The sequence below is a fragment of the Trichosurus vulpecula genome, assembly GCF_011100635.1.
Source record: "Trichosurus vulpecula isolate mTriVul1 chromosome X unlocalized genomic scaffold, mTriVul1.pri SUPER_X_unloc_2, whole genome shotgun sequence".
Lineage (NCBI taxonomy): Eukaryota > Metazoa > Chordata > Mammalia > Diprotodontia > Phalangeridae > Trichosurus > Trichosurus vulpecula.
In genome coordinates this window covers 1,006,611-1,149,518 of record NW_023494378.1, presented here as the reverse complement: position 1 = coordinate 1,149,518, position 142,908 = coordinate 1,006,611, and the positions used below count along the sequence as shown (strand labels likewise).

At 44.4% G+C, this 142,908-nt stretch overlaps 4 protein-coding genes and 1 pseudogene across 14 annotated transcripts; 4 read left to right on the top strand and 1 right to left on the bottom strand.

Moving 5' to 3' along the window:
- Positions 1-57,969: 57,969 nt before the first annotated feature.
- Positions 57,970-70,991, top strand: LOC118833131 (selenide, water dikinase 2-like). Its single transcript, XM_036740531.1, is given in 9 exon segments — positions 57,970-58,330; positions 58,332-58,386; positions 60,361-60,464; positions 61,651-61,758; positions 63,639-63,793; positions 65,236-65,326; positions 66,607-66,706; positions 69,420-69,629; positions 70,063-70,991. Coding segments are annotated over 9 exon segments (1,347 nt in total). The 5' UTR covers positions 57,970-58,030; the 3' UTR covers positions 70,287-70,991.
- A 76-nt stretch (positions 70,992-71,067) lies between these two features.
- On the bottom strand, positions 71,068-118,193 carry IKBKG (inhibitor of nuclear factor kappa B kinase regulatory subunit gamma). 10 transcript variants are annotated; one of them, XM_036740519.1, is made up of 15 exons: positions 118,106-118,193; positions 113,943-113,991; positions 97,606-97,808; positions 94,605-94,798; positions 90,469-90,660; positions 88,952-89,013; positions 85,480-85,539; positions 85,102-85,225; positions 82,207-82,325; positions 79,849-80,001; positions 76,247-76,343; positions 74,357-74,506; positions 73,943-74,085; positions 73,484-73,572; positions 71,068-73,014 (listed from the first exon to the last, which is right to left on the bottom strand). In XM_036740519.1, exons 3-15 carry the CDS (start codon positions 97,790-97,792, stop codon positions 72,857-72,859), a joined length of 1,728 nt encoding a protein of 575 aa, XP_036596414.1. In that variant the 5' UTR covers positions 97,793-97,808; positions 113,943-113,991; positions 118,106-118,193; the 3' UTR covers positions 71,068-72,856. The 10 variants fall into 10 exon arrangements, with proteins under 10 accessions (XP_036596414.1, XP_036596420.1, XP_036596419.1 ...); XM_036740525.1 differs by having other exon boundaries at positions 73,484-73,542; XM_036740524.1 differs by having other exon boundaries at positions 90,469-90,654.
- LOC118833148 (SKI family transcriptional corepressor 1-like) lies at positions 108,177-109,574 on the top strand. Its single transcript, XM_036740551.1, has 3 exons — positions 108,177-108,232; positions 108,698-109,377; positions 109,530-109,574. The coding sequence occupies exons 1-3, from the start codon at positions 108,177-108,179 to the stop codon at positions 109,559-109,561; spliced, it is 768 nt and encodes a 255-aa protein (XP_036596446.1). The 3' UTR covers positions 109,562-109,574.
- On the top strand, positions 109,754-132,386 carry G6PD (glucose-6-phosphate dehydrogenase). 2 transcript variants are annotated; one of them, XM_036740530.1, is made up of 14 exons: positions 109,816-109,896; positions 111,097-111,183; positions 111,521-111,648; positions 121,046-121,083; positions 121,203-121,311; positions 121,681-121,898; positions 122,733-122,891; positions 123,108-123,233; positions 124,893-124,986; positions 125,661-125,847; positions 128,200-128,435; positions 130,787-130,863; positions 131,747-131,839; positions 131,925-132,386. In XM_036740530.1, the coding sequence occupies exons 3-14, from the start codon at positions 111,529-111,531 to the stop codon at positions 132,013-132,015; spliced, it is 1,548 nt and encodes a 515-aa protein (XP_036596425.1). In that variant the 5' UTR covers positions 109,816-109,896; positions 111,097-111,183; positions 111,521-111,528; the 3' UTR covers positions 132,016-132,386. The 2 variants fall into 2 exon arrangements, with proteins under 2 accessions (XP_036596424.1, XP_036596425.1); XM_036740529.1 differs by lacking the exon at positions 111,097-111,183 and having other exon boundaries at positions 109,754-109,896.
- Positions 132,387-141,061: 8,675 nt separating this feature from the next.
- On the top strand, positions 141,062-142,126 carry LOC118833167 (annotated as a pseudogene).
- Positions 142,127-142,908: the final 782 nt, after the last annotated feature.

Below are 142,908 nucleotides of genomic sequence, written 5' to 3'. Positions count from 1 at the left end.
TCAGGTCAGTCCTCTGGAGAGGCATAAGCAGCACCCTTCTTTCCCCAGCGCCCCAGAGACAAGGAAGTCTCCAAACAGTCAGTGTTGCATCATCATCATATACAACCCCACAGGTACAAATGAAAATCACAATTACCTCCAGGAGTGCTGCAAATACAAAGAGTCCAATTTTATCCCAGATAAGACCCTACATATAATGGTGATTACCCTGCCCTGCCCTGCCCTCAGCTGCCTGAGAGACAAGTGTGTTATGTTTCATCCCTCCCAGGGTTCTCTGGTACCTTTAAAGGGGGTTTAGGGGTGTCCCATCTCTCTGCCATCAGCTCCATCCCCCATCAGTGGTGTGCCCTCAATACTAGGGGTCCCCTACACCCTAGTTCCATTTAACCACTTAAGAGTGGAATGGCTTTTACAAAGAAACATTCACTTTAAAGGCGTAGCAAGTACAAACATACAAACATCCCCCCCACTCCAATGCCTGGGGCATAATCGTCCCCCTTCCAGCACCACCTCAGCTTCTGAGGAAGGGGAAGAGATTAGGTTCATAGCTTAACTCAATTACTGTAGAGCACAGCCCAACCAAGTTCCAAGGAAGCTAGGTAGAGCTGGCTAGAGCTCCAGGCCTGGAATAAGGAAAACCTGAGTTCAAATCTAGCCCAAGACGTGTCCTAACTGTGTGACCTTGAGCAAATCACTGAATTGCTGTCTGACTCAGTTTTCTCAACTGTAAAAATGAAGATAATAATAGCACCTTGTAACCTGCATGGCCTTTGTTTTCTTTGAGTGACTCAGCTTACCTCATTGAGCCTCTGGACGCTGTGGCTTGCTCTTCCGGGGCAGGAAGTCCAGAGATCATACCAGGAATCAGAACTTCCTGGTGATGAGTCATGGGGCTGGCTGAGGGGAGGTGTTAGCTCCAGAACCTGGTCTACGCTAGGGGGAGGGGCCAAGTCAAGAACCAATCCGCCCTGGTCATTCAGGCGGCGCTTGATGATGTCAAAAACTCTATAAGAGGGGAGAGGATAGCTTGAAGCTCTCTCTTTCCTCTTCCGGTTGGTGTGGGAAGCAGCGGCAAGCAAGTGTGACTCTGGGCCAGCCCTTGCTCTCGGGCCAAGCCCAGATGTTGGTAACTATGAATTGTATTGGGTCTGTCTGTTGATATTTGTAACTTGTTTGTATTTTGGTTTTGAGGTTCAGGGTGCTGGTTTGTTTTCCCCCGAACTAAATGAATGTTTTGAACCTCAGGGTGCTGGCTTTTTTCCCCTGAAGTAAGTCAATGAATGTGTATTTGGTATATCTCTTGATGCTTGTCTGTATGCTCCCCTGAACTAACTGAATGCTAACTGAATGCTGGCGTTTTCCCCTGAACTAAATGAATGTTGTCTGTATGCTAACTGAATGCTGGATTAAAGTAAGCTGGTCAACCCCTTCACCGTGCTTTCCTTGTTTAAGCAGATAAAAAAGAACCTGTGCTTTCCCGGCGTCCCGGCAGCCTCCTGGGTCCCGGCAGCCCCCTGGGTCCATGCAGCCTCCTGGGTGCTGGCAGTGGGGGAGGGATCTTAAGCCCCCACCAAAGCTGCTAGCTGGGTTGTTAAAACACACCTACTTCACAGGCTGGGGAAGGATTAAATGATCCTCTTTCTCTTTTCTCCCTCCCTCCCAAGCCCAAGCCCCAAAGCCTTGAGCTCGAGTTCCAGGCACTTTTGCTTCTCAAGGCTTCCTCGTAGCAACATCCAGCCTGGATATTGCTTGGATTCCTTGGATAATATCCACACTCCAAGATCACCATGGCTTGAGTCCAGATCCAGTGGAATTCTACCAACTGCACCTAAAGCTGCAAAGGACAAATGAAACAGACCAGGACACAACCCTAGGCTCATTTTTTGGAGCCACAGGGCCTAAATGTGAGTGAGGTTTCCCCTCAACCACTTCAGTTCATGGTGCTTAATCTTCAAATGAAAAGACCTTTACCCTCTCCAAACACAACTAGAAAGAGAACAAGATTGTCTCAGTCTGGTAGTTTTAAAGATGCAGCCTGTTCTGGCCAAACAGCTAAGCAAAGGAGGCTGTTCCCATCCATGCCGTAGGGGAATCCAAAATCTCTTCTCCTAGAAACTGGTCCCTGGCATTTCCCACCTGGATGCCTCCATGTTAGGTGATCTGGCCATGCACAAAGCAAAGCTACATTACATATAAACGTATTTCATCCACAATCAATTTTATCTGGCTATAATGAAATATATCATCTGTCATCCCTCCTACTTCCCAATGCATGATCAGTAAGCCTGGTCACTGGCCAGATAGACATGGTCCTTCTAAGAGACCTCCTGAGCTTGGGGACACTTGGCTGTCAACCTCTACTCCTCTCACTACTGAGCTTGTAGTCTTCTTGTTCCCCAGGAGCCTCTACAACTGGACTATCATGATGACTCAGGGTTTGGTCCTTATCATTGGAAGAAGACTTCTGTGGCTTGGTTGAGTTTCCTGACCTGCTGATAGGGATCCACACCCAATTTCCAACTCATCAGAATCATCATCTGCTGAGTTCTAGCAGTCTGTCTGCAACAGGGAGGTGTACCCTTCTCCTTGGCCAGCTATCCATCATCACTCTCCGCTGGCTCATAAGGGAATCAGAGTAACTCCCCAATATATAGTAAAAGGTTCCAGTAGCTTATCTTTGTAGTTCCCTGACCATTCACTCATGCCACTTCATAAACTATTATGGAACCCAGTCTTTCCACACATTGGCAGGACATGGCCTTCCACTGGTCTGCTTTCTCGTTTGTTCCCTACACACCAGGATTTCTATCAGAACTCTTTCACCAGTATAGAGACCTTGACACCAGATGCTGGTATTGTACAGCCAGTCACTAATTCCTTCCTATCAAAGCTTCTTCTGAGCTGAGGCCATGGCTGGCCAAAAAGTTTCTATCTTTTAAACAAGACGCATACTGGTTCTGAGTCTCTCCATCTTATTTGCTGATTTTTTTTCCAACTCCAAAGCACAGGTCAAGTGGCTCTTCTTCAGACGTTAACAAATATATGGTAAAAACATGTGGCATCCTTCCTAGTAGCACTACATGCATGCACTAAAAATTCCATATGCTGACTCCACTAAGATTTCTGCTCCAACCTCAAGGTCTTTAGCATATTAAGCAAGATGTGGCTGAAATGCTTAGACTGTAGGTATCCCCAAAAGGGGGAAGGGATGCTTCTAGACTTCTCAGTTCCTGCCAAGGCCAACATCTCCTTAATGCACTTTTCTCTAAGTCTGACAGGGAAGACAACATGCATACAACAATGTACAAACAAGATATAGACAGGATAAATTGGAGATAATGAACAGAGGGAAGGCACTAGCATTGAAGTAGGTTAGCATAGGACTAGCGCACAGCTCCAATTTTTGCCACTGCCTTAGCATTAAAATCCTCTTTCAGGGAATAAAACTTGAATTCTTGAAGCTCAGCTCCTCACTTTACTGCTTGAATTACCTCTCATCATAGATCTGTTCTCATCTCCAGTTTTCCACAGACAACTCAGGCAAAAAGTAATGGTTTGGTACAACAAAATCCACATATACTAGTGCTATGCTTTCAGGTAAAGGTCTCAAGCTCTCAGGTTCACTTCCATTTGATTGTAAACATGTACCTTCAGTATTAATGATACTCTTCATAGGCCAAGGTCCTCCACCGCATCTTGGGCCATCTCTAGTCATCCTGATCTGTATCTCACCACTGGACCCAGATGGCTCTGGAGGAGAAAATGAGGCTGGTGACTTTGCACAGCCTTCCTTCACTTAAATCCAATTCACTTGCATGTCATGGCATCACCTCCCTGATGTCATGGTCGTCTTCGAGAATGAAGGACCGAAAACAACATTACTCTTCGTACCTTCTCTGGAGATCCCCATAATTTCAGTGTCATAAGGGGCATCTGCCTCCATGTTGGTCTTTCCTGGTTGATAGTAAATGCTGAACTCAGATTTAGCCAATGCTGCTACCCATCTCTGGCTGGCAACATCCTATTTGGCCCTGGTTAAAATGTCAGTGGATTATTGTCTGTCCACACTTGAAAATTAACTCTGTAGACATAGTCTTTGAACTTCTCATTAATAGCCCATTTCAAATCCCATAACTCCAGTTGGTATATGAGATACCAAATCTCAATCTCAGTTCTCTACTCAAGAACACAAGTGGTTTCTGATGACCATTATTTTCTTGGAACAGAACTGCCCCCAAGCCTCCCAAGCTAGCATCAGTCCGCAACATAAAAGGTTTGCTCAGGTCTACATAGGACAACAGTGGTGCCTGCATGAGGCAGTTGACCAAATCATTAAATGCTTGTCCACATTTCCCATCCCAACTATTTCTAAGTGGCTTCTACGGATTTAAGCCAAACTGACCTTTCATGTCCTGCTTTTTGTTCTTTCCAATCATATAGCTCTGAGTGAGATCATTGAGATTTAGCAATAACAGCATGCTTCTGCCCAAATTTGTGTTAGTCGCCACTGACTTCTAGAAAAGTCCTTGATGTTCACAGGTTCATTGACTGTGGCCAGCTGGGAGGTGCTTCTGGCTTCTCTGCATTAGGGCTCACTCCCTATTGCCATGCTATCAGGCCCAAATACTTAACAGAGGCTTGACAACCTGGTATTTTTCAATTGACAAATTCAACTGGCTTCCTCTAGCTGGTCTAACACTTTCAATTCCTTTTTCTCGAGTCCTTCTTCTATCTTTCTACACAATGATACCATCTAGGTACACCAACACTTCCAAGGAGTTCATGTTACCAACTACCTTCTCTATTAGCTTTTGAAAAATGAGATGCCCTTGAAATGAACACTCAAACTAGTAAAAATCCAGCTGAGCAGATAGAAGCTGTCTTCTTTTTGTTGTCCTTTGCCATCAGAATCTGGTCATATTCACCATGTAAATCCCAAACCAAAAACCACTGACTGACTGCCTAGTAAGCCACTCGGAAAATCTTGAGTGCACTGGTTCATCCTGGTCTGCTTGTTCAAAGACAAGTAGACCACCCCTAGCCAGATATTCCCAGTGTTCTTTTGTGTTACTACTGAAGTTGATGGGTATGGACTGCTAGACTAAGTGACTATATTTTCTACTTCCCTGGCACTGCCCATGACTCCTTTAGTGAGTTTCAGCTTCACTCTAAGGCCCAAGTCCTTGTCACTGATTCCATAGGGCCCAAACCCTATGGCTTCAATGACACTTTTTTCAAGTGTCTTTGTAGAATTATTAGAACACAGTGGACACCTGGGATCCACTGAATATATAGTATAATACTGAATTTCACATTTCCAATCTTTACTGTTATTTCTATATGGGGCCCTAAGAGCCTGGATGGAAGTCACTTACATACAACTGGTGTTGAAGTCAAGCTTGGTGTCTTTGAGACCCAAGGCAACTTCCATGTATGGCCCCATAAACATTTCCTGACACTAGTTCTCTGGAAATCATCCTCTCTCAAACCACTGTGGAATTCTCCTTTGGGCAGTCTCCATCCAAGCTGGTTAAAGGAGAGTAGCTTTTCTGTTCTGCCTGTTCTTTGTTCTCTATGGGTGGTGTTCTTGCATCAGATGGCTCCTTGACCTGTGGCTTCTCCTAATTTAATGGTCCTGTCTGCTGCTTCATCTCTCAGCAGGTTCTCTATAGGTACTTGCTCTTGAGTCTGGGTGATCAAATGTAGCCTCTTGCCTGGTTTTTGTAGCCTCAACACAGGAAGACATCCTGGAGCTAGGCCGATTCTGAATTTTCCCAAATCAGTTTATTCTTTGCACTTTGGAAATCTTTCATAAATTGGTCAACTTTGTTCAACAGCCAATCAAATTCTGACAGCTTTCATTTCTCCCTAAGACACTTAGACATACAACACCTCTAAGCGGCATACTATACCCCAACACACTGCTCTAGTCTAACCGCATTAGCTTCCTCAGGTATTATTGCTCCTCTCTCTGTCAATCTATACATTTGACTATCTACCAAAGTTACAACCTTTAGGGCAGGGGTGGGGAAGCTGTGACCTGGAAGCCATATGTGGCCCTCTAGGTCCTTGGGTGCTGCCTTTTGACTGAGTCCAAATTTTACAAAACAAATCCTTTTATTAAGGGGACTGTTCTATGAAGTTTGGATTCAGTCAAAGGGCCTCACTTGAGGACCTAGAGGGCCAAGTGTGGCCTCAAGGCCACAGGTTCCCCACCCCTACTTTAGGGCCTTTCTCCTTTTCATTGCATGGTAAACCGAATGAGCATGGGATATGCTTCTTCTGGTGTCCTACCATAGCCATTTTGCTTTTCTAGTCTCTACAGTCATCCTTTCTGTTAAGGGAGGACCTAATACCAGTTGACGATTGATTTGGGACAAAATAAGGCACTTGCAAGTCACTGAACAGTTAGCAAAAGAAGTTTTGCTTTGCCCTAACAAATCAAGGATATGCCACAATGATACTCTGATACTTACTTCTCTAAATGCAGCCTCCCTTGTTTCCATACAGAAATGTGTCTGGTCAGCAGGACAGACTCACATGGTCTTCAGATATCCACTGAGTCAGAGGGGCCCCAACTCTATATGGGTAGGAATTTTACTCCCTTGGTACCCAGGAAGCAAGAGACCAATCAGGTCCCAGGGATAGCTTTGCTGCCTTTTAGGGAAAAATAATCTCTGTTTCAGGGAAATAGGGGAACCTGTCATACTTGCCAATTTCAAGTGACTTCAAGACTTCACACTTGCAACATACACATGACTTCTAGTTTTGAAGTCTTTAGATTCTAATCAATTCCAAGAGCTGTGCCTCTAAGACCTACTAGCAGCCTACCTCTTTTTCCGCCTCAGATGCCTGCCTATGCTGTAATGTTTCAGTTACTTTTATGATGAAGACTTCCTAGGCTTACTCTCCACAAGCACACGGCTCCTTTGCTGAGAAAAGTTCACTTTTAGGCCTGGGGGTTCCACTTCAGTGCCACTACATAGACTGGAGTGTGGAAGCATGGTCAACCTACCTAATGTGTCTCCATTGATTATCAGAGTCCCAACTCAATGCCAAATCCTCTCATCCTCTGTGAGAGACCCATTTTCCAAGAACTTTTTAACTACCTACCAGGGACTTTAGAAGAGTCCATATCCATCCTTGGGTTACTTACCAAAAATGGCCAGTGTGCTTTCATCTTCCTCATCTTGCTTGGTGAGTACTTTGCATGTACCCCAAATTTCCATAAAGTCTTGCTAAATGCTCTCGGGATCCTTATTTCTTAAGCCCCGTGGCACTCCTCTGTGTTGGTAAGCAAAATGGGCTCTTAGCACTTAGTTCAAGCAAGTGCCCTTGAATAGTTTGGCTTTTGTTTCCTTTGAGTAATTCAGTGTATTTCATTGAGTCTTACTAGGTGCTAAACCCCAGGCCCAAACCCCTATTAGGTGTTAAACCTATGTGGGTGTGGATAGGTAACTAAGGTGGGGCCCAAGGCAGGGCTAACTAAAGGGAGGTGCTAACTCCAGAGCCAATCATAGGAGCCTAAGTTCTGGTCATTCAGATGACGTTTGATGATGTCTGAAATGCTTTAAGAAGAGAAGACAGAGCCATTTGCACAGGGCTCTCACTCTTGGTGGTGCTTGCTGATGCGCAGACTCCAGGCAGCTGTAGCTAACAGTCCTCCAGCTCGTAAACCTGGATGTCGGGACTTTGTTAAACTCTGGTAACTATGTATTGGGATTTGAATCAGACAAGGTCTGTCTGTCGATGTTTGTACTTTGTATTTTGTTCCAAAATTCAGGGTGCTGGTTTTTTCCCCTGAGCTAAGTGACTGATATTTGTATGCTGAATTAAAGTAGGCTTGTCAACCCCTTAACGTTGCTTTCCTTACTGAAGCAGATCAAAAGAACCTGTGCTTTTGCAGCATGCTGGTAGCGTTCTTGTTGCTGGGCTTGTGTTGGTCTTTCACCCCCCACAACAGCTGCTAGCCGGATTGTTGAAACATCCTCCAACTAAGAGTCCTCTGTGTGGCTCTAGCTGCACTGCCATGCACCAGTGCCCTAGGAATGCAATATCCATATCACTCATAGAAGCTACCATTACCATGCTTGTAATGTGTGCAATAATACAACAGATACTAATGCCTAAATATTCAGCTATGTATGCTAAAGTTATCTCAGAAGGGACTTGTCTGATTGGGAAAAGAAACACCCCAGGTAAAAAGACTATCCAATTACAGTCTGGAACAGATGAGAGAAAAAATATATTAAATTTCTCTAGTGGATCCCTGCACAACTAGGCATCCAAGAAGGAGAGTCTTGAGTAGAAAATATCTCCAGTAGGTCCCAGAAAATGTAGATAGTACACAAAGAGATTCCAGAAGAGCCCCTGCATCTACCAAGTAGTCTCTGGCTTTGTTCTAACAGAGCCATGCCAATTCTATTTCCACCTCAATGTTCATGAGGTACCCCTAAGGAGCTGGAGGGGCTCTTCACTATTATTGGCTTGAGCCTCCATTCTAGTTCATTCCCAGTCACTGTTAGCTGCCAGTGCCATTTAACTGATTAACATCAATTAGCTTTTACAAAGGGATATTTACTTCAAAGATGTAACAAAAACAGAAGTACACAACTGCTCCAATTCTTAGGAAGTACATTCTCCCCTTTAACACCTTGGTCCCTAGGGGAAAATGGGTTTAGCCTTTAGTGTACTTTCTACAAGGCCAAATATAGCATCACTGCTAAATGAGCCTTTGTCTCAGCTGGCTCCTGGAGGTTGCTAAGGAGCTCCTTAGGACTTCAAAGCCAGACTGCTTAGCTGAAAACACCAGCACAGACTCCATTCCTGGTCCCATCAGTGGCTTGTTCTCTTGATTTTTTGAAGCTCACAGTCATAGTCCTCTCCCATCTCCTTCACTTAAAGTGAAAGAATAAACACTAAGACAAAGTACCAAGGCTCATATTCAAGGGCCACTTTGGGACTGAGACAGCTGGAGTTGAGGCCTCTCCCCTCACAAGATTGTCTCTCCTTTCACCAGAACACCGACAAGAAGCCAGACCAAGAGAGGAAGAGAGGGCAACTAATGCTTTCTAAATACAGCCCAAGCCAATTCAACGGGCATCCTATACCCCGTGTGGTTAGCAGACTGTAAGCAATGGCAGAATGTCTACCCATGTTCCAAAGTCCACATGGGACTTTGTCAGAAACTCTGCACATCACTTTTTTTTTTTACATTTTTCCACATTAGTCATGTTGTGAAAGAAGAATCAGAAGAAAAGGGAAAAACCATGAGAAAGAAAAAAACAAAAAAAAGTGAAAATAGTATGCTTTGATCTGCATTCAGACTCCATAGTTTTTCCTTGGGATGTGTATGGCATTTGCCATCATGAGTCTTTTGGAATTGTCTTAGATCATCATATTGCTGCAAAGAGCCAAGTCTATCAAAGTTGATCATCATACAATGTTGCTGTTACCATGCATAATGTTCTCCTGGTTCTGCTCACTTCACTCAGCATCAGTTCATGAAAGTCTTTCCAGGTTTTTCTGAAATGTACCTGCTCATCATTTCTTATGGGACAAAAGTATTCCATCACAATCATATACTACAACTTGCTCAGCCATTCCCCAATTGATGGGCATCCCTTCAATTTCCAATTCTTGGCAACCACAAAAAGAGCTGCTATAAATATTTCCTTGTCCCTTTTTAAAGATCTCTTTAGGATATAGACTTAGTAGTGAGTGGTATTACTGGATCAAAGGGTATGCAAATTTTTATAGCCCTTTGGGCATAGTTCCAAATTGTTCTCTAGAATGGCTGGATCAGCTCACAACTCAACCAACAATGCATTAGTGTTCCAATTTTCCCACATCTTCTCCAGTATTTATCATTTCCCTTTTCTGTCATATTAGCCAATCTGATAGGTATGAAGTGGTACCTCAGAGTTGTTTTGATTTGCATTTCTCTAATCAATAGGGATTTAGAGCATTTTTTCATATGACTATAGACAGATTTAATTTCTTCATCTGAAAATTGCCTGTTCATATCCTTTGATCATTTATCAATTGGAGAATGACTTGTATTCTGATAAATTTGACTCAGTTCTCTATATATTTTAGAAATGAGGCCTTTATCAGAAACACTGGCAGTAAAAATTGTTTTCCAGCTTTCTGCTTTCCTTCTAATTTTGGTTACATTGGCTTTGTTTGTGGAAAAACTTTTTAATTTAATGTAATCAAAATTATCCATTTTGCATTTTATAATGTTCTCTATCTCTTGTTTAGTCATGAACTCATCCCTTCTCCATAGATCTGACAGGTAAACTATTCCTTGCTCTCCTAATTTGCTGATTAGTATCACCCTTTATATCTAAATCATATATCCATTCTGACCTTGTCTTGGTATATGGTGTAAGATGTTGGGCTACGCCTAGATTCTGCCATACTATTTTCCAGTTTTCCCAGCAGTTTTTGTCAAATAGTGAATTCTTATCCCTCTGCACATACTTGTTATGGATACTTGCCAGTTATTCTTATGCCATGACACATACTCCAGTACTAATGGTGTTTGCAAGAAAACCTGTAACTCAAAAGCTAACTAACCAGGAGGAGGCTCTAATGGGAGATTTTCCACACTGGAGTAAAGAAGCAAGAACATTGGAGCTGAGAGAAATGATTATTAATAACCAATGATTTAGGGAGATCTAGAGTTTCCCCCCCTTTTTTAAAGTCCTCATTTCCAGGCTCAGCCTCTGAAGGACAGGACTGATGATAGCAAATAGGATTAACATTCTCTCCAATCTAGGTGTTGCTACTCCACCCAACCTTAATTTAATCTAAGGAATTTAATCTAAGGTGAAACTCCTCCCACTGTATTCTACTCAGGCTTGGGTGGGGGGATATAGATCCTTTGTCTAGATTTCCTGGAGGTCTGGGGGTGATTTGGAAGTAAATGACATGATCAACATCATGTTCCCTGGTCCCTCCTTGGAATAGGTCTACCTCTCATTGTAATATTCATTCTCTTATTAATTGTTAACCAATCAAAATTGATTGCCAACCTCAGGAACACCCACTCTTCCAAGCAAATAAACTGAGCCCACCGCCATGATTCATCTTGGTCCAAAAGAGACAGCCAAGTGACCATCCCTTTTATTAATAATATGCTAGCATTATTAATAAAAATTTTAATTACTCAGAAACTATGTCTCTTGAACTTTTTAAACATCACAGAGCCTGTGAGCTAAAAGGAAAATTACTTGTCTTAGGACAGTCTGGGGAAAGAGCTTGATATCTAAAGTGAGAGCCTTGGTTCCCTTGGCCCCTCTTGTAAACCTTGAGACTTGAGACAAAGATAAAGGGGCTGTAATCGGGTCCTTTCTTTCCAGAAAGCTGTTGCCTGTGGATGTTAACTTGATTCACCAAAGAATATGTTTTTCAGTTGCAGTATGGTAAAGAGAGCCAGCATAGTTGGAATCAGAGGACTTGGCTTGGAGATTGTATTCCCAGAACCTAGCACAATTCCTGGCACATGAGAGGCACCTAATAAATACTTATTAATTAATTGACATCTCTCCTACTTCCTAGCTCTGGGACCTGGAGATCCAGCCTGATGCAAGTGACTTATTCACAGAATCATTGATTTCAAGCTGAAACGGACCTTGGAGCATATTCAGTTCAAACCCCACATTTGACAGAAAAGAAGACTGAGGCCTAGAGAGAAAAGGGGACTTACCCAAGGTCATAGCAGTGGTAGGTAGAAGAGCCAGGACTTGAACCCAAATCTTATGAGTCCAAACCCAGTATTCTTACTATTGTAGCACATAGTTTCCTCATTTATTGAAGAAGGAGGAGGAGGAGGTGGTGGTGGTGGTGGTGGAGGTTAATAACTCCAGGGTGTTGGGGAGATCAAATGGGAAAACAGATGGGAAGACATGAGGGACAATCTCTATGACCTTAGGGTACACAGAGCTCCCTGATCCTTCAAGAGGTACAGATCAAAGGGAGTCACTTTAAAAGTTCTGCCAAAATGGCTTAATGAGGTCACAAATGGGCTCTTTTCTGAAAATCTCTGTGTAGTTAATGAGTAACATGGAGCTAACTCAAGGCTTCCCCTGGCCTGAAACCTGAAGTCCATGAAGACTCAAAGAGCCACTCCAGTGGTGGCCTATGCCCAGTCAGATGCCCAGCCAAGCATCCACCCCTACTGCCAGCCTTCTCCTTCTGGGAGAGGTTCATCTTCTGGGAGGCAGAGAACCAGTCAGCCACTTTCACCAGGAAGTCAAAGTTGCCTAAATATCTGTAACAACAATGGTACTTGCAGCTGCTGTGAATGTATAAGACCAATAACACCAGTATACAAGATGGTTACTAGCACAGGTTCTTTAATCTGCTTTTCTAAAGGAAAGCAACTTTAAAGGGGTCAACAATCTTACTTTAATTGAACATATGTTCCATTCACTTAGTTCAGGGGAAAAGTCAGCACCCTGAACTTCAGAGAAAATACAAACAAAAATTACAAGCAGAATACAGAAAAATAAAGACAAAAAGACAGGACTTCCAACTATCTGAGAAATTAGCACAGATCAACAGACATATCCAACTGTCTGACCAACATTATACATACATAGTTACCAGAGAAAGAAGCACCAACATCTAGGTTTTCAAAAGCAGGGGGGCCTCCTTAACAGTGTTGTAGCAATTCAGCTAGCAGCTGCTGTGGGGGGTGTAAAACCAACAACAACCAGCTCACAGAATGCTGCAAGCCCAGGTTCTTTTAATCTGCTTTACCAAGGAAAGCAACATTAAGAGGTTAACAATCTTACTTTAATCCAGCATACAAATATCATTTACTTAGTTCAGGGGAAAAAGCCAGCATCCTGAACTTCAGAGCAAATATAAACAAATTACAAATATCAACTGACAGACCTTGTCTGATTCAAATCCCAATAAGAGTTACCAGAGTTTAACAAAGTCCCAACATCAGGATTTATAAGCTGGAGGGCTCTTAACTACAACTGCCCGGAGTCTCTGCTTTTTCTTGCCACTTTTATATGAGATAATTTACCCCATTCTATCTCTCCCTTTCTCCCTCTCTCATCCCTTAATTTTATTTTATTTTTTTAGATATCATCCCTTCGTATTCAACTCACTCTGTGCCCTCTGTCTATATATATGTATATTCCCTTCAACTACCCTAATACTGAGATACTGAGAAAGGTCTCATGAATTACACACATCATCTTTCCATGTAGGAATGTAAACAAAACAGTTCAACTTCAGTAAGTCCCTTATTATTTCTCTTTCTTGCTTACCTTTTCATGCTTCTCTTGATTCTTGTGTTTGAAAGTCAAATTTTCTCTTCAGCTCTGGTCTTTTCACTGAGAAAGCTTGAAAGTCCTCTATTTTATTGAAAATCCATACTTTGCCTTGGAGCATTATACTCAGTTTTGCTGGGTAGGTGATTCTTGGTTTTCATTCTAGCTCCATTGACTTCCGGAATATCATATTCCAATATCATATCATATTCCAAGCCCTTCAATCCCTTAATGTAGAAGCTGCTAGATCTTGTATTATCCTGATTGTTTTTCCACAATACTCAAATTGTTTCTTTCTGGCTCCTTGCAGTATTTTCTCCTTGACCTGGGAACTCTGGAATTTGGCTACAATATTCCTAGGAGTTTTCTTTTCGGGATCTTTTTCAGGAGGTGATCAATGGATTCTTTCAATTTCTATTTTACCCTCTGGCTCTAGAATATCAGGGAAGTTTTCCTTGATAATTTATTGAAAGATGATATCTTGGCTCTTTTTCCAATCATGGCTTTCAGGTAGTCCAATAATTTTTAAACTATCTCTCCTGGATCTATTTTCCAGGTCAGTGGTTTTTCCATATCCCCTTTCTACCACTCCACACCCCCATCTAAGGGCTGCTCCCAAGTTAGTTTATTCTCTTGCCCAACTGGGAAGAACTATAAATACCAAAGGGTTTGGTGGCCAGCCAGCCCTTTCCCAAAGGTTGTTACATGTGAAATTGCAAATTGCATTATCCATAGCTTGGTTTTGAATTGTAGTTTGTAAAAACCCATCTACTCAATTCAGCATGTTTGTTTCAAGTCTGTCCTGCTTGTCTTTGTTTCATTCTGAGACTCCTTCTGTTCTATTCTAGGCATTTTTCTAAAGGCTAGTCTCCCTTTCCTCCCAAGTCCCAAAAAACCAACTTTCTTTTTTTTAATTTATTTTTTATTTTTAGTTTACAACATTCAGTTCCACAAGTTTTTGAATTCCAAATTTTCTCTCCGTCCCTCTCCTCCTCCCTCCCCCCAAAGATGGCACGTAATCTGATATAGGTTCTACATATACCTTCACATTGAACTTATTTACATAATAGTCCAGTTGTAAAGAAGAATTATAACCAATGGAATGAATCATGAGAAAGAAGAAACAAAACCAAAAATGAAGGGAAAAAAAAAGAGCAAATAGTCTACCTCAATCTGCATTCAGACTCTGTAATTCTTTCTCTGGATGTGCATAGCTTTTCCATCATGATTCTTTTGTTTTGTTTTGTTTTGTTTTTTGGAAGAAGGAAGGCAAAGCAATCAAGATTAGGTGACTTGCCCAAGGTCACACAACTGGTAAGTGTCAAGTGTCTGAGGCCGGATTTGAACTCAGGTCCTCCTGATTCCAGGGCCAGTGCTCTCTTCACTGTGCCACCTAGCTACCCCCATCATGATTCTTTTGGAGCTGTCTTTGAACCTTGTATTGATGGGAAGAGCCATGTCTATCAAAGTTAGTCCTTACAGATCCCGTCTTTCTGTAATCATATATAATGTTCTCCTGGTTCTGCTCCCCTCACTCAGCATCAGTTCATATAAGTCTTTTCAGGTTATAATGAAGTCCATCTGCTCCTCATTTCTCACAGCACAATTCCATTACATTCATATGCCACAATTTGTTTAGCCATTCCCCAATTGATGGGCATCCCCTTGATTTCCAATTCTTTGCTACCACAAAAAGAGCTGCTATAAATATTTCTGTACATACTGGTCCATTTCCCACTTGTGTGATCTCTTTGGGATACAGCTCTAGAAGTGGTATTGCTGGGTCAAAGGGTATGCACATTTTTAGCATGTTTAATGCAAAGGTATATGTAGAACACATATCGGATTCCATGCGGGGGGGTGGGGAAGGGAAGGAGGGGAAGAAAATTTGGAACTCAAAAACCTGTGGAACTGAGTGTTGTAAACTAAAAATAAAAAAAATTAAATATAAAAAAGAAAAAAAAAGGGTATGCACATTTTTATAGCCCTTTGGGCATAATTCCAAATTGCTCTCCAGAATGGCTAGATCAGTTCACAACTCCACCAACAAGGCAATAGTGTTCCAATTTTCCCACATCTTCTCCAGCATTTATCATTTTCCTGTTTTGTCATGTTAGCCAATCTGACAGGAGAGATGTAGTACCTAAGAGCTGTTTTGATGTGCATTTCTCTAATCAAGAGTGATTTAGAGCATTTTTTCATATGCCTATAGATATCTTTAATTTTTTCCTCTGCCTGTTCATATCCTTTGACCATTTCTCAATTGGGGAATGACTTGTATTGCCATAAATTTGATTCAGTTCCCTGCACATTTTAGATATGAGGCCTTTTTCAGAGACACTGGTTATAAAGATTCTTTCCCAATTTTCTTCTTCCATCCTAATCTTTGTTGCATTGGCTTTGTTTGTACAAAAACTTTTCAATTTAACATAATCAAAATTATCCATTTTACATTCTGTAATGCTCTCTATCTCTTGTTTGGTCATGAATTCTTCCCTTCTCCATAAATCTGACAAGTAAACTATTCCTTGCTCTTCCAAATTGCTTATAGTATCAGCCTTTATTCCTAAATCATGAACCCATTTTGACTTTATTTTAGTATACAGTGTAAGATATTGGTCTATGCCCAGTTTCTGCCATACTATTTTCCAGTTTTCCCAGCAGTTTTTGTGAAATCGTGAATTCTTAACCCAGAATCTGGATTCTTTGGGTTTCAAAAAACCGACTTTGTAACAAGTTTGCATCTAAGCATAGAGAACAGACCCACATATTGCCTGTGGTGTGTCTCATTGGGCACCAGTCAGAGGCAGAACGGGCCAACATCACCTCCCTTCCCAGAGGGGGGCAATGTGATTCATCACCAGTCTTTTGAAGTTGTACCTAGACATTGCATTCATCAGAATTTCAGAGTTGTTTTACTTTACAATGTTGTAATCACTGTTTAACTGGTACTTCCTCTCTGGCTTGCCTCTGCTCACCACAGGGAGTCTATTCAATATGCTAAGGGACTTCCTCAATTTTTCCTGACATCTCAGTGGCCATGATGGCTGAACATCATTCAGGCTGTCCACCTGTCATCACACCTGAGCAAGCCATGTAACTAGGCCAGCTTTTTCTATCATATTTTTCCTGGATGGCAAACAACATTTATTCCTTTTATTCAAAATTCCTTATTCATTGTATGGCATAACCAGCTTACATCCCCCATGTACCTCTCAGTGATGAGTCCTTTAAACATGAGGCTTCACTAAGAGTAAGCTGAACAACTGATTGAAACAATAAAGTCAACAAAGGTGTACGATGTAAACTAAATCCACACAAATGATCAGCATTCCTGTCAACCAAACTGGCAGACACAGAAATTCCATTCAAAAGAGTTATAGAATGTGGAAGTCCTTCTACCTAGACACATGCAACTATATGAATACAGCTACCAAACACTCTTTACAGAAATACAGACCTAAATAACTGTGGAAACATTATGAGAGAAGTGATTATTGTCAACCTTAACGAGAGATTTGGTCTAAAGAAACAAACAGAATCAAGTTGTCCACAGGCAACACATGCTAATTATTCTCTTTAAGCCAGAGAATCATGCATGCATGAGAGGTCAGACTAATTCCAAAATCAAGGAAAAGCCAGTTGATGGAGACTTTTATCCCCTTAGAGCAATCCCCACTCTCTTCCTGATTCAGGATGCCTGTGTGTTTGGTTAAGCTAAGTTAGGTTCGGATTTGGATTCGTGCTGGCAATAAAGCACACTCCCTAGAGAACATGGTTTTTATTGAAAGACAGGGGAAATACTTTAACAAACACAGTTAACACAACAAAGACAAAGACACAAACAACATAGATTCATCACCTCCTGGGGGAACGCCAGCACTTGATAATCTCGAAGCTGAGGGGGGTCCTGGTTTATACAGCCCAGCTCGATCAAGGCCCAAGAGGGAAACTGATCCCAGAAAACTTCCTCTCCATAAGTGAGATCCCACTAGCTTGTTCCACATGGGGACTTTTATAGCTTCCTGAACAAGGAGGGCCTACTGCTAACTGTCCCAGATGTTCCCCTGCAGAAGGGGTAGACACTCCCCTTGGGAGGGGATGATCTTGTCAATCATTTTGTTTTTGAGAACTGGCTAGGTGCTCAAGAAGGAGTTTCAGAATTTCCTGTCCTTTATCTTAAGAGTTACCTGTTCTTTGTTCAGGCCTGTCTGTCTCCTAGTGTATTCTATTCTTTGTTTGGGCCCATCAGCCAGAGAGCAATGTCTGAGAGGTTAACGTCTGATTCTTTATTCCAAGCTGGAAAGTGTAAAGATCTTGCAGGAGCTGGGGACTGGGGGAAGGAAGAAAAGCCGGGCTTACACTATAATATGGAAGATCTTCTATAATGATTTATCATTCACTGTGTCAGCCAAAATTATAGTCTCCATATGTGTTAACCATAATATGAGAAAGGAATTTCTTATTAGGATGGGTTCATAAAACAATAACATAAGAGAGGTACCAAAATGTCAATTGAAATTATAGTTCTAGGATGTCTGTGTTTCTTCTATCATAAACATAACATAACATAACAGTGCTCATAAACACAGGAAAGAGGGATGCCATTACTCAAGATAGTGGCTAACAAAGGAGAGTCATAAAACTTAAGATAAGAGAAATGTCTGATGGGCCAGGTCCTTGGCAGAAGAATGTTCCCAGTCAGTAAAACCCAGCAGGAAGGGGGGCGAAGCCAAGATGGCAGCTGGTAAGCACGGACTAGAGTGAGCTCCGTACCCGAGTCCCTCCAAAAACCTATAAAAATGGCTCTGAACCAATTCTAGAACGGCAGAACCCACAGAACAGCAGAGGGAAGCAGGGCTCCAGCCCAGGACACCCTAGATGGTCTCTGGGTGAGGTCTATTCCACACGGAGCTGGGAGCTGGGAACGGAGTGGAGCAGAGCCCAGCCTGAGCGGCGTGGACCATCCAGAACAGAAGCTGGGCGGAGGGGGCCCTAGCGCCCTGAATCAGTGAGCTGCGGCAGTTACCAGGCCCCTCGACCCACAAACACCAAAGACTGCGGAGAAGGTTAGTGGGAAAAGCTGCGGGAGTGGAAGGAGTTCGCGGTTCGGCTTCCAGCCCCGGGGGCAGCGGAGGTGGGGCAGCTACAGCTGTTGTTACTTCCGGCTCCAGGCCCACCTGGTGGGAGAAATTAAGTGGCGGATCAGAGCAGGGGTGCACAGCCTGCCGAAGATCTAAGCCCAGTTCGGGTTGGGGGTTCTTGGGGAAGGAGTAGTGCGGGTCTGACAGAGCTGGCACCTCCCCCCCAAACATGGAACATAGAACTCTGTAATCTACAAGCAGTCATACCCCACTGAAAAACTCAAGGGTCAAGTTAGTTGGTTGGGAATATGGCCAGGCAGCAAAAACGCGCCCAGAGTCAGTCTCAGACTTTGGATTCTTTTTTTGGTGACAAAGAAGACCAAAACATACAGCCTAAAGAAGACAACAAAGTCATAGAGCCTACAACAAAAGCCTTCAAGAAAAACATGAACTGGCCCCAGGCCACAGAAGAACTCAAAAAGGATTTGGAAAAGCAAGTTAGAGAAGTAGAGGAAAAATTGGGAAGAGAAATGAGAAGGATGCGAGAAAACCATGAAAAACAAGTCAATGACTTGCTAAAGGAGACCCAAAAAAATACTGAAAAATACACTGAAGAAAACAACACCTTAAAAAACAGACTAACTCAAATGGCAAAAGAGCTCCAAAAAGCCAATGAGGAGAAGAATGCCTTGAAAGGCAGAATCAGCCAAATGGAAAAGGAGGTCCAAAAGACCACTGAAGAAAATACTACTTTAAAAATTAGATTGGAGCAAGTGGAAGCTAGTGACTTTATGAGAAATCAGGATATTATAAAACAGAACCAAAGGAATGAAAAAATGGAAGACAATGTGAAATATCTCCTTGGAAAAACCACTGACCTGGAAAATAGATCTAGGAGAGATAATTTAAAAATTGTTGGACTACCTGAAAGCCATGATCAAAAAAAGAGCCTAGATACCATCTTTCAAGAAATTATCAAGGAGAACTGCCCTGATATTCTAGAGCCACAGGGCAAAGTAGAAATTGAAAGAATCCATCGATCGCCTCCTCAAATAGATCCCAAAAAGAAATCTCCTAGGAATATTGTTGCCAAATTCCAGAGCTCCCAGATCAAGGAGAAAATACTGCAAGCTGCCAGAAAGAAACAATTTGAGTATTGTGGAAACCCGATCAGAATAACCCAAGATCTGGCAGCTTCTACATTAAGAGATCGAAGGGCTTGGAATGCGATATTCCGGAGGTCAATGGAGCTAGGATTAAAACCTAGAATCACCTATCCAGCAAAACTGAGTATCATGTTCCAAGGCAAAATATGGAGTTTCAATAAAATAGAGGACTTTCAAGCTTTCTCAGTGAAAAGACCAGAACTGAATAGAAAATTTGACTTTCAAACACAAGAATCAAGAGAAGCATGAAAAGGTAATCAAGAAACGGAAATTGCAAGGGACTTACTAAAGTTGAACTGTTTTGTTTACATTCCTACATGGAAAGATGATGAGTATGATTCATGAGACCTCAGTATTAGGGTAGTTGAAGGGAATATGCATATATATATATGTGTATATATATATATGTTTATGTATATATATAAGTGAATGTGTATGTATGTATATATCTATGTGTATATGTATGTACGTGTATGTATGTGTGTATATATATATATGTGTGTTTATATATATATGTAAAAGAGAGAGAGCAGACACAGGGTGAGTTGAAGATGAAGGGAAGATATCTAAAAGAAATAAAATGAAATTAAGGGATGAGAGAGCAACATACTGAGAGAGGGAGATAGGGAGAGATAGAATGGGGTGGATTATCTCGCATAAAGGTGGCAAGAGGAAGCAGTTCTGTGGGAGGAGGGGAGAGGGCAGGTGAGAGGTGAATGAGTGAACCTTGCTCTCATCAGATTTGGCCTGAGGAGGGAATACCATACATACTCAGTTGGGTATCTTACCCCACAGGAAAGAAGAGGGAGGAAGATAAAAAAAAAAATAAAAGGTGGGGGGGATGATGGAGGGGAGGGCAGATGGGGGTGGAGGTAATCAAAACAAACACTTTGGAAAGGGGACAGGGTCAAGGGAGAAAATTCAATAAAGCGGGATGGGTTGGGAAGGAGCAAAATGTAGTTAGCCTTTCACAACATGAGTATTGTGGAAGGGTTATACATAATAATACATGTGTGGCCTAGATTGAATTGCTCGGCTTCTTAGGGAGGGTGGGTGGGAAGGGAAGAGGGAAGAGAATTTGAAACTCAAAGTTTTAAAATCAGATGTTCAAAAACAAAAAAAGTTTTTGTATGCAACTAAAAAATAAGATACACAGGCAATGGGGCATAGAAATTTATCTTGCCCTACAAGAAAGGAAGGGAAAAGGGGATGAGAGGGGAGGGGGGTGATAAAGGGGAGGGCTGACTGGGGAACAGGGCAACCAGAATATAAGCCATCTTGGAGTAGGGGGGAGGGTAGAAATGGGGAGAAAATTTGTAATTCAAACTGTTGTGAAAATCAATGCTGAAAACCAAATATGTTAAATAAATAAATTTAAATAAAAAAAAAACCCAGCAGGAAAGCTTAGGTTCACTTGGAGAGCAAAGCAAAGCATATCTGTTATGTCAACCAGGGCACTTCTTCTGATTGGTTAGTCCAGGTTTGGGGCTTTTTCAGGTGATGGGGGCTCAAGCTGGTTTGGGGCAGGGGGGCAAATAGCTTTTTATTCCCCTCCTTTTGGTCAAAGGTATGGCAAAAGCACCTCCTGCAGACCAAGGAAGGCATAGGAAAAACCTCACTCTTCCTCAGGGAGTGGGAAGGGGAGCTTCCGCAGCCTTTTGCAATGCCACTCAAAACAAGTTCTTGCAGGCCTGGTCCAGATTCTTGGGAAAACCATCTACGTCAGGTGCTATCTCCTTCAGGTCCCCACAGAAGCAGAGGGCAAGGTCTCCTATGGGCTCAGATGTCCACTCAGAGCGGGCATCTTCAGATAATCCAGGAGTCCACACCCACAAGTTGGCAGCTGTGGGAGTAGTCAGAAGGACCTGGTAAAGGCTCTTAAAAGACATATGGGTTGACAATTGAGAGGAAACAGCATAACACAGGTCCTTGGTTAAAGGCACATAGAGATGATCCTGTTTCCCAGCCCAAAGAATTGTTTTATAGAGTTAGGAAAAAGAATAACAAAATTCTTCTGAAGGAACAAAAGGTCAAGAATCTCAAAGAAAACAATGGGAAAAAAAAGTGGAAAGGTAGCCTGGCAGTGCCCAATCTCAGTCTAGAGATCTATAAAGCAGTAATAATAAAATGAGTTGGAGCTGGTCAAAAACTAGAGTGACCAAGCAGTGTGACAGATTCAAGGTGCAACAATCAGAAACAAGCACAGCAGCAGAGTGTTTGAGCAGCAAGGCCCAAGAGCCCAGCTACTGGGGAAAGGACTCACAGTTGGGACAAAAACTGTGCTGACAGAAACTATGCATAAGCTATCCACATCCAGAGAAAGAATTACAGAGTCTAAATGCAGACTGAAGCAAACTGTCTAAGATCCAGATCTGGTCTCTACTGTACTATAAATGAGCCTGTTAAGTTCCTGGAGGGTAAGGAATATATCTTATCTAAATAAGATGTATCTCTTCCACTGTCTAACTGGTCTACAAACAGTAGGCACTTAAAATATTTGTTGTATCTAAAATAATAGGACAATTGAGGGCCCTTTTTGCTTTTAGTCTGAAATAATCATGCATGACTATGTATATTCCTTACAAGGCCTTTGGAGCCCCTCACCCTCCACCCCAAGGGGAGAGGGTGGGAGGAGGAGGAAATAGGGATGGGGAGGGGGGCAAGAGGAAAAAAAAGTCCGAAATACACCACAAGTTACTGCTCTTCTTAATATCTACACTCTTTATTCACTTCTAAAATGTGAAGGATCCACTCCCAAAGATGAGTGAGAAGTTGACAGATGCTTGGGACCATGATGCCCTCTGAAAGTCTGTCTTCGGGAGATGGGAAGGCGAGTGAGAAGAGCAGAGAGAACACTTTACGTGAATTTCCTTTGAATTTAACAAGCTGCTTGTTTCAGGTTCACGGCTCCTGAAGGGGTCCCACCCGAACAGTGCAACACAGGAGAGCCTGAGGGATGAGCAACCTGACCTCAGGAGGGGTAACATGCAACAGCACCTTCTGAAAACACAACTAGCCTGGGAAACACACCCTTGAGGAGTGTGGGAAAGTCCTGCCACACTGGGCTGGGGCTGCTGCCCAGGCTCGGGGAGGCCCTGCTCACACCTTCTTTCTGAGTCATAATGAGAACTTTCACATCAGCTCACTCACCTGTGTGAGAAGAAGGGGAGGAGGAGGCAGGGCTGGGGTGGTGTGTGGGAGGCAAGGAGAATCGGTCCCAGTCAGGGAGGCTGACAAACAGGCCAATGCTGCAGGAGAAGGGAATGAGGGAAGGCAGGGATGGAGGGAAGGAAGGAAGAAAGAAAGGGATGGAGGGAAGGAGGAAGGAAGGGGTGAAGGGAGGGAAAGAGGGGGATATTAGCTGAGGGAAAGTTGGTAATATGGGCTTTGGGGGTGGTCCTAGGCTTTTGGTAAGAATGGACCTTTGGGGAACACAGCAAATTTCAAGGGTCAAAGGGAAAATACCAAGGGGTATGAATTCTGCCTAAGTAGCCCCCAGAAAACTATTACATGTGTGAATGTGTGTTGGTGTGTGTGTGTGAAGCTGTGAGGCTGAAGGATGGGCTATGTTCCTTCTGGGATTGGAGAGAATCACCCCTTGAAGGGAGAAGTGAAGTTGAGGATTATGGAAAGTAATTCCCAGGGGAATGGGGAACCGGCTTTTGGCAAAAGGTTTCTTGGGGGATCTGAAATTTAAATTTGTAGCCTTGGTTGGGAAAAAAATATAAGAATGGGGCATAGACTGGTGAAGGATTTGTAGGCTTAAAAGGGAAGGACAGCAGAAGTGTGGGAGATGTCTTCCAAGTGTTGAGGTTACGGTCAGAAGACATAGCCACCTCAGGTGGGTATAGCCACCAAGGGAATATAGAGCGGGCCTCAGTCTCCCTGGTCTGGCCTCTAATCTATCATGCCACCCCTTCCTTGGCATTTCTGCTTTTCCAAAAAAGAAAAAAAAAGAAAATGCTGCAAAAACTTGGAGAGGAAGTGAAAAAGGGCACGAAATATGGCAGAGGACCTTAAGTCAATGTCACCTGTAAATCCATTTGAATGAATCAGTGTACTTAGAAAAAAAGCCAAGGGGAACAGAATAACTGTTATGTATCAAAGCCTATTGATTTGGAAGAGGTTTTTGTTTGTTTGTTTTGTTTTTTCTGCTTAGCTCTCCAGGTCATAACTAAGAGAGATGTTTAGACACATTTGAGGTTGATGGAAGAAAATACTTTCTAATGATTCAAATTATACAAATATGGAATGGGTTCCCTTTGGATATTGTGGGATCCTTCTGAACAGAAATTTTAAATAAAAGGGCAGAAGAGCCCTCATCACATATTTTGTAGAGAGTAACCTTTGTGGAGTATCATTTCCATCTTTACAGAGCTGCCAGAATAGCATTTGAAAATATTGGTGTGAGTGCCAATATCACTACTCTACTCTAGGCTCAAAGAAGACCGTTAGGGACTATTTGTCTGTAAGAGTAAATAAGAGCTCATCTCCTGAGTTCCAACAACCTTCAAGTCTCTGAATCAGGCTTCATTTCCCTTTGTAGGCTCATGGCACAACATTCCCCTCCAATTGAATGCAACCTGATTTACTTGCTGCACCTCACACATGAAATCACACCTCCTGTTATGATAACCTTGAATAGATAATTACCCATTCTTGGAAGATGATTTCACATGTACTTGGACCCTCAAAATCCTTTGCTTCCTTTAAAGTTGATCTTGAGTACCACTTACTACATGAAGTTTTCCCTGAGCTTTCCATTTACCGTAACCCGACCCCAAGAAATTTCATCATACTTATTTTTATGTAGCTATTTTGTATGGGTATGGGTGGTTTCCCATCAACAAAACATGGTAGAAACTTAAAAAAAAAGAAACTATGCATAGACTCAACATCTCACACTGTCTACCAGGATAAATGAACACATAATTTTGACAATAAAGATAGCTCATAGCTAGCATTTAAATAGGGTTTCTCAGATAGATAGATAGAAATACAGAGACAGATATCACATTTTTTCCTCACAACACTCAAGTCAAGTCAACAAGCATTTATTAAACACTTACTATGTGCCAGGCACTCTGCTAGGTGCTGGGAATATGAAGACAAGCAAAAAGAAAGACAGTCCCTACCCTCAAGAGCTTACATTCTATAGGGGAAAACTACAAATAAAAAGGAAGCTACAAAGGGGGAGGAGACGGGGGTGGGGAGTGGGGGGGGGGAGGTATCACCTGGTAGAGAAAAAAGTCCAGAGAAGGTGAGGCAGAGTGTAGAGAGGAATAAAGGAGTGACCATGGCTGGCCTAAGCAGCAATGCAGGTTCTGAGAAGAACTGACCAATTAGAGGAAGGGACCACCCCCCCCCCCGGGGGGCAGAGGTACCTTCAAGGAAAGTGTTTCTGTTATCTCCATTTTACAGATGAGGAAACTGAACCTGAGAAAGATTAAATGACTTGCCTAGAGTTACACAGCTAGTAAGTATCTGAGGCAGGATTTATTTGAACTCAGGTCTTCTGACTGTAAACCCAGAGCTCTATGCACTATATTATGTCACCTAGCTGCCTCAAAAGGTAATATCAAAATCAAATAAGCTTGGTAAAGTGGATAGTAGTTAGGGTTAGAGTTAGGGAGTGACAGTTTTTAGAACTAGGCATTTTAGAATATTTTAGAACTAGACTCTAATCTGAAATTGACTCCTGACTAGCAGCATCAGAAAAGGGAGACTGGTCTGGGAAACTACATACTAAACTCTCCGTTAGCTATGGATTTTAAGTTTAGGTATGTGGTTCCTTCACTAAGTTTGATAAGAGGCATGGAGAACTATTGAAGCATGTGAGAAGATGCCAAAAATAGACAGAAGCTTGCTTTTGGCTGCACAAAGTGCCTGGTAATATTTAGTGCCATTAAAGAAAGATAGCAAGGAAAATCCTCAAGGAACTGTTCCATGCCTCAAGCTAAAAACAACAACAAAGTTGGTGGTCCCAACCATGCTAGCACTTATTGAGGGAGAAGCTTTGCCTACAAAGAGGTTTTGTATGCCCCACCCTAGCCTCATGCTAACACAGCATCCTCCATCTCCCCCCACGTCTCTTCAGGAGGACCCCTACACAGCCAGGGAGGGTCAGCAGTCAAGAGTCATGGCTTTAGCATTGGCCACTGAAAAAGCAGAAAACAATCTCAATTAGTTCATTCTTAGTCATGGCCCTGGCCAAGAGAGAATTGAAATAAACCATAATGGAAAGGATCTCAACACAGGACAGTTCCCTCAGGAAGTAGTAGGACCTAAGAGAATTAACCACAAACCAATTATTTAGGATGTTCCTTGGACATTTGTAACTTAGGTAGCAGAAACACCATCAAACAGGAAAGTCAATAAGAAAATCCGAAATAGCAAAGTGTAGAGATTAAAATTGTCCAACCTATAATAAAAAAGATGAGGCAGAGATCTGAGCAAATGGAATTTTATTAAAGGGTCTATAGGGTCTCTGATGAAGAGGACCTTAGATCTTCCTCATAATATGAGATCCTTCTTCCAGGACATTGTTTTTATAGGGTTTGATAACCCAAAGATGCAAAAGAAGAATGGTAAAATACAGAATCTCATTGGTTGATAGACCTTGTTCTTGAAGGCCAAAAATGACATATTAGTAAGGGGGGGGTGCCTCAGGTTGGGTGAAGCATGGGAAATCTCCACTAAGTGGTCATGAGATGGCCATAAGATGGTCACCTGCTCATGGTGTACAAGAGAGAATAATCCAGAGGTAAAAAATAAGTTGGAGGACTTTCCAAAGCATCAAAGCAGCCCACCCATGCTGGATTTGGACATGGAATTTGAGTAAAACAGGATGGAGATATCTTTGTCAGAATTCTTGTGTCAGCATTCCCTCTTCCACTGATCCACCACTCTATTTCTTAGCCAGTACCAAATAGTTTTGACAATTGCTGCTTTATGATACAATTTAAGATCTGGTGTGGCTAGGCTACCTTCCCTTCCTTGCATTTCTTTTCATTAACTCCCTTGATATTCTGGACCTTTTGTTCTTCCAGATGAATTTTGTTATTATTTTTTTCTAGCTCTATAAAATAATTTTTGGTAGTTTGATTGGTATGGAACTGAACAAGCAAATCAGTTTAGGTAGAATTGTCATTTTTATCATATTAGCTTGGCCTAACCACAAGCAACTGATATTTTTCCAATTATTTAGATCTGACTTTATTTGTGTGAAAAGTGTTTTGTAATTGTGTTCATATAGCTCCTGGGTTTGTCTTGGCAGGTAGACTCCCAAATATTTTATATTGTCTAGTTATTTTAAATGGAATTTCTCTATCTTTTGCTACTGGGCTTTGTTAGTAATACATAGAAATGCCAGTGATTTATGTAGGTTTATTTTATATCTTGCGACTTTGCTCAAGTTGTTAATTATTACAAGTAGTTTTTTAGCTGATTCTCCAGGATTCTCTAAGTATACCATCATATCATCTACAAAGTGATGGCTTTGTTTTTTCATTGCCTATTCTAATTCCTTCAATTCCCTATACTTCTCTTATTGCTAAAGCTAATGTTTCTAGTACTATATTGAATAACAGTGGTGATAATGGACATCCCTATTTCACCCCTGCTGTTTTTGAAAATGCTTCTAGCTTATCTCCATTACATATAATGCTTGCTGATGGTTTTAGGTAGATGCTACTTATCATTTTAAAGAAGACTCCATTTATTCCTATGCTTTCTAGTGTTCTTAACAGGAATGGATGCTGTATTTTGTCAAAAGCTTTTTCTGCATGTATTGAGATAATTATATGATTTCCGTTAGTTTTGTTGCTGATATGATCAATTATACTGATAGTTTTCCTAATGTTGAACCAGACCTACATTCCTGGTATAAATCCAACCTGGCCATAGTGTATTATCCTGGTAATAAATTGCTGTAATCTCTTTGCTTATATTTTATTTAAAATTTTTGTATCTATATTCATTAGGAAAATTGTTCTATAATTTTCTTTGTTTTGGCTATTCCTGGTTTAGGCATTAGCACCATATTTGTGTCTTTTTTTATTTTTTTTATTTAATTTATTAAATATATTTAGTTTTCAACATTGATTTTCACAAGAGTTTGAATTACAAATTCTCTCCCCATTTCTACCCTCCCCCCACTCCACGGTGGCGTATATTCTGGTTGCCATGTTCCCCAGTCAGTCCTCCCTTCTATCACCCCACTCCCTTCCCATCCCCTTTTCCCTTCCTTTCTTGTAGGACAAGATAAATTTCTACGCCCCATTGCCTGTGTATCTTATTTTCTAGTTGTATGCAAAAACTTTTTTTTTTGTTTTTGAACATCTGTTTTTAAAACTTTTGAGCTCCAAATTCCCTCCCCTCTTCCCTTCCCACCCACCCTCCCTAAGAAGTCAAGCAATTCAACATAGGCCATATGTGTATCATATGTAAAACCCTTCCACAATAGTCATGTTGTGAAAGACTAACTATATTTTGCTCCTTCCTAACCTATCCCCCTTTATCCAATTTTCTCCCTTGACCCTGTCCCTTTTTGAAAGTGTTTGTTTTTGATTACCTCCTCCCCCATCTGCCCTCCCTTCTATCATCCCCCCCTTTTTTATCTTCTTCCTCCTCCTTTCCTGTGGGGAAATATACCCAATTGAGTGTGTATGGTATTCCCTCCTCAGGTCAAAATCTGATGAGAGCAAGATACACTCATTCCCCCTCACCTGCCTTCTCTTCTCTTCCTACAGAACTGCTTTTTCTTGCCACTTTTATGAGAGATAATTTACCCCATTCTATCTCTCCCTATCTCCCTCTCTCAATATATTCCTCTCTCATCCCTTAATTTGATTTTATTTCTTTTAGATATCTTCCCTTCATCTTCAACTCACCCTGTACCCTCTCTCTCTCTCTCTCTCTCTCTCTCTCTCTCTATATATATATATATATATATATATATATATATATACACATATATACACATACATACATATATATACATATATACATACATACACACACACACACACACACATATATATATATATATATATATATATATATATATATATATATATATATACATACACAGACACATATATATATGCCTATTCCCTTCAGCTACCCTAATACTGAGGTCTCATGAATCATACACATCATCTTTCCATGTAGGAATGTAAACAAAACAGTTCAACTTTAGTAAGTCGCTTGCGATTTCTTTTTCTTGTTCTTTTTCTTGATTCTCTTGATTCTTGTGTTTGAAAGTCAAATTTTCTGTTCAGCTCTGGTCTTTTCACTGAGAAAGCTTGAAAGTCCTCTATTTCATTGAAAATCCATATTTTGCCTTGGAGCATGATACTCAGTTTTGCTGGGTAGGTGATTCTTGGTTTTAATCCTACTTCCATTGACCTCCGGAATATCGTATTCCAAGCCCTTCAATCTCTTAATGTAGAAGCTGCTAGATCTTAGGTTATTCTGATTGTGTTTCCCCAATACTCAAATTGTTTCTTTCTGGCTGCTTGCAGTATTTTCTCCTTGATCTGGGAGCTCTGGAATTTGGCAACAATATTCCTAGGAGATTTCTTTTTGGGATCTATTTGAGGAGGTGATTGGTGGATTCTTTCAATTTCTACTTTGCCCTGTGGCTCTAGAATATCAGGGCAGTTCTCCTTGATAATTTCTTGAAAGATGATATCTAGGCTCTTTTTTTGATCATGGCTTTCAGGTAGTCCAATAATTTTTAAATTATCTCTCCTGGATCTATTTTCCAGGTCAGTGGTTTTTCTAATGAGATATTTGACATTGTCTTCCATTTTTTCATTCCTTTGGTTCTGTTTTATAATATCTTGATTTTCTCATAAAGTCACTAGGTTCCACTTGCTCCAATCTAATTTTTAAGGTAGTATTTTCTTCAGTGGTCTTTTGGACCTCCTTTTCCATTTGGCTAATTCTGCCTTTCAAGGCATTCTTCTCCTCATTGGCTTTTTGGAGCTCTTTTGCCATTTGAGTTTTTTAAGGTGTTGTTTTCTTCAATGTATTTTTCAGTATTTTTTTGGGTCTCCTTTAGCAAGTCATTGACTTGTTTTTCATGGTTTTCTCACATCCTTCTCATTTCTCTTCCCAATTTTTCTTCTACTTCTCTAACTTGCTTTTCCAAATCCTTTTTGAGCTCTTCCATGGCCTGAGACCAGTTCATGTTTTTCTTGAAGGCTTTTGTTGTAGGCTCTTTGACTTTGTTGACTTCTTCTGGCTGTATGTTTTGGTCTTCTTTGTCACCAAAGAAAAATTCCAAAGTCTGATACTGAATCTGGGTGCGTTTTCACTGCCTGGCCATGTTCCCAGCCAACTTACTTGACCCTTGAGTTTTTCAGCGGGGTATGACTGCTTGTAGAGTAAAGAGTACTTTGTTCCAAGCTTGAGGGGATGCACTGTTGTTTTCAGAGCTATGTATTACAGCCACCTCTGCCACACCAGCACTCCTCCTTCCCCAACAACCCCCAACCTGGACTGGACCCGGATCTTCAGCAGGCTCTGCACTCCTGCTCTGATCAGCCACTTAATTCCTCCCACCAGGTGAGCCTGGGGCCAGAAGCAACTGAAGTTCTGTAGCTGCCCCACCTCCACTGCCCCCGGGGCAGTGGCTGAACTACGAACTCTATCACCCTGTGCCCAGCAGCTTTTCCCACTAACCTTCTCTGTTGTTTTTGGTGTTTGTGGGTTGAGAAGTCTGGTAACTGCCACAGCTCACTGATTCAGGGAGCTAGGGCCCGCTCCACCCGACTCCTTGTCTGGTTGGTCCGTGTGGCCCACGCTGGGCTCTGCTCCGCTCTGCTCCCAGCTCCATGCATGATAGACCTCACCCAGCAACCATCCAGGCTATCCTGGGCTGGAGCCCTGCTTCCCTCTGCTATTTTGTGGGTTCTGCAGTTCTAGAATTGGTTCAGAGCCATTTTTTATAGGTTTTTGGAGGGACTTGGCAGGGAGCTCACGCTAGTCCCTGCTTTCCAGCTGCCATCTTGGCTCCACCCCCCCATATTTGTGTCTTAAAAAGAATTTGGTAGGATTCCTTCACCTATTTTTCCTAATAGTTTATTCTTTAAATGCTTGGTAAACTTCACTTGTAAATCCATCTGGCCCTGAAGATTTTTCCTTAGGGAGTCCATTGATGGCTAGTTCAATTTATTTATCTTAAATGGGGTTAAGTATTTTATTTCTTCTTCTCTTAATCTGGGTAATTTATATTTTTGTAAATATTCATCCATTTCATTTAGATTGACAGATTTATTGGCACACAGTTGGGCAAAATAGCTCCTAATTATTGTCTTAATTTCCTCTTCATTGGTGGTGAATTCACCCTTTTCATTTTGGATACTTGTCATTTGGTTTTCTTCTTCTTTTTAATCAAGTTAACCAAAGGCTTATCTATTTTATTGCTGCTTTTTTCATAAAAACAAGTTCATAGTTTTATTGATTAGTTCAATAGTTTTCTTAATTTCAAATTTATTGATCTCTCCTTTGATTTTCAGAATTTCTAATTTGGTATTTAATTGGGGATTTTTAATTTGTTCATTTTCTAGTTTTTTTAGTTGCATGTCCAATTCTGATCTCCTCTTTCTTTATTTTATTCATGTAAGCATTGAGAGATATAAAATTTCCCCTAAGAACTATTTTGGCTATGTCCCATAAGTTTTGGTATGTTGTCCCTTATTGTCATTCTCTTGGATGAAGTTATTGATTGTTTCTATGATTTGTCGTTTGACCCACTCATTCTTTAGGATTAGATTATTTAGCTTCCAATTAATTTTTAGTATATCTTCCATGGCCCTTTATTATATGTAATTTGTATTGCATCATGATCTGGAGAAGATGCATTTAATATTTCTGCCTTTTTGCATTAGATTCTGAGGTTTTTATGCCCTAGTATATGGTCAATTTTTGTGTAGGTGCCATTTACTACTGAGAAAAAAGCATATTCCTTTGTATCGCCGTTCAATTTTCTCCAGAGGTCTACCATTCTTTCTTGTTTATTTTGTGGCTAGATTTGTGTAGTTCTGAGAGGGGGAGGTTGAAGTCCCCCACTAGTATAGTTTTGTTGTCTATTTCTTCCTGTAACTCACTTAGCTTCTCCTCTAAGAATCTGGAAGCTATACCACTTTGTGCATATATGTTTAGTACTGATATTATTTCATTATGTATGGTACAATCCATATCTTCCTTATCTCTTTTAATTAGATCTATTATTGCTTTTGCTTTGTCTGAGATCAGGATTGCTACCCCTGCTTTCTTTTTTTACTTCAGCTAAAGCATAATATATACTGCTCCAGCCTTTTACCTTTACTCTGCGTCTATCTCATTGCTTTAAATGTGTTTCTTGTAAACAACATATTGTAGGATTATGTTTTTTAATCCACTCTGCTACCTGCTTCTGTTTTATGGGAGAGTTCATCCCATTCACATTCAAAGTTATGATTACTAACTGTCTCTTTCTCTCCATCCTATTCCCCTCCCCCATTTAAACTTTTCTCTCTCCTTTCACCCTTTCCCTCCTCACCAGTGTTTTGCTTCTGACCGTCATCTCCCTTTTTCTGGCCTCCCTTCTATCAGACTCCCTCCCTTTTCTTTCCCCTTTCTCCTACTACTTCTTCCCTCCCTTCTGGCCTTCCTTCTATCCATCCCTTCCCTTTTCTATCTCTTTTATCCTCCCACTTCCCTATACAGTAAGATAGATTTCTATAACCAACTGAATGTTTATGTTATTCCCTCTTTACACCAAATCCAAAGAGAGTAAGTTTCAAACAATGCTCGCCCCACTCCTTTCTTCCCCTCTACTGTAATAGGTTTTTGCACCTCTTCATGGGATATAATTTACCCCCCTCCCCTTTTCCTCTTTTCCCAGTACAATCCTCTTTTTTACCCTTTAATTAATAATGTTTATCATCACATCAAAGTCAACTCATACCCACACACTCTGTCCATGTATACCCACTTCCAAATGCTGTAATAAAGACACAGTTCTCAAGAGTTACAAGTATCATCTTCCCATATAAAGATTTAAACAGCTTAACCTTATTGAATAACATGATTTTTTTTCTTTCCTGTTTATCTTTTTATGCTTCTCTTGAGTCTTGTATTTGAAGATCAAATTTTCTGTTCAGCTCTATTTTTTTTCATCAAGAATGATTGAAAGTCCCCTATTTCATTGAAAGTCATTCTCTCTCTCTCTCTCTCTCTCTCTCTCTTTTCTAAAAGATTATGCTCAGTTTTGCTGGGTAGTTGATTCTTGTTTGTAATCCAAGCTCCATTGCCTTCCAGAATATCATATTCCAAGCCTTCCAATCCTCTAATGTGGATGCTGTTAAGTCCCACATAATCCTAACTGTGGTTCCATGATATTTAGATTGTTTCTTTCTGGCTGCTTGCAGTATTTTCTCCTTGACCTGGTAATTCTAGAATTTGGCTACAACATTCCTTGGAGTTTTCATTTTGGGATGTCTTTCAGGAGGTGATTGGTGGATTCTTTTAATGACTTTTGACCTCTGGTTCTAGGAAATCAGGGCAATTTTCCTTGAGAATTTCTTGAAAGATGCTGTCCAGCCTCTTTTTTTGATTGGCTTTCAGATAATCCAATAATTCTTAAATTATCTCTCCTGGCTCTATTTTCTAGGTCAAATTTTTTCCAATGAGATATTTTACATTTTTTTCCTACTTTTTTCATTCTTTTGACTTTATTTGACTGATACTTGATGTCTCATAGAGTCATTAGCTTCCACATGCCAAATTCTAATCTTTGAGGAATTATTTTCTTCAGTTAGCTTTTGTACTTCCTTTTCCATTTGGCCAATTCTACTTTTTAAGGAGTTGTTTTCTTCAATTTTTGTCTTTCCTTTTCCAAGATGTTGACTCTGTCTTGCATACCTCTAATTTCTTTTCCCAATTTTTCTTCTATCTCTCTTATTTGACTTTTAAAATCCCTCTTGAGCTGTTCCAAGAAGGTTTTGGGGGCTTGAGACCAATTCATATTCCCCTTTGAGGTTTTGGATGTAGGTATATTGACAATGTTGTCTTCTTCTGAGTTTGTGTTTTGATCTTCCCTGTAACCATAGAAGCTCTCGTGGTCAATGTTTGCTTTTGCTTCTTGCTCATCTTGTTTGCCCATTTCCTGGCTGTGAAAGTTGAGCTCTCCTACTGGAGCACAGTGGACACTGACCCAAGCTTCTTGTGCTGGGGGCGAGGGGCCTGGTCACTGCCTTTGTGCACGGGGGCCTCAGGTGCTGGCAGCTGGAGGCTGTAGGATGTGGCAGTTTACCTGGTGCTGATCTGGAGTCCTAATGGTGGTGTCTGGCATGTGCTGAGGCCAGGTGGAGATTTTCTGTGTTTCCCCAGGGCTACACTGAAGCATGGGGAGGTCTGGCCACTGGAGGATACCTACTGGACTGGGGCTGCACTTTAGCACATGGAAATCCTGCCACTGAAGGATGCATACCTGCTTGCAGCTGCACCAAGGCATGGGGAGGTTTGGCAGCTGCAGGATGTCTGTCTGCCCTGGGCTGTACTAAAGCACATAGAGGTCCAGCCTCTGGAAGACACCTGCCTGTCCAAGGCTGCACTGAAGCATGTGGTGGTTCTCTGAGCTGGGGTCTGCCAGTTCCACTAGCTGTGCTAAGGTACGTGGGGGGTCTTAGTGTTGGCATTTGCCTGCTCCACCACCCTGGGGCTTAGGATCTCCCACTGGTTTGCTGAGGAGGCTTGCTGCTGGCTTTCTGGGACACTTCCTGTCCTGGAATGCACTCCCCTTTTACCTTAGTGAGATGGACCTTTTTTGCCAGTCCTCCAAGTTTCCTGGACTAAAAGACTGCTCCACTGCAGAGGGACAGAGCCAAGATGGCTGCTTGAAAACAGGAACTAGCTTAAGTTCTTCCCCAAACCCCTCCAAACACCTGTAAAAAATGACTCTAAACAAATTCTAGATCCATAAACCCACGAAATAACAGAGGGAAACAAGTCTCCAGCCTAAGACAGCCTGGATGGTCACTGGAAAAGGTCTATTGCACCATGCTGGGAGCAGAGCATAGCCCAGCATGGGCTATGCCAGGACAGACCAGGCTGGGAGTAGACTGGGTGGACCAGGCCTCAGGGCCTTGAATCACTGAGGCACTGTGGCCTGTGGCACTTACCAGACTTCTCAACCCACAAACACCAAAGATAATGGAGCAGGTCAGTGAGGAAACTGCTGGATCTGAGTGAGAGAAGTACGTGGTCCAGCCCCAGCCCCAGGGGGCAGTGGAGGTGGCAAGGTGGCAGCAGCAGGAAGCTCCGGCGGCTGCTTCCAGAGCCCCTGGCCCACATGGTAGGAGGAATCAAGCAGCTGATCAGAGCAGGAGTGGAGGAAGCATTTTGCTGGCACTGAGGCAAGGTTCTCTTGCTTTGCCCTGCTTGGATCTGGGTTGCAGTCCTCGTTGGCGGTTTCGGGAGCAGGAGGAGTGCTGGTGTGGCAGAGTTTGTGGTGGCTATAGAGAGAGAGTCCTCCTGGTGGTTACACAGTGGAAAGGAGTGCTTGCACTCACAGACCAGAGCACAGGCCAGGAGAAGAGCATCATACCACCTCAGAATAGAAGTAGCTCTGAAAACAGCAGGGCAAAACCCCTGAAGCTTGGGAGAAAGCACTCTCCACTCTGAAAGCAGTCATACCCTGACCGAAAGGTCAAAAGTCAAGTAATTGGCTGGTAAAATGAGCAAGCAGTGTAAAAGGAATCAGACTCAGACTATAGAATCTTTTTTTTGGTGACAAAGAAGATCAAAACATACAGCCAGAAGAAGTCAACAAAGTCAAAGAGCCTACATCAAAAGCCTCCAAGAAAAATATGAATTGGTCTCAGGCCATGGAAGAGCTCAAAAAGGATTTGGTAAAGCAAGTAAGAGAAGTAGAGGAAAATTTGGGAAGAGAAATGAGAGTGACGCAAGAAAGTCATGAAAAACAAGTCAATACCTTGCTAAAGGAGACCCAAAAAATACTGAAGAAAATAACACCTTAAAAAATAGACTAACCCAAATAGCAAAAGCACTCCAAAAGACAATGAGGAGAAGAATGCCTTAAAAGACAGAATTAGCCAAATGGAAAAGGAGGTCCAAAAAACCACTGAAGAAAATACCACCTTAAAAATTAGAATGGAGCAAGTGGAAGCTAGTGACTTCATGAGAAATCAAGAAATTATAAAACAGAACCAAAAGAATGAAAAAAAAAGGAAGACAAAGACTGCTCCACCCCATCTTTCTTCTGGCTCCACTGTTCCAGGATTTGTTCTGGGGTGCTATTTTATGGTTGTTCCAAGGTGAATATGAGAAAGGAACAGAGATTTATCACTGCCTACTCTACCATCTTGGCTCCTGGAAGTCCCTTATGTGAATATTTTAAATAAGTATTTGGACTCCCCAATTTTAGATCCACTGATACCAAACCATGACATACTAGCTGATGTAGGAAATCCAACCCTAGAACCATTTTATTCCTCCTGAAGTAGGGGCTTACATGAGGCATTGCGATAGCATAGTTCCTGGACTAGGTGAATATGGAAAAGCTTGATCCAGAGGGACATATTTCATATGTCAGTTTCTCTGCCAGGATTGTCCCATGGCAAATGAATGATCACTTCCCTCAGTATCATGGGTGGAAGCAAGGCTCATGCCACTGGAGCATCCTCTAGTAGTTCTTCAAGTACAAAGGGCACCTACTTCCTTGGGATTTACCAACCCCAACTACAGAGCATTCACATTACACTATGGAATTTGGCTATTCTTCAAACAGTCCTCCTACTCATAGATCTTACAGCTCTGAGTACTGACATTTACACAGGGGTAAGTCAAAATTGGCCCTTCAATCTCCTAGTTTTATATTTAATTTATGGAAGTGATAATCTACACTCTAATAAGGACATGGAAAGGCTATGAGCTGTATGACGGGAGAACTAATGACTTGGCATATTTGGAAGATCTAGCCATAGTGACTAATACCTCAGATGGCAGGGTTACATTTTTATGGGACAAAACATGCATCCTTATTAACTGGTAGCCAAAAAAGAAGAGTACTCTTCACTCAACTCCAGGTCCAATACCAAGGATGTCAGAGAAGAACACATATCTGTACTTCAGGATCCCTACAGAGTTCTACACTACAAATGTGGTTAGTGATGCGAAATATGACCTCTGATTTGGACTTCATAGACAGCTTGAAACCATTACCCTGGCAAAAACTAGATGCAGTAAATATTTTTGTTTTACCTTGCATCCTTTTTTATCTTAAGAATGGTATAGTCTCCAAGTGAACCCTCAGACTCTTGGATAGGACAATCAAAAAGAATAGTAAGAGATCGTTATAACTCTCTCAAAGAGCTCCTATATTGAGCTCCTATATCTCCCCCTTTAAATAGGATGGAGCAAATTTGCTGCCACTAATTGTGGCATTCAGTATTAGATAGGGGACTCATGGGGTGAGACTACTGGCCTCAATAGACCTGGGGTGCTTTCTTACTGTTTCCTCAGTGATACAGTGAAGAAGAGAATTACACACAGCACCCAGCCAGAGGACCTTGCCACTTATTTGAATGGCTCTCTGGAGGAGGAGTTTGGCAATGAGGGCACAATCACATCAAACACCTTGTACTAACTGTGAGTAACTTCTCATCAGTTGTCCACAAAGATTTGAACCCAGTGGAGGGCGGCCAAGGGCATTTTATCCCTATGGCCTGATTCTTTGGCCCAGGATTTTAAAGCAGCATTCAGACAATTTTATAAGCAATGGCCAATCAACAAACCAGATCAGGGTGAAGTGTCAGTTATCTATAGGCTCCAACTTAGAGCAGATCCTTTACTGGGTGTGCAGCCTGGCATTTTGTCCATGGAGCCAGGTTAGAATGTATTCAGTTGAATGGGACCAGGAGATCTGGCTCTAGAGACAAATAATCTCATTGGTATGGGACATCAAATGAAATGCTGCTACGTGCTCTTTGCCACTGCAATCCTCACTTAAGCCCAAATGAGTGAAGGTCATCACAGCACCAAAACTACAGAAGTTTGGATGAATTATACTGTTCCAGGGTTGGAGGAGACCCTTCAACCTGACTTAGTTATCCTCAGTCACATGAACTATGCTGCCATTGGCATTGATATTACTGTGTCTTTTGCATAGAGAGATTCAGCCTTTCAACCCATCAGAGCAGGCAACATTGAAAAATCTCAACTAGTGAGGCAGCATCTGGTTCAGGTAGTCTCCAGAGTGTATGGTGATGCAATGAGAATGGGGGCTGGAAGAGGCTGGGATCCAGCGAGTGACTGAGATATAGACAGATTTAGATCTAGATGACAGAGGAGGGAGAGAGAAAAAGAGAAAAAGAAGGAGGAGGAGGAGGAAGTGGGGGAAAGGGAAGGAAGGAGGAAGAGATCATTTCACTGGGGTGAGAAAGTATACAGAGTAAATATAAATTAAAGATCTTTAGTGTCATGGCGGGGGAGGGAAGGAGGCCAGCTAGGTGGCACAGTGAATACAGTGCCAGGCCTGGAGTCAGGAAGACTCATTTTCCTGAATTCAAATCTAACCTCAGACACGTATTAGCTACGTGACCCTGGGCAAGTCACTTAATCCTGTTTGCCTCAGTTTCCTCATCTGTAAAATGAGCTGGAGAAGGAAATGGCAAACCTCTCCAGTATCTCTGCCAAGAAAACCCCAAATGGGGTCACAAAGAGTTGGACACAACTCAACAACAACAACAGTGTCTTTTTTTTTTATCATTTTAATGAGCATAAACAATTTTATCCTCTTTTAATTCAAGAAGCAGGAGATAGTTTTCCTTAGAGTTGTTGTATAAGTTGTTTTGTTTGCTGTTGTTGTTTACATAGAAACAGATATTGACAATATATGTTTATGGATTTAAAATTTGTGTTGTCACATTTTATTACTGCCACCTATATATTTATTCAGAAAGCTCAAAGATGAATCATATGGGTATAATACTTGTATATTTGTATTCTTTTAAAACTTAATTGGTTAAAGGAAAAATATCCATTAGAACTGTTACTAGGAAAACAGAACAATGGTTAGTGATAGCAACTGATACAATTGGCATAAAGGTCAGCTTATCCAGCTGAGCTGCATTGTCCTTCTGTTGTGGAAGCCTGGGTGGGTTTCCTTTCAGCAGATGTAATTAGGCTGGCTGACTTTGATGACTTTAGGAAGTTTGGGACTGTTCAAAGAATAAATTCTGGGTGAGTTTCAGGGGCTTGGGATGGGCTGCACTGTCTGGGTTTCCTGAAGAAAATGCTCCTTGACATAGACATGTCCCTGTGTCTCTTCCCCTAGAGGCAGTAGCTGGCAGAGAAGGAGCCAGGCAAGAATGTGTGGCATACATGCACCAACACCCTTCCCCCGCCCCAAGTGTCTGGTGGCCTTTGGAAACACTTTTTCCCAGTCCTGATGGCCAAGGAGGAAGAGCATCTTCAAGATGGCAGAGTAAAACAACCCAGCTCTCTTACAACTCTCCAGCAAGGAGGAAAAAAAAAAACCAGACTGAGTAATGATGAAGAAATCAAAGACAAAATTACAGCAAATGCATTCTCCAGCCAAGGTCCGTACAAGGGTGCTAAGGAAAGGATCCAGCCTGAAAAGTCTGTCTCAAAGAACTCAGCTCAGGGAAACTTTTCAGCACACAGACTGGGGGAGAGTAGGCAATGACGCAGGAAAACCTCAAACATCAGCCAGATAACTGAAGGTAAGGAAATGGGAGCTTGGACACATGGAGCCTGCAGATGGGTCACTCTGATCTCAGACCAAAGGTCAGGAGCCTATGGGGCTCAAACAGGGGAGACTGAGGCACAATCATGCTATACCCTGCATCAGACCATGCAGGCAGAGCTCATTAGCCTAAGCTACCTCTGGGGTCCTTGAAGAACACAGCACTCAGGATCCAGGATCCAGAAGGAGCAGTGACAAGATTCCCAGGTCAAATAGATCAGGACCACCAAAGAAGCCACCTTTTCTTCCAGAAAAGCAGAACCTGACACAGGTTGTGACACAAAGTCCCAATTTAGGAAGTAAGGCTGAAAAATAATTAACAAAAGAAAACACCATCTACAAAAAAAGATAGTCATGGGTACTCGAGACACAAACCCAGAAAAAGAAATTGACTCCATAGGACCTCCAAGCAAAGCCTCAGAGAAAAAAATGGCTTTTCCACAAGTACTATAAGAATAAAAGATAGGAAGCAATAGTTTTAAATGATATGAATGGAGGGAGAGCTCTAGAGGAAAGAAAGATAATAAACAGTCTAGTACAAGAAATACAAAACTTGACTCAAGTATCAGACTCTCTGAAAATTAGATTGGACAAAAAGAAGTGAATGATTCCACAAGACAGCAAGAAATACTAGAACAAAACTGAATGACTGAAAAAAGAAGAAAAAGAAGAAAATGTAAGGTATCTCATAAAAAAATAATTGACCAGGAAAAGAGAAATTATTTAAAAATTATCAGACTAGCTATAAAACATGGCTTTAAAAAAAGACTAGATAGCACATTTGAAGAAATCATGAATAAAAACTGCCCAGACCTATTAGAACCAGAGGGCAAAGTGAAAATACAAAGTAGTCATCTCCTGAAGCTTCCAAGTCAAAGAAAAATCTGCTGAAAGCAGCCAGAAAAAGTTCAAGTACCAAAAAGCCACAGCCAGGATCACACAAAACCTGGCATCTACCAGTAGAGGAAAGCTTGGAATGTGCTATTTCAGAAGGAAAAATATAGAAGTTTACAACCAAAAATAACTGAGCATAAGCCTATAGAAGAAAAAAATGGACTCATATAAAACCAGAGCTGAAGAGAAATTTTGAAATGCAAACATAAGAGTCAAAAGAAACTTAAAAGTAAATGCATAAAAGTGAAGGTAACAGAACCAGAAGAATGTTGTACACAGTAACAGCAATATTGTTTGATGAATGACTGTGAATGACTTAGCTATTCTCAGCAATACCATAGTATTATTTGTCCCAAAGAACATTTGTTCCAAAGGACAAATAATGAAGCATACTACCCACCTCCAGAGAAAGAACGGATATTGTTTGAATACAAACTGAAGTATGCTATTTTTCACTTTCTTTCTTTTTCTTTTATTTGAGTCTTCTTGTACAAAATGACTATTTTGGAAATGTTTTACATGATTGCACATATATAATTTATATCAGATTGCTTACCATCTCAGGGAGGAGAGAGAGAAGGGAGGAAGAGAGAAGTAGAATTTGGAACTCAAAACTTTCTAAAAATGTTAAAAAGTTGTTTTAATATGAAATTGGGGGGAATAAAATATTTTTAAAAAAAATTTAAAAAGACATCGACACAAAAAAAGTAAATACATATGAACCATTGGGAAAAATTGGGTTGGTCAGTCAACTAGCATTTATTAAGTGCCTATTATGTACTAGGTATCTCAATAAGCACTAGGAATACAAAAAAAGTAAAAACAAAAATGAAAAACAGTCTCTGCTTGTTTGTACATAGGAACAAAAAATAGTTCCTGCTCTCAAAGAGCTCACAGTCTAATAGGAAAAACTATGCAAACAACCATGTACCAGTAAGCTACATAGAGGATAAATTGGAGGTTGTTGCTGTTGTTCATACCTCATTCTCAAAAAGGACAAATGTTATCATGGGGCGATGTCTTGGCTTGCTTGTGATTCGGATAAGAGTGGGGCAGAACTGCACAAAGTCAGCCTCACTCCTCTGGAGTTTGGAGAGGGCTCCTGAAGCACCTGGAGTACGATGGAATGGCTGCTCGGGGTGGCAGGCATAGGCAAGGTAAGCCCTGTGGGGCTGCAGCTGGCAGGGACTATACAATGTGAAGCTTTTACATTCTAAGCGTCCCCTCAGAATCCTAATGTCTTCAAAGGTCATAAAGAGAGACAATAAAACATAGGACCTGTGAGTGGTTTTATTATGTTTTGATGATCTGGAGAGAAGAAAAGGGAAGGTAAAAAAATAACATTGAAGAAAGAGGGAGAAAGGTAGAATTTCCTATCTTACACAGACATACAAACATAGAGGAAGTGGCAGGGGCAAGACACAAACCTCACTTTTATCAGAACCAGACGATAGAGGATTGAACACCAAGAGTTTGGTGTAGAGGTAAATTAAACTCAATAGGGAAAGTGGCAGAAACAGAAAGAAGGAAAGAAGGATAGATTCAAAGTGTGATTAATCATAAGCAAAACAAACTCCAACTTTGAAAGGTAGATCAGGAAGGGAGAAATAAAAAAGAAAAGAAAGAAAGAATAAGAACTTTTGATCAGAGGAAAGAAAAGACCAGTGTAGCAGATGCAGATTTCATCAAGCATAGATCACTAGTGCTGAGGGCACTCGTCTCTCACCACCTGCCTCTCAGGGGAAACAGAGCAAAGAGAGGAAGAAGTATGAGATGATAACTGAAAGAAATTTAAAATTAACAGTTGCAGCCATGAACCTGAATGGAATGTACTGAGAAGATAAAACAGAGGGTAGCAGAATGGATTAGAAAGCAGAATCTGCCAATATTTTGTTTACAAGAAACATACTTTTTTCATTTTATTTTTATATTCAGCTCCAAATTCTCTTCCTCCCTGCACCCCCTCACTCACCCATTGAGAAGGCAAGAAATACAATATGCATCATACATATGACATCGTGCAAAACACATTTCTGCATTAGCCAAGTTGTGGGGATAGAGAGAGCAAGAATAAGGGGAAAAATATGCTTCAATCTGTCCTCTGAGTCCATCCAATCTCTCCCTCTGGAGGTGGATAGCATTTTTCATCAAGAGTTCTTTGAAGTTGTGGGGGGGCCATTGTATTGAATAGAATTACTTAGTCTTTCACAATTGATTATTGTTACAATCTTGCTGTTCTGGTTCTGCTCACTTCCTCCTCTAACACAAATATGGTCTTGATACATAAACTAGAGAGTGTCAAAATAAAAAACTATAAACAATTTCTTTAATGAATGCAAAAATTTGAAATCAAATATTAGCTAGGTGATTACAATATATCACAAAAATCATGCGCTTTGATCAGACTGGATTTATATGAAGAATGCAGTTCTGGTTCAATATTAGGAAAATTATATGCATAATTCACCATATTAAAAACAAAAATAACAAAACATCATGTATTAAGAGGAAAAAATTTACAAATACAGAAAAGTCAGGGGATGGTGGGAGGGGTCAGTGTTCTGGGAAAGCACTCTCTACTTCTTTTCAGGAGATTTTGAAACTATTTCCATAAACTTTTGAGTTATTCTGTAGCTATGGATTTTTAAAATCCCATTTCCTTTTTCTCCCCTCCCATTTAAGGTTCTGAGCTCAGGTCTCCAAAATGGTCCTAATTGTCTTCCTTGTTATATTCTCAGGCCCTCTTCTTAGGGCAATGGAAAGCAGGCTTATTTCTCTGCAAAGCATGGCCTCTTTCTCCCTGGCTATCAACACAAACCAGCAAGCCCTTGACTATACATATGAGCGAGCCTAAAGTAGGACATGCAGCAAACAGCCTCTGATCTAGGATCAGAGCTTATAATCACAGTATCCATGCATGCCTACCTTGGTGTACCTTCTGCATTTTAAACCCTTCTTCCCTATCTAGCAGGGGACACATGCAGTAAACCAAAACTTACTTTCAGAGCTTTCTCTATAAATACAATCAAATACCATTGTGATGTCAGGAATGATGAAAGGGATAGTTTCAGAGAAACCTGGGAAGATTTGCATGAACTGATGAAGAGTGAAATGAGCAAAACCAGGAGAATAATTTATAAAGTAGTATAAAGACAAACAGCTTTGAAAGACTTAGGAACTCTGGTCAATGCATGAGGATTCAGGCTACCCTATTCCTGACAGAGAGGTAATGGACTCAGGGTACAGATTAAGACATATCTTTTGTACATGGCCAATGTAAGAATTTTTTTTTTTGCTTGAATATACATATTTGTTTCAAGGGGCTTTCCTCTATCCTAAAAGTGTGTGAAAAATGACTTTACTAACCACCTTGATTTGCTTGAGCTTCCTTACTTTCCAGAGGAGGTTGGACTGATCTGGGAATCAGAATCAGCTAATCAGGAGGCAGACTGAGCATCCTTTAAGTTTGACATATCAGAGATCCTTTGCAGTGTTCATTTGCTGAACTCGGAAATCCCTCTGCTATGCTGGTGACCATGGAACTAACTTAAGCTAACTTAAGCTCTAATGGACAGAACTAGCACAAGCATCCTTGATCCAGGATCTTGGGGACTTTTCAGCCTGACCCTCTTCCTTGTTCTGTGTAGGCACCTCATGATCTCTGTGAAATGGCCCCTCCCTGGAAAATGGAAACTGAAACCCAACTGGCTAGGAGTGTGCTGCCTAAGAAGCACTCTAGCACCCAGGGACTTAGCCAAAGAAAGCCAGGACTGTGCACTAGGGCAGAAAGCATGGGGCAGGAAGAGATCACAGGGGATCCCTGATCTCAGGGATCCCACGAGGTACAGGAACAAGCAGTATTTGACAGTTCCATAGCCCACTACCCAGTTCCTAGTCAGATGGCGGTGGAGGGGAATCTACATCTAGAAGTGGCAGAAAGGAGCAGTGGCTAGGAAGCCCAAACTTTGTTCTGAGTGAGTAACAAAGTAAACAGTAGCTGTATGTTCCAATCCCAGGAGTAGAGAGGAGACTCAGTTCTAGCTTCTAGCCTATGCTGAAGCCTACAGTAGAATAACCAGGGAAGTAGTTCCAGACCAAAAGGGAGTCTGCAGAGGCTCACAGAGGGCTAATAGTGGCTGAGTCTGCAAGCAATCTATAGAAACTCACAACCAGGGGCAAACCAAGAGACCTGAACTTGGGTCAGGTACTTGCAAAGTTCAGATCAAGAGAGCAGTAAGCAGACTCCCCACTCCCACTGCCAATCATCATATCACTTTGGGAGCTTGCAGGTCCCCAGCCAGAGCTGTGAAAGCAACAGAAGGACATATGAAAACAGAAACTCAGACCAGAAAAATCCCATAGATTACCAGAGCCCAGCCATAAAACATGAAGTCCAAAGTCAGGAAGCTGGCTGGAAGAATGGACCAACAAAAAAAGAATCCAACTCTAATGAAGTATTATGGTGACAGGGAAGTTCGAGAAGCAAAACTAGAAAAAAAGATAATGATGCCAAAATATCTATAGGCAAAGGTTCAGAGGAAAAATAGCTTGGGCACAAACTCAACTAGAATTCCTAGAAGAGAAGGAGCAAGAGTTTAAAAAATAGAGTTAAAAATATTTTTATAAATAGAATGAGAGCACTGGAGGGAAAAAATTAAAAGTAATTAGAGCCATGGAAGCAAGAACTGGAAAGGGAATTAGTAGCTTGGCACAAGAAGTACAATATCTTACCCAAGAAAATAACTCTGAAAATCAGAATTGACCAAATAGAAGCTAGTGACTCCATGAGACATCAAGAAATACTAAAACAGCGGGGCAGAGGCATGATGTCAGAGTAAAGGCAGGGACTTGCCTGAGCTCTCCCCCAAACCCCTCCAAATACCTTTAAAAATGACTCTAAACAAATTCTAGAGCAGCAGAACACAGAAAAAGACAGAGTGAAACAATTTTCCAGCCCAAGACAACTTGGAAGGTGAACAAAAAAGGTCTGTGGGAACAGAGTGAGGGAGGGGCGCAGTCCAGTGCAGGCTCCACCAGCACAGACCAGGCCCCAGAAATTTGGAGCAGGCCTTTGGGCAACTGAAACACCAGCAGCAGTGGCGGTTTCCAGACCTCTCAGCTCAGAGACACCAAAAACAACTTAGAAGGTCAGCAGGAAAGGTCCTGAGTGAGATTGGAGTGCAGTCTGGCTCAGGCCATGCGAGCACAATCCCAGCCCCAGCAAACCAGGAACAGGCCTTGGGAGTGACTGAATCAGCAGCAGCTGCTTCCGGAGTTCTCAGCCCACAGATGGTAAAGGGGTCAAAGAATGGGTCAGAAGGAGATCACAGGGGTCTTTTTTTAGCACTGAGGCAGGACTCTGTTGCTTTACCAATACTCAGATCTGGGTCCCAGTCCTGGGTGGCAATTCCAGGGTGAAGAGGAGCACTGGCATAGCAGAGCTTGTGGCCACAGTAGAAGAGGACCTTCCTCACAGTTCCAAGGCAGAAAAGAGTGCTTGTGGTTGCTCACAGATCAGAGCATGTGTCAGGAGAGTAGTAAACGTCTCTCCTTAGATCATATCACCTTGGAAGAACTAAAAACTTACAGGCCCCTAGAAGTATCTCTGAAAACAGCTGCACAAAACCCCTGAAGTTTGGTACAGTACGCCCTTCACCCTAGAAGCAGAACCCTACTTTAACAAAGACTTAAAAGTCAACTAATAAGCTGGGGAAATGAGCAAACAATAGGAAAATAAAACCTCTGACTATTGAAAATTACTATGGTAAAAAGGAAGATCAAAACACAAAGTCAAAGGTCCTACATCGAAAGCCTCCAAGAAAAGTATGAATTGGTCTCAGGACATGGAAGAGCTCAAAAAGCATTTTGAAAATCAAGTAAGAGAAGCAGAGGAAAAATTGGGAAGAGAAATGACTGCGATCTAAGAAAATAATGAAAAATAAGTCAACAGCTTGGTAAAGGAGACACAAAAAAATACTGAAGAAAATAACAAACTAAAAAATAGTTGAGGCCAAATTATAAAAGAGGTCCAAAAAGCCAATGAGGAAAAGGATGCCTTAAAAAGCAGAATTGTCCAAATGGAAAAGGAGGTCCAAAAGCTCACTGAAGAAAATAATTTCTTAAAAATTAGAATGGAGCAAATGAAAGCTAATGACTTTATGGGAAATCAAGATACAATAAAATAAAACTAAAAGAATAAAAAAATAGAAGACAATGTAAAATATCTCACTGGAAAAACAACTGACCTAGAAAATAGATCCAGGAGGGATAATTTTAAAATTATTGGACTACCAGAAAGCCATGATCAAAAAAAAGAGCCTATACATCATCTTTAAAGAAATTATCAATGAAAACCACCCTGATATTCTAGAGCAAGAGGATAAAATAGAAATTGAAAGAATCTATTGATCACCTCCTGAAAGAGATCCCAAAATGAAAACTGCCAGGAATATTATAGCCAAATTCCAGAGTTCCCAGGTCAAGGAGAAAATATCAGAAGCAGTCAGAAAGAATCAGTTCAAATGTGGTGGAGCCACAGTCAGGACAACACAAGATTCAGCAGCTTCTACATTAAGGGATCAGAGGGCTTGGAATATGATATTCTGGAGGGCAAAATAGCTAGGATTACAACCAAGAATCACCTACCCAGTAAAACTTTCGGGGGCGGGGGGAAATGGGCATTCAATGAGATAGAGGATTTTCAAGCATTCTTGATGAAAAGACTAGAGCTGAATCCACAATTTGACTTTCAAATATAAGACTCAAAAGAAGCATAAAAAGGTAAACAGAAAAGGGAAATCATAAGGGACTTAATGATTTTAAACTGTTTACATTCCTACATGGTAAGATGATATATTTGTAACCCATAAGGCCTTTCTCATCATTAGGGTAGTTAGGAGTATTATATAGACAGATGGCACAGGTGTGAATTGAACATGAAGGGATGATACCTAAAAAATAAAATTAAAGGGTGAGAGAGGAATATATTTGGAGAAAGAGAAAGTGAGAGATAGAATGGGGTAAATTATCTCACATAAAAGAGGCAAGAAAAAGCTTTTACAGTGGAGGGAAAGAGTGGGGAGGTGAGAGGGAGTAAGTGAAACTTACTCTCATCACAATTGGCTTAAAGAGGGAATAACATACACATTCAATTGAGTATAGAAATCTACCTTACCCTATAGGAAAGAAGGAGGGGAAGGGGATGTATTGGGAATCAAGATAGGCTCTTAGCACTTATTCAACCAAGTGCCCTTGAAGACTTTGGCCTTTGTTTCCTTGATTAAATTAGGAGTCTTTGATGGCCTCAAGGGAAAGCCTAGTTTACATGGACTTGAGTGATATGTTTGTCACATCAGAGGCTTTTAGACCACATGGGTTTAGGTCGAATTTTTGTGATGATTTTAGGTCATGTGGGTGAGTCTCATGTGTGACTCACCTTTGACCCTGAACAAGATATCTAAAACCAGGAGTTGGCTTTCTTTTTTCGGAGCTCTGAGCTGGAGGAGTAGCAACGTGTGACTCTGAGTCAGCCATTGTTGAGCTCCCAGCTGAACTCAGATGTTGATAACTATGAATTGTATTTGGTCTGTTTATAAATGTATGTTTGTAATTCGTTTGTACTTGCTCTGAAGTTCAGGGTGCTGGCTTTTTCCCCTGAACTAAGTGAATGATATTTGTATGCTGGATTAAAGTAAGATTGTCAACCCCTTAACATTGCTTTCCTTAGTAAAGCAGATCAAAAGAACCTGGGCTTGCAGCTGGTTGCTGTTGGTTTTATACCCCCACAGCAGCTGCTAGCCGGATTGTTGAAACAGGGGATAAGAGAACAGGTGGGGGTGATAGAAGGGCAGGCAGATTGGAGAAGGGGGTAGTCAGAAGCAAAACACTTTTGAGGAGGGACAGGGTGAAAGGAGAGAGAGAATAGAATAAATGGGGTGGGAGGAAGGATAGAGGGAAGTACAGTTAACTAGTAACTGTGAAAAAATTTTGAAGCAAGTTTCTTTAAAGGCCTCATTTCTCAAACATAGAGAAAAATGAGTCAAATTTATAAAAATAAGAGCCACCCCCCAATTGATACATGATCAAAAGATATGATGAGTTTTCAGATGAAGTAATCAAAGCTATCTATAGCCATATGAAAAAATACTCTAACCCACTATTGATTGGAGAAGAGAAATGCAAATTCAAGCAATTATGAGGTACTACTTCATATCTATTAGATTGGCTAATAGGACAGAAAAGATAAATGACAAATGTTGGAGGAGATATGGGAAAATGAGATATGAATGCATTGTTGGTGGAGTTGTGAGCTGATTCAACCATTCTGGAGAGCAATTTGGAACTATGCCCAAAGGGCTATAAAACCAAGCATACCCTTTGACCTAGACCACTACTAGGTCTGTGTCCCAAAAGAAATAAAAAACAGAAAAGGATCTATATGGACAAAAATGTTTATAGCATCTTTTTTCTGGGGGTAAAAATTTAGAAGTTGAGGGAAAGCCCATCCATTTGGGAGTGGTGGAACGAGTTGTGGTATGTGATTATGATGGAATACTATTGTACTATAAGAAATGATGAGCAGGATGCTCTCAGAAAAACCTGGAAAGAATTGCATAGGCTCATGCAAAATGAAATGTATTGTGTACAAAGTAACAGAAATATTGTGTGATGATCAGCTGTGAACGACCTAGCTATTCTCAGCAATACAATGATCTAAGACAACTCTGAAGAACTTAGGATGAAAAAAGCTATCCACCCCCAAAGAAAGAACTGATGGCATCTGAATACAGATTGAAACATACTTTATTTTACTTTATTTTTCTTGAGTTTTTTGTCTATGTTTTCTTTCACGACATGACTATTATGGATATGTTTTGCATCACTACACATGTGTAACCTATATCAAATTGCTTGCCTTCTCAATTTGGGGGGCGGGGAGGAGAGGAAGGGAGAGAATTTTGAACTCAAAGTTTTAAAAACGATGTTAAAAATTGTTTTTACATCTAACTGGGGAAAAATAAAATACTTTAAAAAAAGCTAAAAAAAAAAGAAAGAAAAAAGTCTTTTGACTTTGTTTTAAAGTCAAAAGACTGAAAAAGTAGAGGAAAATGTGAGATACCTTACAGGAAAAACAACTGACCTAAGAAAAGGGATTAAGGAGATAATTTAAAAATCATTGAACCACTTGAAAGTTGTGAACAAAAAAGAGCTTAAACTCCATATTTCAAGAATTCATAAAAGAAAACTGCCCAGATTTCTTAGAACCAGAGGGAAAATTAGACATTGAAGGAATCCCCCAGTCACCTCATGAAAGAAACTCCAAAACAAAAACTCCTAGGAATATTGGAGCAAAAATCCAGAGGTCAAAGAAAAATAGTGCAAGCAGCTAGAAAGCAATAATTTAAGTAATAAGGAGCCACAGTTAATATCGCGTATGATTTTAGCAACCACCCCTCAAAAGGGGCCAAGAATAAAATATTGGAATAAAGTACTCCATAAGGCAAAATATCTAAGTTTACAACCAAAAATAATTTATTCAACTAAACTGAATATAATTCTACAGGGGGGAAAGATGATCTTTAATGAAATAGAGGACTTCTAAGCATTCCTTATAAAGACTAGAGTTGAAAATAAAATTTTACAAACATAGGAGTCAAGAAAAGCACCCTCCTGATGTCATTGGTCCTCTTCAAGAACAAAGGATGAACACAACAACTAACAAAAAGGTAAATACAAGCCAGCTATCATAAGAGATTAAGGAAGGTTGAACTGTTTATAGTCTTATGTGGGAAGAGGACACATGTATCCTCTCAAGAACTCTATCATCATCAGGGGTCATGTTGTTGTTGTTGAGTCATTCAGTTGTGTCTAACTGTTCATGACCCCATGGGCCATAGCACACCAGGCCTTTCTATCCTCCACTATCTTCACAAGTCTGTCCAAGCTCTTGTGTGTTGTTTCCATGACACTATCTATCCATCTCATCCTCTGCCATCTGCTTTTCCTTTTGCCTTCAATCTTTCCTAACATCAGGGTCTTTTCCAGTGAGTCCCATCTTCTCATTATGTGGCCAAAGTATTTAAGCTTCAGTATTTGACCTTCTAGTGAATACTCTGAATTAATTTCTTTAAGCATTGACTGATTTGACCTCCTAACATAAGTGGAAGAAAACTTTCAAGAACTGGCAGGAAAGTCTGGGGACTTTTTTTCCATCCTTATGCTCCTTATTCTAGTCAAGTTGGGAGTGCAAAGAAAGGGGGTAGGGTGGGGGGAAATGGGCTAAGAGGAAGGTTTCCCCTCCGCAGAAATTAACTGAAAGGAAATATGTCTACCATGTATTAAATATTCATGAAAATGTTGTTTTGATGTGTTTGAGGGGGGTTCAGGGACCCCTCATGGACAAAAGTTCTTAAGGAACCTGTGACCTCAGATGGGTACAGTTAAAGTTTATATAGGATAAACTATGGTAAAATATGTGCCAAATATGGTAACTAGGTGATATGGGGTGGGATTAGGGAGTGGTTAAGGAGTGGTCAGTTCTTAAAGGAACATGCACTTTTTGTATCTACTGTACAAGTGTTTTACCCAGAGTTCATCAGGAAAAGCCCAAGGCAGGGCCACAGGGCAGTGTGTTTTTTAGATCTGCTACATCACTAAGTTAACTAGGGGTCAGGGGTCACTGAGGATTGCCCCATCTGCCACCAATCAATGTCTTGTTTGACAAGATGGAGGTAGGGAGTATACTTAATGTCTTAAGTCTAGGATAAACATAATGAGGAGTCCAGGATGCATATAATGAAGTAGGGAGTTGGTATAGATAATCGAGTGGGTACAGAACATCTTTATGAGTTACTAAAAAGCCAGTTCAAGCTAATGATTCTTCCTGGTAGTTTGTTACTGTACCAGGAAGAGAGGTAAATGTTTTACTGGGGCTCGCTCATGAGTGAATTGCTAGGCATAGTGTCCCTGGGCTGGGGAGAAGCTGCCAGGGGTAGTGTTTTGAAGCTAGGGAGAAATGCGATTTTGGAATTGGGGTCCAAGCACAAGCACCCAAGCATCCCATTAGTTTTAAACTGATGAAATAGCCTAGTGGCTTTAGGGGTCAGGAAATCTCTTAAGATAGTGGAGATTTTTTCCTTCAAGATAGGCAACTTGCAGACTGAGGCATCTCTTTTGGAAAATTCCTTTGATCTCCAGGAAACCTCCATTTTGATCTGGGGAAGAAACTGGACAGTTTCAGTGCCATTGGTATGGTGCTAATATGCAAAAGAGAGATTTTGTTGATGAAGGAAACTAGTTCTCAGAATTGTTTGAGATATGATTAGGAAATATACAAATATGACAGATTGAGAAAATAACGAGTAAAGTGTTGAATAATAGATAGGCCTTTAATCAAAGTCCATAGGAAAAAAGGGAAAGTTTCAGGAACTTTTGGATCTCATTGATACCGAAGTAGAATGGGAAGATGTCTATGCTTGTAAAATTGTGAACACTATTTGGAGATATGCTTGTTACAATTAATTTTGAGATGTCTCACCATCTCTAAGTTTCATTTCAGCTATTCAGATATTCTTGTTAATATTGGAAAATAGCTGGAATCATAGCATGATTTAAATTTGGCAGAACTCTATTTGGTTATGACATTTACAAAGTCAAGAATTTTGAAATGAATTTGCAGCATGGAATTATCTGAGTATAGCATACTCAGATAAAATTCTGAAGGGCCAATTCAAAGAGAATTTTTGTATCTTTATATGAGGAACATGCAATTATGATTTCATTTCACTATGTAACAGAGATTATGTTTATAATTCCTTTGTTTCAGAATGTACCCCCAAATTTGACTATGTAGCACATTCTTCAGAGATAGCTTAAGAGTACAAGGCCTGTCCACTTCTCTTTTCAGATAAAGAAAGCTGCTTCCTTTGGCCTTTGCTAACTAAGACACATTGAGTACACTGAGTAGATAAGTCAAGACAGAAGTAAGAACTGATGAAAAGGTACAGGAGAAAATACACACAATGAAGTCAGAGATTCATCAAAATAAAGTCTGTGTCAGCAGGAATTTAACCTCTTGAGGGCCTCAGTTTGTTCAGCTGTAAAATGGACTAAACATATTGGTGGTGTTCAGTTTCCCTTCCATTAACTGGAATGGACCTTAGAGGTCATCTAGTACAAATCCCCCTACTTTTAAAAAATGGACAAATCTAATACCTAGAGAGAACAGCTAGGTGGCACCATAGTGGATAGAGCACCAGGCCCAGAGTCATCTTCCGGAGTTCCAATCTGGCCTCAGACCCTTGCTAGCTGTGTGACCCTGGGCAAGTTGCTTCACCCTGTTGGCCTCAGTTTCCTCATCTGTAAAATGAACTGGAGAAGGAAATGGCAAACCACTCCAGCACCTTTGCCAAGAAAACCCCAAATGGGGTCACAAAGAGTTGGACATGACTGAACAACAACAAATAACAGTAATAGGGAATTACAGAACTTCTTTCAGGTCCATCTGAACATTCACAGACATCTATCCATACAGATGCCTAAATCCATAGGCTTTGGATACGTTTTAGTACTAGGATTTGCATATGTTTAGTAACAGGCTCTTGATATGTTTTAGTAACTATCTTTGGATATGTTTTAATAATCATTGATAAAGTCTCAGGTTGGATTGAGGCTCTCACATATAGAATTGTTTTTAATTGTCAAGAAACTTTTTACTACCACACCTCAAAGTATATATAAATGCATTTGGCAAAGAGAAAATACTTGTGATGCTCGGGACGACCAGAAATAGTATCCCTGGTCAAATTATTTTACAAAGTCTGATTTTTCCTCTAGCCTATGGATGGCATTATCCATTGATGTTCTTCCTGTAGCTCTGGTGCTTATAAGGTTAATTCTATAAGGTTTGACCTGGCTTTCCTCACATAAACTAATTACTGGAATGTAATTAGATTTTGACAGTATCTACTGAATCATACTGTCTTATCACTAGCAGGTTTAATTGGTTTTATCTAGCAAAAAGTGACTGGGACCTGTGAAGTGGACCTACTGGGAGGTACACCTCTCCAAAACTACCCTAAGAGCAAGGTCCATTTCAGGTGTTGTTAACAACTGATATCCCAATTAAAGACTCCTGGATGTTGATTCAGGGATGCATGTTTCTGAATGAGTCTAAATGACACAGAATTTCCAAAGGAAAATATTTTCCAGAAACATATGATTTCATGAGGTAGACAACCAAACCCAAGACAAGATAAGAAATCTACTGTTTAAATGAACATTAAGTAAAGGTTGCCCCTATGTGTTTGAACAAACCCCTAATATTTCCCCAGCACTTGAATTGCTTTGGGGACCTAGGGAAGAATCTGGAGAAGCTTAAACATGTAGGGATATCTAACTGTAACATTTAAGGTTGGTGGCCAATAATGGGCTGGATCAAGGAAATGATAATGACTGCTATTGTATTATTTTCACTTTACTGTTGCAATGAGTGCTTCCCGGTGCTTGTATCTATGAAAATGCTTGTAAAAAAACTTAATGCACGCAGAGAGAAGTTTGATAGGATGTACATGAATATGGTTGAGACACACGTCATGTAATCAACAATCAAAAGTGGAGACTGTGGTAAGAGAATAGTTCTGTATTGGCTTTATGACCACCAATGAAATGAAATCATTAAGACAGCTAGTCACATCAACTAGCTGAAGTCTGCAAAATCAAGCTGAGACATCATTTATAGCCTTGTTGCTATCTAGTTAGTTCCTACTCTGTCTGCAAATTCCAGTTAAATCCCCTACTATTTGCTGATCCTTTTATTATTTTATCTGATGTAGAACTTCTCTTTCTGTTAGTAATTCTTTGATGTGCAAATCTTTACCTTCTCCTTTGCCCTCTGTAAAATTCCAACTATACTCAGCTTGCTAATGTAATTAAAGACTATCTAAGGTTTCTGAAAATGTTATTCAGGATCCACTGGTTTTCTGTACCATGGGACCATGCTCTGAGCATGTAATAAACTGGTTACTAAAATGCCTTTGCAGGTTGATAAGTATGATTAGCAGAAATTACCCATCAATGAATCCCTGAATATTTTTATGTCACAGTCCAGGACCCAGACCTTGAACCCAAGTGCCTTGGGAATAGCAATACTTCTAGGCCCATGTCCTCAGCCATCATTCTGAGAAGCAGCCCCTGTGAAGATGCAGCCTGGCCACTGCCCCTGCAGGAGCTACAGCCACAGCTACTTAAGACTCAAAAGGAAAGTCCTTGTCACCAAAGTCCTTGGCCCTGCTCAATGGTTCAACACAAAAACTGATATTATTTTATCAGTGGAAATAACATTAAAGAAGAGGTATTACCATCTGCTTGGCCACGACACCCTAAGGCCCATAGGACTTTTCCAGCTGTCTTGCAACTGAAACCTTCATATATGTTGTCTCCCCCATTAGACTGAGCTGCTGGAGAATTAGGGACTGGCTAACTTCTATGTTGTCATCCTTTGCACATTATAAGTACTTAATAAATGCTTTGTTCATTCATTCAAGGACTGGGTCATGTTATACTGCCAGGTTTATGTATGTATTCATTATAAATTAATAATTGATTCTAGTTTTGTCATTTGGTCTCTCATTAGCATGGTTAGCATGAATCTATTCCCTGGGGCTGGATCACTCCTTGATGAACTAATAAAACTGAGTTATCTAGTTGTGATGGTAATCAGGGCAGGATTTCTGACCTTTGTTTGAATGGGGCAGGTAAAGTGGGATCTTTTTTGCCTTGAAGTGTTTCTCAGCACTAAGACAATCAGGAATCACTGATTAGAAACAATATACTAGTGATTAAGTAACTTTCCTACACCCTAAATGGTGAGCCTCAAGCCCTCAGGGTCCTGAACAGGGTATATGTACTGGAAGGTTAGGGTTTGACTTTTGGGGGTACAGTCATTGGAAAGGTGACAAGACTCTGAGAAAGCTGTTGAAACAGCCTCCCGGCTTTGTAATCCAGATGTTGGTGCTTCCCTGGTAACTATGTGCTGAGATGTTGGACAGAAAGCTAAAAGCCTGTCTACTGGTTTGTGTTATTTGATCTGTTGATATTTTCTGTTTGTATTTGCCCTGAAGTTCATGGGGCTGATCTTTTCCCACTGAACTAAGTGAGTGATATATGTATGTTTTATTAAACTGAGAGTGTTAACCCTTAAAGTTGCTTTCCTTAGAAAAGCAGATCAAAGAACCTATGTTGGCAGCCCTTCTGTGTGCTCTTGTTGTTGGTCTTACATAGCCACAGTAGCTGCTAGAAACATTGTTGTTACACTAGTCTTTGGAGATGCAGACTAAATCTTGTGGTGACCCCACCAAAGTCCCCAAATAAATACCCCAACAAGTCCTTGAGCCCAGTTTGAATTCTGGGATCAGCTCTCTTTACCTTCTTATCTCCAGTGTCCTGGCCCTGGACACAGGTCTTATCTCAAATGATAGAAAACATCTTAAGGCCTTTCCCCAGTCATAGGTTGAAGGTTGTTCTCTGCCCAGAACAGAGCAGCTGGGAGGCTCACCTCACCCTGTCGACAGCTGCATCTTTTAGAAACTGAAGGATGCAACAAAGGGCACACCTCTTCTGATTCTACTATCAAAATGGGGCTGTTGGTTGAAGGTGAAATGGTGGGAATGTGGGGATTTGGGAGAGAGTAGGGGAAGGAGGAGGAAGTGGAAGAGGAGAAGGAAAAACTGGAAGAGGAGAAAGAGGGGAAGGAGGAAGGGAAGAAATTTTGAGAGCACATTCAAGTTTGCCAAGTGCTTTATACACATTCCTTCCTTTGAGCCTTACAACAACTCTGGTAGAGGAAGCACCAGAATTATTAGCCCCATTTTACAGATAGGAAACTAAGGCTCCAAGAAGTGAAGTAACTTAGCTAGAATATATCCAAAGGCAAAAAAGAGCTTATCAATAACTCACTTTCTAAAATGTGGCTCATGAACAAATACTTATCTGACAAGCAACAAACATTCATTAAGTACTGACTATGTGCCAGACACTGTGCACATGGGAGTTAGAAAGATAAAGATAAAGAAACAAAGGAACCCCTCGTGGGGTTTGCATTTTATCAGGGAAAACACCATGTACACTTATGGCAGCTAGTTGGCATGGCAGACAGACTTGAGTTTGAATCCACTTATTAGCTGTGACCCTGGGCAAGTCAACTGATGGGGTATAGGCTCTGGAAACCCCCTTGAACTGATGTGGATTCCTAAGGATTAAAAATAATATTAAGTGTTGCTTTTTCAGTACCTTGTTAGGCCCCCTCCTGAGCCTGAGGGCATCCTAGAGTCTCTTCCCCTTATCTTGAGTTACCACATAACTGCCCCCTTATCCTGGACCATGGAATTCCTTGTCTACCCCCCACCCTAGGTCATAAAATTTCCCATCTTCCTTATCTTGTGTCATTGTTGTGCTCTACCTGTGTCCTTATCTTATCCTATCTCTAAATCTCCAATCCCCATAAGAAACCCTAAAATCATCCTACTGGCTGTATAGCTTTTTGTCTATATAAGTCTGGTTCCTTCCCTACATCAAGGCCTCTATTAAGCTCCTTGCTAAATCTCAGGCCTGCTGCTTTTGCATCAATAAAGCTCCCAGTGGCTACGGAGAAGGTCTAAGTGAATTCTTTCACATTTGATGAACCAGCTCTCCCAACTCTGACTTCATCAAAACCTCACCCTGAATCTCCCTATTTGATCTGGGTTTTCATGCCCAAATCTGTTACCCTTAACCTAGCCATTGTAGCCTTCAGCTATTTCCCACCCTTAATCCCATTCCTGGAGTTTGACCTCTAGTCACCCCAGTCCCATCAAGAGCCTCCTTAGACTCCTCAAGATCCTCCCTAAACCCCTCCTCCCATCACCCTAGACTATTTGGCAACCCCTAAATCCCTCCCACAGTCTTTCTGTATGTAAGATCCATTTTTTGCCCATGAAGGGGCTCAGATTCAATCTAGCTCAGACTCAATCTGGGTAACATTGTTCTGGCCCCAAGCATTATAAATGCTCAGATTCCTTGAGTCTCCTTAAGACTCTACCCAATATGGCGAATCTTTAATAAACTTTGTTTTTCTTTGGCTGAAAGAAAGCTTGGATGGAATTCATTAGGACAGGACCCCGCACGTCCGTATTTTGGGGCCCTGAGCACCCCTAAACCTCAATACAACCACTGTTTGCCTCAGTAAAATGAGGATCAAGATGGATTCTAGCTCCCAGGGTGGTTGCTGGGACCAAATGAGATCATATTTGTAAAAGTGCTTATGGCAGTAGGTGCTATATAAAAGTTTATTACCTTCCCCTTATAAGTACAAAATAATACATAAAGTAGATATGGGTAAAATAGGGGTCTGGCCCCTGAACCGTCCCTACGAGCATGCGCAGAGTGCCGCAGCTGAAATTTCCCGGGGTAGAAAAGGCCGGGGAGCGTGCTTCTGGGAGAACTGTGAGGATACGTAAGCGAAGGCGGGGCTAGAAGCGGAGGAGGGGCACTGAGGCGCTTGAGTAGCCCATCCCCCTCATTAACCTGGAGGAGACCAAAATGCAGGTAGGCCGAGAGTCCCAAGTTCACTGACCTCGAACTGGCAAGGCCTCTTGGGAGCCACCTTCAAAGTCCCGTCCTTGATGGGCTGTTTCCGCCAGGGTGGGACGATGACGTAAGGGCGGGCGGGGCCTCCGGGCCCTGTGTCTCCTTGGCGCTCTCTCCAGGCCCCAGTGGCCCGCTATCCTCGCGAGAGGTGAGAGGCCAGAGCCGCAGTCTCCGGACTGAGCAGGCTCCATGGCGGCTGTGCCGCCCCCCTCGCTGGCGCCGTCGCTGCCGTCGGCCGAGGGCGCGGGCGCGCGCTCCCCCGGCGCCTACCGGCCGTTTGAGCCGCAGGCGCTGGGGCTGAGCCCGAGCTGGCGCCTGACGGGCTTTTCGGAGCTCAAGGGCTGAGGCTGCAAGGTCCCGCAGGAGGCGCTGCTCACGCTCCTGGCGGGACTGGCGCGGCCCCCTGGGGCTCCGGCGCTGGAGCTCGGCCCTATGCCCGTCGGTGGCGATGGCGGGAACGGGGCCGCTCTCGACGGCCCCGGCCCAGCTTCCCGGGCCCTTGGTGAGTGCGGGCGCGGGGGACTGCGAGGGGCTGGGGATGGGAGGCGGGAGGCGGGAGGCGGGAGGCAGGAGGCGGGAGGGGGGAAGGGGGAGGGGGGAAGGGGGAGGGGGGAGGCGGGGGAGAGGAAAGAGGCAGGAGGGGAGGGGGCGAGGGAGAAGGGAAGGGAGGCTTCGTCTGCAGCTCTAAAATCTATGATCCTGATAAAATGGTTTTTGTTATCTATCAATCAAACATTCATTAAGTACCTACTGTGTGCCAGGCACTGTGCTAAGCATTGGAGGTACCCATGCCCTTGAGCTCACAATCTAATGGGAGGGGACAACATGCAAACAAATATATACAAAGCAAACTATATACAAGATAAATAGGAAATAACAGAGGGAAGCCACTGGAATTAAGAGGAGTTAATTAGGAACAGCTCAAGTTTAGGCACTGTGATGCCTCACTGTACCCAACTTTTTTACATTTCTTTAACTCATGCTAAAGGCAAAGTCAAGATTTCTCATTTGAGTATTTCAGTGCCTCTTGTGTACAGAAAACTTAGGCCTTGAGGAAGAGACAACAACTAATCTTTAATTCTACCTTTTGTCTTTGCATTTAGGCTAGACTTGCAATCTTATAGGACCTACGATTGTACTTAGTTGTTTTATAGAGTTGTTTTTTGGGGAAAGTAGTTAAAAAGGCTGCCCAAGTTATCCTTGCAAACTGTAAAAATCAAACCCATCTACATCTTCCTCTAGTTGATTTGCCTGAGTTACAGATGGGGTAGTGCCCTTATGAAAGCAAATGGCCTAATGAGAACATCCAACTTTGCAACCTAAACCTTTACGTAAAGGATCACCTGTTGTGTTTAAAGGAATCTTTCCCAAACCCTGAAAGGGGCATCAGACTCCAGGATTCCAGCTATGCTACACTCCCCCATTCTGGCACAGAGAAAGTACATGACTCTTAGCCACACAGCCCTTCTTTATCCAGCCTGGAAATGGAGAGGGAGGCCAACTTCAGCCTGGAGATTGACCTTTTGCCCTGAATTCATGACAGCTATCACAATACAAGAGGCTTCTTTGCCACTGGAAAGAACTTATTTTTGAAAACTGTTACGGAGTAGGGAGAATGGGCTAGAGCCTGGGAAGGATCTAATATCTTAGTCTTGGAAGCAAGCAGGATGTAGTTCAGAAGGTGTGATAAACATGGTTTTGGGGATCACTGGACTTCCTAGGCAAGGCCAAAGTCCTGAGGAAGAACCCTATGATAATCCTTAGGGAAGGCTGTACAGACCACAGGACTCCCCGAGGAAGACCAAGTGGTAGCCATCCCTTCATCTGTGGGGATCACAGGATACCCCAAGACAAGATCCAGGAGTAAGCCCGGCGAGCTTCCGCTGCCTGTTGCTTTCCTTCACTTGACCTTAGGAAAATCCATATGATTTGCCCATTCTCACCCAAAGAACTCAAGACCAGAGTGGGCAGAGGAAGGCATTTTATTACGCTCCTCCAGAGAGCGGGTGTAGTGCTCACGGGAACACTCACACTCATACAGCTGCAGGAGCAGGGGTAACCATTCCCTCCACTCCTGCTAGAGTCATGGTTAGTTTACAGTCTTTGTTTTTTTTACATAGCTTTCCTAGGTTATACAGTTTATATAAATAGGATAGTAAGGATACAGAAGCAAAAGTGAAGTTAATTAGATTTTCCTTGTCTTAGTTTAGGATTAAACTATATTTTTTTGCTTCCCCTACTTTCCCTCTTTAACATATGCAAAGGATGCAAATCAATAGGCCTGGATTCTTGACCAAGACCAGACCCTAGATAAGCTTGAACAGGTTCAAGTGGGTTTGGCCTCTCTAATTCCCTAGACTGCCTTCTCAAAAAGTATGCACATGCCTACAAGCCTCTGACCTCTCACCTGACTGACCTTGAGGCCTGGTCTCTGCTAAAGCTGGGGTGGCCCGGAATGGCCAGCAGCCCAGTGGGGGAGGTTTAGCTCCTGACATTGAAATTGCTTTTCTCTCATGTAGGAATAGGAATGGATTCTTGTGTGATTCCTTTGAGACATGGAGGTCTCTCACTTGTGCAAACCACAGACTTCTTTTACCCTTTGGTTGAAGACCCTTACATGATGGTAAGTGTGAAAAGAAAAACAAATTTCTACCAGGTAGCGGGGCGGGGGGGGGGTGCCACATTGGCTGGGCCATGAATGGTCTTAGGCCAGAAACTCAAAGCCCCCTTCCTGTGCACTGTTCAGTTAGCCCGTTGCCCTCAGCGTAGCATGAGTTCCAAATTCTCTCCTTCCCTCCTCTACCCGTTGAGAAGGCAAGAAATACAATACCCATTATACATGTGAAGTCTTATAAAACATATTTCTGCATTAGCCATGGTTGGGGGGGGAGGCAGCAGGAAAAGCAAGAAAAATAAAAGAAAAAAAAGCTTCAATCTACACCCAGAGTCCATCACCTCTCGAGGTGGATTGCAATTTTCATCATGAGTCCTTGGGAATCATAGTAGATCATTGTATTGATCAGAATAGCTAAGTCTTTGACAGTTGATCATTGTCACAATATTACTGTTACTATGTACAGTGTTCTGGTTTTGTTCTTTTCACTTTGCCTCAGCTTATATAAGTCTTCCCAGGTTTTTCTGAAATCATCCCCTTCATCATTTCTTATAGCACAATAGAATTCCATTACATTCATATAACAGCTTGTTCAGCCATTCCCCAATTGATGGGCATCCTCTCAGTTTCTAATTCTTTGCCACTACAAAAATTACTGCTATAAATATTTTTGTGCATTTGGATCCTTTTTTGGGTCCTTGATCTCTTTGAGATACAGACCTAGCAGTGGCATTGCTGGGCCAAAGGGTATGAAGTGTCATAGCCCTTTGAGCCTAGTTCCAAGTTGTTCTCCACGATGGTTGGGTCAGGTCACAACTCCACCAACAGTACAGATGTTTTTCAGGCCCTTGTCTGCCCACAGCTCTAAGCCCACAAACTGGGTGGTAGAGAGAAAAAAAAAACAATGCAAGCCTGGGAATTGGGAGACTTTGGGCCTAGACTTGAGTAAGCAGCCCACTGTCTGACTTGGGCTAAAGTTTCTTCCTCTGTAAAACAAGGGGGTCAGCCTCAGTGATTCTAAGGTATGTTCTAGTTCTTTGTGCTCATTACTACCCCATAAAGGGCCAGGAGTTTGCAGGTCTAGCCTTGGGATTGAGAACATTTTGTTACCAGGTTGCTTCATATAATGGGACTTATCAGCTGCACGTCATGCATCATGACTCCTAGCTGACTGGCTGTATGCTTGCTTTTCTAGGGACGGATTGCCTGTGCCAACGTGCTCAGTGACCTCTATGCCATGGGCATTACTGACTGTGATAACATGCTGATGCTCCTTGGCATCAGCCAAAAGATGAACGAGGAGGTAAGGGGGTGTAACAGCAATTCGGCTAGCAGCTGCTGCTGGGGTGCAAGACCCAACAAGACCAGCAACAAGAGCTGCCAGCACAGGTTCTTTGATCTGCTTTACTAAGGAAAGTAACTGTAAGGGGTTAACAATCTCACTTTAATCACATAAATATAACTCATTTAGTTCAGGAGGAAAAGCCAGCAACCTGAACTTCAGAGCAAATATAAACAAATTACAAACATCAACAGACAGACCTTGTCTGATTCAAATCACAATTCATAGTTACCAGGAAAGCATCAACATCTGGGTTTACAAGCTCGGGGCTCTTAATGGCTGCCCAGAGTCTCTTCAAGTCACACACCACTCTTCCAGTGAGTGAGAACCCCAAGGGAAAATGCCAACCTCTGGGTTTATATATTCTGTTCACAGTCAAAGGGTGTCACAACATGCAACTCACCCACATGACCTAAAAGCATCACAAAATTTCAATTCAAACCGATGTGGCCTAAAAAGCCTCGGGTGTCAAAAAAAGTGACTCAAACCCAAGGCTTTCCCTTGAGGCAAGGAGGTGAAGATAATTGATCCAATCAAAGAAACAAAGACCAGACTCTTCAAGTGCACTTGATTAAATAAGTGCTAAAAGAGAAAACTAGTAAAAGAAAGTCCTACCTTAATTACTGACATGGGGTGGGGCAGGGAGGAGAGGAAGACTTTGAAGAAGTAGGTGGGGATGAGGTCATGGGTCACTGCAAAGCATCAACCATTCTTAGCTAAGTTTTAAGACCCGAAAGGATACACTAGTAAGGATGCACTAGTTTGGGCCCATATACTCACCGAGTAATTGATTTTTCTTTTTAACTGTTAGGATCATACTGCTTTTAAAAAAAGACTCAAATACTTTTTGAACGGAGAAAGAAGCCCTTTAAGTAAAATTGAATTTATAAGGTTCACATTTTTAAAGATTTGACTACAAGCCAAGAGATAGTAGTGATTTAGGGGAGACTGTGTGATACAGTGACCAGAGCTCTGGATTTGCCGTCAGAAAGACCTGGCTTTGAATCCCACCTGAGAAATTTACTAGCTGGGTGACCCTGGACAAATCATTTGACATTTTTGGGTCTTGGTTTCTTTATATGTAAAATGAGGGGGTTGTACGCTCTGACTTCTAAGGTCTCCTCTAGCTCTGTGCTCCTCTGATTTTTCAATGGGAAGGATGTTTTTTTTCTACAACCTAAACTTGAATTGGTTTTCCCCACCCCTCTCCCCCAGTTGATCTGTTCCACCCAAGTACTCATGCCAAAAACCTCAAGGAAGGTACCTGAGAACTCTCCCATTCCTTTATTTTGTTTTTAATATGACATCTTATACATTCACTGACATGCCAATGGAAAGGAAGCTCCTTGAAGGCATTGCTTTTCCCTTTTCTCTTTATCCCCACTACTTGTTACAGCCCATCACCTGAGGGCTTTACCATTGCTCACTGTCTGTGGAAGGCCATAGCAGAGTCTGCCATCAGCTAATTGGTAAATGCCTTCTTTGTGGGAGGCCCCAGGCTATACCTGGGGAGAGACACAATCATGCAGAAAAGAGAGGGGTTCTTTGCTTGTAGCACCTCTTGATGCTTGTAGGCCTACTGGGGAGATGAGATGGAAACACATATAAAGTTGGCAGAGTGAGAGAAAGAGACAGACAAAGAGAAAAGAGTTCAGTATACCAAGACAACTGTCACGAGGCTGTGAGCGATAGCATCCAGTGAGTGTCCTGGGGTGTACAGGAGGGAAGTATCCCTGAGGCTTTGCGAAAGAGGAATTGGGGCAGAGCCAGATTTGGCTAGGAAGAGGAAAGGGAGAAGATACTCCATGTGGGAGAGTCGGCCTGATGGACTTCTCTTGCAGGAACGAGAAAAGATCATGCCCCTGATGGTCAAAGGTTTTCGGGATGCTGCTGAGGAAGGAGGTACTTCAGTGACAGGAGGACATACTGTGATAAACCCCTGGATTATCATTGGAGGTGTTGCTACTGTTGTCTGTCAGCCTAATGAGTTCATCATGTGAGTAGACGTACAGAGAACTATCAAACCAGAAATGTTTGTTACAGAATTGAAAGCTGAAAGGGACTTTGGCAGTCATGTAGCCCCACTCCTTTGTTTTAGAGAGGAAGGCTCAGCTGGGCCCCTCTCTCTGTCTTCATGTTTTAGGTTCTATGTTACTTTTCTTTCTAGATCGATAACCACCTAAATAGAAAGAAGAAAATGAATTCTTTACCAAAAGTGATCTTCTTAGCTTTCTCACAGCACCTCCAAGAGCTCTGAGGCCTACGGAGCCTTCCTCTTATGGTCCCTTTGCTTTATTTCAGTGAGAAGATAGCATGGAGAGTACTAGACTTGGCATCAGGAATGCCTGGATTCAGATTCTACCTCAGCAAGTTGTTTAGCTTCTGTCTGGTTCAGTTTCCTCATCTGTAAAATGGAGATTATTATAGTAGCAGCTGCCTCACAGGGGTAAAGTGAGGTTCCAGTGAGACCCTATCCATAAAGAGCTTCACAAACCTTCGGGTTCTTGAGAGATGCTGACCTCACAGGATTGTTAACAGGAAACCCCTTTATAGACAAAGCTCTTTGGCCTTTGTAGACATTGTTGCTCTCAACCTTCTGGGGAGCAGCTAGCAGGGCACCATTGTACACAGAACTCGGGCCTAGAGTCAGAAAGATCTGAGTTCAGATCTGGCCTCAGATACTTAGTAGCTGTGTGACCCTTGGCAAACCACCTCACTTCTGTTTCTTCATCTGTAAAATGGGGATAATAAAAGCACCTACCTCTCAGGTGTGTTGTAAAGATAGAAAGCACTTAACATGGTGCCTGGCACATAGTAGGCACTATATAAATGTCAGCTGCTATTTTGCCATTTCCAGCCTGTGCGACGTAGGCAGGGCAGGGTAAGCTGCAGACTTTGGCATGAGGGGTACTTTTCCAAAGTCACGCTCATGGACCGTTCCTAGACTTTTTCATCATTACTGGAATTGAATCTACAGGAGCAAGCTCTAGAGCCTTGTGGGCCACTTTGTTGCCAGAGGCAGAAGGCAAACAGGCAGTATTTAGTAGCCTTGCTTGAAGAATCTAAGCCTTATGAGTTCATGGGCCCTTTTCTCCTCCTTTTGGTACTCAGCTGCTTCCTTCTTTCTCTAGAGACTGCAGTAAGCGCTGAGTTATCGAGGCATAGTCAGGGACTCATGGCCCATGTTCTATCCCCTCTGCTCCCTAAGGAGCTCACCTAGTACAGCTTTTGCTGGTGGAAGGGGAGTCACAGGCCCTCACTACCCAGGTGTCAGCATTTGCATGCAGAGCTTGACCATGACTTAACCTAGGGACTCTAGCTTGAAAATCCATTCATTTGTTCACTTAAGATATGTTGATACAAAGTATTGCACTAGCCTAGCCACTGCAAGGAACAAAGATGTACTCTGTAAGTAAATAGAAGTGCTTTCTTTTTCAGGCCAGACAATGCAGTTCCTGGGGACGTGCTTGTGTTGACCAAACCATTAGGAACCCAGGTTGCTGTCAATGCCCACCAGTGGCTGGATAATGTAAGCATGGGGAACCCAAGCAGGCCTCCCTGACAATGAGCTGTTGTATTAACATCCAGGAGCACAAAAGTACAAAATCAAGCAAGGAATCTGTGAGGTCATGAGCCATAAGCCTTTAGTAATGACATGGCCATGGGGACAAAGCCAAACACAGCACACTTCCTAGAAGTTCAGAGACTTTTGAGTGGGAGTAACAAGAAGTTTCATGATTTCTGTTAGGAAGCATTTGCCATGGGCTGGGCACTGGGCTCAGGGCTAGGGAATACAGAGAAAAAGCAAAAACAGACCAGCCCTCAAGGAGCTCACCATGTTTTAATGTAATACAACCATTCTCACCTTCTCCTTTCCTCAAAGAATCAAGCATATTAAGGATTCACCAGCTCTGGAGCTGCTAACTCAGTAGATGCTTGTGATCAGATATTGTTACTCCCACTAAACAGTCTGAATTTCTAGGGAGTGTGCTGTCTGGCTTTGTCCCCATGGCCATGTCATTACTAAAGGCTTATGGCTCACGACTTCACAGAGAAAGAGTCAAAGGCAATGGAGATGAAGCCAGATCCAGGGATGTAGCACCTTCTAGTTTGTTGGCTTCTCTCAATTTATGGCAGTGCCACTAAGAAACCCCTGCATTGGAAGAGGCCAACAGTAAACAGAAGGATGGGTGAAAAAAACTCACACTTGGACTTTGGCCCAAAATTTCTGGCTTTGTCATTGGACAGTTCCAGCCTCCCTACCCTAAAGAGATGCTGCCCTGGGACCTCAGCCTTCCTACCAATGAATTTGATCTGTTCATCCTGAGAAGAACAGAAATAAGGCATGCACATATAAATGATGAGCCAGAATCATAGCCTAATTGCTACTTGTAGCAGTTGGCACAGGCATTTAGCACCCTACTCTGCCCCCACCCTCACTTAAAATGAGGGCAAACTATTAGTTTTTGATCACTGGCACAAATGAGGAGAGAACAGGCATAAGTAATAGGAAACTTACTCTGATTTTGGAACTTTGGACCAACACACTGAAACTGTTCATGGAATCAGAGTTGGCATCTGAGAAGCTTCCTGTGTAATATACTCAGGCCTTCTTGGTCCTTGGCCTTGCTGTTAGCCCAGCACCTAACTGGATAGCTAACAGCTCCTTAGATCCTCACCACATCTATATGCCTTACATGATTAAGGACATTGAGGTAATTATTGGAAGCATAGAAAGCCATTGTGGTCCATGACATTGGGGAAATCAAATGCTTTTAGTCTGTGGATGATACTATCTATCTTTTCTAGCCAGAGAGATGGAATAAAATAAAGCTGGTGGTGTCCAAAGAAGAAGTCGAATTAGCCTATCAAGAAGCAATGTTTAATATGGCTATGCTGAACAGAACTGGTAAGAGTCTTTAGAATTCTGTAACAGCTCACATGTCCAAAGCACTTTAAGATGTATAAAGCACTTTGCTTCCAGCCCTGTAAGGTAAGTTGTGTTCAGTAGTACCATCCCCGCTTTACAGATGAGGCAACAGGCTCAGAGACATCTAGGAAATTGGCTAACACACAGCTAAGGAATGTTGGAACTGGGACTCATCCGGGTCTTCTAATGCTCTTTCTGCTCTTCCATATCAGAATCCTAATTCAGAGCTGGAAAGCACTTCCAAAGTGTAGTTCAGTCCCCTTTTTAGAGCAGGAAAACTGAGATGAGAGCCAGAGATCCTACTTGGGGAAACTGAGACCCAGGGAAGGGAAGTGACTTGTCTGAGAGCAGTGATACACCTCAAACTAGAGGCCAACTCGCTAAGTCCTGTCATCTTCCTTTCCCCAAGGCCCAGTGAATAGCTTCTTACAAGAGGAAGCCACCCCACACTATTAATAACAGTTGTACCTGTAGGACTCTAACTTATATTTGAGGTGATGTTAGCTTTTTTTTTTAAGCAGACTTTTTTTTTTTCCCGTTCCAAATTCCCTTCCTCCCCCTACCCAATGAGAAGGCAAAAAAACCAAAACCTATTGCAGATATGTGTAGTCATTCAAAACAGGTGTCCACATTATCCATGTTCAGAGGTGGGTTGGTAGGACAAGAAAAATAAAGGAAAAAAATCTGCTTCAGTCTGCCTTCAAAGTCCATCAGCTCTCTCTGGAGAAGGGCACCATGTTTCATCATGACTCCTTTGGAATTGTGGTTTTCATGTTGAGCAGAGATACGAAGTCTTGTTAGCCTTTTTAGCTATTCCTTTTGTTTGTATAAGTAATTTCAAACCCATTCCCCACCCTACCAGTAGCACCAGATTGACTCTTCCCTTATGAAAGAGAAAAAGTTAAGCAAAAACATTCAGTAGTGACCACATATGATTAAATATCAACCATTCTGTCCCAGCATTCCTCTGCTTCTGTTGTGGAAGGAATGGGATGTTTATTTCACTATCTGTTCTCCAAAATCTTCAAGGTTTTATCATTACTTGAGTTTCATTTTAGTGATTTTTTTCATTTACATTGTCAGTTTATATTTTCTTGGTTGTGTTTATTCTACTGGGCAGCACCTCAGATCTTTCTGTGTTTCTCTGAATCGTTCATATTTGTCGTTTCTTACTACATTTACAAACCGTAAGTTTTTCAGCCAAATAGTTTCCCATTTTTTCCTACCACAAAAAAGTGTTGATATGAATATTTTGGTATATATTAGACCTGAATTAACTCTAAAGTCTGGCTCATAACTTCATTCAACTGAATTACCGTCTCTAAAGTTACCAGTGATCTCTTTAATTGGCAAATCTAATGGCCTTTCGGTCCTCATCCATCTTGATCTCTGATGCTGTCAATCACACTTCTCCTGGATGCTCTCTCCATTGCTCTCTATTGGAAACTGATTGCTCCTTCTAAATGCCATTTGCTCACCATCCTGTTCACACCCGCTGACTATGAGTCTCAAGGCTATCGTGGGTTCTCTTTTCTCTTCCTTGATGATCTCATCAGCCTCCATGGATTCAGTCATCTCTATGCAGATGATTCTCAGATCTACTTAAACAGCTGTAACTTCTCTCCTGACCTCCACAGTCTTAGATCTCCAACTGGAATGTCTCATGGACACCTTACTTCAGCATACCCAGAACTCCGCTTAAGCCCTCCCCTCTTCTAAACTTCCCCTATTCAGGGTACCCCCAGGTTCAAAACTTAGGTGGCATCCTCCATTCCTCACTCTTACCCAACTGATTGCCAGTCCTTTCCATCTACCTCTGTAACATCTCGATTATACCCCCCTCTTTCCCCCAACAGCCACCCCCCCAGGTCCAGGCCCTCATCACCTCATGGCAGTAGCTGATGGGGGCTCTGCCTGCCTCAAATCTCTTCCCTACTCCATTCTGCCACCAAAGTACAGGTTTGACTAGGCCACCCCTTAATTTCAGTGGCTCCTTACTACCTCCAAGATCAAATAGAAAATCCTGTTTGGCTTTTAAAGCCCTTTGTAATCCAGCACCTTCCTACTTTTCCGATTTTCTCTACAACCTAGTAACAATGGCCTCCTCCTTGCTAGTCCTTGAACAAAACACTCACATCTGGCGATTTTTTTTTTGCATTTTTATTGTGTCTCCTATGATCCTTTTTTTCTGCAAGAAGGCTCTCCCCCCTTTGCTGAGATCACTTCCAAGTCCTCTATACCAGGGCTGGCAAACTACAGCAATAGGCTAGTTTGGATTTGGTCCTCAGGCCTATTATATGGTTTGTACATACTTGTTGATCTTGTTGCCCCTATTAGATTGGGAACCCTTAGAGCGCCTTTCTTTGTATCTCAAACCCGATACAAAGCAAGCACTTAATAAAATAAGTGCTTCTTGATTTATACCCACTAAATTGGCATAGATGAGAAGAGAGGAAAATGGCTATTATAGAGGGAATCATAGATATATAGTTGTAAGGGAACTCTAAGGCCATCTAATCCACAACCCTTAATTTTTCAGAGCATGAAAGAGCAGCCCAGGGAAGTTCTGACTTGCCCAGGGTCATACAGATCGAAGTATCAGAGAAATTTAAATTTGAAAGTGTTGCAAAGTGAGTTATGTGACAGCTATTTCCAAACAGTTTTCTCCAAATTACAATCTCTTCTATTGCAGCTGCAGGATTAATGCACACATTTAAGGCTCATGCAGCCACTGATATTACTGGCTTTGGAATTCTGGGACACGCCCAGAACCTTGCAAAACAACAGAGGAGTGAAGTGTCCTTTGTCATTCATAATCTGCCTATTATTGCTAAAATGGCTGCTGTCAGTAAGGCCAGTGGGCGTTTTGGGCTTCTCCAGGGAACATCAGCGGAAACTTCAGGTGGGTGATAAAAGAAAAACTCTTGTCTTTCATTTCAAATCAGTGTCAGGTGTCATTACACCTCCCCCCCCCCACCCCAACAGAAAGTCAATTAAAAATTTAGAACCTTCCTATCTTGCCTGTGAGCCTCTATTTAAAAGGAAGGCACTGAAGCCCACACTCTCAGTTCTAGTAGGACAGATGCCTTATCACTTCTGCTACCTGTGGCATTAAATTAGAGATGAATGATGGCCTCCCGTGGGCAGAAGCCAAATGGCATCTGAATAAAAATCTTCAGGTGCAGCCCTAGAGAGGGCTGGATATGGTGGCCATGGTGATGGTGGGAAGAGCTTAGGTTAGGAGTGAGGCTGAAACACTCTGTTTGGCTTTTAAGTAGCAAGGTCCTCTGTGCATCAGAGGCCTTTCTGCCCTTTGTGACATGCCCTTTTTACAGGTGGGCTGTTGATCTGTCTGCCTCGAGAACAAGCAGCTCGCTTCTGTGCTGAAATCAAGTCTCCAAAATATGGAGAGGGTCATCAAGCATGGATTATTGGCATTGTGGAAAAAGGCAACCAGACTGCAAGGATCATCGACAAGCCACGAATTATTGAAGTGATGCCCCGGGGAATGGTTCTGCATCATGACAACTCCAGTACCAGCCCAGAGCCTGCTTTGTGAAATGGCCCACCTGTTCGGACCTCTGAGACCTTGGGAAAAAAATCACAAATGACTTAAGAATTACTTAATTATTTGTTTTGGGGAAGGGGAAATTTCCAAAGAAATTTGGTCAAAGAGTAAAATTACTGCTCACTGAGCTACTCTGAGACGAGGAAAGCAGCTGCTTTCACATGGGTTTCAAATTAATTCATCGTATTTCATATTTTCTACTTTATGGCTAAGCCTAGCCCACATTTCCCCTTTCTAGAAGCAAGATGAGGCTGATCGCTAAAGGATTTTTTCATAATTGGGTTCCTGGAAAGAGTTGGTTGAATGGCTTCATGTATAAGAAATGAGGTTATTTATTGAAGACAAGGGACACTTTGACAACCACTTAGATCATTAGCAAATAATGCTGAAACAAGAACTCTGCTAAACCTGTAATGGGAGACATGGTGTGCTCAGGAATTATTTATGGAATTTTTTTCCCTCTGAAGCTATTGATTCTTCCTCATTCTGGCCAAGAATTGAGCAGCTTGTCCAAAAGTGGGGAAGTAGGCACAGGCCTTGACTCTGTTTATGAAGCTTCTCTCATTAAATCCCTTTCAGGGCTGGAAGAAGCTGAAAAGATTCCCAGAGCCAAGGCCTTGGCATTGCTAAATTTATGTAATCTTTGGCTATCAATTCCTGGTGATGTAATCAATAAAAAAGGCTCATTTCTCAGTATGTTTGAATTCTATTCTTTCAGCATGGCCCTGGCACTGAAAAGTATACACCTGAAACAACAATAAAATTGTGGAAGTTAACCACCATTGTTAAATTCATTTAATGGATCTTCACAAATACAGAAGTTTTTTCAGTTATCCACAGTAGTAGCTGCTTTGGGGGAAGAAAAGAAATTCAATTGCATTGCAGCTCCTCCCTCTCTGTGTTCCAGGTGTTGCATTAAACCAATAAGTCACGGTGGGGGGAGGAGGGGGGAAGAACCTACAAAGCAGCAAAGGCATCTCTAGTGTGAGAAGGCCACTGGGGAGGTAGAAAAGTGGTCTGCAGTCAGGAGTTGAGCCAGGTTAGTAGAACCAGCCAGTTTGTTGGCATAAGAACACCCAGTGTGGAAACTTCACCAACAGAGATGTCAGCCCATCTATGGTCAAGTCTTAAGAGAGCTACCAAAAGGATCATGAATGAGTGCTGGAAGCAGGACAAGAACCCAGCTGACTCCAGATCTGGCACTTTGTCCTATGTTGTCTCTCAGTTATAGTTACTGGAGATTACATTGAGATAAAATAATTAGCCATCTTATATGAAAGCTCTCACTTTGACAACTGGGGCTTTTAAAGCCAGAAGAGGCCTCCTGAATTTCTGGAAGGCTAGTTTAGTTTCCCCAAACAGTCATCTGACAATATCTCAGTATCGTGCTTAGACTTGGTGCCACATTTGTACTAAAGTGCTCAGTGAAGAAGACTGCTTTGACAAACTTGGCCAATGGGTATTTGGCAGGGAAAATGATAAGTCAAGTCTAGCAACAGGTGAAGGTGATCACTATGTAACTGAACCCAATTTCTAAGTTGGAGAAAAAAGTGGCAGGTCTTTCTGTTCAGTAACTATACAGTAGTCACTGGTATGGTACACCCCATACCAAAACGCATCACAATCAGGACAAGAGGCACATTACAAAAGTCTGAACGCAGCAAGAAAGAAGAAAACCAACCCAGTGAGCTCATCTGGGCCAATGTCCACAAAAGTGCTAGAATGCTAGTTCAGTATGATAGTGAACCCCAGATCTAAATCTTTGGTATTGACTGTGTATGTTTCCCAAGCGTGGACTAAAGCATAACCGACTGATCTCCACAGAGGAGGGGGTATGTACTAGAATGCTGGAGTCAGGAGAACCTGGGTCTCCATGTGAGGTCCTCAAGTCTCTTCACTTCTGAGTTTCAGTTTTCCCACGTGTAAAATGTGAAAACAATACCTACTAAGCTACAAGAGTATTGAAGGGCTCAAATGAGAGATAGCATGTAAAGCCTGGCTCAGACCTTAAAAGCACTAGAGCAAAGGCACCTAGTATAGACTGGCCCCAGCTGCACCTTAACACTTGGACTTCTCTCCCCAAGAGCCAGGGACAAGGGTCCCTCCCTGCCTACAACAAGAATAACCAAGGAGGGGCAGGCAGTAGCATCCCCTGCCCTGCTCCAGCTGCCTCTCTGTTCCAACAGAAAGGTGGCAAAACTGGGAGGCTGTGTGGACTGCAGTCCACGGACCTGGATTTAAATGCTATCTCTGATGGTGATGTAACTTGAGGCCATGGGGGGAGGGGTAGACTGGATGGCTTCCAGTTCTAGATCTTCAATCCTATGATGCTCCTGCTCCAGAAATGGCTGAGGTAACATGAGGTACAGCAAGCCAGCCAACCCAGGTCAGGCAAAGAGCAAACTAAAAGAAGGAGGGCCATTTCACCATCTCTTCTAAACTCACAATCAAATGGAGATTGCTAATGTTTTATCATCAAAGGCTGGGCAAGTAAAAGCAAGCATGGGGTATGGTAGGGTGGGTTTGGTTATGCTAGGCCACATCCCTGTGTGGAAAAGGCATCACTCAATACATTCCATGACATGTATCTGCAGAGTGTCGATATCTGGGGCCTGGTACTGACATTTTGGACAACAAAAGTCTGGCTGTTCATCTGGAAGACTTCTCCTCTGGCCGGGTAGGATGGGATGAAAGGAGAGGTGATGATTGACAAGATGAACTAAGAGAAGAAAACATCCATTAGTCATTGCTGCCAAGTCATACACACACTTGGGAACTTAGGGAAATGATAGCAAAGTATTGGTCCCAAAAGGGAACATTTATCCCAGACCACTCTCATGACATGGGTCCCTCAACTTTTTGTGCCTTATAAGTAGCTAGTCCCTTGACCCAAGTGGATGGCAAGGTGGATGAGGGAGAAGGCCTGCCTCCCAGTGCATCATTCAAATTCTCACAGGCACAAAGAAAGTTGGGCCCAGTCACCCACCCAGTCTACAGGCCAGAAAGGATTCCCAGCTCTATCAGAGTGGGCCCTGCAGGTGCAGCCCCATTAGAACCAACAGTAAGGCTGCCCAACTGGCTAATTTCCCTTGCCAAGCCGTGGCTTTCTGAACAGGAAAACCTTCCCACCCCAAATCCTATACAATCACAACATCTTTGGCTAAAGGATGTAGGGACTCGAGACTTACCTGGCTGGGGCAAAGCTGGCTGGGGGTTCTCTACATGCCGTTTTCTCATATCTTCAATACTTTGAAAGCAGAAAGTTGTGTTCATAGCCCTTGGCAAACAAACTAGTAAGTAGTTGTGTCCCTCCCACCCACCCCATCCCAGGGTTGTGAAATCATTTCTCTCCCATTTCTACTTCTTTGCCATCCATTTTCTCTGTAGCAGAAGCCAATGGGGCTATAATTCCCCTGTGAATTTGGTGCAAGGCCAACTTTCTTCTCATCCAGCTGGATGTTAGCCAGTCCTGGCCTAGACCCAAACTGGAACCAACCAGCTATGGTTAATGAGGTATTCTGCTACCTCAAGCTCTTTTCCTTTTAAATTTATCAGAGTAATAAAATGGGCATAAGAAATGGGCAGTAAAGCCTTTGCCACAACTTGGGCCTCTCTTGAATCTGCTCCAACCAAGCCAGGTGACTTACCGGGTGGTTTCTTTTGAGTCAGCCCTCAGTTTGTTGTACTCCCTCTGGAGCTGCTCCAGCTGATCCTGCAGAAGTTCCTTCCGCTCTGCCAATTTCTCCCGGGCTTGCCTCTCTGCCTGGAAGTCAGCCTTGTAGATATCAGCCTGGAGGCAGAAGAATGGGGTCTTCAGAGCAGTCAGTCTGGATGACCTCCCACATCCACTCCAAGCCCATCCCAGTGAGGTGACTCTCAGAAATTAGACTGATCTGAAGCGAAGTCCCACTGTGTGGGAGCTGTCTGGGCTTGGGCCCTGCTGACAGAGCCTTGGAGAAGGCCCCTCAAGGCCACCAGAAAACACTAACAGAGGCCTCCTCACTCAGTCCATTACCCTTCCCTGGTGGCTGGATGTCCAACAACAGACAGGAGCTTCTGACCTGTGCCTTCAGGACCGGGATCGTCTCCATCACCGTCTTGTGTTGTTCAGCCTCCTCCTTAAGTTTGTCGATCAGTTCTTGTTTGGCTACCAGGGCCTCTTCCGCCTGTTGCAATTGCTGGTTAAGGTCTTCCAACTGAAGATCCATTCCCTAAAGAGAAGTCAAGAGGAGCAACATAGTAGGTGCTGAACAGATGCTTAGTGACTGACACAGAGAGAAGGAACAATAGTAACAGCTCACATTTCAGTATACCACAGGACTTCTAAAGCTGTAATGAGAAAAACAGGCTCAGGGAGATGTAACTTAGCCACAGTCATAGTGAGTAGCGTGATTCAAACCCAAGTCCCCTGATCCCTAAGCAAACCCACTTTCCCCACACAATACTGACTTAGTAAGTTTACTATGCAGCAAACTACTATATATAGTTTGGCTCAATGTAAGAAAAAAAATGTCCTGATGTCTAGAGGTGCCCTCTCTCCCTCTAGCCAGGCTTATCTCTGCCATTAGAATATAAAGTCCTTGAGGGCAGCAACTGCCTGCTTTTGTACTTCTATCCCAGCATTTAGCACAGCACTAGGCACATCATAAGCACTCACAGTAATCTGTTCATTCATTCATTCCTTAGATTGAAGGGCGACCCTCAGCAGTGTGATGGGGCTAGCCAAACACTCAGCAAAGTATTGTACAGGACTTTCTCCTCAGGTGGGGAATGCCCTATGAGGGTCCAGGATCCACTGACCCCCTCCTTCCCACATCAGTCTTTCTCTTTTTATCCTGAAGGGACCTCCATTTTTTTTTTAATTTTAAATTTACCCTTAGACCAGGTATCCCAAAAATTTTAGCATGGTCTAACGCTGTGTGTTCGATTTTGGGGACGTTCTGTACATATGTGTGTGTGTGTGTGTATATATTCTTTATATATATATATATATACATATACATGTGCACATACACATGCTAAGTCACCTGGCTTCTGTACATATGTGTGTGTGTGTGTATAGATGTATGTATATATTTTATATATATATATATACACATACACACACATGCACATACACCCACATACATTACAGTACTTGAGAACAGGATTATACATTCTTTTTTTGGAAACAAGCTCATAAAACAAGCACAGAGGCCTCCAGGTTCCCAAGCCATTACTAGATCATCTTAACTTCTGCTTTTAGCACTGTTCCTAGAGTTGAACTCTTCCCACATTCTTCTCCAGATACAGTCCCAGCACTGAGAATCTGAGACTGCTTTCCACAGAGATGCACACAGTAGACGCCTAATAAATGTTCAAGAATGAGAATAATAACTTCTTCCCAAGTTGTTGTGAGACTCAAAATGAGAATGGAGAGAAGGTATGTTGCAGTCCTTCCACCGTCACTCCCTGAAATGTCACTCTTACTTAGTTATGAGGCAGCCTGTGCAAGCATTTTTCTCTGTTTCCCAGATGACAGAATGCAGTTCAGAGCAGTGAAGCAACTTATCTGGGGTCACACATCAAGCAAGAGACTGTCCTCTCCCCACACACACATCCGGTGCTTCCCAGGAAGGAGCCCTTCATCACTGACCAGAATGGAGATCAACAGCAATGGGAAAGAAAGCAAGACAATCTGGGATCAAAGCTTCACAGGGTACTTTACTGGTTCTGTGACTCTGAGAAAGTCTTCCCCTTGCTGGGTCTCCACTGCCTCATCAATAAAATGGGTGGAGACCATGGCATACTTCCCACAAACTGCTGTATGTCAAAGCATTGGGAGACCTTGCATGCCAGTGAAGAGGGGTCCTGGGCCATGGGGAGGCCCCTTTCTGAGGCACGAAAGCTGGAGAAAGCCAGGGTGGCACGGACCTGTCGTAGGCAGAGCAGCTGGCTGTGTGTATACTCACCCTACTGCGCTCACTGCTTGCTTGGCTGTTCTTGATGTGGTTGTCATACTCCTGAAAAAGCTGGTGGTAGGCTACTTGTAACTGAGCCAGCTTCCGCCTGCAAAGATCACAAGCCCCATTTCAGAAGCAGAACTCAGCTGCCTTAAATCCAATGTTCCCTGTTCACCATTTGAAGGAAGGAAAAGATCTTCCTAGAAAATGACTCCATTCGGTTTTCATCTACAAGACCAACCTCTCCTACGTTGCTGCAAGAAAATAGGCTGGAAGCAAAGAATGCAAGGCCAGGAGCTGGTACATACCCCTTCCACTTGGGCCGCCAGCCTCAGTCATTTTAACCCCTTTAAGACATCTCTCTAAAGCTGTCCTAGAGAGGTATTTTCACTTGATTTCCCTGGGATAAAAATGCTCTGGAGAATCAAACCAGCAAAGATGCCAAAAGATGGAAATGGACAATGTCAGAGAGACTATGGGAAAGCAGGCATGTTAATTAACAGGTTGTCAAAGAGAACACTTCCCCAAAGTATCTGAAGCAGCATTTTTTATGTTAGCAAAAAACTGGAAACAAAGTAGGTGCCCATCAATTAGGGGTAAGTGCAAATCAGTATGTAAATGTCCTGGAATTTTACTGCACTGTGGGATAGCAACAGAGACTAAACATGTGATTTCAATAATATAGGTAACTGCTAAATGAGCAAACTTCCTCTCTCGATGCAGGATGTGAAGCTAATGTGAAGTGTGACACGGCCATCTAGAATACCTGGACAGTCAGTATGTGGGGAGGGAGGGAGGGAGGGAGGAAGGAAGGGAGGAAGGGAGGAAGGGAGGGAGGGAGGAAGGGAGGAAGGGAGGAAGGGAGTAAGGAAGTAAGGAAGGAAGGAAGGAAGGAAGGAAGGAAGGATTGATTTCTCAAGTGCTCACTGTGTGCCAGGCACTGTGCTAAGCACTTTAGGCCTTCCTTGCCCTGATGCTTCACATCTTATACTCAATGGGTCTAAAACTGAACTTGTTCCCCTCTAAACCTTCCCCTCTTCCAAACTTCTTTCTTTCTGTCAAAGGCACTGCCAACTTTGACGTGGCTCAGGTTCATAAAGTCAACATTATCATCGCTCTCCCTCAGCCCAAGGTCAGTTGACAGATCTTTCTGTTTCTTCTTTAACAATCTCTCTCATCCAACCCTTGTCCCACTCACACAGCTACACCCTTGGCTCAAGACGTCAGCACCTTTGACCTAGATTATTTCAACAATCTCCTAAATGGCTTCCGTATCCACTCTATACACTGTTGCCAAACTTATTCTCCTTAAGCACAGACCTGACCATGTCACTGTATTAGCAAGGCAATAATCACAATATAGACGATAATTGTAAATATGCCTATGTAGTTCTGTATTGCAAAATATAAGAGACTCTCCACATAGAAAGCAGAAGAAAAATAAACCATTTATTCAGACACCAGCGAACCAGATCTCAAAACCAGTAAGTGCAATCCATCATAGCAGCAAGCAAATTCCAGAACCAGCAAGTCCACTTTATAATAACAGCAAAGAACCTAAAACATAACATCACAGCAGGGAGCCAAACCATCTTATAACCTTCTTGCCTCCTACTAGGGCCTTGCCACCAACAATCACTCACAGCACAGCCAGCACACATCTGCTCTCTCCCTCAGCTCTAACTGCTCTGAGCATTTCCTGCTCCACCCTTCCAGTTCCACTGGCTCAGCAAGCTCTTCCCACCACATGTGACTTAGGCTTCCTGAGACATACGCAGGTCACATGGGCCTATTAATGGGTGGGAAAGATCTTCAAATTTAAATTACTATTATAGTCATTGTCTTACTAACCCAATTCTAGTGGCTTCCTGATGCCTCTAGAATCAAATCCAAATGTGTCTGGTTAGCTCTTAACACCCTTCCTAAGCTGGCCCTCTCCTGCACTCTTGCCTGTTCCTCACGGAGGGCCTTCCATTTCCCCCACACCTGGAACACACTACCTCTTTCTCTCCGCCTCCAAGGCCTTCTCCCGCTTTAAGACACAGCTTAGATACTACCATTCTGCATGGGATCTTTCCTGATCCTCTGCACCCCACAGAGTTGTTAGTGCCATCTGTCCAAAATGACAACAGATTTAACACCATTTGACACAGATGTATTTACTGCCTTTATATTTAATCTCTATGTATTTTGACATGACTTATTGTCTCCCTCTCGCAAATGTAAGGATGGTTTCCTTCTTTGTACTTACATCTCCAGAGCTTAGTTCAACCTGGCACATAGTAGGTACTTAATAGATAATATGGAGAAGACCTTGGAACTAGCTTATCTAACACCACACCCTTAAGCAAGAGAACAGAACACTCAAGAGTGGCTCAACTTAAAGGCCAAGTTGACATCCATGCAGACCTTTGAAGAGACTTAAAGGACAAAAAGGGTCCCAGGGATTTCCCACAAATCATCCACAGTGATATCCGAAAGCTCCTTCCTATATGTGTTGCCAAATGAAAAAAAAGTCTTGCTGCCCAAGCAGGAAGGAAAGTCTTTTCGATACCTAGGGTGGGAAGAAATCTCCCTTCCTTCCACACACTTACTAGAAACATGATGGCTCCGGGAAGTAAGTAGGCTGTCACCAGGGAACTGAGTCACATGAAGTGGAAAGTGGGGAGCCATTTCTTATTAGGTTCATTGTTGCTCTGAGGCCTCCCCAAAAAAGGACTAGGTAAGGAGCTTTGTCTAATGGTAAGATCTAACAGACTTCTTTCCTCTCCCAAAACACTTGATAGGATGGTATCTAAAGAGACCTATGCCACACTCCTGACTTAAAATCCATATTAAGCCTTCGCTCAGGCTGGTGGCCTGCATCTCTGATTGGTTCAATCTGGGGCTATTAGCAACCCTGCCCCCTCCAAGGTAATCAACATTCCACCTCACATCTTTATAGCAAGCACTAGGATCATAAGTCTTAGATCTTATGAAGAGAACTCAGAGGCCATCAAATTCAATCTCATCTTACAAAGGAGGAACCTGAAGCCCAGGGAGAAATAATCTTTTGCTAAAGATCAAAGAAGTGTCAGAAGCAGAATTTGAACCTAGAACCAATGCTCTTTCTTCTGTGATATATTGCCTCTAGATTTAATAATACATTTCTCTCATAAGTACTAACTAGGAGCTAAGTAATGCAAGTATCATTATCCCCATTTTATTGATGAGGAAAGTGAGGCTTGAAGAAGTCCAATGTTTTGTTCAAGCTCCCAAAAGGTAGTAAGTGGTAGGGTCTTTTCTGGATCACACTCTCTACATGACGCAGTCTCATGTGTAGCACTGGACCCACTTCCCTTAAAGACTGGTGGGGGCGGGGCGGGGGGTGGGGTGGTGGCCTGGGAAGAGGCAGGAGGGAGAAAAAGAAGAACAAGGAACACAAGAATGAAGATGACAAGGAAGCACAGGAGAGCATGAAGGCGATCATAGGGCTTGGTTTACTCCTGGGCCTTGGCTGACCCAAGTGCTCACAACTGGCAGTGCACTGCTGCCTGCTCTGCTGGGGTTCTGCCCAAGTCACCTCCCCCTATCTCTGCACCAGGGGCACCCAAAAACAAGGCCCTGCTCACTTCTCCTCAGACGCAGCCTGCCGCTCCATCCGCAAGGCAGCCTCCACGTTCTGGGTCTGCATGCGCAGCTGGTCCACCTGTACGCTGTGTTGCTTGTGTAGCTGTTCATTCTCGCTCTCTAGCTGCTTGACCTTCTCACTGGCTGCCCGGGCTCTTGTACAGGAAGACAAGAGAGAGAAAGTCAGTGAGGAGCCATGGGGGAAAGAGACGTCTGGGTCAAGCCCCCTAAGCCAAGCAAGATGGCACTGAACGGGATGGGCCCCAGCCAGGTCTGTGGGCTAAGGACAGTTGGGGCTGCTGAGAAAGAAGCTGAGCCAGCTGCTGCGAATTAGCATACCCACACCTTCTCTCCTACACCCCAGCACCCAACCCCAGAACTTCTCCTCTTCAGGTCTGCCCTTGAGGGTCAGAGTCAAACGATCTTACCTGGACATGAGCTGGGCTGGGGAAGACGGGAGAGAAGCACAGAGGGCATGGCCCTGGGTCCCACACCACATAGAGATGAACCTACCAAGTGTCCTACCATCTCAAATTTTTCTGTTTTTAAAAACATTGGAAGCAGTATTTCCTAATTTATACAACATGGGAGTAGTGACCACAACCTGCCCCCAACTCTATGTGGTGCCCAACAGCAATTCTGATTACAGCTTCAAACTAAAGAATGCTGTAATATTTGCAAAGAACATCCCTCCATCAATCCAAGTGCCACTGTAGAAGCGAGGAACTAGATAGCCCAGCTGCCTCTGCTCTGGCTCTTTAAATGACAGGTCTATTGCTGACTGCCATTTGCAGCCAGTACAAAAGTACTATCACAGTACAAAGAATGCATCCTGACTCCTAACTCAGTAGACCTGGGCCCCTATTCACCTCTGGGGTCTAAGACCTTTGTAAACTCCCCAGGGCTCCAAAGAGAGATCCTCTACTCTAACTCAATTTTATGGCTAAGAGAGGAATGAATTCCTTGCCCCAGGCCTCAGGGCACTATTTGAGGCATCACTCAGACCTCACTAGCCACAGAAAAAAATGGATCAATTCAGAACTGAATGCCCTAAGGGAACTTGCAATTTAAGTACTTTTGATCAATCTCCTGTAAAGTAAATTTTTCTTTTATGAAGAAAATAATTGTCCCCTAACTTCTCTTTAGTGGAAATCTACTTTTTTGTGAGGAATTTTTTTGAAGTAATAATGCCCCATTCTTATCTGATTAAATTAGCTAAAATGAAGAGGCCCTTGTGGCCCTGGAAGTATGCTAATCAATCAGCCACTAAACATTTATGAAGCACCTACTAGGTGCCAGCAGTTGTACTAAGCCTTGAGGATACAAGGAGACAAAAGACAGGCCCTGCCCTCAAGGAGCTCCCAGTCTACAAATAAATAGATACAAGGCAAGCTATGTAGAGAGAATGTGGAAATAATCACCAGAGGGAAGGTACCAGAATTAGGGGGACAAGGAAAGGCTTCCTGTAGAAGGGGGAATTTTAGCTGGGCCTTGAAGGAAGCCTGGGAAGCCAGGAGGCAGAGATGATCAGGGAACATGTTACAGGCAGGGGGGACAGCCAGCCAGAGAAAAAGTCCAGGGCTGGGAGATGGAGGGTCTTGTCCAAAGAAAAGAAAGAAAGCCAATTGCCACTAGATCAAAGAATATATGGGAGGATGAGCGTAAGGTCTAAGACTGGTACAGCTTGTGGAAGGGCTTTGAATGCCAACCAGAACATTTTGTCTTTGATTCTGGAGGTACTAAGGAGCCACTGAAGGGGGCAGGGACGGGGGCGAGATATGACATTATCAGACCTGAGCTTTAGAAAAATCACCTTAGTGGCTGAATGGAGAATGGACTGCAGTGAGGAGAGACCTGAGGCAGGTGGACCCCCCAGCAGCTACTGCAGTAGTCTAAATGGGAGGTGATGAGGGCCTGCACTGGAGTGGAGGACATATTAGAGGAAAAAAGGGGGGCGGATTTGAGAGATGCTGCAGAGGTGAAAAGGACAGGCCTCAGCAGCAGATTAGCTACTGAGGGGGTGGGGAGTAAAAGAATGAGTCGAGGATGACACCTCAGTTGGGAGCCTGAGGGACTGGGAGGTGCTGCCCTTGACAGTGAGAGGAGTTGGGGAGGGTTTAGGGGAAAAGATGAGTTTGGTTTGGAACATAGTGAGTTTCAGATGTCTACTAGACATCCAGTCCAAGATGTCTGAAAGGAAGTTGGAGGTCAGCAGAGAGGTTGGGGCAGGAAAGGTAGATGGGAGAATCATCAGCACAGAGATGATCATTCAATCCATGGGAGCTGATGAAATCCCCAAGTGAAGTAGGAGAGTGGAAGAGAAGGCAGCCCTGGCCCAAGCCTGGTGTCCCGCTCCATACCTGTCCTCTAGGACTTGTTTGTCCTTGTTTGAAACCTCCAGGCGACTCTGGCTCTCCTGCAGCTCCCCGAGCAGTGAGGTCACCTGGGCTTTCACAGATCCTTTGTCTTCCGTCAGTTGCTGTAGAGAAAGATGGCAGCTGCATGTCAGGCCTCTCTTGTTCTTTACAAGGTCTGTGTGTTAAACCAGAGGCAGAAATCCCAGTGGCCTGGCAATGAAATTCGACCATACCCTTACTTCCCCAAGTTCAGAATGAAAAAATAAAAATGCAATTAGTACCCCCAAAATGAAAAGATGGGGCCAGATTGTAAAGGGCTTTTGATGCCAGAAGAGAGTATATGTCACCCATGAATTGACAGGGAGTCCCTGGAGTTTGAAGCCAGGTACAGGGGTGGGGATCCTGTGGCCTCAAGGCCACATATGGCCCTCTAGGTCCTTAAGTGCAGTCCTTTGACTGAATCCAAACTTCACAGAACAAATCCCCTTAAAAGGCCACACCTAAGGACCTAGAAGGCCACAAGCAGCCTTGAGGCTGCAGATTCCCCATCCCTAGGTCAGGAACAAACTGGTCAGATCTGCACTTTGGGAGAACTGCTTTGGCAGCTGGACAAAGGACAGATGCTCAAGTCAACCCTGTCCTAAGAAAACCTTCCACTGATTCTTTGGGCCCACCTCCGTGCCCCTTCCATTGAAGAGCTGCTCACTCCCACTGCTGGCTCTATTCCCTTCCCACCCAAGCATGAATTAACTCCTTGACATCTGGTTTCTGCCACCCAGCCCCACAGCTCTGAACTGCTGTCTCAAAGATACCCTGATCCACTAGTGGGAGCTTTTCTTAGTTCTCCACCTCCTGGACTTCTGGCAGCCTTTGGGCTCCCCTTCCCCTGCTTAATATTTGCTCCTCTCTTGGTGGCAAAGACACTGTCTTCTCCTTGTTCTAACCCTAACTCTGTTTCTTCTCATTCAACAAAAACCATATTCAAGAAACATTAGGGGCCGATTGTGAATGGATCCCTAAGGGCTAGAAAAGATACAAAGTTTAGATAGAGTCCTGCCCTCTTGGAGCTCAAAGTCTAGCAAAGCTTATGATGCTAACAGGAAACGATTTCCTTTTGTGGATTCATCTCCCTTTAACACAGACATCCCCCAAAGCTCAGTCCTCATGCTTTTCCCTCCTAGGCTTTGCTGACCACCTCTACGTGGGTGACTCCCAGAGTTTCCAGGCCTGAACTTCCCCTAAGCCCTAGGTTCTCAGCACCTTGCCCGCACCCGGAACTCAACATGGCAGGCCCAGGCCCACTTCACTGTTTCCGTGCATAGCAGCACCAGAAGCCTGACAGGGTGGGGGGAACAGGGACTGCCAATGCACCACCCCTCCAGCCACCTCAGACAATCCTTTCCCCGTCAGCCCTCCTCTTGCTTGTGCTGCCATTAAGGACACAAACTCTCTCTCTTCCTCCAATTTGATTTACACACAAATGCCCGACAACTATCATCATGTCATTCTCCTTCCTCAAAAAACTCTCAATGCCACCACCCCTCCCCCCACTGCTTCTCAAATAAAAGTCCAAATACGTTAGGCTGGACATTCAAGGCCCTCCACAATCAGCCTCCAATCTACTTTTCCAGCTAGGCCTATGCTTTCCTCAGTAAACTCATCTGTAAAATGGTGGTCATAATAGCACCCCCTAGAGGGTTTTCATGATGATCAACTAAGATCATAATTGTAAAAGCGTTTTGTAAAACTTAGAGTGCAATAGAAATATTATTCTTATTTCTCCCAGCTTCTTTTCACATACTCAAGGCCCCAGTTAAAGTGTGGCATGTATGAATTCTTGTTGTTTTACGGTTACTTGTAAATATGTCTCATCTTCCTGTTTAAGGTCAAAGGTAAGCGAGGGCACGGATCAGGTTTTCTGGATCTTTTTGTATCCCCTGATGTGTCAGGCAGGTTAAGAAATGTCTGCTGAATGAAATACCTCTTATCTCATCCTTACCTGGCACCATGGAGCTCTCCCCTCTAGGCCCATACTTCAAGGCTCCAGCTTGAGGAGGCCCACCATCCACCTGGACACCTCCTGGAACCCTTGCTGGTTCAGCCCCTAATCTATGATGCTTTATTTGCATATGCCTGGTTCTGCACTCCAAGAGCGTGAGCTCCATGACAGTGCACACAAAGTCTTCAATCTGTGAAGCCCACAAAGCAACGGGAATGTGTGGACATGATAAAATGCTATTTTCTGCAAATAGGTAAATCATGGGATTCAGGGCCAAAAGGCCCTTCGAGATCATCAATTAATATGTCAGGAAACTGAGTCAGAAGAGTCAGTCAGAAGAGCTGGGTTCAGATCTTCACTGTGCTATTTACTATCCAGAATGACAGTGGAAAAGCCCCTTCCCTCTCTGGGTCTCAATGGCCTTATCTATAGTTATATTCAATGAGAGCACTTCTACGCTCCAAATCTATAATCCTGGAAAACCACTAAGTCAAGGTCAGAGACAGAATTCAAGCCCAGGTTCTATGATGTTAAATCCAGTATTGCTGCTGCCACCCCACCATGCTGCCCCTCTGACCAGGCGAGGCATCCATCCCAGAACCACTGCCTCTCCCTCCCCTCTGACCAAGCTCGGCATCCCCAAACCGCTGCCTCTCCCCCACCTCTGACCAGGCCAGGCATCCCCAAACTGCTGCCTCTCCCTCCCCTCTGACCAGGCCAGGCACCCCCAAACTGCTGCCTCTCCTTCCCCTCTGACCAGGCCAGGTGTCCCCAAACCACTGCCTCTCCCTCCTCTCTCTCTTCCCTTCCTCCCCTTCTCCCTGACCCAGGGCACTAAATGTTCCAGTGCCGCTGAGCCAAGGCAGCCCTGAGGCCCTTACAGAGTTCTTCCTCCTCACCTCCACCTGCCTCTTCAGAGCCTGTAACTGCTGCTCGGCCCTCCTCTCCACATCTTTTTCCCTCACTGCCAACTGGGCCACCTTGCCCTGCAGGGACACCAGCTCCTGCTTCAGCACCGTGTTCCTAGAAAAGGCAATCCCTGGCTGTCCCCTGCTCAGCAGTGGGTCAAGGTGTCCTGAGGCTGGCCTAGAAGCCTGCTGGCCTGCACCATGGCAAGGACTGCTGGGCATGATGGGGCAAAAAGCATCAGGGGATCCAAGACCAGAGAGACAGGGTAGGGCAGGAGAGGGCAAGGCAGGGGTGCTTTCAGAGCCAGCACAGGTGACTGTCCCACTGAATGGGTGAAAACCTCTGGAGCTTTTGTACCAACAACTCACTCATTCTCAACATCCTGCATCTTCTTCTTCAGCAAATCGTTCGAATCTCCACTCCTACCACTAAAAGAAAAATACAAGAAAGAAAAGCTGTTATGAGCCTTGTATCCCTGGAAACCCTCTCAGAAATGGGGGGGTTGGGGGGGGGAGGAAACAAGCATTTATTAATATACCTATTTGACAGGCACTGTGCTAAGCCCTTTATAATATTCTCATATTTGATCCTCCCAACGACCGTTATTCCCATTTTACAGATAGGGAAACTGAGGCAGTCAGAGGTGAAGTGACTTTCCCAGGGTCACAAAGCTAGTCAGTGTCTGAGGCCACATCTGAACTCAGGTCTTCTGACTCCAGGCCCAGAGATCTGTACACTGTGGCGCCCCCTAGCTGCCCCTGAGCCAATGAAGTCTTGGCAGAAGAAGTAGGACCCAACCCAGCCTTCTGCTGCCAGGAGCTAAGCTGGCTCACCCACCCCTTTCAAAAGAAGTGCTAGAAGTTCCTCCCTCTAGCCGCAAACTCCATCTAGGACCAAAGGCCTGAATGTGAAAGGGGTTTCAGGGGTGTCACTGGCCTACCCACTAATTTCCCAAACCTGGCACTTCTAGACCTCGTCCATGTTCTGCTCCCAACTTTGCTGGAAGTTCCCATGCCTCCCATGTAATTATCAAATGAGATATTAATTATGAAACATTTAGCATAGTGCCTGGACCATATTCCATTTCATGCTTGTATTCTCTGTTTCTGGGTTTCTCAAAATGGCTAATCCCTCATGTTTCCCTGCCAGCCTTAAGTTGGTTTGTAGCTTTCTACCTTCTCTTACTTCTTTGCAGAGGTAGGAGATTATGGATGTGGAATCCTGCCTAGAACAGCCAATTTTTTCGATATGCAGATTAGTTTTGTGTAATTAACTTTATTCTTATCCCTTGTTATAAGGGATAGCTCTCTCATAAAGGGGAGAAGGGAGAGACATCAGAAAATGCAGGTGATTGATATAAAACATCAATAAAAACTTCTTTTAACAAAATGAAAATTACTTTTCTCTAAAGTCACAGTCTTTAATGGCCTCACAGTATTACCTAGATAGAAAGAAAATGCCTCAGGCATCTGCACTAGACCACTGTCCATTCACCTGAGACAAAGTGAGAGCCTGACAGAACCTGCCATGGCCCCCTCTCTCCCCCCATCTGACAGAACCTGCCATGGCTCCCTCTCTCCCTGCAACTGACAGAACCTGCCATGGCTCCCTCTCTCCCCATACCTGACAGAACCTGCCATGGCTCCCTCTCTCCCACCACCTTAGCTTGCCTCATATTTACGGAACAAAATCAAACCATGAACTCCATCTTCCTCTCTCCTTGTCCTCATCTCCTATCACTCAAGTGCCTTCTGTCCCTCTCTCCTCCACCACCTATCTCACATGATGAGGTAGCCTTACTCCTTACAACTTGCTCAAGTGAACCCATCCCATCCTGTCTCCACCACCAGATTGTCCCCTCTTAGCATCTCCACTCCCTGATCTTCAATCTCTTCCTGTGTATTGGCTCATTCCCAACTGCCCAGGAATATGTCTGTGTCTCCCTATCCTGAAAAAACCCCTCCCTTCATCGATCCATCCACTCCTCTTATCATCTTACTTCTTCTCTTCTGCCCTTTAGGGCTAAATTTTTGAAAAAGGCCACCTACAATAAGCACTTCTAACTTTTCTCTCATCCTCTTAACACCTTACAATGTCACTTCCAACCACATCATTCTACTGAAACTGCCCTCTCCAAAGTTACTTGTGATCTTACTTGCCAAATCCAATGGCCTTTTGCTAATCCTCATTCTTGACCTCTCTGCAGCCTTTGACACTGTGGATCACTCTCTCCTCCCGGATTCTCTCTTCTCTCTAGGTCTTGAGGACATTCCTCTCTCCTGGTTCTCCTCCTACCTCTCTGACTGATCCTCCTGTCTCCTTTACTGGATCCTCCTCAAGATCACACTTTCTAACCACAGGGGTCCCTCAGGGCTCTGTCCTGGGCCCTCTTCTCTGTTCCCTCTATCCTACTTCCTTTGGGGACCTAATCAGCTCCCAAGGATTGAATGACCATCTTCTATACTAAGGATTCTCAGATCTACCTTTCCTGCTCCAACCTCTTTGCTGACCTCTAATCTCCCACTTCCAACTTCCTTTCAGACATCTCAATCTGGATGTCCAGTAGGCATCGGAAACTCAACAAGTCCAAAACAGAACTCATCATCTTCCCCACCCTCCCCCACCCCTCTTCCCTATTACTGTAGAGTACCATGCTCCTAGTCCCTCAGCCTCCTAACCCAGATTCATCCTGGACTCCTCACTCTCTCTCCTCCCTACCACATCCAAGCTTCTGCCAAGGCCTGCTTCACCTCTGCAGTATCTCTCAAATATATCTTCTTCCCTCAGATACTGCTGCCCACCTAGTGCAGGGCCCTCATCACCTCACCCCAAGACTATTGCAATAGCCTGGAGGTGAGTCTGCCTGCCTCAAGTCTTTCCCTCCTACAGTCCATGCTATATTCAGCCACTAAAGTGATTTTCCTGAAGTTTAGGTGCCATACTGCCCCACCCCCTTACTCAATAAACTCCAGTGGCTCCCTATCAACTCCAGGATCAATTACAAAATGCTGTTTGGCATTCAAAGCCCTTAATAACCTAGCCCCTTCCTACCTTTAGTCTTCTCACACCTTAATCTGTCGTATGTATTCTCTGATCCAGTGACATTGGACTCCTAGCCATTCCATGAACAAGATACTTCATCTCTCAGCTCCAGACACTTTCTCTGGCTCTCCCCCATACTTGGAATGTTCTCCTTCCTCCACTCTGCCTACTGACCTCTCTGGCTTCCTTTAAGTCCCAAGTAAAATCCTACCTTCTACAAGAAGGCTTCCCCCAACCCCTTCTGGTGTCTTCCCTCTGCTAATTATTTCCTATTTATCTTGTACATAGCTTGTTTCATGTCTATTTGTTTGCATGTTGTCTTTGCCATTAGATTGTAAGTTCCTTGGGGAAGGGACTGTCTTTAGCCTCTTTTTGTATCCCCAATCAGGCACACTGTAACCACTTAATAAAAATTTCTTAAACGAACTGCATGAATGAAACTAATTTGGGAGTGCCAACTTCGGGTAACCAGTGATGCCGTCCACCAACCCCATTCCTACTACAGCCCAAAGGGGACTGGGTTACAGCAACATCTGCTCAGGCAACTGAGCCCAGGAAGTACATTTTTGCCCTGAATCCCTTTTTCCTCATTGCCTCTCTCCATCCACCTCCCTGCTGTCTTGTTTGAAACCTTAAGCCTTAGGAGAACTATGTTTGCTGTAATAAAGCCCTGCTGTTCTACTGTGAAGCCCCTTCCAAGTCCCAGAAACAGGCTGGGACAGGTCACTTTGGAGCTGATTCCATTCAAAAAGCAATATGGAAAGAAAGCAGATGACCCTAAAATGAAGGAAGGCTAACCTGCCACTTGTCCCTTGCAGAGATTCTGTCTCCAGCAGTCTTTGTGGTTGGATCCCAATGTCCTGAAATGCCAAAGAGAAAACCAGGCTTCACACAAGTAGGCATGCATAGGTGGTAAGCAATGTCTGAGTAATGTGCAGATCTGCTCTCCCTCTCCCAGGACCAGATCTAGTCCTGGCTGAAAGAGACTCTGTGCAAAGCAAGGACCATAGCTGTTCCCAGTGCCCAAAAGGAGGGACTTTTCTCCAGGAGAGGCACCCGAGGCAGGGGACAAGCCTGATACTGCATGGACACAAGCTAACTCCTACTTGTAGGAAGCTCTCAGACAGGATCGCGATTCTACCAGGAATCACTCCCTCCCTCTCTTTCCCAAAGTTAACTCAGATCACTTTTTAAGCAATGGCTTAGACAAAGTCATAGACTGTGTGTGCTCTTTAAACCTGCAGATGACACCCAACACACTGGCTGGATCAGGATCCAAAAGGGTCTTGACAGGCCAGAGGGCTCAGGCAAACCTAATAAGTGAAATGCAACAGAGATAAACTTAAAGTCTTGTCTATGGACTTTTCAGGCATAGAGAGACAGCTATTGTTATGAAAGGGGCCAAAGGATGTTAAGAGTAGACCTTCAACTAAGTGTAAGTCAGTGGGGCAGCCACAAAGAGCTAAGTGTATCATGAGCTTCTACAACAGGGAGGGGAAAATGCCACCATCTTTGGCCCTTGTCAGATCTCATCTGGAGTGCAGTCTTCAGCAGCTGGAGATGGACTAGAAGAAGGCTACCAGGATAGGGGAGGGTCTTGAGTTCCTGACCTGGCCATGTTTAGTCTAGAGAAGAGAAGGCTCAGAGGGATGTTCCGTCTGGCCCTAAATTGAGCCAGGAACAATGGGGTGGGAAATGTCCAATTTAGGCTTGATACAGGAAAAACTGCTGAACAATTGGAGTTGTTACAAAGCCCTATCTGGAGATCTTTGAGCACAGGGTGGACAACCACTTGGTAAGTGTGTTATAGTGGCCATTCCTTTCTGTACTGGTGGGACTAGGTGGTCACTGAGTTCCTTTCCAACTCTCCAATTCTGATTGGATTAGGAGTTGCACCACTCTAGCTAGAGTTTATTTGTCTGACAGTGGAATGAATAGTATCTTTACAATTACAGATTGGTCTAAATCCAAGGGTCAGCAAATTAGGGCCCACGGGCCAAATCCTCCCATCAAAGAATGGCTTTTACATTTGTAAATCGAGTTTTATTGTATTTTTAACTGTAAAATGTAGCAGTAGGCCCAACAAGCCCAGCACTGGCCTAGATGATCAATGAACTAAATCTAGAATCACAGAGCACAAAGGAAACTTGCAGATCACCTAGTTCAAGCCATTCCTTCTCCAAGAGGAGATATGAAAACTCACCCAAGGTCAGCAGCTGGTGAGTGGCAGAGCTAAGGCCAGTACTCTGGACTCCTGCCGCCCAGGCTAGCATTACTCCCAGAGGGAGAAGGAACCCCACGTGTTCACAGGTTACCTTCATCCTCGGCTGGGTCTCCCCAGCTTGCCCCTGAGCTGCTTTCTTCTTCAGCTCCTGGTTCTCCAGAAGAAGGGCTTGTTTTTCCTTCTGTAAGCTTTCACTGGTCTCTTGAAAATGTCGCAAACGTTCTTCTAGCTGCTCCTTCAGGGTCCTCAAAGCCTCTCTTTCCGTCTCACCTGGGATCTGACCCTCATAAAACCAGAGACTCAGAATTAGATGGGATTCAAGGTTCCCTCTGAAAGGCCTGCTGCACCCCACATGCTCAGGCAAGATCCTACTGAAATACTAGCCAGGCCCAATGTCATTGCATGGCCAAGATTTGCCAAGAGCAGACATGCTGATGGTAGCGTAGGACACTGCTGTGTCCATTTACTCTGGCAGGCCTTGCTAGAGAGCTCAGGTCACGCTGACAGATTTCTGTGAGCCCCAGAGAAAGCAATGACCATCATCCAGGGTTTTTTGCATATGCTTCTCATTCCCATTAGTTACAACACAAGCCCAAGCCCCTTAGCCTGGCATTTGAAACCCTCCACAATCTGATCCCACCCTACTTACCATTACTCAGAAATTACCATTAACTAGAATGAGTAGAGTTCGGGGCAGATGCTCAGCTCCAACATGCCTACACTAGGAAAAGCCTGAAATTTGTACCAAACTAAACCAGACTTGACAAAGATCAAGAAAATTTACCAGTCTGAATTCTGACTGGAAAAAGGCCAGAAGAAGTCACAGTGAGTTACTTTTCCAGCCCAGAGCAGCTTAGGAAGCTAGAGTGAGAGGTCTGTGGACACTGGGGCAGGGACTGGGCAAGAGCATAGCCCAGCAGCAGTTGCAGCAAGCATTCCAGCAGCCAGGGACTGACAGGCCTGAAGGCTGAGACAGGGCACCAGGGCAGAAAAAGATCCCAGGGGATCCCTGAACTAGCCCTGGATGCAGGAAGAGGGACCATCTGGCACCTCTATAGCCACCACCCAATTCCAGCTGTCAGATCCAGGGGTGTGGGCACCAGCTGTGTACTGTGCAAGGGAACATGTTGCAGAAACGTACCTGTGTGGCTCTGATCCCAGGGGCAGAGTAGCAACTCATTTCTAGCCTTTCACCCGGTACCATAAGCCTGCAGTGGGATAACCAGGGCAGGAATCCCAGACCAAAGGGGAGCCTCCCAGCATGCCAGTACTGAAAATGAGTCCAGCAGCTGTCTGCTGAAATTCCCAACCAGGGACAAGTCAATAGAATCAAACCTGGGTCAGGAACTTGCAGAGCACAGACTAGGAGGGCAGTGAACAGACCTCATCCCAGATCTCACCAGAGCTGTGAAAGCAGCAGAAGGATGCAAGAGGACAGAAGCCCAGGCAAGACATTCCCCTCAACCCCAACCGAAGTGTACAGAGCCCAGCCCTAACATCAAATCCAAAGTCAGGAAGGAGGCTGGAAGAATGAGCAAATGACAAAAGAAGAACACGACCATAAAGAGCTACTAGAGTAACAAGGAAACTTCAAGAAACTCAATTCATTGAGAATATCAACAAGCAACAAGCAAAGGCTCCAAGAAAATACAGCTGGGACACTAGTCTAACAAGAATTCCTAAGACTTTTTTAAAAGAGCAAAAAAATAATCTTAAAAATCAAATAAGAGGAGTAGAGGGGAAAATGGAAAAAGAAATGAGAGCTACGGAAGAAAGTTATGAAAAGAGAATTAACAGCTTTGTAAAAGGGGTACAGAACATTACTGAAGAAAATAACTCCATAAAATCAGAATTGGCCAAATGGTAAAAGAGGTAGAAAAACATTACCAAAGAAAATGGCACCTTAAAAATTAATAGCAGTAATGATGCAAAAAAAGAGAGACACTGAGATATTTTTTTTAACGCACAGAAGACAACAGAAAGAAGCAGATAGGCCAGAAAGTTTTCAAAGTAACGTGAATTTTTTATACACACACATACATATTTTAAAGCAAACAGCATGAAATGGAGATTCATGGTTTCACACACAATCGATCCTCTTTTTGTGTTCTACTGGGTATATAGAAAATGTTACATTTTTGGTGTTTAAGTTCAGAATAAAAATCTAAAACCAAAAAATAAATGAGTAAATAACTGGACGGGGCTTTACAAGTCATCTAGTGTAATCCCTTTAGAGATAAGATGGGCCTAGAGAGAGGGGACTTGCCCAAGGTGATGCAAACAGTGGCAGGTAGCCAGGCCTAAAAGCCAGAAAGAACCTAGCTCCATAACGAGAGCTAGTATTTCTATGGTACTTTAAGGTTTGCAATGTACTTTACAAATATTATCACATTTGATCCTCACAACAACCTTGGGATGTAGATGCTGCTGTTATCCTCGTTTTACAAATAGAGAAACTGAGACAAAAAAGGGTTAAGTGACTTTCACAGAGTCTCATGGCAGGAAGTATGTGAGGCCAATCTAACCTTAGGTCTTCCTGACTCAAGGCCTACAAGCACTCTGTACACTGTGGTGCTGTAACAGTAATTTAGATTTGAAGATCTTTCCCACCCATTAATAGGCCATATGACTGCTTACATCACAGGAAGCCTAAGTCACATGTGGTAGCAGGAGCTTGCTGAGAGGAAAAGGAAACTGTGTCACAGGAAGTGCTGAGAAAGCAGTTATGACAGAGCTGAGGGCAAGAGCAGGCATGCTGTGGTGGCTATGAATGAGTTTGTTTTTGGGAGGGCCCCAGCAGAGGGCGGAAGGATGTTAGATGGAGTGGTTCTCTGCTGTGATGTTGTGGACTTACTGGTCTGGTGTCTGAATAAATGGTTTACGTCTTCTACCTTCTACGTGGAGAGTCTCATATATTTTGCAATACAGAACATTTTGACAATTATCATCTATATTGTGATTATTGCCTTGCTGATACAGGTGCCCCTAGTGGCCTGTCTGTGCAGCAATACTGAGTCCCCTTGCCCTTACATGGTACCTAGCAGATGCTACCTTGGTACTGCTAGACCTTGCTGTGTCTCCTAGATCAAACCTAGAGCTCTTCTAAGGCCAGGACTAGAGTCTTCTACATCTCTGTGTCCCAGAACTAGGGCCCTATATCCAGAGGCACCAAATGAAAGTTTGCGGATAATGCTGCAGCCCTCGTTCTCACCCACAAGGCCTGCTCAGATGAATAGGGGTGTTTGCCTCCTCACATAAAGCTGGTCCGTCCTTAGAGCAGTGAGCTAGAAAGGATAACGGGAGGAAGAGTCTACAGAGCTCTACCTAAATGTTTAAAAACATTAGAAAGGCCAGTGGGCCATTAATCAACAACAATAACCACCCAACTTTCAATCTTGTGACCTCGGCACCTTAGAGAACTCCACCAATGCAGACTTGCAACTCTTCAGTAAGTGTCACGAAAGAGAGAGAGAGAGACAGAGAGAGAGAGAGAGAGAGAGCGCAAGCGAGCGCTGCCTAGGGCACTAAGAGGCACAAATGGAAGATCCGGGACTAGAACCCAAGCCTTCCTGATGTAATGCTGCCTCAAAGTAGCCTCAGGTCACGTGGATCACCACCCTCTGGGTACAGGTGACTCCATACCAAGCACATCTAGAAGCCATTCCAGGTCAACACTAACTAACTAGAGCACTAGCTGAAGGCTGGGCTTTTATCAACCTGAAAAGGACTAATCAGAGATATCAGTGATCCCTCCTAGGAAAAGGCACTTAAAACATCCCTTTAGCATTAATTCCCTAAGTACAAATAAACCTTTCAGCAAAAACAAAAACCAAGCCCCACTGCTGGGTTAACAAGAACCAATGGGAAGGTTTAAGAAAAGCCATGCACTTCCAGCTCAGGCTCCATGCCCCCAAATCAATGTCTCTGCTCCAAAGCCTTCCAGAGAGTCCTGGACCTTCCTCAACTAGGCCTAGCCCCTCCCAGTGTCCTTACGACCTCGGGGAGCACCCTGAAGATCCTTGTCAGGGTTCTCCCTATGCCCCACATGTTGGGCACCGCACTGAGAAGAATCGGGATGCTTCAAGGACAAAAGCTTCTTCATGACCATAAAAGGGGTGGGGTGATTAGCCTCAAGTCAAGGCCAAGTTTCCTGAGCTGATTCTGGGTTCTTGGATGGGGCCGGGGGGGGGGGGGGGGCCAGGAAGAGGGCTCCCAGCATCTCCGTACCTGCTCACTTTCCTGCAGCGCCTTCTCCTTCTGTCTCTTCAGCTCCAGCTTCTCCATGTTTAGCTTCTCCACTAGTTTCCTTGCCTCCTGAAACTTTCTCATGAGAAACTCCTTCTCCTCCTTCTGGTTGGCTTGGAAGTTCAGGAACTCTTGATAACGCTGCCGGAGCATGTGGTTGCTCTGTCGTAACGCATCTGCCAATGCCACAGACAGATCATAAAATCAAAAACTCCCAAAGATCAGAACTGAAAGGAAGGCTGTGCGGTATCGGGGAAAGAGGGAGGAATTTGGAAATAAGAGGACATGGGTTCGAATTCTGACTCTGCCACTTACTCACTACATTACCCTGGACAAATCACTTGGGCTGTGTGAACTTCAGTTTCCTCATCCATAAAATGAGGGGTGGATTCAGATGGCCTCTAAGGCCCCTTCCGGTTCTAGAGCTAAGATCCTAGGAGTGTTGGCCTCTCCAGCCCTGCCTCATATTACTCTCCTCCTTGACTGATATACCATGCTCCAGACAAACTGGAACTACCTCTGTTCACTTACTGAATTCCAGTTCATCTTTTAAAGCCCAAGAGGACTTCTTCTTGCTCCTCACACGTGATACTCCACATAGTACCTGGAATGCACTCCTTCTCCATCTCTGTCTTGTGGAAGCCCTTGTTGCTTTCAATGCTCAGCTCAAGTTCCCCTTTCTGCATCAGGCCTTTCCCAGACCCCTTAGCCAGTACTGTCTTCCCCTTCACACATTCCCCAGTATCTCCCCCAATACCTCTTATGGTGTTTTTTATGTTGTATACACATATATACATACATATGTATATGTGTCTATGAATATGAATGCCATTTCCATTCTTGGAATACTGGCTCCTACCCCCCCACCCCATTTCATTTGACCTTTGTATCCCCAGTGACTCACACAATGCCTAGGCACACAGCGGTAGTTAGTTAATGCTCAGTGACTAACTGAAGAGACTGTCTACGGCTATGATGGAAAGGAGGTTCTAGAATCGGTCACTAGGGCGAGAGGTTGTATAAGACTCATGAGGCCTGAGCTCCAACTATATGAATAATAGATTCAGTCTCCCATCTCAGACTCATTCTAGAGTATACACCCAACAGGTTCAATGATAGACCTTCCACCTACATGATGTCAACTGTAATTTTCTTTTATTTTTTGCCTGGCATATAGAGTTGAATTCAGGTCAATTTAATGTGAATATGATGGATACCACTGTAATGGACTACTACTAAACCATAAGAAACTACGAATATGAGGAATTTGAAAAACCTGGGAAGATTTGCATGATTATTCGTTCATAAGGAAAGAGCAAAGTAAACAGAGCCATGAGAACAACAGACATCATAATTACAATCAAGTAAATGAAAGTAACACAAAGAGGCAGGTGAACTTGAAGCTGAAATAAAAAGAGAGAAGGTGAAACATGCCTCCTTTCTTTCTGTAGAGAGATGGAGGACTAGAGGGGCAAAATGGTGCCAACAGTCAAAGTATCCATCAGGTTTTCAACAAGGGAACATTCAATGGGGATATTTGGGAGGATAGAAGGGATATGTCAATCAAGAAATGACTGGTATAAAACAAACAGGCATCAATCGCCAATAAAGCTTTTCGAAGAAGGTGATTCCATCCACTAAATCAGAGGTCTCCAACTGGTCATTATATTTCAATGTGAATGGCCACAGGAGCTCTAGCTAGAAAGTGATTCTTACCCTTCTTTTATATCATAGACTCTGTCAGCACTCTGGTGAAGCCTACAGACCCTCGAAAAATAAATGCATAAAAATAAAATGCGAAGGATTATAAAAGAAACCAACTGCATCAAAACCCACTTATCAAAAGTCATATAGTACATATGTATGTGTATATATATATATAAAGAGAGAGAGAGAGAGAGCGGACACAGGGTGAGTTGAAGATGAAGGGAAGATATCTAAAAGAAATAAAATCAAATTAAGGGATGAGAGAGGAATATATTGAGAGAGGGAGATAGGGAGAGATAGAATGGGGTGGATTATCTCTCATAAAAGTAGCAAGAGGAAGCAGTTCTGTGGGAGGAGGGGAGAGGGCAGGTGAGGGGGGAATGAGTGAATCTTGCTCTCATCAAATTTGGCCTGAGGAGGGAATACCATACATACTCAATTGGGTATCTTACCCCACAGGAAAGAAGAGGGAAGAAGATAAAAAAAGGGGGGGGATGATGGAGGGGAGGGCAGATGGGGGTGGAGGTAATCAAAAACAAACACTTTGGAAAGGGGACAGGGTCAAGGGAGAAAATTCAATAAAGGGGGATGGGCTGGGAAGGAGCAAAATATAGTTAGTCTTTCACAACATGAGTACTGTAGAAGGGTTATACATAATGATACACATGTGGCCTATGTTGAATTGTTTGACTTCTTAGGGAGGGTGGGTGGGAAGGGAAGAGGGGAGAGAATTTGGAACTCAAAGTTTTAAAAACAGATGTTCAAAAACAAACAAAAATGTTTTTGCATGCAACAAGAGAGTAAGATACACAGGCAATGGGACGTAAAAATTTATCTTGCCCTACAATAAAGGAAGGGAAAAGGGGATGGGAGGGGAGTGGGGTGACAGAAGAGAGGACTGACTGGGAAACAGGGCAACCAGAATATACGCCATCTTGGAGTGGGGGGGAGAGTAGAAATGGGGAGAAAATTTGTAATTCAAACTCTTGTGAAAATCAATGCTGAAAACTAAATATGTTAAATAAATAAATTTAAAATTAAAAAAAAAGTCAAAAAAAAGTTTACAGACCACAGGTTTCTAACCCCTACTGGAAAGGGAAGGGAGATATGGCCAAGCCCTAGCCTGGACTTTCCCCTAGTATCCCCACCTCAGTGTCATAGCTCCTAAGGCCTCACATTGCTCCTCAATGCAAAAATGCTGAGGACCTCAACCCTAAGCCATTAGGTTCCCTTGATCATTCTCTTTTACTAGCCCAGCTAGTAGAGGAGCACTCACCTCTGAGCTCTTGGTTCTCCTCCAAGAAGCGCTGGAGGGCCTCCGGAGAGACTTGGTTGGAAGGGAGATGCAGCATGGTTGATTTCCCCAGGGAAGACCCTTCACCAAGGGTCTCGTAATCTCCTGATGGACCCCCGTTGGGCTGTACCATCTCACAAGGCTGACTCTTACAATGATGCCCGTTCATTCAATTAGTTCAGTGCCTGGAAAAAAAAACCCCAGGGCATAAGATCTGTATCACGATTCATGGGAAACCTGACAGGCATTATCTTACATATCTGAAAAATAATTTTCTTACTGTACTCAATCCCAGGTTCATTTTAAAAGGAATACGAACAAACCAGGCTAAGTCTCATACATATTCCTGCAAACTCCTTGAGTAGGTACTGTTTTTCACTTTATCTCTATCCCCAGTGCCTCCCCATAATGCCCAGTACACCAAAGGTGCTCGATTAATGCTTTCTGGATTGGGTTGGATTAGAGGAGGAAGATTAATAATAATGATGGTGATAACATTTAGATAGTACTTACTACGTGCCAGGTACTAAGTGCTTTATAAATATGATCTCATTTGATCCTCACAACAACCCTGGGAGAAAGGTACTATTATTATCCCCATTTTAGAGATGAGGAAATTGAGGCAAACCAGGGCCACACAGCCAGTAAGTATCTGAACACAAGTCTTCCTTATTCTAGGTGTACTGCTCTATCCATTGGGCCCTCTAGCTGCCCCAATCATCAGAATGATGAAGGGTTAAAAAAACCAAAAGCCTTGTCATATGAAGAGAAGTGAGGAGAGGCCTAGATAAAAAGGGACCTGGATATACTATGTTACATGGGATGGCTCTCTGGGAGGGAGAGGGACACTGGGGAAAAGTATGGTGATAACAACAAAAGACATTAATTAAAACTTATTTTAAAAGAAAGAAAGAAAAGACTTGGGAGGACAGTCATCTGAAGGATGTGTAGAAGGATACTTGTTTTGTGCTGCTTGAGGTGGCAGAACTTGGTTCATTAGGTAGGACTTAGAGGGGAAGATCAGAGTCTCTTCATAGTTGGGCATCAGATTCTGAATGCCTCCTCCAATATTCCACTCATATGAGACAAAAACTTTATCATTAGAGCTGTCCAATAGTGGACCAGGCGATTACCTAACACAGTGAGCTCTCAAGCCACCTGTCATGGGCATTTTTGAAAGACACTATAACCTACTTGAAAAGGGTAAGCCTGAAGTCAAAAGTCTGGTTTTGAATCCCACAATAAACAATAGCTGTGTGACACCCCTGGGCAAGACACTTTAACTCTAGAGTCTTGGTTTCCTTATCTGTAAAAGAGGATAATAATACCTAGAGTACCTGTGTCACAGGATTCTTGTGAAAAAAGCCCTTTGCAAACCATATATAAAAGTGAGTTATTTCAAGGTGGGAGCTTGGATCAGATCACTTCTAAGGTTCCTTCCAACACAGAGATCCTGTAACTCTGTAATTATACGTATACCTGATGTTCTATAAGACAGGTTCCTGAAGACTTATATGAACTGATGCTGAGTGAAGTGAGCAGAACCAGAAGAACATTGTACCCAGTAACAGCAACACTGTGCGATGATCAACTTTGATAGACTTATCTCTGCTTAGCAATGCAAGGATCTAAGACAACTCTAAATGACTCATGATGGAAAATACTATCCATATCCAGAGAAAGAACTACGGATTCTGAATGCAGATCGAAGCATACTATTTGCGCGCTCGCTCTCTCTCTCTTTTTGTTTCTTCTTTCTTGTGGTTTCTCCCATTGGTTCTAATTCTTCTTTACAACATGACTAATGTGAAAATATGTTTAATATGAATGTATATGTAGAGCCTGTATCAGATTGCATGCTGTCTTGGGGTGGGGGAAGAGCAGAGACGGGGAGAAAATTTGGAACTCAAAATCTTATGGAAGTAAATGGTGAAAACTAAAGATAAATTATTTTTTTTTTAAAAGACATGTTCCTGGGGAGAAAAAACTGGGCACAAATGAAATTACAAATGCACTTAAGGAGCTAGTGATTAAAAAGAACACTGTGGAAAATTCTTTTCTAAAGGAGACAATCCTAGTGATGAATCATCATCCCCATACTTCATTTGTTTCATAAGAATAAGTATTTGTTTATTAAATTCTCTGCAAATGATTAAGCCAGAGCTCAAAAAGACTGTTTAGGGACTGTGAGAGAGTACAAAAACAGAATCCTGTGACCCCAGAGGGTCAAGGGATCCTCCATCTGGAGCTGTAAGTAACCTCAGAAGCCATCAAGGCTAAGTCCCTCTCATTTCAGACAAGAAAACAGGCCCAGGAAAGTCAAACAACTGGCTTCGGGTTGCACAGTTAGCAAGTTGCTCAGAGAGAACATATTTAACCCAGCATTGACCCCAGAGCCAGTAGGCTATCTCCTGGGCATATAGTCCAGGATCCTACTTCTATGACATCCTTTCCTGTCTCTGCTTGAACAATGTCCAAACTACACCTCCACTTCCTCTGTGCTCATTCTCAACCCTTTGCCTCTGCTTGTGACTTCACACTCAACTGAAACTGCTCTTTTCAAAGTTCCAATGATCTCTCAATTGCCAAATCCCATAGTCAGTTGGCATTCCTCACTCTTCATGACCTCTCTGTAGCCTTAGCCACTGTAGATCACCCTCTCCTCCTGGATTCTATCTGCCCCGCTCTGGATTTTTATGCCACTGCTCTCACTGGATTCTCCTACCTGTCTGATCATTCCTTCTCAATCTCCTTCAGAGTCCTCACCTGTATCATGACCCCTACCTGTGGCTGCTCCCAAGACTATACCGAGACCTTCTTCTCTTCTCTCTACATGGTGACCTCAATAGCCCCCAAGAGTTGAATTATCTTTTTGCAGATGATTCCAAGATCTCAATAACCAGTCCTATTCACTCTCCTGAGCTCCAGTCCCACATCACAAGCTGGATTTTAACGATCCCAAAGTTATTCCAAACTTAAAATGTTCGAAGCCCTCATTACAGAACTACCTTATCATTTTCCTTGTTCAGTAGATATGACACAAGGCTTCAGAGTCCTAAGATCTTTGCAGACCCTAATTCTCTCATTCAGCATGTTGGTTCACCTCGGCCTTAATCCAATGCACTGGGGTTTGGGTTGTTCTTCTTGGATCAGCTTCCTGCATTAGGCAGCATTCCGCAAGAAGCCTCAGGAGAAGGTCAAAGGTAAAAGAGACGGTAGAAAGGGGGCAGCACTGTAGATATCCTCCCAAGAAGATATACTTGTGAGGAAATGCAGAGACCAGAGGGAGAAACATAGTGGTCAATGTTTGGGTGAAGACCAAAGGAACAGAAGCAATTTTGTAATCCAAGACCACCTGGACAGAAAGGAGCTAGAGAAAGGGGTCTGGGAAACATGGTGACAAAGGGCCACAGCACAACAGTAATGGGATTCTCCAATCACCCAAATATCTGCTGGAACCCTCTCTAACAAAAGCAGAGCAGCAAATAACTTCTTGACTTCGTTTAATAATTTCAAAAGGTAGAGGACCCAACATGAGGAAAGTCTGTGATGGACCTCATTATTAAACTGAACTCATTATCCTTCCCCCAGCCACTCCTCCCACCTCCTCCAAACCTCTCTATTACTGTGGAGGGTATCACCTTTCTGCCCTTCCTGCTGGCTTCCAACCTCACAGTCATCCTGGCCTTCTCACTCTCTCTCACCCCCACATTCAAGCTATTGCTTCATTTCAGTACATATGTATTAAACACCTACCACGTACCAGGCACTGTGCTAAGCACTGGGGGTACAAAGAAAGGCAAAAACAGTCTCTGTCCTCACAAAGAAGTCCTGGTGATTTCCCCTCTGCAGCATCTCTCCTACATGCCCCTTCTATCCTCTGACACCAGCCCTACCCTAGTGCAGGCCCTCATCACCTCATACCTGGACTACTGCAATAGCCACTGGTGGGGGTGGGGGGTTGTCTGCCTGCCTCATGTTCTCCCCATGCCACTCAGCCACTAAATCAATTTTCCTCAAGCCCAGGTCTGACTGTCACACTTGCCCCAATTCCATCTCCCATTCAATAAACTCCAGTGGCTCCCTATTGCCTCCAGGATTAAAGACAAAATGTTCTGTCTGGCATTCAAAGCTCTTTATAATCTGCCCCCTCCCACCTTTCCAGTCTTCTTCCACCTTTGATTCAGTGACACTGGCCTCCTGGTTTTTCCATGAACAAGACCCTCCATCTCTGGGTTCCCAGCATTCTCCCCTCCAGTCTGACCACTAACCTTCCTGGTTTTCTTTAAATCTCAAGTAAAATCCCACCTTCCCACAGGAAGCCTCCTTCAAACCCCCTTAATTTCAGTGCTTTCCCCCTGTTAATTATTTTCTGGTTATCTTGTATATAATTTGATTATACATATCTGTTTCTATATTGTCTCCCCATTAGATTGTGAGCTCCTTGAGGGCAGGGACGGTCTTTTGCCTCTTTTTGCAACCCTAGCACGTAGTACAGTAATAGTTACCACTGGTTGTTGGGGTGGAAATGATAGAAATCTTGGGCCTAAGCAGACAGTCTCTCCTAGAGTTTGTGCTAGAGAAGGAAAGTCCAACAGGCTAGCATACAATCTAGATTTGGGGGAAAGATTTCAAAGGGTTCAAAAAGAGAAGACGTAGGATCCAGGTGAGATGGGAAATTCTAGACATATAGGGAAACAATTCCAATAAGGAGGAAAAATTGGGAGTTGTCTGAAGAGGCCAACGTGAATGAACTCATCAACTACATTAGATTTTCCAAAGATACATACAGAAGATGGAAACGGAGAAGTAACAAAATGGATATGCGTGGCAGAAGCCTCTAAAAAGTACCTAGAGTGATACAGCTCATAATGAGTTGAGGCTGGCTACGAAAACAAGGAGTGACAAAAAGGCCTTTTTAACTCTACCAGGGAAAAGAGGAAGATCAAGACCACTGCTTGGGGTGGATGGGATAATGCAGACCAGGGGCATCAAACCCAGTAGATCCTACAACACCCCCAGCAGGAAACCAGATTTACATATCATTGGGACATGTTTAACAAAATAAATAAAAAGACAAACATAGATATGTTTGTGGTTATGATATAAAGGTGTGGTTTTCTCCTTTGAGCTGCTGCTGGTGACCTGCCCTGCCTGTGCAAAGGAGAGGAGGCAGAGCTGCCAAATTATTAGTTTGTTCCTGTTTTCTCTGGAAATGACAGCAACAAAACAAGCTACTAGGGAGTCAAAGGGAGCATACCTAGTTACCCCCAATGAAGTCATCACCTGGTACACATCAATCATAACAGGAAGATGTGGTTGCTAAAATGCTGTCCATAAAGAGCACAGAAAATGGGAGAAGCACTGCATAACTAAAGAAAGGCTAATGTCCCAATTTTCCAAAAGGGTAAGAGAACAAAACATGCAAAAAACGTGCCAGTAAACTTGACTTCCATTCCTGCGGAATTCTCCCACAGGTCTCTAAACAGAGGCTTAGTGAACATCTATCTACACATGGCATGGGGGGGGGAGTACAAAAAGCCTGCATCAAGGCCTTTTTTGACAGTTATGAGACTGATCAGGATACTATATAGTTTATGTAGTTTTAACAAAGAGTTTTAAAAAGTATATTCTACTATTCTTGTGGAAAGGATGGAGCTACATGAATTAGATGACAATACAAGAGCAAAGATTTGGAACTGGCTCAATGCCTAGACTCAGTCTAGTGAAGTTGAAGCTAACTTGGCAGGCAATCAACAGTAGAGTGGGCCAGAACCGTGTTTGGCCTGTGCAGTTGTAATATCAATTAAGTTGGGACATTTTTCACTGTTTTAGAATGATAAATTAATTGTCTTTGATTGAGCCTTACTAGGTGCAAAGCCCAGGCCCAAACCCCTATCTACTAGGTGTGTTGGCAATTTCATCTTGCCCACCTGGCACACGATATTGCCTCAAAGTAATTACTTCAGAAGGTTCGGGCAAAGTGATTGGATCCATCTTGATTTTCCCCACTAAGACTGCATTAATGCCCATTTTCCTCACAGCAAATTGGTATTTCCCTTCAGGTAAATTTAAAGTCATACCCTTCAATATGTCTATTCCAATGATGTATTCGGGAATAGGCACAATAACCACACTATATTCTTTCTTGGGCAACTGTCCAATTTTCATCATTAATTTAACTTGCCTGGCTGATATTTCAGTCCCTCCTAGTCCTGTGATGGTAATAGGAGTTCCATGGCTGAACTTGTCTGGATTTCCATAAATAAGGGTGGCCTCGGCCGCAGTATCTATTAATGCCTCAGTTACCGTACTTGACCCATTTTTCCAATATATGGTCAAGTTAATGTGAGGTCTGCAATCCAGCCTGTGTATTTCCTTAATTTGGACTGGGGCTCGGCCTGTTCCCTAGTATTCCCTTTCATGTGATTCACTTGGGTTTGAAGGTTCAACATCTGTAGCATTTGCAGGAGCAGTTCTTATTTCCCTATCTCTCCTGTTATCAAGTCCTTTATCTCTATACATTCTGTATAATTCATTGGTTGGAATGCCATCTATCATTTCAAAACCTACCCCTGCTCTCAATAGAGCAGTAAACATTTCTTTCCTTGTTACTCTCCTTTGGCGCCAAGTTTGCTGGTTATTCACCCTTCTCTCTCGAGGAGATCTATCCCTTCCCCAGTCACCTAAGTCATGTAACTGTAAAATCTTATTTATCACTGTTGTAAGACGGCTCCCTACTTCTCCAAGTAATAAATTCAAAATTAGTTGTTTATAAGCAGGGGGAGCTGTCCTAATTATTAAATTCCTATGAGGCAGTCCCATTGGATCATTGTAATATTTGTCTGCGGTTCCTATCATAATGGCAGTCTTCATCACCTCCTCTTTTAGTCTCATGATACAATCTCTAAGTGAATACCAGGGTCTGTGCTCAGTGGGCCACATAGAATCAGTAGCATATCTCTTATTGCATCCCACAGCGGCTAACGCCAACAGAGTAGTCCTGCTATCACCATCTCCTTGCTGATGATGTTCCCTAAAAGCTTGTTGAACTAGAGGATCATGGCTGATACCTATGAATCTCATACAGTCTGTCCTATCTACTGATATTCCACTGGCCCCTTGATCACTGAGTCTCACCATCCAAGATATTAATGGTTCTCCTATTCTTTGGCTGAATCTACTCAAAATATCTGTGACCTCTTGTGGCAAGAAATCTTCCTGAATTTCCCTTGTAACTGAATCTTCACCTCGGGTTTCTGTCTTCCTCCTTTGTATGGGTCGAGCCCTTGTCTGATCATTTAACCATCTCCTATTCTCTGTGTGAGGGACATCCTGAACCCCAGTAGTGTTTTGTGCCTCAGCCCCTAACGTAGTCTCATTTTCCCCCCACTCACTTCCTCTGCCAACATGGCTAGGACGAAGCAGGCAGTCAGGCTCTTTCTGGGCTGGAATGTACTCTTGGCTTATTTGGTCTCCTGTTGCTCCTAGCCACATTAATAGAAAAGTTCTCATTTGAGTCAGTTTGGTCTCCTGCTATCTGAGATTCCCCTTCTTGCTGTGGGGTAGGAGTGCCCTCATGTCTTTCACTTAATCTCAATCTTTCGTATACTAGCCGGTAGGCTGATAACACTATCCAGCTTTGCCTAGATAGTGATGCCCCTGACTGAATCCCAACTTCTCGTAAACACTTTTCTAAATCCCTAGGATCTCCTCTCCGTAGCCTTGGTTCCCAGTTTTCACAGGGTCCAGCTTTTTTAGCCAATTCTTTTGCTAGAGAGGAATAAAATGGATCCTCCCATCCTGGGATATTCATCTCTTCCTCTGAAATTGTTCTGCTTCTAAATAGAGATCTTATACCTAGCGATCCCATCCTCCTCGCCTTAGGAGGGCAGAGTTTATAATCTCAAAGAGGATCATAAACATGTCTGAAAGGTTCGGAACCGCCGGATATAAGAAACTCTCAAAGTAGAAGGCAGAAGAATCAAAACATATATTTAGGCTCCACAGTAACCAACCCATGAACCAGCAACCCCATTTTGATATATTGATCAAAAGCTTCCAGGCCCAATAAGTACGCCTTGAAAGAGTAACCAGGAGGCTACAGAGAAGCATGATTGCATAAAGCAAAATCATGCTTCCCCCTCTATGGTAAAAAGATTACCCACTGGCCTGAAGTCCTTGTTCAGCTTCCTCCCGTAGGTCAGCTCTGCCACTGGCAGCTCCTGCTTCGGCTGTGGCTGTGGCTATAGCAGCCTCTGGCTCCAACGGGAGCTGCTTTTAACCATCCAGCTTCTGCGGGGGTGTAAGGTACGCCGGGGAAAGCACAGGTTCTTTCAATCTGCTTAAAAGCAAGGTGAAGGGGTTGACTGGGAAAGCACAGGTTCTTTCCATCAGCTTAAGCAAGGGAAGCAAGGTGAAGGGGCCGACAAGCTTACTCCAGCCCAACATACAAACAGCATTCAGTTCAGGGGAAAAAGCCAAATCAGTCAAGGGCACTTGTTGACTAAGTGCTAAGGAGCCCATTTTTGGTTGCCAACACACTAGGTGCTAAGCCTATGTGGGCCTGAAGCCCTCAGGGTCCTAAGGGGAGTTGCTAAGACCAGAGCCAATAGTAGGAGCCTGAGTTCTGGTCACTCAGGTGACGTTTGATGATGGCTAAAGACAGGATAAAAAAAGACAACAGAGCTATTGGCTTGGGGCTCTGAGCCACATCTGGGCCAGCCTTTGTTACAAGCTCCCTGGCTCCTGAACTCAGATGTTGGTTTCTTGGTAACTATGAATTGTATTTGGTCTGTTTATAATGTATGTTTGTAATTTGTTTGTATTTGCTCTGAAGTTCAGGGTGCTGGCTTTTTCCCTTGAACTAAGAGAATGATATTTGTATGTTGGATTGAAATAAGATTGTTAACCCCTTAACAATGCTTTCCTTAGTAAAGCAGATCCAAAGAACCTGTGCTGGCAGCGTTCTGGTTGTTGGACTTGTGTTGGTTTTTCACCCCAACAGCAGTTAAACTGAATTTTAGGCCCCTAGGTGGTGCAGGGCATAAAGCACTGGATTTGGAGTCAAGGAAGACTGGAGCTGAAATTCTAGGAGGATTCCTTAGCTGTGTGATCCCAGGCATGTCACTTAAGCTTTCCAACCTCTTAGTTTCCTCAACTGCAAAATAACAGCACCTGCCTCCAAGGATCATTGTGAAAATGTGTTTGCTTTGCAAACTTTAAAAATGTTAGCAATGATTATTATTATCAATGACTTAGATAAAAGATGGCATGTGCATGAAAGGGACAAATCACTCCCAGCAGTATTGCATTTGGGGCACCTATTTAAGAAGAGCATTATTAAAGTGGAAGACAACCAGGATGGTCAAAGGCCTAGAGTTTCCCCATCATATAAGCATAGTCTGAAAGAACTAGGAATGCTTAGCCTGAAGGAAAAAAAAGCTTGAGGGGCAGGGAAGATAGCTGAGCTCAGGAACAGAGATTCTACAAGGCCTATTTGGCCCTAGAGAGCAGAAGCAGGGTCAGCGTCAGGGAAAATTTCCTAACAATTAGCGCTGCCCCAGGAAGTCAGCAAGTATTTACTAAATGCCTATGTGCCTGGCCCTGTGTTAAGTGTCTGAAGTGGTGGGTTTCCCCTCACTGGAGGTCTTCAAGCTGAGGGTGGATGACCACTTGTCAGCTCTATTAGACTGAGGATTTCTACTGGATAAAGGTGGAACTAGGTGGCTCCAGAGGCCCCTTCCAACTGTGAAATTCTGCAGGCAAACTTATGCAGATTGAGTCTGAAGCATCCCTAAATTATACTGCCAGTCATTTTCAATCAATTAATCAATAAACATTTATTTGTCACCTACTATGTGCCAAGCACATAGTATGCGGAAGCAGCTAGTGCATAAGAGTGCTGGGTCTGGAGTCAAGAAGCTGTTGTTGTTCACTAATTTTTGAGTCATGTCTGACTCTCCATAATCCTATTTGGGACTTTCTTGGCAAAGATACTGGGGTGGTTTGCCATTTCCTTCTCCAGCTCATTTTAGAGAAGAGGAAACAGAGGCAAGTCACTTAACCTCTGTTTGTTTTAATCCACTGGAGAAAGAAATGGCAAACCATTCCAGTATCCTTGCCAAGAAGACCCCATGGAGAATAGGATATAAATGAATAACAATGAGCCAGGCACCATGCTAACCTCAAGACAGTCTCTGCCCTCAAGGACCTGACAATCTAGTGGGCAAGGTCCTTTCCAGCTCTAAACCTGTATTACTGTGAAAAGATGAAGTGGAAAGGGTAATGATAACAGCAGCTAACATTCATATAGTGCTTACTATATGGTGATCACTGTCCTAAGTACTTCACAATTATTATCGCGTCTCATCTTCACAACAATCCCAGGAGGTAGGCGCTATTATTTTTCTCATTTTTACAGATAAGGAAATTAAGACAAATGGGAGGTTAAGTGACTTGCCTCGAGTCACACACTAGCAGGTGTCTAGGGTAAAATTTGAACTCAGATTTTCCAGGCCCTCCAGGTCCGGTGCCACTGCGGTGCCACTTCGATGACTCCTGAGAACGGCGCCCCTAGTGGCACAGCCCCATCCCTTTATTATGCTAGGTAATAATAAGAGCTAATAACTGTAGAAAGTTTTACACATGTTGTGGCATCTGACCCTCAAAACAAACTTGAGGTAAGGCCCATTATTGTCATACTCATTTTACAGACGAGGGAGGTGAAACAGAAGAGGTTCAGGAATTTGCCTGGATTCACACAACGAAGAAGTGTCGGAGAAGGATTTGTCCTTAAGTCTCTAATCTAACTCTAATCCGAGTTCTTTCCACTCTACGGTTAGGTGGGAATCCTTTCATAAGTCTAGAAAGATGGTGACAAAAAGAAACCTACGCTTTTCCTCCACATTCTCCCCTCCCCCCCAATTACTAAGAATGGCTGAACCTCGGGGGGAGGGGAGAGGAACTGGGGCAATAGGGAGTCAGTCATCCCGGAGACATCCGCAAAACCTCGGACCGGAGCAGAGGCCCAGAGGTGGTGAAGTTGAACACGGCCGAACACACGAAGAGGCAGGCGCCCAGAAGGGCAGGTTGGGCCGCGAGGGCAGCCGCGGAAGGGGTCGGGGGGAGGGGCGGGGCGGGCCCGCCGGCGACCGAGAGGCGGGGCCAGGGGTCCGGACTCACCCCGGAGGCCGGAGACTCGGGCCTTCAGGCTTCAGCTTCGGCCCCTCCGGGCGCCAGGCCCGGCCGGGCCGAGCCTGAGTCGACACGCCACGGACGCAGCGGCGAAAACAACACCGAAGGTAGCGAAGGAGGCCTCACGAGCAATCGTCAGCTCTGGTCCCAGCCGACGGCTCCGAAGCCCGGATTCCGCAGGAACTCCTGCCCACCCAACACCCACTTCCGGGTCGTGCCGGAGGGCTGCGGCAACCCGAAAGTGCAACAGTGATAGTTTCGGATTCTTTCGGGCTGTCTCCTCCCCTCCTCTGGATGTCTCCAACCCATCAGGAGCGAGGACTGAACCAATAATGCCTTTGGCGGGGGGGAATTTACGCTGCGTTTCGCTTCCCAGGGGCCACTTATGTCGTAGGAAGAAATCCCAGGCACTAAGCTACCTTCTAGAGCATCTACTTCTTCCTCCTATTTTCGGAATGACCTCTTCTGTCACCTTAAGTGCACCCGACTGTGCACCTTACCAACTCTCCCTCCCCCCAGTCCACCACCAGGAAACTAGGAGTCTAGAGGAGACTAGGAGTGAGTAGGACGAGGGGCGGAGTTCGGGGGGGCGGGAAATAACCAAAGGGGCGGAGCTTCCTGCTAGAGAGGGGAGGGGGGGTACCTTGGAGAGAAGAACAGGGAGGTGTGACTTAAGAGTGTGGCCTGAGACGGGCGTGGCCACGTTGCAGGCGGAAGCTGCGAGCCCGGCGAGGCCACGTAGGGGTGGTAGCGTGACTGAGGAGGCGGGCCAGCCCGAGGCTGAAGCGGTGAGGTGCGGTACCCGAGGTCTGGATCTGAGCCAAACCCGGGTCAAGGCGGAGCTGAGAGGGCTGGGGCCTGGGCGGGGGCAGGGGTGGAGCCAGGGTCCAGCGGGCGGGCTCCCAGAGCGGCGGGGCCGGGCCAGGCCGAGCCAGGGGGCGGAGATGGGGAGTCGGGCGAGTGGAGCCGATCTGCGCTCGGGCAGACAAGACATTAACCCGAGTACCGACGCGGTCCCGGTCGTCGCCCTTCCTCTGCCGGATCAGCAACCGACCCAGGACCCAGAGGCCAACACTGGTGAGGAAGCCCCTCCCCCACTCCCCAGGGGGCCGCCGCTCAGCCCCAACCTCCTCCATCCTCAGTAGCTCCCACCCTGCATCCTGGCTTCAGTCCTGAGCTCTCCATCCCCATAGCCTTTTTCTTGAGTCTCTCTGCAGTTCCCACCTTCCCCTTAGTCTGGGCCCCACTATTCCCAGGCTCTTTGATCCTCTTTCCCCAAGCATCTTCCCTCATCTCATTCCTCCGGACTCTGTTCAGGAGGCTGTTTCTGCATTGATTGATTGTCTTCCTGTTCAGATAAGGTACTGTACTCTTTCCCATCCCGGCCCTGGCCTGGCTTTCCTGCCCCCTGTAGTTTTTCTCTGGGGGCCTAGATCTAAAAGAAAGCTTCTTCTATATATCCCTAGGGGACTTTAGCTTAGTGATGTGATCATCCTGAGTCCTGGAAATACTTAGCCTTCTCTTCGAGCTTTCTGCTTCTCCTACCTACCAGGGAGAAACCCTAACCCTTCAGAGCCATCTGCCGGGGTAGATCAGATTCCACTAAGGTTCTAGCAAAGTTGAAGCAAGCCCAAACAGGTAGCAACAGTGGAACCTATGGCAGGGGGCAGGCTGAACTGCAGCTGGCTGGATTTGAACCCTGGTGGTGGCATAACCCCTTGCAGAGAAGGTTGTCTTTTTGCTCTGGGTTTTCCCTTGAGACTTCTTTTTAAAAACAAAACAACCACACAAATGCAATAGTCTTCTTCCACAGGCCAGTGCCATGCTGATGCAGATGCAGGATAATGTTAATGTTGCAGCTGGAGAATTTTCCAAAGTAGTGACTGTGGGGACTGGGACAGGCCGGTTTTAGAAATAGAGACATCAGAAAAGGCCAAGGAGAAATAACATTTTGTGCTTGGTTATACTGGTCATATGGCAAGGAATATCCAAGGTGGATGGAAACTTACAGATTAGCCAGTCTAGCTACCTTCGAAGGGAAGCAACTTTAGACTCCAAGAGAAATAAACTTGTCCAGGGTCACAGACAGGACTGAGTCAGAACTAGGACCCATCATCTTCAAAGCCAAAGGATAAAGGGGCTAATTATCATTCCACCCTGAGACTGGGACCCATTATCTTCAAAGCAGAAGATCAGTGAATTAATTAGTGTTCCTGCTTAGGTCCTGATTTTCTAGTCGAGATTAACCCTCACCAGTGGTCCTGCCCCCCAATCTAGGAAGACCTTGAACTATAATCCCCAGATTGGAAGCTCCAGCTTGAACTCATTCTCCAGACATCTACTTTGGAAAGCAGGAAGAGACAGGTGGGAGACCAATTTGATCCCCAGGCTTGGCCATTGAGTTTCATGACCAAAGCTAGGATATTGAAAATGGGCTTAATGGATACTAGATATCACTGCTGGGAAGTCTTCTCAGATGCCCGCAAGGTATCAGAAACCTAAGATTTTTTATCCCTAAAAACATCTGAGGGAACTCTTCTCCTAAACTCTAAACTGGTAATTGCTTCTTGGAAATACCACTTGAAACTTGGGCTGTCTGGGGAGTTCACTTGTCCCTCTTAGGGGGAGGGGCAATGACCTTCCAACTATCTCTCACCCAGAGCTCCTTCTCAATCCTGCCTCCCTTCTTTCATTCCTCTAGAAAACAGCATGGCAGAGCAAGTAGCCTTGAGCCGCACTCAGGTGTGTGGGATTCTCCGGGAAGAGCTGTACCAGGGCGACGCCTTCCACCAGTCAGATACACACATATTCATCATTATGGGAGCCTCGGTGAGTCTGGAATCCCCACACCATCCTCCCACCTCTTGCCCAGCCACAAAATGGTATATGTAACATAAATGTGGCCTCTCAAAACAGGAAGGAATCTTCCAGGTCTGGATCTAGACAGATCATTTAGTCACTCTGGGCCTCAGTTTCCTCCTCTGTAATATGAAGGAGCTTGGACTAACCCCCTTTCTGTCTCCAAATTCTCTGATCCTAGTCTAAGTTTTTTAGAAGCCCAGAGAGGTGCTTAGCAGAGGTCTTCACTCTCTCAGTGGCTCTGAAGGCCTAGTTCCTCCTGTTCTTCAGGACCTCTGCTCAAAGTTATTTTCATGCTACCTTGTTTCTCCTGATTGCTTGTCCTGGGGTCAAGGCAGTGATTATCACCCTCATTTTATAGATGAGGAAAATAAAACCCAAAGACCTAAAGTGATGTTTCCCCCCCTAATGTCAGGAGCAAGTTAGTGGTAGTCAGGTTTCCAGCTTCCCAGGCTAGAGCTTTTTTTTCCCCCTCAAAATCAGGGTGGAGAGGGCAGCCTGTAGGGAGGCTGATAAAGGGGAAGAAGGGAAGGCCACTCCCTAACGCTGGTGAGAATTTCTTGAGAGCAAATGGTGTAGGAAAGGTCATGGGTCATTCTTGCTTATTTGCCAATTGGTTATCTTTCTTATCTTTGTTATTTCTTCATCTAACCTAGCTCAGTCTTTTCCAGGTCTGATTTGAATAGACTGATAAGGGGCTTCTTTGAACCCCTTAGGGTTACCAAATAGCCCACTATTTCCCTCTAACTGAGCCCTGTGGCCCCAGGGGTGTTTGAAGCCCTTCAAGGGAAGGTCATCAAAGGCAAGACTATACATAGTCTTATACATAGTCTTTTCAAATCACAGTTGGTTTGGGTTTCAGTTTTGATTCGTTGTTGGTTTGTTTCTGGGGTGCTGGAAGGTATAGTTTTCTAAATTAACTGATTTGAGACTTGGAAGGAAAGCTCCACCCCATCTCCAGAGGTTAGAGGCCCCTGTCCCCCAGTGCCCTCTTCACCAAGTGCAGCCTGGCCAAGTTTCATTTAGAATTCAGGGTTTGGGCCTAAACTTGCACTTATCAGCCCAGACCTGCTCTAGGATCATTTGCTCTTTAAGTTTGGTTATGCCAGTTGGCATTTCAAGAGTGCTACAAGGTTTGCCAAGTGCTGTTTTACCTTTGGCAGTGCTTCTGTAGGCCTCCTAACAGTGCTGGCACGTCTGGTTGAGAAGGGTGCCTCAACTCTGATGCCAGAGCTAAGGGGCTGAGGTGGAATTCAAACTCAGTTCTTCCCAACCCTAATCCTTCCCTCACCAATGCCGGGTCCCTCCAGCTCTGCCAGGGCATTGGGGATTTTATACTCTGAAATGACAGAGTGGCCTGAGGAATGGTGCTTCCTGAGGGCCATCAGTAGCTTGTGGAGGGTGCAGAGAGTGGAATGAGCTAGCAGAAGAGGGCAAGAGCAAAGAGAAGCCTTTCTTTCTCTCTTCCTGGCTTTCACCATGCCCTTCTTAGCTTCAAGTGCCTCCATTCATATAGGTCACTGTTTCCCAACCTTTCTCAATCCAGGGTCTTGCTATCTACTGGCCCATTTCATATAAGTAAAATAATATTGTGTAGATGGGAACCTCTGTAGTCTCAAAGGAATCCATTGAAAGCCCTCTGAGCAGCCCCAAAAGATCTCTCAAAGTTCATGCCCACAACTTTCCACTCCCAGGAGTGCTTCAATTCTTTACTCAACCAAGCAGCCTACAGGATGCCAGCCATATAGGCAAGAACCAGTCCCTGCTCCCAGGGAGTTTAGGTCTAGGAAGACTCTGTGTGTGTACACACTGAATGAATACAAGGCAGTATAGGGATGAAGGGGGGACCCTAACAGTTGCAGGGATCAGAAAAGTCTCCATGTAGAAGATGGTGTTTGTTCTGAGGCTTAAAGAAGGTAAAGAGACTCTTAACAGGCAGAGAAGGCTTCGGGAATCCAAAAGCATGGATGGAAAGATGCAGGGTAGAGCAGGAAGACAGCCACTTTGACTAAACTACAGAGTTCAGGAAGGAGAGGAATGTCTAATGAGGCTAACAAGCTGGTTGGGGGTTGGGAAGGGCTTTTTCAATGTCAAGCACCATGCATTAGGCGCTGGGATAAAGAGCCCCCAAAAGATAGTTCTCACTTTACAGTAAATTCAGTTACACCAGTTCAACTCCTGGGCAGGCAGCAGGGGCTGGGCCAGGTATCCTCCAGCCGCAGGGCCCACAGAGCCATGGGTGGTCTGCAGATCAGTCCACTTACCTTAAGGAAGAACTGGTTGGAAAGTCCTTGCATTCCAGAAGGTCAGATTCTGTGTGGGCAGAGGGAACACCATGAAGATAGAGAATTCAACACAAAATATCTATAAGTCATTCGTTATTGAGAAGGTGTGCCCAGGGCTAATATGATTAAAGGAGGACACCATGGAAGGGGAGGAGAAAGGAGACTTAGAGACCGACATAGAAAGGATGGAATTCAAATGGATGATAGGAAGGAGCTGAGAGTGCCCTGATCAGCCTCAGGCTCAGAATCCCCGGATCCCTCTATGTGGCTGCCTTGTCTCTCCTTTTTGTCTTTGTAAACCTAGCATCTCTGGTTCAATCCCTAAGCAAAAGCTAGAAAGTGAGGTAACAGTCTCTGGCTCTGCAGGGTAGCTGAGGCAGGGATTGGTGACATCCTTACTAAATCTTGTTTTAAAAACATTTTGATTAGTAAGCTGGGTAATGTGGTTTCCCAATCTGCATCAGTGATTAGACCCAGAAAATTACAAGTGGGGAAAGAGGCTGCTAGAGAGAGGGAGAAAACAGAAAGTGGATATACTTTGGTAAAGCAGAGCTCCATGGGATTCAGTAGCTGAGGGTAGTGGCCTGCATTCTAGGCCAGGAAGGTCATGGACATTCAGCAGCCATTATTGTCACTAAGAAGTTAGCTTAGATTTGGCATCTTCTTAAGAAGTCTATGTGGGCAGCTAGGTGACACAGTGGATAGAATGCCAGGCCTGGAGTCAGGAAGACCTGAGTTCAAATCTAGCCTCAGATGTTTACTAGCTGTGTGACCCTGGGCACATCACTTGACCCTGTTTGCCTGTTTCCTCATCTGTGAAATGAACTGGAGAAGGAAGTGGCTAACTACTCCAGTATCTCTGCCAAGAAAACCCTAAATGGGGTTGTTGTGGTTTGGGGTGCTGGGAACCCAGGGTGGGTCTGCCTCAAAAGAATTCGACCACTCAAGCCTTCCAGTCAAAGTAGAGAGTTTATTGTGATGCCAATATAAGTGGCAATTTAAAGGGGGTAAGATTGGTACTTTTATACAGAAAAAGACTGTGAGAAGATCTGGATGGGATCTGGATGGGATGGCAAGTAGCCTAGGGTGGGCCAGGCGCAGAAAATGGAAGGACCTAAGTGATCTGGGCCACAATGAAAGGACAGTTCAAAGGATTATTGAGTATGTAGGTAGAAATGTGTGGGAAAGTTCAGGGGCAAAGACTTGGTCTTTTCCTTTTAGGGGTCCAGGTTCCATCCCCCATCAGGGTCATGAAGAGTCAGGCACAACTAAACAAAGTCTAAGAAGTTAGGGTGCTGGATTCATTACAGAAAGATTTCTATCCAAAGGAAGGTATAAGGTTTTGTGCTTGCCTTGGTCCAGACTCTTGGCTCCCAGAAGCTCTGGATTCAGGTCTTTGGACACTAAGACCAAAGTCCAGAGGTGAACAGTCAGGAAACAAGGTCCAGCAGGGGGCTTAATGGGGAACCCTCCTTTCTGGCCCCAGGCGAGGATCCACGAGTATACCTCCAAAGGAATACCACTAGCCTAATTGAAAATGAGCATAGAAGTACCTGAAACGTCTCTGGAGAGGAGGTAGGCAACTCGGTGACCAGGGAAAGTTCTCACTCTTACTAGCTGTGGGGCTGAGGCAGATCCCTCCCTTTCCCTCTCTGGCCTTTAGTTTCCTCCTCCATAAAGTGCCTTCTTTGGGCTAGGGGATCCCCCAGATCCCTGGAGGCCTACTCCAGCTTGCAGTCCTGCAGTGGGGTGACCAAACTTTGGAGCAATCAGCAGGTTGGGGTGCTCCCTGCATTTCTGCAACTAAGCTAATTCTGGAAGTTCCTGTTAGGGTGGGGCAGCTCTTTAAAGCTTTGGCTGAAACCCAAGCTGAGTGGGGGCTGGGTAGAAGAGGATGGCTTCCTCTTCTCTCCTCTCCAGGCCTGTCAGTGGCTTACAGATTTTGACTTTTCCACCTCCCACTTCAATACCTCCCCACCTGGAGAGATCTGCTGGCTCACATGCCCACTCTGGGAGCACAGTGGCAGAAAACCTGTCTTGACCTCCTAGAGGTCACATTTAGAGGCTTACCAAGAGGAAGTTTGGCCACCCTACGAATCTGCTAGCATTGAAGTGCCCGTTGTATGTGAGGCATTGAGACAACGATGAATTGAATGAAACAATCCCTACTTACATTCTAACAGGGGAGACAAGAATTTGCACAAACAAACTCTACAGCTTAAGAGAGAGAAATATATAATTGTCAAATGCCAGGAAGTAGGGGAGGGGGGCTAGAGGGCAGACAGGAGCATTTGGTGGGGATCCAGAAAAGCTCCATGCACAAAGGTGGTGCTCTAGCTACTTGGCCAAGGACAGAGGTGAGCTGGCACGGGAGGTTACTATAATGGGAAGTACCCAGGCCAGAGGTTTGGCTGGATCAATGGGCAGGAGGGGAAGGGACAGCCCTTGGCAGCAGTGTGGAGAATGAGCTGGAATGGCAGAGAGGCAGAGGCAGGCAGGCAGGCTTAGGAGACCAACTTAGTAGCTTGTTGGAATATATGACTGGAGAGAACCAGTGGGAGGGAAGAGATGGTCGGGAGATAGCAGAGGCAAAATTTGGCAACTGCTTGGCTATGTGGGGGTTAGGGAGGCAAAGATGACCCTGAGGTTGTGAACCCAGGAGACTGAAGGGAGGGAAGGAAGGGGAATAAGCATGTCTATAGCACTTACTGTCTGCCAGGCTCTGTGCTAAGAGCTTTTCATAAGGAGGATCTCATTCGATGAGATTGGAAGGGTGATGGTGCTGTGAAAAGAACTAGGGAAATTCAGAAGAGGGGAGGGTACAGGAGGAAAGATGGACGGGGTGCTGCCAAGAAGAGTACCTTCAGTTGTATGTTTATTTTTTACTTTCTACGATGTTTATGTTGTATGTTTGCCTTAGTGCCCCACGTTGATCTCCACAGCTCTCTGAGGGAGGTACTGTGTGGGCAGTATTACCCCGTTAGAGGAGAATTAGGTGACTTGCGCACGAGTCATTGGCAGGCCCTGACAGAAATCAAGACTCCTTCAGACCCAGGCCCTCTGACCCCAAGTGTACAGCTCTTTCACCTGTATCAGTACTCTTAGTAAGTAAGGTGAACTGATGGGCGCCATGGGCTTTGCTAACAGGCAGGCAGTCATTTCTGGGGCAGGAGTGGGGGGGGGGGGGCAGGAATCTTGCTTTCTGGTCCTTGGTGGAGCAGGTCTGTTGGGTTGCTGATGGGCCAGCCCCAGGGTGTGGATGGGGAGGGCGTGGTCATCAAGCCCCAGAGGAGCCAGTCCTGAGCCTTCCCCCTTCCCTGCCCCCCTCCCTCCTCTGGCCTGTCTCCTTCCCCAAGCAGCTGTCCCAGGCTAACTCCACCTGCCCCGCCCCCCCCCCCTTCATCTGGCTGCATCTCTGCTTGATACAGATAGGTCTCATCCTTCCTCCAAGGGCCCCCTGAGAATCTGGGCTACACAGTGGTGGGGAGGCCTCTCCCTTCTGTTCCTCTCCTCCCTCACCCTGCTTGGGCAATCCTAAATGGTCTGCTCTGGCCCTTGGGCAGTCAGCTGTACTTTCTCCTTGCCTGGGGTTCCATGTCAGTGCCCCAGCCTTGGTCAAGAGTCAGAAAGGGCTGATTTTTTTTTTTTTAGCTCACAGATTGATGGTTCAGAGAGACTTTAGAGGGTGAGTCCAGCCTTCACTTTGTAGCTGAGGGAACTAAGGTAGCGAGTGAGAGCTGGGATTCAAACCCAGGGCCTTTCCAAACCTGGCACTCTATTCATTGTACTGCTTTCCTTGTCTTTTAAAGTAGTATCTAAGAATGAGAGGCAGGGAAAGAGAGAGAGAGAGACAGATAGAGACAGGGAGAGACAGGGAGAGACAGGGAGAGCCAGAGACAGACAAGAAGCTAGAGAGACAAGGCATGAGCATGTGTGCAGACTGCCCAGACCAGAAGGAGAAGACCTCTCTTGGCTCTGTTGCTCTCTGGACCAGCCTCTCCTGTAGCCTCCTTCCAGCGCTCAGTCTGAGCTCAGAACTTTTGCCCCACCACCTTACCCCCTGCACCCCCAGCTCCTTGGCTGCAGTCATTTCTGCTGTGTCATGGTGACACTGAGGCAACTTGGGACTTACAATGACTCACCTTTCCCCACTCCTAAGTCTTCAGCTCGAGGCTAGCCGAGGGAGGTGCCTCTGTTCTTTTAGCACCCTCTCTCCCACCCTCTCTCCAGTCCCCAGCATGCAAAGCTGGCCTGCTTGGGAGAGAGGCCAGCTGATCCTGGGCCAAGTCTGCTCTGTGCAAACAATTCAGCAGAATCCCCACCCACCTGATCACCAAGCTGAGCTCCTACTGGGCCCCACAAAGGTTGGCTGAGGTCACCTCATTGGAAGAGGCCTGCCCCTTGCCCCAATCCACTCACCCTAAGGTTGGATCCCCCCAGAGTTAAGGCTACCCTGTAGAGAACAGAAGTCTGAAGCTGCCCTCCCCCTGGGCTCCTGAACCCCAATGGGCTAGGGCCCCTGCCCAGCAATTTCTCATACAAACAGTACAAGTCAAACTCAGAGAGAGGTCAGGGTAAGTGCAGTTACGTAGTGAGCGAGAGAGCAAGAACAAGAACTGGGCCCCACAATCCTTGTCTGGAAGGGACCTTTAGAGATCAATCATCTGGCTCAACTCCCTCATTTGACAGATGGGGAAAACAGAGGCTTAGGCTACTGCCATCATACCCCAGTAGGAGGTGGGCCTGGTGGAGTAGAAACCCACTACATTGCCTTCAGTGCTATGCCAAGACAGCTGTGCTAGGGCACTTCCTAGAGAGAGGGAGCTCCAGGGTCTGGGCAGAATTTGACTGGAATTGAATACTTCCTGGCCTGGGAAAGTTTCCTCTACCCACTTTGGAGGCCTCTCCCCATGAGGCTGGATATAGGCCACCAGTGCAGGAAAGGGCTGCCTAACCCTGTGGACCTAGCTACTAACCAAGCGAAGACTTTCATGTACCTCTCAGAGCCTGCACCTTTTACCCCCCACTTAAGACTTGCTTTCAGTGGGAGATTCAGAAGTGTGTTGAGGAGAGATCTTGGTAGTCCCTTAGTGAGTATGGTCACAAGCAGGTATAAATGACAGGAAGGAGTTGAATACAAGGACCCGAAAGACCAACCTGGCCCTGCCCCTCCATGTCGTTGCATGAAGAATGAGGACCATGGACAAGAGAAGACTGCCCGAAATACTCTGAAGTTTGTGGGCTGAACCATTCCCAGAGTATGAGGAACTGCATTGTGGGGTCAAATTGAGTGGAAGAAGGGGAAGAGGAAGTGACCAAGTTTGGGGCGTTCATAAGACAATTGACACCCAGCCAGCCCATCCCCCTCGCCCCTCCATCATCCCTGAAGCCTTATTCTATAGCAGGATGAGGGCTGAATGCCAGGCAGCAATGAGCCCTCTGGGTTCCTGGGGACCTTTATGCATCATTCCCAGGAAAGGGAATGGAGAAAGCTCTGAGCAAGGAGTAGAGAAACCTGGGCTCTCAGCTTGTCTCTGCTTCAGACTCTGGCCCCCCAGGCCCTGCCATGCAACTTCCTCTTGGGCTTTTCAGCTCCCCTTTCTGTAAGATGAGGACATTGGTATAGAATGGGCCCTGGGGCCCCTGATGTTTCCTCCCTTCAAGCTGCTGTTGTTTCTCCCCCTGCAGCCGGGTGCTGCCTCCTGTGTTTGCACATAGTGGTTTCTGTTGCTCAAGGTTGTCCTTGACAATGTTCACTCTAACCTGCCTTGTTTTTGGTGGGGATACCCATCCTTCGATTTCCTCAACGTAAAGAGCTCTGAGTAAGAAACTCGTTCTCCCAATGCATATCAGTCTTTGCTCTGCAACTTCTGGCCCGTGATGACTTGGCCAGGGTCACACAGCCTAGACATGCCTGGGCAGGCCTTGAATGGAGGTCCCTAGCCTCTTCCCTGTGATGCCTGTCACCAGAGGGCACCGTGATGGCCAGGCTGTAACATGTTGTAATTTCCCAGAAGCAGAGAGTTCTGTCAGGTCCATCCAGAACTGGCCAAGAGTCTCCTCCCTCTAGAGCGTCTTCACCAAGTGGCTCTCTAGCCTCTACTTGGAGCTCTCCAACCAAAGGGAGCCCACCACCCCTGCTATTGTTGAATAGTGTGGGTGACTAGAAAGTCTCTTCCTTCCATGGAGCTCAAGCAACCTCTCAACAACTGCACCCCCCCCACCCCAGCTGTGTCTTCTGGGCCTATGCAGAACAAATCCAATCCCTCCTTCAAGTTCCATGTGCCAGCCCTCCCAGTACCCAGAGGTTGTTCCTGTGGGCCACTACCCACCCATCTGCCATGAAAGCCTGGGCCTCTCCCCATCACAGAGCCTGATAGAGAGGGTTGTGGGCACTAGCAGCCACTAGTTCCCACCTGTGAGGTTTTAGGACCTTTAGCCTTCCCATTCCCATGCACTACTGGGTAACAGGCTTAGGCTGCCTTTCTTAGGAGAGAAGGCAAGTGCCTACACCACTTTGAGCCTGCCAGATCTGGCACTAGACCCTTGAGTTCCTGACTTTTGGGGATCTTCCCAATGGCAAGCCCCCCCAGCCCCACCCCAGCACACCAGATAAGAGAAAATTGTTGATTGCCCGAAACATCTTTCTATGACACTGTATTCGGGAGTAGCCATCTCTGGGGTCAGAGGCCCTACATTCAAATCCTGGCAGCCACTCCCTGTATGACCTGTGAGAAGTTCCTTCACCTCATCCCTCTGGGCCTTGGCTTTCTCATCTGTAACATGAAGGGACAACTAGCCCATGGTTCTCCAAGGTCTCTGCCAGCTCCATTTCCTCAGGATTTCCCCTTAAGGCATGGCAGGTACCCCAGTGGATAGTCTAGACAGAGTGAGGTCCCAGCATGGCCAACAGCCTTGGCTAACAGAGAAAAGGAGACCGGGACACTGGATCATAGGGAGTCAGCACCCTTCTGGGGAATGAACAACTGAGTGGGCAGCTGCTAGCAGCACTTAGAAAAGAGGGAAGAGCTCCCATTCTGCTGTAGCCCTCCCTGACCAGTCTCATCTACTCTTTTCTTCAGGGTGACTTAGCAAAGAAGAAAATCTACCCTACAATCTGGTAAGTTTTCTCTGTGACAACTCCCTGAGCTTGGGGCAGAGGAAGGCAAGACTGGGCAGGTGGGGGAGGGCCAGGCCAGCCTAGCCCTGCCAATCCCCAGCCTGAGCCCCTTCTTCTAGGTGGCTGTTCCGTGATGGGCTCCTCCCCGAAGATACCTTCATTGTGGGCTATGCCCGTTCCAACCTCACCGTGGCTGACATCCGAAAGCAAAGCGAGCCCTATTTTAAGGTGGGCCTAGGCCTGGGAGTCACTATCCACCCACGTGACTTCCCCTGCTGAGGCCTTAGATTCCTTCTTTGGAAACTGAGGGGCTTAGTTTGGCCCCTTGTTAGTTCTCCTCTTCCAACCCACTACCCCTATCCCTTTCTGCCCTCTTCCTTCTTGTACTCCCAGCGCCACCTGGGTCTTGGGTGAGTTCCTTCTAGAAGGGTGTGACTTTCCAAAAGTAGGATGATGAAGCATGGTGGAAAGAGGTCCCCCTTTGAGTCCCCAGTCACATCTTCACCCTCCTGGCTTCCCCTTTCTGGGTAGAGCTTGATGCCCCGAGTCTCTCTGACAAAGGTGAGTGCCGTGATTTCCTGTCTTTATGTTGCTCAGGCCACTCCAGAAGAGAACCTCAAGCTGGAAGAGTTCTTCTCTCGGAATTCCTATGTGGCAGGCCAGTATGATGAACCAGCCTCCTTTCAGCGTCTCAGTGCCCACATGAACTCCCTGCATCATGGGCCACAGGCCAACCACCTCTTCTACCTAGCCTTGCCACCCACTGTCTATGAAGCTGTCACTAAGAACATCAAAGAGACTTGCATGAGCCAGATGTAAGAGTCCCCCATGTCTCCCCTCGAGGCAGCAGAATGACTTTTGGGAGAAGGGTCTGACAGAGCTTAACACTAGGCACTGATGGGCGAGCACGAAGAACAAGGAGGTGGGGAAGGGAATTCAGCATGAGTTAAAAAAGGAGTCTCCCCAGTTTGTCTGAAGAGAGCCAGCCCCCAAACTTCCCATTGTTGTTCCATCATTTCAGTTATGACCCTATTTGGGGTTTTCTTGGTAGAGCTACTGTAGTGGTTTGCCATTTCCTTCTTCAGCTCATTTTACAGCTGGGGAAACTGAGGCAGACAGGGTTAAGTGACTTGCCCAGGGTCACACAGCTAGTAAGTGTCTGAGGCCAGATTTGAGCTCAGGAAGATGAGTCTTCCTGACTTCAGGCCTGGTGCTCTATCCACTATGGCATCACTTAGCTGCCCCTCTAAACTTCTAGCCTCATCCTTACTAGATCTAGCCTGACCTGGTATGCTCCTACACCCCTCTACTTTTGGGGAAGCAGTCCGTTTCTGAGAAAGAGCACTGGATTTGAATCCAGACCCTGTTCTCTCTATTATTCACTGCCCATGGGACCTTGGACAAATCTCTCCCCATCTCTGGGCCTCAGTTTCCTCCTCTGCAACATAAGGGAGTCAAGCTAGATGACCACTGAAGGCCCTTCCAGCTCTCAAGTCCAGGATTTCACAAGCCAGAGTCCCTTCTTCCTTAGCAAGCCATTTCTGAGCCAAAAAGATGCTCGGGAGTGGCGGGGGGTGGGGGTGTCACTGGGTGCACATCCACAAGGGGATGAGTGGCCTTGGGCTCTGGCTCCCTTTCTTCCTGACCAGAGGCTGGAACCGAGTCATTGTGGAGAAGCCTTTTGGAAAGGATCTTCAGAGTTCTGACAAGCTGTCAAACCACATTTCCTCACTCTTCCAAGAGGACCAGATCTACCGGATCGATCACTACCTGGGCAAGGAGATGGTGCAGAACCTCATGGTGCTAAGGTGAGCAGACAGCCCAGCCCAGCAGGGCCAGGCCCAGGAGAAACCATACCTGGCTCTGCTTCCCCTCCTCTGGGGAAAAGGCCACAAGCATCAAGGCTCAGCAGTGGCTGACGGAGGAGGCCAAGGCCTTGACCTTGGAGTCAGCCTTGTGGCCACAGCCATGGCTGGCCTGGCACTCATCCCTGGGGCTCACTCTCTTCTTCCTTCTCTCCCCAGATTTGGTAATAGGATCTTTGGACCAATCTGGAACCGAGACAACATTGCCTGTGTCATCCTCACCTTCAAGGAGCCCTTTGGCACTCTTGGCCGAGGGGGTTATTTTGATGAGTTTGGGATCATTCGGTGAGAACCAGGGGCAGGGCAGGGCCTCCCTGGAGGATGCAGCTGCTGTTGCTGTGGCTTCTTCTCTTTTGGGAACTCCCCGAGAGAGGAGGGCACCTCCGCCAGCTTTCTTCCCCTGGGCTCTTTGTCCTTTGCAAGAGGATCTGAGTTTGCTCTGCTTGGTCCCAGGGGTCAAAAAAAGGAGGAGCCACAAGTGCAAGTTACAAAGATGCCAGTTTTACTTCATGAAAGGAGAGGGAGTGGGATGTGCCGGAGTCAGAAAAGCCTCTGCCCCTTCAGCCACCCACTCTCTGTAAAATGAAGGAGCAACCCCGGGGGACCTTTCTAGCCCTAAATCTGTGATCCTAAGGCCCTGCCCAACCCCCACTGGAGTGTCTGGGAACTTCTGCCTAACAACAAACCCTGGAATGGCTAACTAGCGTGCTCCCCATTCCAGCAAGTGTTCCAGCAGAGACTGGCAGGGGAGCTATAAAAGGGATTCCTTCCTGTGCAGAGCAGAAAGTTGGAGACCAGCTAACTTCCAAGGTCTCTTCCAACCAGCTTTGGGATTCTTAAAGCAAGAAAGGTGGGCTAGCCTAGCACAGTGGGTTGAGGGCTAGCCTTAGACTCCTGGATTTAAGTCCTGCCTCTGACACATACAAGGCTGTGGAACATGCCCAAAGCAGCTAACATACTAGAAGTTACAGACAGTTGTTGGTTCATTTGGCAAAGGGAGTTGGCACACCCGGAGTTCCCTGTACAGTTGAAATCAGAGGTCTGAACCCACAGACAGAAGGAAAGGATCTTGGGAGATATCCTGAGGGAAGAGCAGTAGGGATGGTAGAGAGGCCAACAGGGCCTGCAGCAAGAAACAGGAAGAGGTTGGGATCTTCTGGCCTTAAGAAGGCACAGAGTGGGAGGGGGTTGGTAATAACAAGCTTCTGAGGTTCCAGGTATGCGAGATTCTACACAGGGCTCCTGTGCCCAATGAGGAACACCTTTCCCAAGAACAGCAGAGAGCAAAGGGTTCTAAACTGCACTTGGGAGGAATGAGTACAAGAACACAACCGAGGGTGGCTGGGGTAACTTGTGCAGTCCCATTCATGCTTCTGTGCTCCAGGAGCTCTTTGGAACTTGGTTGAGTCCATGGAGAAGCTGCCTAGGCTTTGGGAGTTGGGAAGCAGGCAAGATTCATGAAAGGAAGTGGGCCTTAATGAATCACAGGGATTTCAGTGGCCACCTAGTTGAACCCATCTTCCAAAAGGAATACCTATTCTAGCATATTCATTAAGTGGTCACCTTCGGGCCTTGGCATCATATCCCATCCCATCCTTCCCTCCCCCCCTTCCTGAAGTAGCCTATTCCCTTGGAGGGTGGCTCTCACCAGTGGGAAGGTTTTCCTTCCAGCAAGTTGCCTTGGCACCTTCCCCTGCCCTGGCTGTTCCTGCTTCTGTCTTCTGGTGCCAGGCAGACTGAGGCTCATCCCTCTTCCATAGAAGAGCCCTTCAAAGCCTGAAGGCAGCTCTCCCATTTCCTCTGAGCCTTCTCTAGCTAAATGTGCCCAGTTTCTCCACTTTATATGTTGTGGTTACCCTTGCTGTCCTCCTTGAATTCTTTTTCTCCTTGCTCCTGGAGGTTTGGGTCTGAGATTCATACCTGACCTCCTCTCTGCCTCCACAGAGACGTGATGCAGAACCACCTCTTGCAGATGCTTTGCCTAGTGGCCATGGAAAAGCCTGCCTCCACCAACTCTGATGATGTCCGGGATGAAAAGGTCTCGCCTTGCTTCAAAGCTGCCCAGGGTGGTTTATCTGAGTGGGTTCTGGGGGTGCTAACTCTCAGGATGAGTTAGGCTGGAGAGATGGGCCACACTTGGGATGGATGCCAGGAGTACTACCCACAGGAAGAAATTCCTGCCTCCTTGTCATGGACCTTCCCAACTGGGGAGAAAAGATCTGAAACTTTACTGTCTCTGAGAAGAGTGGGGCATGGACAGCACCATTACCCCTCCTCCCTGGGTCTCAGTTTACTTCTCCATAAATTTAGAGGCTTGGAGTAGATGAGCTCCAAGATCCTATCTCTCTGATCTTATGGCTAAAGTGCCCTGTGGCATTTGAATTAGTGAGGCAGTGGGCTGCCTCCCTCTTGTGACACTGAGTTGGAAGGAAACATCCTGTGTTTAACAGCAGAGGCTTGCAGAGCCAGTGTGGGTCATTGGGGTGAGGGTGTGGAGGTATCCTCCTCTATGCCTCCCAGGGCCCCCGTGCCTATTGATTCAGCTGGCCTGCAGACTGGAGAGCCAAGCTTCTGGGACCAGTTGGGTTTGCCCAGAGTGCCCAGCATCCCCTTGAACCCTAGTGTCTCTCTGGGTCCCTTGTCCCAGCTCTCATGCTTTGGCCCTTGCCTCCCACCTACTCAGCTCACCACCCCTTCCCTCTGCTTTCCTAGGTGAAGGTCTTGAAGTGTATCTCAGAGGTGGAAACAACTAATGTGGTCTTGGGCCAGTATGTTGGGAACCCAGATGGAGAAGGAGAAGCCACCAAAGGCTATCTGGATGACCCCACGGTGCCCCAGGGCTCCACCACTGCCACCTTTGCTGCTGTGGTCCTCTATGTGGAAAATGAAAGATGGGACGGTAGGTACTGTTCTTTGTCCTCTTTCCTGATCATAGTGATCCACAACAACCATTTATAGAGTGGCTACTGTGCCTTTGACCTTAGAGGTCATGGTGACCTCTAGCTCTTTGAGCTTATGGTTCCATTTTTCCCTCTGCCCCATTTCCACCTGGTCTTTCTGGGATTCCAAGTTGGGCCAGTGGCTTCCCTTACCACAACCCTCTGAGCCCTGTCCAAGATGCAAACAAGTCTCCTTTTCCCCTTGGCTGAATTGAGGCAAAAGCAAGATGTGTTCAGAAGTTTTCCTTAAGAAACTGGGGGAGGGGCAGCTATGTGGCACAGTGAGTAGAGCACCAGCCCTGGAGTCAGGAGTACCTGAGTTCAAATCCAGCCTCAGACACTTGACACACTTACTAGCTGTGCGGCCTTGGGCAAGTCACTTAGCCCCAATTGCCCTGCCTACCCCCCTCCAAAAAAAAAAGAAGAAGAAGAAAGCTGGGGGAAAAGAGCATGTCTTTTTTTTTTAGCATTTTTTAAAAATTTATTTAGTATTTTATTTTTCCCCAATTACATGTAAAACCAATTTTTGACATTTGCTTTTAAAACTTTGAGTTCCAAATTCTCTCCCTTCCTCCCTCCCCACCCCCCTCATTGAGAAGGCAAGCAATTCAATATAGGTTATACATGTGTAGTCACGCAAAACATATCCATAATAGTCATGTTGTGAAAGAAAACATAGACCCAAAAAAAAAAACTTCAAGAAAACTTAAAAAGTAGGCTTCAATCTATTCAGACACTGTCAGTTCTTTGTCTGGGGATGGATAGCATTTTTCATCACAAGTCCTTCAGAGTTGTCTTGGATCATTGTATTGCTAAGTCATTTGCAGCTGATTATCAAACAATATTGCTGCTACTTTGTACACAGTACACTTCACTTTGCATCAGCTCATGTAAGTCTTTCCAGGCTTTTCTGAGAGCATCCTGTTCATCATTTCTTATAGCACAATAGTATTCCATCAGTCACACAGCATAATTTGTTCAACCATTCCCCAAATGACGGGTATCCTCCCAATTTCCAGCTCCGACACCAGAAAAGAGCTGCTATAAACATTTCCATATGTATAGGTCCTTTTCCCTTTTGTTTTTTATCTCTTTTGGGATACAGACCTAGTAGTAGTATTGCTAGGTCAGAGTAAGCATGGTTTTATAGCCCTTTGGGCATAGTTCCAAATTGCTGTCCAGATGGTTGAATCAGTTCACAATTCCACCAACAGTGCATTAATATCTCATTTTTCCCACACCCCCTCCAACATTTGTCATTCTCCTTTTCTGTCCTATTAGCCAATCTAACAGGTATGAGGTAGTACCTCGGAATTGTTTCAATTTGCATTCTCCAATCCGTAGCAATTTTGAGCACCTTCTCATGTGGTTATAGATAGCTTTAATTACTTCATCTGAAAACTGTTCATATCTATTGATCATTTATCAATTGGGGAATGGCTCCTATTTTTATAAATTTGACTTAGTTCTTTATATATTCGAGAAATGAGGCCTTTATCAGAAAAACTTGAAGAGCATGTAATTTTAAAGATAGAAACGATGCAGATTTTTCTCTCCTTATGTAACTAAGCTCTAGCCACAGATGGCCTCATAGCCTGCCCCACTTCCTGTTCCTCTCCTCAGCCCTGCCCAGGGGCCCTTTCCTCAAACCATTCCCCTTTCAGTCGTTGGCCCACGTGACAAAGTGAATCAGTATTTCCTAATATCCTTCAAGTAAACATGTCCCAATTACACATCAAAAATTAACCATTCTTTAAAATTTTGAGTTCCAAATTCTTTCCCCCCTCCTTGAGAAGGCAGGCAATTTGATGTGAATTATAGATGTGAAGTCATCTACATGATATTCTGATGAATTTTCCCTTTCTCCCCAGAATCCAACTCTGTCCCTGCCTAGAGGGCAGTGATAGAGAGGTCCCCAAACATGCAGCTCCTTTAGCTGTGGGTCCCTTCTGTCTCACGGAGGTTGAATTAAATGTTCTCTCAGGATTCTAACTCCCAGTTGAATGGAAGCTCCCTGAGGCTAGGGACTGGTTCATTTTTTATATTTGCATACCCAGCACCTAGCATTCAGTAGGCATTTAATTAATGTTTGTTGAACTTCATCTAATGCCTGTTGTGCTAGGCACTGAGAATACAGAGAGTCCTGATCCTCTTACCTAGGAGATGGCCCAGCCCGCCAGGCCTGCCTACAGCTCTGGGAAAGCCATAGAGAAAGGCTGATGATCAATGTGACAGTGGAAGCCACTCTGAAAAGCAGTTGAGGCTGCCAGATTCAATGATCTCCTTTTCTCTGTCTCTGCTCTCTGGCCCAGGAGTCCCCTTTATCCTCCGCTGCGGAAAGGCCCTGAATGAACGCAAAGCAGAGGTGCGGCTACAGTTCCGGGATGTGGCTGGTGACATCTTCCAGCGCCAGTGTAAGCGGAATGAGCTGGTGATCCGTGTGCAGCCCAATGAGGCTGTCTACACTAAGATGATGACCAAGAAGCCAGGGATGTTCTTCAACCCCGAAGAGTCTGAGCTGGACCTGACCTATGGCAACAGATACAAAGTGAGCTGATCCTGAGCTGCCCAGCCTGGGGCTGGGTATAGGGGGGAGCTGGCCGGGAACCTAAGCATTGGCCAAGCAACCACTGTGGGCCAAATGTGTGACAAGGGTGAGGATGACTCAGAGATGAGATTGAGTGATACAAGTGCCAAGCAAAGGGCAAGGCCAAGTGCTCTTAGATGTTTAAGGAGGGAGAGGGAAGAGAGAGCCTCTGAATTGGACCTTGAAGAAAAGGTATTTCAGCAAACAGAAAGGAGGAGGGAAGAGAAAGAGTCCATTCCAGGCACAGGACAAAGAGAGGGCAGGACCTGACCAGGAAACAGTGAGTTTTTAGTGGGGAATAGTGAGAAGAAGCTAAAGGTGGGCTATCACCAGATTGGGAAAAGCCTTGAGTGCCAGAGTTGGGCGGTTGGGTACTCAGTAGGCATTGACACATTTTGTTTGGTTTTTAACAGAAGAGATGGGACCCTAATGGTGTGTAAGGGAGTTTTCTTGGGCTTCAGCATGGAGCATAGCAGGAGGAATGATTAGGAGGCTCTTGACAGAACTGAACTAAGGTGGTCATGGTGTGAATATAGAGGAGAGGTGGGGTATAGGATGTTCAAGAGGACTGGCACTTCTGGTGTGAGGGCTGTTCATTCACCTTTGGTGCCCATCTGGCACCCAACCCTCACCTGTGGCTCCAAGGAGCTACAGCATGTACAGCAGCCACATCCCAGTAAAACCATCTCAGCAGATGGGCTAAACCAGGATGAGGGTAACTGATAGGCCTCAAACCTCTCAATGAGTTAGGGGGTGTCTACTGCAAGTATGTGAAGACTTCTGGCAGGATGGGCAGATGAGAACAGTTCCAACAGTCATGAAGGCAGCTGAAGCAGGCACTATGCTTAGTCAGATATCTAAGACACCAAGGTCATCTGCTGCATCCTGGGCCATCACCAGTAATCTTGACTTTTGTCTTGCCATTGGACTTCAATGACTCTAGAAGAGAGAGCAAGGACAATGACTTTGTGCAATTCTGCCTCACTCAAATCCAATTCATGCCCAAATCAAGACCTCACCCAATGTGATGCCATTGGTCCTCTTTGAAAACAAATGACAAATAATAACAATAGAGGAGATATGTGAGAGACAACAGGGGAAGGAACAGTAAATAGGACATGGCAGCTTAGTAGCAAGAGAGAGAAGAGCAAGGTATGGCTAGCATTGCAGTCAAAATTAAAATAAACTGAGGCACAGAGTTCTAAGCACTTTCAATTTATTGATAAGGCTAGCAGTTACCAATAAAAGCAGTCTTTAGCTCCTCAGCAAGAAGACCCAGAATGAGGGCAGATAGATCATTTTTACAGACAAAAGGAAGAGCACCCAAAAACTAGAAGGCAGCATCATAGATGGGAAAACAGTATGATTGGTTCCAAAGCTGTAGCATCATAGGCGTGAGGAACAATATGATTGGCTGGAAACTGGTAACAAGGGGCTAGCAACAACCCCTCCTTCCATCCTGTTGCTAAGAAATACTCATCATTTGAGTTCATCTTCCAGAACAGTTTGGCAGTAGTGGACCAAACTCCCTGGCATTCATCGTCCTCATTCACAGATAACAGATTTCCTTGACATGACAATAGAACAGTGATTAGCAGAACCAGACTTCTAAACTTGGGCAGAGATAATGAGTGATTTCTAAGGAAGCTGAATTCCCAAACTTCACTCTGAAACATATAAAACATGATTTTGGCAGTTACAAAAACGTTGGCAGTGATGTCAAATAGAATCCATTTGATTTTCCCAATTTTCACTCTGAGGTTACCAGCCTGGGCTATTGGTGCCCTTAGTAGAACTGAGGGGGAAGGGAAAGGCAAAGATCATGATGTTGGAAGAGTTCCAGGGGCACTTGGGGTGGGGGTGGGGGTGACAGTGAAAGGCAGCCAACAAGCAGAAAATCAGAAACTAGTTGAAGCTCAAAAGTGGAGGATGGGGAGCAGTATTCAGAGAACCTGACCTAGAAGCTCTAGCACAGGCAGGGCAGACAAGGAAGCCAGAACCAGTGTTGTGTAGGTTGGGAGGAATCCAGGGCACACAGGCAGTGATGCTGAGGGCCAGAGAAGGAGAGAAGAAGATAGGAGGAAGGAGGGAAGGTAACTTTTCTAAGACTCAACAGTCCTTGTGTGAGCCAGCCTGGTACCTCACCCCCACAGTCCTTAAGTAATAAATGTGTGTGGAATGAATGAAAAAATGGATGAAGGAATGGAAGGAAGAGAGGGAGCAAAGGAACCAAAGCAGGCTTGGCTGCTCCCTGTCTGACCTCCTCATTGTGGTGCCTTCTTTCATCTTATTTACCCCTCCTGGCATTGCAGGATGTGAAGTTGCCCGATGCTTATGAGCGCCTTATCCTGGACGTCTTCTGTGGGAGCCAGATGCACTTTGTGCGCAGGTGAGAGATGCCTTGGAGCAGTGGGGGCCTGGACCACTGCTGCTCCCCATTCTCTTCCAGGACAGAAAGAAAGCAGCTGGGTTTTGGGACTGAAGGATCTGGATTCAAATCCCACCTCTGGGACCTGGAACAAGTCACTTGGCTGCTCTGGGTCTGTGTCCTCCTCTTAGATGACCTCTAGAATCCCATGATCCTTCAGTAGCCTCATCCTGGAAAGCCCTGCTGCCTCAAGGCCTACTGAGGGAAGAGGGAGAGAAAGATGACCTTGCCTAATTCCCCCTCCCAAGGCATGGCAGGACCTAGCCCAGGTCCCAGGGGGCTTTGTTTCTCAGTTAGAGAGATTTGACCAAGCTGCTGCTTAACAAGCATCCCTCCCTTCCCCCCCAAATCTGAAGGTAGAGAGGTTGGCAGGAGTTGTTTGGCATGTTTTGGCTTGTGGAGTAGCAGAAGGCCAGTTTCTACACTAGCAGCACCTGGGGATTGGAGGAGGCCGCAGACTCTTCTTGCCTCTCCCTCTTCTCCTTTCTCCCTTCTCTCTGCTGTCTCCTCCATGCCCCAGAGGAATAGGAGACCTGAATTCTCCTCATGGTGCTACCGTTACTAAGTCACTATGTGACCTTGATCCTGTGAACCCGTTACCTCTTTGGTTCTCAGTAAAAGTCTCCACAGCTTGCCCTTCTCCTCCCCTGGCTTTCCTCCCCTCTCCTGCTCACTGCCATTTCTTTTTCTCACCCTCCATGATCCCTGGCCCTGGGTCAGGGGGGTTTCAGCAGCTGCTGCCACTTGGGTGCTCATGCCTCCTGAGCCCCCTCCTGGGGCTTGGCTAGGGCAGGACCCCACATGATGAGGCCCATCTGGGTGCCTCCTCTCTCTCTCCCTCCAGTGATGAGCTTCGGGAAGCCTGGAGGATCTTTACACCCCTGCTGCACCACATCGAGAGGGAGAAGACCCAGCCCATTGCCTATATCTATGGCAGGTGAGATGTGTGCTTCCAGGGGTGGCCAGAATGCTCCCAGCAGCCAAGGACATGGCCCCATTTTGCCCTTGTGTTTGTTTCACAGCCGAGGTCCTCCCGAAGCAGACGAACTGATGAAGAGAGTGGGCTTCCAGTACGAGGGCACCTACAAGTGGGTAAATCCCCACAAGCTCTGAGGCAGCCTGGCAGCCCACTAGCCGCCCCCCCTCCTTGTTTCCCATCCCCAGCCTCCATGTTCATCGTCTTAGCACGTTGGCCTCACTTTGGGACCATGAGACCAGGATCCCGGCCCTGGGGGAGAGGGAGGGCCCCACTGAGAGATTCCCTAGCCATCTCCACTCCTAGCAGCCCCGGGGACCTGGCCACCACCTCCTCGGCCCTGTTTACAGCTGCACTGGGTCTGCCATTCAGCAGCTACCAGACATGCTTCCACCTGCTTGAGCTCCCAGAGCCAGCTACATTCCAATAGCAGTCACTGGAGGTGGCCTTTGTTTCCCTTCAGGACTGCAGCTTTATGAATACAGAGAATTGCCAGTCCCCCTGTGTACATGGTGTGACTGCTTCTGTGTCCATCCTGTGCGTTGAGAGAGCAGAGGCCCAAAGCTGCCTTAGCTTCCTCTTGGGCTTTATGCTACAGAAAACCTAAGCATCCCACCTTTCTCATGAAGAAGAGGGGATTGCTAACATACACATGAGGCCCTCTTGGCTTCTCCCCACTGGCTATGTAGGATTTGTGGCACCACCTCTAAGAAGGGGCCACTTCACCATTCACACCCGGGAGTGAGATGGGGTGGCCCACTCCATTCCAGTGTGGAAATGCCTTGGGTCCTGGTGCATGGATCCTCCAGCTGTGGAGGCTAGCTGCCTCCTGTGCTTACCTCCTGTGGATCTCCTCACCTTGTGTGAGGGACAGGACTGAGAAAAGCCAACGTAGGGCCCAGAGAAGGATTTGGGCCCATGCATGAGTCCTTGGGGCTTGAAAGAAGACAGTCCAAGGCTATCTTGCTTTCTGCAGTGGATATGGGCCATGCAATCTTAGAAAGGCAGGAGAGATTGGGACACCTAGGTGGCTCAGTGGATAAAGCACTGGGACCTGAGTCAGGAGGACCTAAGTTCAAATCCAGCCTCAGACAGCTGTGTGACCGTGATTGCCCCTCCTGCCCCTTCCCCCACCAAAAAAGAGAGAGGGGAAGGCAGGAGAGATGATAGGAGCTGGATGGGCTAGCTCAAGGGAAGACTTTTTGGAGGTAGAAGCCTTTGTTTCCTCAGGGTTAAAGGAGAGAGTGAATGAAAGAAAAAGCGTCATCTTTTGTGCCAAGCACCATGCTAAGCTTGTAGGGACACAGGAAAATGAGACAATCCCTGTTCTCCAGATGCTGTGATCTAATAAGGAGAGATTAGACAGGCAGATGCAGAGAGAGCCCAGTGTGTGGAGCACTCAGCTGCAGGGTGCTAACAAAGCCAGAGCCTCTGGTCAGAGGGGGACACAGCCCAGCAGATGCATGGAGAGGGGGTGGGGGCCAGCATCAAGGCTCCTGGAATAACAAGGAGTGCAGGTAGAGGGAGAAATAATCACAGAGGATAAGAAAAGAGAAGTGAGGAAGAATAAGAGGAAGGAGCAGACATGGCATGTTTCATTCTGGATGGCTTCAATCTTCGTGAAACAATCTGGGTCATTTGCTCTCAGTAGAGGGTTTGGAAGATAAAAAAAATGTGGAACAATTGTCATGGGGAAATAAGATTAGGAGGTGCTAAGTATTGTGCAGTGGAAAGAGTGTGGTATTTGTAATGAGAGAACCTGGGTTTGAATACTGGCTCAGTGATACAGTGTGGGATGAGTCTTTTCCCTATCAAATTAAGGGGGTTGAAACAGAACCTCAAAAGCTCCTTTGCCCTCAGAGCTCTCTGTTGCCCCTCCCCTTCTGCAGGACCACCTGATCTCATTCCTCCCATTTTTCCTCTCCCACCTTACCACTGACACTGCCCCCCCCTTCCTATACTTAGTACAGGTGACAAATAGCCTTCTACGACCAATATGTAAGAGACAGATGCAGTAAACCCATTCTGATGGCTTTCTCCCTTGTGGCCCAGGAGCCCTGGAGCAGGAATGAAGAAATCAGATGTTGGGGAAGGGCTCACTCCGAACTAAGTAAGGAGTCATCAGGCACAGGAGAATTCAGCCAGTAAGGAACTCTGAGCAGTAGCTAATGAAACATTGAAATGATTAGACTGAAAGCAAAGGTAGGTGAAGCCAGGGAGATAGAAACCTGGAGAAGGGCTGAGGGGTCAGAGAGCAAAAGATGACAGGGTAAAGAGTAGGAGAGGTAGAAGACTCTGGCATTACAGGGAGAGTAGATCTTCCACGTTGAACATTTTGGCCAGATAACAGGGCCAATGCACATTGTGTGTCCTTGGTGCCCTAGCTCCAGGTGAAGGGGCCTTTCTGCCTTCTGCCTGCTTGATTCCATCCAGTTCAATTAAGCTAATGTGCGGATTGGGTAAAAGGCATTCACCTGACAACTTTGCACCCTGGGCTAGGGGGTGGTGGGGAAGGGAGACTGTCTAGTCTCCTACTGTGGTCCATTCCAACTTGAGATTGTCTCCAAAGTAACCTGGGAAGGCATATCTGGGGCAGAAGATCACTTCCCATGGTTTCCTTTAGAAGCCTACTCTGCAGAGCCAGGACCATCACCTTTCTGGAACCAGAAGAATGGTTGAAAGGAGCCTTTCCCCTCCCTTGGCATCGGCCTCTGCCACGGGGGCAAAAATTTTCCCTCCTCCTACCTCCCAATGTCCAGTAATGAACAGGAATAAAGTCCTGAGACCTCCAGCATACACGCACACTCATTCAACTTGATAACCAGCCCATGATGTCCATGAGATCAAAGGTGACTGGATTTCAACCAGGAAATTAACAGATGAACTGTCTTTGGCATTCCTTATTGTATCAGAGTAGTAACCCTGCCTCCCACCCAAAAAAGGAAGAAGAAATGACTTCTGTTTGGCAGTTTTGTCAGGTCTCCCCCTACCCTTATCTGGGGCCTCTTCCCCACCTGATTTCCTCCAGAGCTTTAAGGTTTTGCAAATCGCTTTGCATATGTTGGGTTTAGCAGCTGTTAGCCTTTTTCAAATGAAACTGGGATTTGGACAAAAGAGGACATTCCAATCTAGCTCTTGGTTCTAGGGCCAAGGCCAAGCTGCTTTTTACATGTGCTTTTTCAGTCCCAGATGTGGAGGCCTCACACTTGGCCCAGCTCCTATGTGGCAGAAGCTTGTTGGAAATGTCTGCTACGTCTGAGAGAAGCACCAGCCTGGCTGGAAGAATGGAGAGGGCTAAAGGAACTGGAAGTGTTCCATCCTGCCCCTCCATGAAATGGGACACCAGGGGCAGGATGGGGGAGACACATGAATCCCTGGGGAGCAAAGCCCTGGCCCAAAGAGTCATTGGATCTGAAGTCTAGCCCCAGCTTAGCTGAGACTTGGCTGTGATGTTGGAGAATACCCTTCCATGGTCTGGACCTCCCTTCATCTCATCATCTAGTACTTGAGACTAGGTGGTACTCTGAGGATGGGGGAGTAGACACAGATCAGATCTACAAGATAAAGAGGAGGAGAATTGCTGAGTATTTGGTTCACTAGGTTCTCCATCTTACAGATTACTGTAAAATGTCAGAAGACATTACTAGGCCAGGTTACTGATGTATCCGGGATCACATAGTGTCTGAGGACAGAGTTGAGCTCAGATCTTCCTTACTCTTAATTCCTGTGCTCTGTCCACTTTGGCACAAATGGTCTAATAGACTACCTTTCTTTAAAGCAGAAAATATTTGTGAAGCAAGGCATCACTGCCTAGTCTAGTAGTTCTTTGCCCCATGAACTTTTCCTTAAACATTTTGATAGCTATCTATATAATTGGTTTCCTTTGTAATCTATGTAACTTATGCATTTAAAAAATTATCCTAAGAAAGGCTCCATAAGCTTCCTAAGACACTGCCAGAGGGATTCAGAGCACCATATCCTAGTGCTCTGGCCTCTGAGCAACAAAAAGATGAAGACTCCACACAATCTAGTGCCTTGTTCTCCTCAAACTATTTTCGTAGCATAGGTTTTCCTTCAAAGAGCAACCACATCTGGACTGTGTGACAGTGAGAGAGGATGGGCTGAAGTGACCTCAGCAGCATCCTTGGGGCTATTTGGCATCAATGAGTAACCTGCATAAAGGTATCAAATCTGCAGATGACATACTGGATAACAGGCTGGGGTGATGAGCCAAAACAAATCAAAAGGCATTTCAAAGAAAAGTGAAGTTCAGAAAAGCAACTGCCCAGCTTCTAACTAGATGAGGGGCAGCTGTAAACCTACTCCAGGACTGAGAAAAGGCTCTGGTGATTGAGAAGATGGCCTCAGGATGAGAGAACCAGCATGGGATTTAGAATCAAAGGATTAGCTAGTCTGGCTACTTACTACATTCCAATGCTTGGGAGGCTCTCTGGGCATCTGCTTGCTCACATGAATGATGGTGTTAGAATTTGGATGCGGTCTATGGTTTCTGCCAGCTGAGATTGTTCATTGGAAACTGAGAGGGAGGATCATTAGAGTGGTAGGAATGGAAGCCGAGTGACGGGAGTTTCGATGGACATACCCTACCAAGTGGGATGATTGAGATTGGCCACTGAACTGCAGGGGAGTCGGGGACCCCAGAAGCTGCTTAGGGGTAGGGGAAGCTCTTGAGGAGGTCTTTGCCAGCTCCATACCCAGTTCTTGCCAGTGGGTGGGTCCTCAACAGAATCGGAGGGTTATATATGCAGAACTGGAAGGCACCTTAGAGGCAACCAATTCAATCCCTCCCTTATGTAGGTGAGGGAAGTGAATGAAGTATCTGGCATTGCATCGTAGTACTGCAAAAGATTTTGAAGGGGAAAGGGTTTGCCTAAGGTCAGTAAGTTGGTGGAGGCCAGGTCTCTGGCCTCGCTGTCCAGGGTCCTTACTACTATTTAATAAAAGGTAAAACTGAGGACTGGGAAATGCCTCCCCTCCACTACTGTACATAGACCAAATGGGGGCAAAGAGAATATGGTACAGAAAAAGGACCACAATGCTATTGGAAGTTAGAGGACTACCTGCATTCAAATCCTGACACCTCTATGAAGGTGGGCATGTCAAGGTCTCAGTTTTTTATGTCAAATGAGGATATTACACTAGATGACCTCAGTAGTCCTTTCCACCTCTAAATCTGTGGTTCTAAGAGAAATGCCTGTGCAACCAACTGATGGGCCATCAATGCTGTTGGTGCTTTCTATGTTGAAAGAGTAGAGTCCACTGCACAACGCCCTAAATGCGCCCTAGACCAGGAGCCTGGGAACCTACCTAGGTCAACATGGTGCATATAGATTGGGGCTGAGGGTAGAGAATATTAATATAATTAGAAGATCATGATTGTCTGACATAGGGCCAGATTGCAGGAGGTCATAACCTCCTGCAATGTGAATGAGTTAGTGACTATTTTACAGAAGACCAATGACAAAGGAGGGAAAAGAAGTCAGACAAGGGAAGTAGGCTAAGAGAAGTAGTTTTTGTTTATCTATTTAGACTAGGGGAGACCTGAAAGTGTGTGTGTGGAAAAAAAATATACAGAAAGATCGAAAGAGTGAGGGTTAAGGATTAAGATCATAGGTTCATGAGTTGAGAGTAAAGAGAGAGGGTAGAATGAAAGGTCATAAATGCCAAATTTCCCCTACAAAATGAGCACAGAAAACACTAAACAAGTCTGAGCAGGAAAGCCTCCCCCTGGGAAAAAAAAAAGCCAGTGAGTCTTTTATCCAGCTTAGGTCAGCCTAGGAAGACAGAAAGGTCTGCAGCCACTGAGGTGAGAGGTGGCCAAGAGGTCAGCAGAAGTGGCATTGAATAGTTGTAGCAGCAGTGGTACCAGTGTCCAGGGACAACAAGGAGACTGAAACACCCAGTCAGAAGGACCCCAGGGGACCCCTGTTCTAGCACTGGGCACAGGATTAGGTACCATTTGGTAGGTTTGTTGCCCATTACCCAGTTCTGGATCTCAATTCCAGGGCAAAGAGTACTGGTATCCGTCTTAAGGAAGCAGGGGACCTACCTGGGAAAGTAGCAGAGTGTAGGCCAGGAGGGCAAATACCAGACCTCTCTCCAGTTCATACCACTTTGGAGACACCAAATTGAGGCCCCCAGATTGAGCTGTGAAAGCAGAAAGATATAATAGAAGTTCAGAGCAGTAATGCTCCCTCCCTGTCCAGAGGTGAGCAAAGCCCAAATCTAGCATAGAACCTAAAGTCAAGAAGTAGGTTGGAAAAATGAGAAGAAGAAAAAAAGAACCCAACCATAAAGTGCTACTATGGTGACCGAGAAGCTCAAGATACAAACTCAGAAGAAGACAATAACTAAAACATCTATAAGCAAAGCCCTTAAAGGGAGAAAAATGCAGATTGGAAACAAGCCCAACAAAAAATCATGAGAAGATTTAAGTGATTTTTAAGGGGGAAAATGATTTTAAAAAATCAAATACAAACAGTAGAGGAAAAATTGGGAAGAGAAATGAGAGCAATTCAAGAAAATTATGAAAATAGAATTAGCAAGTTGGTGAAAGAGGCACAAAAATACTGAATAATAACTGCTTAAAAATCAGAATCAGCTAAATGGTAAAAGGGGTACAAAAACCTCACTGAAGAAAATAAAAATTAGATTTGGTCGAGTGGAAGCTAATGACTCCATGATACATGAAGAAACAATAAAACAAAGTCAGAAGAATTTAAAAAAAATAGAAGAAAATGTGAAATATCTCATAGGAAAAATGACTGACCTGGAAAATAGATCCAGGAAAGATCATTTAAGAATTATTAGACTATCTGAAAACCATGATCACAAAAGGAGCCTAGACAGTGTGTTTCAAGGAATTATAAAGGAAAATTGCCCAGATATCTTAGAACCAGAGAACAAAGTAGAAATTGAGAGATCCACTGGCACCTCCTGGAAGAGATTCCAAAATGAAAACTTCAGGAATATTATAGTCAAATTCAAGAGCTCTAAGGTCGAGGAGAAAATATTACAAGCAGCCAGAAAGAAACTATTTAAATATCATGGAGCCACAGGCAATGTTACACAAAATTTGGCAGCTTCAACATTTTAAAAAGTGGACGACTTGGAATATGATATTCTAGAAGGCAAAGGAGCTAGGATTACAAACAAGAATAACCTACCCAACAGAACAGTATAATCCTTGGGGGGGGGGGTGGATATTTAATGAAATAGAGGACTTTCAAGCATTCCTGATGAAAAGACTAGAACTAAGTAGAAAATTGCATTCAAACACAAAACTTGGGAGGCATAAAAAGGTACAGTGTGAGACATGAGTGAGAAATCACGATTTAACAAGGTTAGACTGTTTATACTCCCATATGAGAAGATGATAGATATAACTCCTGGGAACACTATTATTAGGTCATTTAGAATGAATCTAGAGGACATTGGTAGTGGTCTATTATGTTGTCTGTGAGAAAAGAAAAATGGAAGGGTGCAAAAGAGAGATGTATTGGGAGAAAGGGGGAGAAGAAGAATGGAGAAAATTATCTCATATAAAAGAAGCACACAAAGAAGAGTTTTTACAAAAGAGGGGAAAAGGGTAGGGGGAGAGCGGATAACACTTGAACCTCACTCTCATTGGAATTGATTCAAGGAGAGAAGAGTATATATATTGCATGGTTATATGCCAATAAAACTGACAATCTAAATAAAATGGATGAATATTTACAAAAATATAAATTGTTCAGATTAACAGAAGAGGAATTAGAGTACTTAAATAACTCTTAGAAAAAGAAATCGAACAAGCTGTAAATGTGCTCCCTAAGAAAAAATCCCCAGGTAGAGTTACAAGCAAATTCTACCATTTAAAGAGTAGTTCTAATGCTATATAAACTGGTTTAAAAAAAAAACAGATAAAGGAGTCCTACCAAACTCCTTCTATGACACAAATATGGTCTTGATATCTAAATCAGAGAGAGCAAAAACAGAGAAAAAAAATATAAACCAATTTCCCTATTGAATAGTGATGTGAACATTTAAAAAAAAACTAGCAAGGAGACTATAGTAATGTATCACAGAGATCATACACTATGAGCAGGTGGGATTTATACCAGGAATCCAAGCCTGGTTCAATGTTAGGAAAACTATCAGTATAATTGACCATATCCATGACAAAACCAGTAAAAAAAAAATCATGATTATGTCAACATATGCAGAAGAGGCTTTTGACAAAATGATTTCTATGAAAACACCAGAAAGCATAAAATAGATGGAGTTTTTCTTGAAATGATAAGTGGTACCTATATAAAACCTAGAACCAGCACAGACATAAATAAGATAAGCAGTGAAGCAAAGATGTCCATTATCACCATTACCATTGAATATTGTACTAGAAATACTAGCTGTAGAAATAAGGGGGAAAAAGGTATGGAAAGAATAAGAGTAGGCAAAAAGGAAAGAAAATTATCACTTTTTGCTGATGACATAATAGTACACTTAGAGAATACTAGAGTCAACTAAAAACTAGTCAAAACAATTAACTTCAGTCAAGTTGCAGAATATAAAATAAATCTGCATAAATCATCAGCATTTCTATATATCACCAACAAAACCCAACAGGAAGAAATAGAGAAATTCTATTTAAAATAATGGCAGATGGTATAAAATACGTGGGTCTACCTGCCAAAACACACATAGGAACACAATTAGAAAACACTTTTCACACAAATAAATACATCCAAAAAATTGGAGAAATATTAATTGCTCATGGGTAAGCTGAGCCAATATTTTAAAAATGACACTACTCCCTAATTTAATTTACTTATTCAGTGACGTATGGATCAAACTACCAAAGAATTTACTTTATAGAGCTGGAATGAGAGCAGCTAGGGGACTCAGTGGATAGAGCACCTGACCTGGAGTCAGGAAGACCTGAGTTAAATCTGTCCTCAAACACTTACTAGCTGTGTGACTGGGCAAGTCACGTTGCTTCTCTTTGCCTCAGTTTTCTTAACTATAAAATAGGGATAATAACAGTACCTCCATCCCAGGATAGTTGTGAAGATCAAATGAGTTAATTATTGTAAATAAAATTTATTGTAAATTTAAAAAAAAACTAGCAAGGAGACTATAGTAATGTATCACAGGTGGGATTTATACCAGAAATCCAGGCCTGGTTCAATATTAGGAAAGCTATCCGTGTTATTGACCATATCCATGACAAAACCAGTAAAAGTATAGCGCCTGGTATGTAGTAAGCTCTATATAAGTGTTAGTTATAATCATTAGAAAAAATAATAGTTTGTGGTAGTGGTATTTAGAGTATAGTGTGGAGCCAGTATCTCCTAGAATCCTGTGGTCCCACTTACCTACCCACCAACCAGTCCTTTACTCAGCTCTATGCCCTTTCCTCTCTCCCTTCTCTCTGTATGCTTTCCAGCCAACCAACTGGCAACAGACATGTCTGAGAGTCCTGAGTACAAATCCTTCTTCACCATCATGGCTACCTCAGCCACCATAGTCTTCAGCATTCTTGGTATTGCTTATGGCACAGCAAAAAATGGAACTGGTATTGCAGCCACCAGTCACACAAACTGAACTAATCATGAAGACAATCATTCCTATTGTCATGTCTAGTATCATCACTGCCCTGTGGAAGAGCTCCCTTCAGCTGCAGGCAGGCCTCAAAATGGGTCTGAGTGGGCTGGCACTTAGCTGGCTTTGCCATTGGTGATACTGGTATTCAGAGGACAGCCCAGCAGTTCTGACTATTCATGGGCATGATCCTGATCCTGATCTTAGCTCAGGTACTTGGCTTGTACCCCCTGACTGTGGCCCTCTTTCTCTCTACAAAGTAGACCCTATTCTTTTCCCTTCTTCCCAGTGCCCCACTCAATTCTCACCCCTGCAGCCACAGAGTATGATGTGATATCTTGATATGTATCTCAAACCAGCCCATCCCTCCCAATTGACTCCAGAACTAATGTCCTGACACTTGGTGTAGTTATCCAGTCAGTAGTCAGTCTTAAGTAGATGGTCAGTAGTAAATTCATAATGTCTTAGTGACTCTTCTGTCCGTGTTGCTCTGCAGTTGAATGAAAGGCCCCCAAACTGAGCCCAGCTGGGCAGCCATGTCATCTCCCTACTCATTTGCCATTAGTATTCTGTGTATAAAGATGAATTTGAGTTGTAATTTTTCTCTTTGCTGGATGTTTATTTATAAAGATTTGATATGCTCATAATGTTTATGGAGCAAGAATTTTCCATTTCTCATGCTAAAATTTATATATAGGTATCTTATTGTACTGTGAGGTTAAATGCCAAGTGCTGAGAACTCCTTGGATATGATCATTTGAAATTCAAGATTGCTATTGTTTCCTAATATTAGTAAGAATTGTATGATTTGGGAACATGTTGAACATGTATTTCCAGTGGTGCTGTGGTACTGGGCCAGGGCCCACAGTGATATTTCCAAATAAAATCCTGATTAAAAAAATGACAAAATTCATCTGAAGGAACAAAAGGTCAAGAATATCAAGGGAATCAGTGAAAAAAAATGTGAAGGAAGGTGGCCTTGCAGTACCAGATTTCAAACTATATTACAAAGAGTAAACATCAAAACAATCTGGTACTGGCTTAGAAACAGAGTGGTACATCAGTGGAATACATGGGGTAAACAGTATACTGAAACAAATGAGCACAGTAACCTAGTGTTTGATTAATCCAAAAATCCAAGCTACTGGAGCAAGAACTCACTATTTGTGAAAAATTTCTTGGAAAACTGGAAAGCAGTCAGGGAGAAATTAGTCAGAGACCAACATCTCACACTGTCTATCAAGATAAACTCAAAATGGGTACATGATTTAGACATTAAAGGGTAATATAAGTAAATTAGGGGGCATGGAAAAAATACCTATCAGAACTATGGACAGTGGAAGAGCACATGATTAAACTAGAGATACAGAGGATCATGGAGATAAAATGGATAATTTTGATTGCATGAAATTAAAAAGGTTTTACTC

Excerpts from the sequence above, each read along its gene's own strand:
- IKBKG (XM_036740519.1), bottom strand. The coding sequence starts at position 97,792 with ATGAACGGGCATCATTGTAAGAGTCAGCCTTGTGAGATGGTACAGCCC. Across the intron at positions 85,540-88,951 it reads CTGCAAGGGACAAGTGGCAG|TGGTAGGAGTGGAGATTCGA; the intron begins GTTAGCCTTCCT and ends TTTTTCTTTTAG. Across the intron at positions 74,507-76,246 it reads CAAGCAGTGAGCGCAGTAGG|GGAATGGATCTTCAGTTGGA; the intron begins GTGAGTATACAC and ends ACTTCTCTTTAG.
- LOC118833148 (XM_036740551.1), top strand. The coding sequence starts at position 108,177 with ATGACTCCTGAGAACGGCGCCCCTAGTGGCACAGCCCCATCCCTTTAT. Across the intron at positions 108,233-108,697 it reads CCATCCCTTTATTATGCTAG|GCGCCCAGAAGGGCAGGTTG; the intron begins GTAATAATAAGA and ends ACGAAGAGGCAG. Across the intron at positions 109,378-109,529 it reads GAGTCTAGAGGAGACTAGGA|GCGGAAGCTGCGAGCCCGGC; the intron begins GTGAGTAGGACG and ends GCCACGTTGCAG.
- G6PD (XM_036740529.1), top strand. The coding sequence starts at position 109,764 with ATGGGGAGTCGGGCGAGTGGAGCCGATCTGCGCTCGGGCAGACAAGAC. Across the intron at positions 109,897-111,520 it reads GGACCCAGAGGCCAACACTG|AAAACAGCATGGCAGAGCAA; the intron begins GTGAGGAAGCCC and ends TCATTCCTCTAG. Across the intron at positions 124,987-125,660 it reads ATGATGTCCGGGATGAAAAG|GTGAAGGTCTTGAAGTGTAT; the intron begins GTCTCGCCTTGC and ends CTGCTTTCCTAG.